Raw genomic sequence first — 144,179 nt, forward strand, 5'->3', positions numbered from 1 at the left:
ATATAAGGCATATCCTAGTTTAACACTTTTTTGTTTACTACATAATTCCATACATTATCAATGTACTAAGAGAAGGTTTGAATGAAAGGAAAAAGCTCGGACATACAGTAACACAAGCTGAAGGGTTGTCCATGCGAAAATAAGCAGGTGTATCAGTCAAAGTCCCAAGACGGACAGTGAGTGGTTCTGCAGATTGCTCAGTAGAACTTAGTAGCTAATTTCCTTGCAAAACTTTACAAATTGTTCCTTAGACTAAAGGGTCCTCAAAGTGTTGTCGCACCAAATACTGACTTTGATTCATTAATTACTGTTTACTGGGCTTTAGAGAGTTTTTCCTTTTTTTAAGAGCTCCTTGCTGTACAGCATTTATGTGCTTGTGCCTAGCTTTAAACAATCTTGATAATAATACAATTTTTAATAAATTTAGTAAAACTTTCAGAAAACCTAAAGGTGCAGTTTTATTTTGACTTTTATAAAAAAGCAATCAATTTGTAAAGCCTATAAATTTTAAATGAATGCATCATATATAAATATATCACATATTACTGTTTTAACACTTAATGCATTCATATACACATAATTTAGCCTTTAATCTGCTTCCACTGAAAAAAGTAATAGAGGCTGAATTGCTTTTATTATAAATGATAGCGCTAATGGAAATAATTGCACAACTAATTTAATTATACAAATTATTATTGTATATTTGTAACAAAGCTGACAATTGAGTAATGGGTATAAATCTGGATAAGTATAGACATGCCAGTAGGAGTCTTGAATGATAATATTTGGCTCTCAAGAAATTCTATATTCTAAGCAATTCTTATTGGGAAATAACACGTAAGCTTAACTTCCACTGAAAATGGAAATTGAATTTCAGGCTTTAAATGTAGCTATATATTTGAAAATGATTAAGTGATAATACAGTGGTACAGTACCTTTAAAATCACATTATCATGTAACAACCATAATTCTGTAAGTACATGACAAATCATGAGTAGAAATAGAGCATCTTTGTTATATGCTAATTTTAAATGGTGCAGCAAGATGAAGCAGCTTTTAATCCTGACCATGGGTAGCTGTTACTGAGGTGTTTCTGTTCATGTTCTCCCTGTGTCCATATGAGCTTCATCATCTTTAGCTCATCTAAGTTAAAAGCTTAGTACTAATATGAATTTCCCCTAGGTGTGCATCTATCTATCTATCTATCTATCTATCTATCTATCTATCTATCTATCTATCTATCCATTTATCTATCCATCCATCCATCCATCCATCCATCCATCCATCCATCCACCTGGGATAGGCTAAATACCACCATGACCCTAAACAGCATATAGTCATTTGACACCGCCCTTTTTTTTTAAAACCATTTGTCCATCTCAGTAGTGTTCACACTGTAGATGGTCTACTTGTGACCACACACACACAGACATTCAGAGTGTGTTTGGGATCTATGGCAGGTGGAGTGATTGATGGGAGACAAGTTCCCCTCAGGCTCCAGCTGTCACACATCTCTCGTTCTGATGATCATTCCAGCTGTAGCGCACGTTTTCCCTCATCCACACCCCAGCCACACATGACACAGTGCACGCTTGTCAGATCACTAGAATAAATATATATTAGCATAATATTCATCTTAATTTATGGTAAGCTAGGCATGCGGCTCATAGGAAAAGCACACATGAAACTACAGGCAATAAAGTATATAAGAAAAGTCATAGCAATCATCATTTCCCTAACAAACTAAACTCAAACATACTGATTATGAAATCATACAATTTACAATCATGTCTAACACGCCAGGCCTTCACTGGAGAATGCAATAAGGCCTTGCACAGACTGCCAGCCCAAATATGATTTTTGGCATACCCAGATTAGAATCAGTTTGGAATCAAATTGGCTTAATGTAGTCTGAATAGTAAAAAAAAGAAGAAAAAAAAACAACACATTGAATCAGATTTTGCTAATCTGATCTGAACCAATATCCAAAAATATCCAATTAAATTTTTTTTATTACATTTTATTTATAAAGCGCTTTTAACAATGGTCATTGTCTCAAAGCAGCTTCACAAAAATAAAAGAAATTCATTAAAAAATTAAATAAATAAATAATAATAATAATAATAATAATAATAATAATAATAATAATGTACGTGTATGTGTCTAGATAATAATGAGATGAATGAATTAAATGTCTCTGATGAGCAAGCCAAGGGTGACGGCGACAGTGGCAAGGAAAAACTCCCTGAGATGGCAATAGGAAGAAACCTTGAGAGGAACCAGACTCAACAGGGAACTCATCCTCATTTGGGTGATAACAGATAGAGATGATATAACATCATGTGTGTTATGCAGCTGAAAGTACAATATAACAGAAATTCTTTAAATTAACATGAAGTCCAGTTCAGCATAGGGATGAGTCAGTAGGTGCAGAGGGCACATGGTAGGTGCAATCATCCAAAGATAGTTTAAAATCTGATAAAAAAATTTAATTTCAGTGTTAGTCTGGATGTGCTACCCACTCAAATCGGATTTAAAATTGGCACTCGCAACCAGGCATGGACATTTATGTCTACGGGAACACGTGGTATGGGATATGGACCTGTGGTTAAAGAATGAATAGGGAGATCATGGAACAAATAGATTTTAAATGAATAATTATAATTTTGTGAAAAGTTCTGTTGCTAAGCTTTAAGAGGTCACAGAGGGTCTCTTTTTCCCAGCAAGATTAACCATATTTTTAAAGAAGAGAGGCCAGCTAAACTGCAGCATGGAAATAGAGAACAATAGTCAATGGACATACAGTAGGATGAACTGAAGTAAATGTCTTATAGCAATTTGGGGGACTGCATCAGTCCAGGCAAAGCTAGAGGGAATGGAAAGACACAGGGCAATATATGAGGAAATATTGTGCTGCCTAAAAGCTATTGTTACCAAAGCAACCAATGCAGTTACAGCAGGTCAACAATGTGTTGGGTTGATGCTGCCAGTCTGAACAGAACCAAATCGGATCCGATCGTTTTAAAATAACTTGAAAATATATATTTTTCAGAATAGTGATTAAATTGTGCTCTGGAAACTGAGCGTTTCACAGTGTTTAAAAGTTTGTTCGCTTGATTTATTTTTACTGGAAACATGCACATTTATATAAGTACACAACTTCACACATAGGCCAATCAGACTTCAACGGTCTTTAACAAGATTCTGAAGTTTGTGGTCAGAAAAGTGTCGAAAGGTATGCTCCCGTTGGTGGAGCATATAAGGATGAAGCTATGTGGAGGCGGTTAGAGAGGTAGCAACTCCTGTCTTTAATGTGTGTGGGTGAAACAAACATAGTGGTAAATAGTGGTACCTTAACAAAGAAAACAGACATGATGATATTTTAGTTAACAAAGACACATCTATGATTTTAGATTTATACTAAATAAATAAATACAGATAAATGTTTTTTTGCTCCATTTTTTATTCTAGTCTCTATTTTTATTAAAGCATTGGATTAACTTTTTTTATGTTCCTTAAAGGCATTTTGTGTCAAACTGTGCTGTAAGGTATTTTTGAATCATTGACATAAATGATGTCTCCACTTCTTTCCACTGCAATCGGTGTTAGGGAAATAAGCAGGCAGGAGAAAAACTCTCCACACCAATGTGATGTAACATCATAGATGTCAGCTAGATGTTATCATTGCTGTTTTCCTTACAGAGGACACATCTTTTTAAAAACAGGAGTTGATTCGCTGAAGGCCTTCCTGGGTTATACAATTCAGAGGTTATATTACTGCATACTGCATAATTCATTTTGCTTATCAGGTTATCTAATCCAGCAGTAGTTTTGGAAGTGATGTCCTCAAATATCATCTATTTGCTGAGTTAAAAGGCAAAGTAGAAGCAAAGGCCAATTCCAAATTCAGAGATGACCTCCTTAGGAGTCCTCCATGTCATTTCAGTTAAAAGCCACTTCATACATATTATAACATCCATCCATCCATCCATTCATCTAGGAACTTTTGTAGTCCAACTAGGGACCATGAAGGCCGATTGTGATTACCACTGTATTTATTCAGATTTTACGCTTTTTTTTTTTGGTAAGACACATATTATATCATGTTACCTGGTGACCTATTTTAAACAAAGGTACTAAGTAATTACCCAATATTTCTTGACTTAAAATCATAGATTTAATTGATTTTAAATCTACTGTAACTAACAACATCCCTCATTACTATGAATTTTGTCTGTAGATTTCTAAAAGTTTTAACATTGTTATATGTTGTATTTAATTGTGTATAAATAAAAAAACACAATGAACACGCTGTTGAATGTCAATCACCCCCAAATTACCAGATGCATTAACTTTTTAAAAATGGGTTTTCATGATTACCCTCATTTGTGTAAATTCTCCTAGATTTGAATTACGCAAACTAATAATTAATTTTGAGCCTAATAAATCAAACATTTCCTAATTAAATACCCTTGATCAAACCATGAAATTTTTTACTTAAATAAAGGATGTTTTAAGTAACTTTTATTTTACTCGCTCACTCATTCCCTATACTACTTATCCTGTGCAATCTCGCCTATCCTAGGGGTTTCAGGATGCTAGGTGGGGTAGACTTTGCATGCGGCGACAATCCATCGCAGGGAACAAACATAGATGCAGTCACATACTACATTCAATTTGGAAATGCAAGTTCGCCTACCCTGCATGTCTTTGGACTATGTTGGGAAACCAACGTACCCAGAGGAAACCCAGCAAGCACAGAGAGAACATGAAACTTCCACAAACACACACACAGAGCCTGAAGCAAGACTTGAACCCTTGACCCTGGAGGTGCTATTCACTATGTTACTGTAGCAGGACTTTTATTTTAAAATGTTTAACATAATGTATATATATGAAATAGGTATATGGCCATGTGTGTAAATGTCATGCTTGTTGCAGGTTTCTAAAACTAGTAAGAGTAATAGTCAGATCTGCCCCCTCTCTCTGTAGTTCTTCTTCAGGGCTGTCATGTCACACCCCTCAACTCTTAATTAAATGCCTTTATTCACCACATTTCTCACACCAAGGCCTTTACATTGTGACAGTAAATGTCTCCCAAGGACACCTCAGCCCAACCATGACAGGGCTGTGACCCCACCTTAGTTCCATACAGGCTCTAATTAGGGCGCTTTCCCCTGGGTCGTCGCCTTGGCACAGTAAGGGAGGGTGGTGAGAGGAGAAGCAGCCAGCTTTGCTGACCTTGCTCCCTGACAGCCAAAGGCATTTTATACTGCTGTGTGATGCATTCTGTTTCACACAATGAATGAAATGTCTCAGCTTATAACAATCCAGTCCTGGCATTTGCACTTAAAAAGACCCCCTATTAAGTGTGAAAGGCCAACAACAACAACAAAAAAAAAAACAGTATATTTTTCTCACAAATGAAACCAAAGAAATTTTTATAGAGATTTCTCTGATTCTATTACCATTTTTATTAGAGCTGTCAAATTTAACTCCAATAATGGGATAACACACTATATTTAAATTACCACAATATTTATTACTCTTGTAATACATTTCCCTATATGTGAGACTTTTGTCGTCTGTTCTAGGCTTGTTGCTCTTGATAGGACTGAACAAGTAAGCTGGTGCATTATATTGATGAACTGAACATTTGCTGATTGTAATGGACACAAAACACAAACAGGAAAAAAAAATCATGGCATTATTATAATTATAGCCCACAGTTTCTAGCACAGCGCCTCAACAGAACTGTACACAGTCTTTAACATTAAATTTTATTTACAGAGTGCACAAAATACAACTCATCATTATCTTCTTAGGGTCGAGTATGTATAATCAACCAATCATGCAGTTTTTTCTAGATTGTAAAATATTTAATATTGATTAATATTTTTTCCATTAATTACGAATAACACCATGTTGTGTTGGGGACTGTGCCTTATACAGTACTTACAATAAATGTATTTGCCAATTGAAAGATTAATTTTGCTGGTGCTTTTGTATATATATTGTATTTACAATGAACATGGTTTGAGAATAAAACTAATAATAGCAGTAGTAGTAGTAGTAGCAATAGTAATACTATTCATTTCCAGATAATATTCATAATATGCAAATTAAATGAAAGTAGGCCTTCGATATAGATTCAATATTTGTTAATTTTATGTTCAGCAAAACAACAAACTAAGACAACACTATTTTAATATAATTATACCAGTTGTAAATTCATACATTCGAATTATATATATATATAAAAAATGACTACATGAGCAATGGCAATAATTTACCAGAATAATAAAGTATAAAAAGGATAGAATGAAGTAGAATTTTTTAATAGCCTGCACTAAAAACTGTGTTATGTTAGAGTGGACTACTGTACGCACTCAAGTATCATGCTCTGTGATCAAGTTTATAGCAGATCAGCGTGAGGAAATAAATTATCTATTAACTCTGACAGTGCTGAAAAGTAATTACAATAGGGCAGGGGGCCAGTGGCTATATTTATATCCACAATGTCCCTTTAACTTTGCTGATTCCTTTTTTTTTTTTTTTTTACTTAAAGCAATCTTTTATCCTAAACTAATATACATTCTCATTCCACTGGCATTCTGCACTAAAGTACCCTGCCTTACAGGCATCAGTGGTTCATCCATGTCAATTCTCAATTTCTCTACAGAATAGCACAATAGTGCTATTCCATCAATAGTATTAATTTATCGATATTTTAGCAAAGTTGCATGATAAACATTTAGAAAATTAAATGAAAAACGTCATGAAAAGCAAAGCACACAAAGAGCTGAGGACAACAAAATGCTGGAAAGCACATCCTAAACATGGGCATTGCTGTTCATCAGCTACCAGTGACACTAAGGCTAAAACCAAATTATTACAACATTACATAAATTAAGATGATAATGCATTGTAAATTAATATAAATGCAGATATGGACAATAAAAGGGCACTATGGCAAAAGAAAGGTGTGTAGTTGTTCCCAGTCTTATTCTGGCACTGATGCATTTTCATCTCTTTTTTTCACAGATTGGAGACAGTGACACTTTCTCTCGCTGCCCGCTGTGCCCAGCTATCTGCCTTTGCTATGCCATCCAACGCACAACACTTGCCGCTACAAGTCAGCCTGAACACCTCATGGCACTCTTCACCCAAAACCACAGCTTGCACTTCACTTTCCCCTTCTCTTCTTCTCAGTAAAACAAATGAAATAAGGTTGTTGACACCAGCCCACCTCTATCTAGTTCTCTGCTCTGTTTGTCTCTGTCAGTTGCTTAACTGGTGGGAAACGTGGGCATGTAAATAGCCCCAGACCCCAGCAATACCAAAAAGCCCCTGCTGAAATACCTAATTTGCTTGATCACCCTTGCAATTGGCTGAAAAGAGTGGAAGGAGTTTGTCTGATGCAAGTCTTAGGATCTAGGGTGACCCCTGGAAACTAAACATAGGCTTGGAGTTTGACCGTTTTAGTTTTATTTTATTTCACTCAAATTTTATTTGTATAGACAGTGCCATATAGCAGCTTTAATGACATACAGATGTAAGTTTGGATTAATTGGTTCATCCTTTATGGCATTAGACAACATACTAAATAAACATAGAGTAACCTGAATTATAATTGAACTCATCCTTATTTAGGTGACATGGAAAGTATGACTAGAAATGTATCTTGGGGCCTATGAGGCCAACCCCAGCAGAAGCAATATTTTTCCAAGTGAGGAAACCACTTAGAAAAGACCAGAAGCAGAAAAGAGGTCAGGATCACTGGTACCTCAGAGATGGCATGTGTAGCTGGCACGAGAGAGAGAGAGAGAGAGAGAGAGAGAGAGAGAATGTTTGGGGACAATGTACACTTTGCGCAGATTGCCAGCAGGATCTCTGGCTAGACTATCTATGACTAAAAGTGAAAGCCAGAAGGCATCACAGGCATGTGGGCAACCTGGGACATAAAGCGGGCATACACTCCACCCATTAAACCTCCAGATTTGGTTCTTTACCTAAGAGAAAATATGTAAAACACATTTATATTTTTGTATTACCTTGTTGTTAAATATGTTTTTGTTTTACCAAACAAATATATTTTTAGCTTAGCATTAAACTGACTGTGTCTGAGTCTCCAACACTAATTATAAAGCTGTTCCATAACTTTGGGTCTTTGTACCCAAGTTCAGTTGTTGACTGCTGGTAATCACGTGGCCCAGGCACGGAGCAGAGCTATGAATAACATGTGCTGGACACTGATCATGGCTCCTCCTCACCCTTACTGAGAAGACAGGAGGAGATAAAAGAGCATCATAATAGATAGCTATGACATATTCACTTCCCTTTCTTTCAGACAACAAAATTCTAAAAAATATAAAAATATAATTAATAAAATATTATTTATTTACTATATATCAACTTCTATTCCTTATTCCTTCTGTACAAGCAAATGTGCATACAGAGATTGTAAAATAAAGCCCAGCATTTCTACAGAAAGTGCACAATATGTTGATAAACACACACACACACACACACACACTATGGACAATCTGGGAATGCCAATTAATCTAATCTGCATGTATTTGGACTGAGGGAGGAAACCAGAAAACCCAGAGAGAACCCAGCAAGCATGGGGAGAACAAACTCCACACATTCAGATCCACAGCAGGAATAGAACCCTCAACTCTTGGAGGTGCGAGGCCACAGTGCTCACTACAATGCCTCCATGCCACCTTAGCCATAACAATGTAGTTTTCTTTCTTTTTTTTTTCATATAAATTCAAATCTTATCATAATTACAATTTGTAGCAGCTCATTCGCAGTATGGTATTTAGTCAATTGGCTGTAATGGAATTCAGAGCTCAAAAGCAAATATTGATCCTAGGAGCTGAAGTGAGCTGTACACCCACCCAGATTTATCCTCCAGGCACTTCTAAGGTTGCAGTTGCACAGAGCTTTTCAGACTGTTCAGACAAACACTTCAAGTTGAAATTTAGTTTTATATATATATAGGAGTATGAAAATGGAAACTCTCTGCCCTTTGTGCACTGTTTGAGAGATAAAGCACACAGCTTGGTCATCTTCTTCATATACTGAACTGCAAACATAGCACAACTTTTCTGCAAGACTTCAGAGAGCATTGTGTGTTTCTGGCCCCCTCCCACCCTGTGGGACCTGGTTGCTGCTCAGTCTCTCTGCGCGGAGCTATGGAGGAGGGTGGAGTGGATATCAAATGCTCTTGCCCATTCTGCGCATTAGAGCAGTGGGTGAGGGTCACTGAGGAGCCTAGACATATAGCCTCACTTCTTTACTTCCACTCTGCTGCCCACGTGCTGAGTCAGAATCTAAATAAAGCCGGATAGACTGTCTAAGGGAGGGGAGAATCGCCGCGTCACGACTTGACCAGTTTTAAGTGGCCATGGTGGGTGCAAAGCCAAAGTAAGTAGAACAAAGCAAAAAGATTCCCTCTACATTAAGTATTGTCTTTATTTTATTTAGTTTATTAATTTCTTAATGCACTTCACCAGAGGCAATAGTGACACATGGAAAAAGCCCCTGAGATAACATGAAGAAAAAGCCTTAAAAGTAACAATATTCAAAAGGGAACCCTACTTCATTTGTGTGATAAATAAATTTCATCTATTACTGTAAGCTATGGTTTCAAAAGTGCTACTGTGTAACAGGAAATTCATTTTAGTTATGAAGTCTACTTTGTTAAGGGTACAGACCTGGGTACAGAACTATTTATGGGAATTTAAGAGCAACTCCAGTTACAAGCCATCATAGCACAACTACTCGTATCAAATGCAGTCAAAAGCCATCAACATGTTTTCAAAGTATAAACATTCTGACCAGTTGAAAGTCCAAATCCATGGTGTTTCCCGATTTTTATTTTTTTCTACATTGTAAAACAATGCTAAAGTCATCCAAATCTAATAATCTACTTTGTACAGTTGATATTGAGATGTGTCTGCTAGTCATGCTCTGTAAAGCCTTCATAACATCTCTCACCTGAGGTGTTGTTAACTGGGGATTTTTGAAGCTGGTAACTCAAACACAACGTCTCTTCTGCAGCAGGGGAAAGTTTTGGTCTTGTTTTCCTGGGAAGGTCTTCATGAGAGCCAGTTTCATCACGGTGCTTGATGGGTTTTGCAAATGCACTTAACACAATACTGTTCTTGTAATAACTGGACCAGAACAGCTGATCTCAAAGTCTTAAAATAACAACTGATTGTTGTTGTTGTTGTTGTTTTTCTTTAATTACCCAATGCATTATGTGTTATTTTATGGTCAATTTCCACTATTGTCCTAAAATGTTGAAATATAAATCTAAACTTATGTCTAGACTTTAGACTGGTACTGTATCTACAGTATATAAGTGGACTGCATGTGATGAGAACTCACTTACTCATTCATTATCTATACTGCATTATCCTGTATTCAGGGTCACAGAGGGACCTGGAGCCTTTGGGCATGAGGTGGGGTACAACATGGACAGGTGCCAATCCAACGCAGGGCACACACACATACACTCACTCTACTGGTAATTTGGGAATGCCAACTAGCCTAATCTGCAAGTCTTTAGGCTGTGGGAGGAAACCAGAGTACAGTACCTGGAGGAAACCCAGCAAGCACGGGAAAACATGCAAACAGAGATAGGAATCGACCCTGGCCAGGAATCGAACCAGGGCCCTGGAGGTGCAAGGCGACAGTACTAACCACTACCCCACCATGCCACCTGTAATGAGAACTCCACCCAGAAATATATATTTTTGATTTGTTAAATGAGCAGTGAAATTATAAACTTTTTTCTCCTCTATGCTAATTGTACTTTTACTCACTTTGTTTCGTTCAACAGCTCTGTACAAGTGTAAGCGTAAGTGTGGGGATTCATTTGTGACTTCTTTGCCTAGGCTGTACTATCTACCATACACATCTCTTGACATTTTTAGCTGTCAGATAAGTGTTAATTACCATTTTGCCAGCCTTGTGTCAGCCAGATGTGATTTAGTTTGGCTTGTCCTGTACACAGACTCAGCAGCTAATTGAAGCTGTGAATCCCATTATTTCTAATTCAGCTGTGTTAATTGAGGGCATTTGGGTTCCTGTAAAAACAGGCTTCGAATCAAGGGATTTTAGCTTGAAACTGCTCTGGCAGGTCTTGTTTTCTTGAACTTAGGACCCCCAGGGTCTGACGCTTTTATTTCTACAAGCATTCTTTTTAAAGCTGAGGTTTCATCCCAGCCAAATGGATTAATTGTCAAAAACAGTGCACACTTTGCTTTTATTGTGCAAATGCAGAGGCGTGTAAAGTAGGCAAAAATTGTACTTAAGTAAGAGTAGCTGTACTTCAAAATAATATAAGTAAAAGTTATATTACAATTTACTTTTTTTATATAAATTATGTAAGCAGCCAGACAAAATAATAAAATAATGTAAAATTTATGAGATTTCCAAATAATAAAATAAATGAAATAAAATAAATGAATAAAAATAAATATCTTTACAAAATAGCAAATAAAGGGACAAGAAACACAATTTTTTTCTAATTTTTTTCACAAAATAAGGTTTTTGAAACAAATACCTGCTGTAGGTAACAAATATATGTTTGATAGAGATATACGGTATATTTAGTTGCCATCCAAATGCCTTAGCAAAAAGAAACTAACATTAGAACATGTGTACAAGAGGTCTCACTTCTCCATAAACTTTGTCCAGCAGAACAAATGTAAGAAACTTACATAAATTTTTTTTTTACTGATTATATATGTTAACATTGCAACATTAAATAAAACAGCTAAACTAACCGCGACATGTTCCATCGTTGTGTACCACGGCGGAAGACTTTTTTTCCCCCTGCTATGCAGCCAGTTTGTGTGTGGTCATGTGACTACATGTGGTTATTGTTTTAGCGAGGGATCGGTGGAATACATGTGGTAGATCCACCTGCTGCATTTCTCTGGCAAAAATAAAGAATATCTAATGTGTAGATACAGTAAGTAACAAGTTGAGTGTAGCCAAATGTAGCGGAGTAAGAGTAGCATTTCTTCTTCAAAAATCTATTCAAGTAAAAGTAAAAAGTATGGTGCAGTAAAACTACTCAAAGAATTTTGTTACTCAAGTAAATTTAACGGAGTACATCCAACTCGTTACCCACCTCTGTGCAATTATACTTTATAATCAGAATACCTGAATAGACATCCAATATGACTTCTGGTTTTTATGAATTTTACATGTTGCCCTCTTTCTCTACCACCCACTCACCTTCTCTCTCTCTCTCAAACACACACACACATGCTCACATGTAAATACAGTACATGATGGTCATTATATAAGAGAGAGCCCCATTCTATCAGTGCTTGGGACCAGTTCCCAATCAGGGAATCAAATCTCAGTGTTTTATTAGACAGACAGAGACACTCCCACTGTACTCATACTTTGGATTTTTGTAGAACCATGTACAAAAGCACCAACAATGCCAGTAATAAAAATGGAGAAAATAAAAAAACAAGGCTTACAGTATTTCCTTTACTGGAATAAATAAATCTTTATCCTATTAGTGAGAAGTTGTATCTGTCACAAATTACCTTCTGCATTTAAACGTGTGGTGTGGTATTCTAACATTAACATTTGCACAAAACTGTAGCTTTCATTAGTATGTATACTGGTAATGTCTAAGTGGCTTTCTGTTTATTTTCTTTTTTTGTATTGCATATTTTATCATTTATGTTTTATCATACTAGATTTCATGCTGACACCTGCACCAAGAGGAATTCCGAAATTCCACCCTGCACTTGGCGAGTAAAAGCTTCTGATGCTGAGGCTACATCTTTTTTCTCCCGCCAGACTGGCCACTGTGCTGCTGTAGGCAATGCAGATTATTGGTGGAACAGATGGCCTGATGAGATCATGGCAAAGACAGTCTCCTAGCACTCAGCTCCATGTGTGTACTGCCTGAGGATACCCATGTGTCCAGCTTCTGCTTGCCCATTTCCAAATATAAATTCTGTGAACACTTGCTTACGCACACGTACACAGATACACACAGAGAAAAATGTATCTAAACAAGAATCTTGAATAGTCTCAGAATATATACTCCATATAGAATATATTCAGCTGCTTTTTTTCCCTGGCTTTCTTTTTGTATCAATTTCTCTTTACTTCTTTCTATGTCTGTGTTTCTATGACTGTGCTACTATTTCAGTACCATTTGGTTCAAATTATTTATTTAAGATAATGTCATTGGCTTTGATGACTGAACATAGCGTACTAAACAAATATTATATCATTAACAAATTTATTTATGTTGATTGGATGGTCATAAGCCCGTATTTTCCTTTGCTCACCAAATTGCTATTTTCATGGTCAGAAAAAAAAATGTTTCTAGTAATGATTTAGATGTATTTGCACAAAAGTGGTGGCATTTTTTACAGCTAGGTTTTTATGCATAGACACACCCAGCTGCAATATAAACTCAAAGCAGCAGACCAAATTCTTTGAACACTATCTAAGCAGCTAGTTGGTATGGTGGTGCCAAAAAGTAGCATTGAGCCATACAGCTTCAGGTTCCTGAGGTTAGGTTCTTTTATGAGTGATGATTTTCCTGTGTCTCTGTGAGTTTTCTAAAGTATGTGTTCCCCAGTTTTTTTAACAATCCCAAATACATGCTAGCACATGATTTTCTAACTCAACATTTTAATTGCAGATCAATGGATGAATAGATTATTACCTCGTACAAATAAACAAACTGAAAAAAACAGATCTGTGTGGAGCACCGCTGGTGGGGCATGCTTGACAGTGGGTATGAGGTGTTTTTGCTGAAATGATGTTCGGTTTTAAGAGGTTTTTCCTGGCATCTTTTCAAACAAATTGTAAAATCTTGTATAAAAAATCTTTCTCATTGTTCAACGTTAAACTTGAGATATTTAAATGTCCAGAATGATTTTAGCAACATTTGCTTCTCTAAGGCCACTGCTTATATCCTCTCCTCTTGGCATTGTGATAACATGCACCTTAATGCTACAAAACCCTCTGCTTTTATAGAGGTCTGCACACCTGCTGATGGTCGATTAATGCAGCACCTGGCTCCAACTTACCCTCCTAAATGCTGTGGAAGCAATAATGGTATTGCCCACATTTTTTTCTCTTCTTCTTTTTTTTTGGCCTTATTTTTGTTAAATAAATAAAAGCACAGTGAAAAATTTATGTTGTTGTTTGTCTGAAGTTGCATTTGCATATTGAGACCCGCTTAGATGATTTTGTATCATGTTTACAAAATGTTTACACACACACACACACACACACACACACACACAAGAATTCAAATAAGGGTACTAACTTTTGAACGTTTTTTATTAAGTAATTGTATGCCTTATTTTTATTTGTATTAAGATGAAAATTAGGACATTCAAATGTCCTTCTAAAATGTCCTACACTGTAGCCAAAAGTTTGTGGACTAACATTCATTTTTACTTTTGTGTGTGCTTTTAAGTTTGTGGCAACAATTTGGAAAGACCCCCAACAGGGTGTGTTAGTCTGGTGTCCACATACTGTTGGCCATACAATGTATAGTGCAATTTACATTTTTATACAAATTGAGGCCAATTTTTGGTAGAAATACATCTTTATACCTGCCTATTTTATGTTCAGTGTATCCCATTTAAAGACTGGATCTGTCTCAGATGGTTATACTCTTTTTTTTTTTTTTAATACTAATAATTGCTTCTATTGTCCATGATTATAGTATCTATTATATATGAATCATGGACGAAGAGGACTTTTCAGGGATCAAAATTTAGTGCAATACAGCTGTAAATGCATGCTGGAGGAGTCAGTCTTAGTTGATGTTGCTAATGAAATGAACCTGTGCTTTTTCCACTGCTGCCTAACCCCTAATCGAAATAAATTCTTAATGCCCTCATTTACTATGGATGAAACTTGTATACTTTTTTTTTTATAGATTCTTGTATACTATGGTAATCTAGTTCAAAAATTCATTCTGCTTCAGGGTCATTTTGAGTTTAAATGTTAAGTGATATGCCAAACATTTTTGTTTCCGGCTGCACAGCATGAGGTTGTGCTTAAGACTGGCCCGAGATATAAAAATAACCCAGATGAGGGGCTTAAGCCATTCATTCCATAAAATAAATTCTCCAGGATAAGAGGTGGTAAAACAAATAATCGACTGGCTTAGACCATTGATGTACTGTATATGAAATCCAGGACGTTTTACCCGTGACTCCTCTATACAGCAAGATCACTGCTGCGTCAGTGGGTGCAAATGCAGGGCGAATTATTGGTGATGACAGTACAGAGGACACAAAGGATACAAGAGAACCTGCTGATCCAGCAACCATGGATGAGCAGTGTGAGCTCGAGGGGGCTGACGACTCCGAGGAGTTTAAAACACCAGCCGCTAATATGACACAGATGCACTTTTAGAAAAGCATGATGCTCAGTCGACAAAGAATATACTGATATCGCAGTTGACCTTAGGGGTGCAAAATCACAGGATAGCGCTGCTGCTAAAAATGTTAACCCTAGGGAAAATTACGATACTACACTGTCGAACAGCTAAATATCTTTCTAGATATCATGTATAACCAAAGCAGGACAAACCCTGAGAACTATGCCTCTTTTTTTAACTTGAATGGTTTTCATAGGCATGAAAAGGTGACATTAAGTGTTATCAAAAATGTAAAAAAAATCCATCACGCAAAACGTATTAAAAAAAACATGTCTCGGTCTTTACTTGTCTGTCTTTTTTTTCTTATTATTTTTAATTATGTGCTCCTCAGGAGTTGAAGCCAGAGCTGTCACTTCTGTCCTGTACTCAGGAACTGCTTTTTTGTAGCCTGGACCCTTGAACGCAGCTCTTAATTAACCCTGCAGTTATAACAGCTGGAGCATATTAACATATCAAATGAGAGCCCTGTGGGAAATAAACTGAATACCGATTTATTTTTTAGCGTTGATTACCAGGTCACTGTAACCTGCCTTAATACATTGAGATGTTTTTACCAAGTGCTGTTCTCAAGCAGGAATTTCATAATACAGAAAAGTATTTCTCTTCTTTAATTCTTTACATTTCCTTATGTTTCGCATGCAGATATAAGTGAAGGCTGAAATCAGAATTTCCCAACAATAAAGCTTATTATAGGCAGCAGGTTAGAGATTCATTTACTGTAACTATCGGCAGTTTACCCTAATAAGCAAGGAACACTATACCAAGACAAAGCTTAGAAATGTTTCTTAAGTGTCTGAAAATAAAAGGTATAATTGTTATTATAGTGCATAGTCAAGGATGGATACTCTTTATTCGCTTTATATTAAAAAAAAAAAAAAAAAAACTTCTGGTACATACCAGTTATTCCCATTACTCATTTTGTTCTACCAATTTGGTCACCTGTCAGTTTTCCACCAACCACCCAGTGCTCCAGTCCCAACCAAGGAAGAAAAATGCCAAAAGGGCTTCCTACAGTACAAGCCATGTAAAAGCCAACTGACCACATTTAGATTGCTTCTTGCACAATATCCCATGATACTGCATCAAGCTCAAAGAAAAGCACTATCTGCACTTTTAGAGTTCTGTACAGCTTATAGTTGCCCATGAATGGCTGATATTGATGTAACTGACAGTAATTGAGTAATTGAGCTTGCCATCCCTCCTAACCACAGAGCAATTTTGATCCCATGGCTTCCAGGAACGGATAGCTATAAAATCGTCTGGATTTGCAGTCATAATCTCTGGATGGTAGGGTTGCTTTTCATTATGCCACATTCAGTCTACTTGTTAGCATATTTTCCTTCTTGCTTCACTGGCCCACTAAATATCAATCTGTTAATTTAATTTACCATTTACTTTATAAAATCTGTTTTTACCAGGTGTTATGTTTTTATGTCAATTTATCCCCCTCATTCATTGTTTATAAAAAAAAAAAAAAAAAGAAAAAAGGAATTTAATTTTCTCTTATTAGATGCATTAACACAGGTGTTCCAGCCTTGATTGGTTTGTAGTCTCAAAGACCAAGATCACTTTGCTAAAAACTACCATATGCCTTCATAAACCAGAACATATGCCTGAATGTTATAAAGTGGAATATTAGCAGCTGGGGTTATAAGTTTTCTGTAATAGCATACAGTCCACTTCCAAGTTGAGTCAGCCAAAAGTAATGGAAATACACACCTGTCCTGACAATCTGTCTAAGGCTTCACTTTTTCACTAAAAAAAGGAAAAGGGATTGACACCAGGCATGTTTTGTTATACAGTATACCTTTACCAAATTCACAATGATTTTTGTTGGAATTTTCACATCGAGAAGTCGCCACAGCGGAACATTTACTCCGCACACAGCTTAGCACAGATTTTATGCTGGATGCTCCCATTTTATTCAGGCTTGGGACCAGCACTGCATTTAGTGGCCTTCCGCATGACAAGCGAGAAACCTACCACTTAGCCACCAATGCCCATCAAGTTAGTCTAGAAAAGTTATATAGCCTATATATACTGTGTACAATAGTGTCATTTGCCGAATAATCCACTTAAAGTCATTGTTTACTTTAAGCCTTTTTGGACTCCTATATTAAATACATAAGATTAAACCAATAAACAGTAACACCACCTAGGTTTTGGTTACCCATGTGCCACTGCGGAGGCTCTGGCCTCTTGGGGCATGACTCCACCAGACCCCTGGGGGTGTGTGCTGTGGTGTCTGCCATCAGGAGCAGATCTGGCAGTAGATCCGTTACCGTTGAGCAATGTAGGATGTGGGGTGGGTGTTGATTGGACTTGTTTTGTCAGATGCATTCCATACTCAGTTTAACTGAGCTTTGAGGAATTTGGGACTGGGCTAAAGACCTTGGGCTCTTTGTCTGCTGGGCACTACAGTATGTATGGTGGACTTCGGTGCACAGGGTGTTTTGGTGCCTTTCTTTTGGGGCCAAAATTGACTTTTGATAGAGTTTTTCTGTGGCGTGAGCCTTGGGTGACCATGACCCGGTGACCATTTTACTGGCATGTAATTGATAATAAATGTTAATGTTAATTGCTGATCACTGTAATTGTATAGATAGATGGATGGATGGATGGATTGATGGATAGATAGATAGATAGATAGATAGATAGATAGATAGATAGATAGATAGATAGACAGATAGATAGATAGATAGATAGATAGATAGATAGATAGATAGAATTTGTACAAATTTTTGCTATGTACCAGAATATTACACAGTATATGAAATTATCAATGCATAGTTGTATATACTGTAAATGCAAGGAAAGACTGTAAAACAACAATACTGGGTTACACAGTTATCACAGAATAAATTCTTCATCTCCTACCTTATCTAAACGCACAGAAATGTGTTGAGACGAGATCGTTCATGAGGTTTCACACATTACATTTCTCACACCTAGATCTAGGCCATGAGAGAGACAGATTTGACATAAGAGCATGATAGGTGTTTTCCTTTTTTTTTCAACCATCCAATGTGCCTCAGGGAGTGAGAGGATTCGCACACTAGTCAGGAGGCTATTTGCCACCTTGCTGTTATTCTCACATACACACACACACACACACACACACTGGAAAAGGGCAATGGGACACTTCAGCTTGTCAGAGAGTGCAAATGGATTAATTTCTGTACACTGTATAGTTTCAAGAGCAGCATGTGTTATTTGTAGGTCAGTCAAAGTGCAACAGAAATCACTACATCAGGTGACCTGTACCTTCTAAAACCCAAATTAACTGTAATTGTTGCATTGATTTAAACCTACACTTAGTGAAAATTGTTTTCCTACGATAAGCCAAAAAAGTTTAACAACAAGGTTTATAAAAGTACCTTGCTAAACGCCAGTCACCTGCACATTAGCAAGCTCATTCTCAACACTGCTGATTATACATAATTTACATTTAGCAACACCCACAAAACTTCATAAAAGGCACTAAGCTTACAGAGAGCTGAAAATGATAAATGGCACCCAAACTAGTTTTTGAATACCACATTTCTTGTGTAAATGCATTTGCAAATGATTTATGAATACATTTGTTCATATCCAGCTTGATTAATGAGGCCTGATATTCAGAGTTAATCATCATCTTTAATGCAATTATAAGAACAAGCAGCCTATCTTCTTTTTAATTCTGGAAATATTCAAACATTACCATTTTTTTACTGGAGTAAATCCGTTATAAATCTTTAGGAAAATATATTGCATTCATGTGAAGTGAATTTCAAGTGATTATCTAAATTAGCTTAGATAACCTAGAGCGATGATGATTTCAGAATTGTAGTTATTTACTCATTTTCTCCAATTAACTGGTGCTCTTAAACATCTGTCATAATGCTGCATATTATCTTGTTATCTCTCAGGAGACACAGCTTGGTGCACTTGTGGACAATGTGGTTTTTGGACAAAGTGGTCAAAAATTGGCTTCTGGTTTAATTGAATTTTCCTGTTTGGATTATCATATGGATTGTTACTATTTCAGAGAAATGGATGGATGGATGGATGGATGGATGGACGGATGGATGGATGGATGGATGGACAGACAGACAGACAAACGTGAGCACTTATTCCGGGTTTAAAATTATTATATGGATATAAAATGTTTGAAACTTGAAACCATGTTTAAAAGCAAACAGATTGATCTGGGGAAGTGGGATTAAAAGCACTGGGATTTCTCATCTCAGCACTTCCAAGATATTAAATTACATCCTTAAGCAACATCTCAAACCATACAATGTTCAGCGCACTCTGTATTATGTCTCAATAATAAGTCACTTTAAACAAAAGCATCATCAAAATGAAATGTAAATGTAAAAAGTCAAATAATGATTTAGAACCACATACTAGCATAAATGTCACATTAATATGCTGTAATTAAGGAATGAATAAACAAAATAATTGTTTCTAATAGCATTTAAAAGCACTGGGTGTCATTGTTTACAGAGGAAAGATGCAACAAAGTTATATTACTTTATTACAACTATTGCTACACTTAAAAAGAAAAAAATACAAGTACAGAATAACATTTCTCTACAATCATCTTTACAAACAGCTGCAAAGGATTCTAAGCATTTAAAACTTAAACCAATGTAGTTGTTAGAATGAACCTTAATACCCACCACTGAAATGTCAGTCTACTTTGTATTTATGCAGACAGTTTATACTGCCCCAGATAACTAGTCTATTTAAATAGTGTGCATGTTATATAAAAGCTAGATGGCATTTAAGGGAATAGAAATTATGTTATTTTTAGTGAGACTTAGGTAATGATTTCTTACATTCCTTAGTGAAAGAGACGCTAACATGCACCCCACAACAACAAGTCCAATATTGTGTAGGTTCCCCTGGTACTAATAAAATAGCTCAGGTCCCTCAGGGTTTGACTTCACAGGAACTCATCCCATGGATGCTCAGTCAGTTTAAGATCAGGGGAATTTGGAGGTGGATCAACAACCTTGTATGCTTTGTCTGCTAAGCCCCAAGTGTTGCAGGCTGTGATGCACAGAGGGTTCTGATGCCTTTCTATTGTGGCCAGCATTGACAATTTGTGCAACTTGTGCTACTTTGGTTTTTTCCATGGGATCTGACTGGATGGGCTGGTCTTTGGTCCCCCTGAGGCATAGATAAATCTTGAGGGCATCATCCCGTCACCAGTTTACTGGTATATAATTGATAATCAATGTTTTTTAGTTCACCTGGGGATGGTATTAATTTTATGGCTGACCGGTGTAGAAATATTTACTTAATAATAAATGTTATTTTAATCCCTTTATGCTATTTTAATTTTAAGATTAACCCTGGACAGGGTTTAAGATTAAACTTTTTATTATTATTATTATTTTCCTTTCTTTATTCTGTTAACTTTTAAATAATTGTTGTCTTTTAATAATTTCATTTAATTTAAGAACTTATAACAGCGGGGCATTGCCATGAATTAGCACCACACTGCTAAGTCTGCCAGTGGAAGATGTTTAAATTAAATGGGCTCATTATTCTTCTTAGTTAATCGTCAGAATGAACGTCAGGACATCCAGATTGTTTTAATATGACACAACAGCACAAATATTAGTACATGGACACACTTGCATTACCTGTGCGTGTAACTACTTCTGCACAATGGTCAGTAAGTTTCTGGTTAATGGACCACATACCTATAATGGTTAACTAATCTCTGTCTTTTTAAAACAAGCGTTACTATTTCATTGTGTGGTTGATTTTTTTTGTTCTATTTTATCTCCTTTTGTATCTGCATTGCATTACTCTTTAATTAGCGCCATGTGTGGTCTCATACAGTACCTGATTTTTTTTTTAAACAGATAGCAGTATGATTAATAACAATAGAATCAAACAACTGCGGATTAGTTCTCTTGCGAGTTTTTCACATCTGCCATACTGCATGTAAATGTGACAGCTATTTTTAATGTTACACAGATATAGACGGAAATAAGCAATGCAATGAGGAAGTAAACCCCACCTTTCTACACCACATACACCATGTCTTTGCATGTGCTTTTAATAAGGAAATACATGTTTTAGGTAGATTGTCAAGTAAAGCTATGCACCACTTATGCATATTAAGATGGAAAACATTAGTTTGCTTGTTTGCTAGTCAGCAACCTTCAAGTCATTTTATAGATTTGACATTTGATTGAGGCAAGGGCTATTTCGTACATTTTGCATTTTTACGTTCTTCCCAGAATCTTCCTGTACTTGGATTTCATCAGTCCTTCTCTCAAGCTTTAAAGGATCCCCAGTCTATACAGTACCAATGTGCTTCCATAATTTCTGTTGGGAGGGTGGTGTTTTAGTGATGGACCATCTTGAGTTGCATGCCAAAGGTTCTTCTTTGGTAACATCTGGCCATAAATACTTCTTAATTTGATGCAGGATGCTTTTTGTGTGTTTGTGCAAACTTCATACTGCACTCCACATTGAAGGTAAAAAAAATAGCTTTCTTCTTTCCACCTCCCATACAGGCCAGATGTGTGCAATATTTTTCCTCTGCTGGCCATAAAATCTTGGTGAAACCAAATGTGTCTTTTTATGAACACCCTGATTTTTGCAGACTGTGGGTGGGACTATTCACAATGCTCAAGAGTATCTTCAAAGTCTTGAAAATCTTTTTTTATATTAATCACTTCATGTGAGGGTTGTCTTCGGTGCCCATGCTGTTTTGTTTGTGTGGATCTGCACGTGAAAACTAAAAGGCAATTTTAAACAGCTGTTCTCTTTCAAAATATGAAGTCAACTGCTGCAATTATACAAGGGGGAAAAAACACTTCGCGTCCTTGAAAGTAGTTTTTGTCCCTGACATCATGCAAATAATGTCATAGAAAGGGGGTGTAGAACCCAGTACATGCGGGTACAGAAGGCTCAGGAGGCAGGAAAAATTTCAACAGCACTTTTTCAGCACACTTTACAAAACTCAACAAAAACCACAAATGCAGTGCAGTGGCCTTGTTCAAGGTCAAAACCATGCTTACTGTGAGATACACTCTCACAATACAAAAAATGAGCCACCATAAATTTGTCCTGAACATATTAAATATTCAATATATAATAAATACATACCGTTTGTTGTAGACCCATGAAAGAGGTGTTAAATTGTGCAGCTTATTCAAGAGTGGGGTGCTATGACTTTTCTAAGGGATAGGGGATACATTGTGAAGATGTCAAGCCACGCCCTAGCAATCACTTTAGTGCACCTTAACAACTGATTTTGTAGACTGTCATTATAAAAAGCCCAGAGGTTTTGCCACAGCAAGCACCATTCACATTATATTCAGGTAATGTACCTGTCCAGTTATAGTTATTATTATTATCATTATTATTATTATTATTATATTTAGCTTTTCCTCATTTGAACTTACCAAAACAATTAAAAATTCAATTTTGAGATTGTGTAAGTATTGTGCTGACTATTCCAAATGCTACTGAATCCATATTAATATCTGTCTATAAACTTACAAGTCTAAAAATAAAAAGGATGGGCTCTGTTATGCTATCTGAAGCATTTTACGGGCATAGTTTGGCTCCACTTGTCCCCTTAGAGAAAAAAGTCACCATAAATCAATACAAAGATGTTCTGACTGATAATCCTACAATGAAACATTAATATCCTGGTAGGTGTGGTCTCTTCTAAAAAGACACTGTCCTTTTCCACCAGGCACAAGGGCTCACTGAAGGTCTGATGAGTATAAATATAATATAAACTCCATACTATGGTCTTTACAGTCACTATATCTCAACCATGACATATTAGACAGTGATGTATCTTTTGGAAGAATGGTTTTCATCCATCCAGTACTGTTCCATTCTGTACCAAGGCTCATTAAAGTTATTATAGAGGCATGTGGTGGCCCAACAGCTTAGACACTTTATCTTGGTTTTTCCTTTTATCTGCTGGTTTTTGGTTTTTCTAAATTGAACAAAAAAATCCTACAACTAAGGAATGGCATCACACCACACAGTAAATTTGGCAATGGAAAGGTGCAGTGTACTGTATACACATGCAACCATAACAATCAGTGCTCATTTGCTCCAGTTTTTTAATCAACAGGAAATCTGTGAGCAAATTTTTTGGTTCTACCACTGCTGTGTTAATTTTATTTATTTCATTTCATTGTTGTTGTTTCTTGATTTACCTGCCACATGCTAATATGGTAAGTTGGCCAACACCTTACCACCAGTTTAAAACATGATAGTTGAAATATGGTCGGAAAACAATCATAAATAGAGATCATTTAAACACTTAGTTGATGTTAAATTCTTAAAAAACCCAACAGTAAACATAGATATGTTTAATAGTGAAAGTAAGAGCATTTCCATACCCACACTATTGGGACTAAACAGCAGTCTGACAATAGGAAAACCATTTTTTAGTTAGACTAACCCGAAAAAAGGCTTCAATTTGTTAAAGAGCATAAAGATTGGACTTTGGAGCAATAGAAAAGGTCATGTGGCCAATGTGATGAGTTCAGACTGACCCTATGCTACCCTATGCAATCAGGGTAATGAGGGAAGAGCATGAAATAATCATCATGCATATTGCCCACTGTGTTATGATCCAAGGTTGCTTCAGTTGCTCTAGGTTCAGCTGATGGCACAGGCATATTCCATGATTCACAAATTGTGAAATAGTGGTTGTGGGAGCATGAGGGATCATTTTCACACATTAACTGGCCACCACATTGTGTGCTGCAATCAAAGCTAAAGGCCAGGCAGTGTATTCTGGCATACTTTTCAAATCTCACAACTAATTTTTAAAGCATTTGGCTGCAGGGAAAACATGATTGTATTAAACATTATAGATGGTCATGCTGTAGCTTATACTTAGTCCGTGATGTGTCTTGGGAACCCTAAAGAGTGACACTTTTACTCAGAAATCGTCCTATTTGTTAAAATCCAAGTATGATTTGTCGATTCCTTTATCTCCTCCTTTATTTTGCTGGTTAATGCTAAACATATGGTCTTTTATCCACTTTCTCAAGTCTTAACAGATGGATCACTTAGTTGTATTTACAAAAATACCAGAGACAAAATACATCAGTTAGCTCTATCAGTTAGATTTAAATCTGTCAAATTGTAACTTTGAAATGAGTGTTACCACAATATTTATTTATTTATTTTCTATAATACTTTTTAAAATTTATTTTCAGTAACTATCATGTAAAAACTGTACCGAATAAATAGTCAGCAGACTAAAAGTACAGTGTGTGCATCCATGGTTCTAAAGAATCCAGTAGAATTACCAGTTAAACACAAAAAAGCCTTGTTTTGTGGATTATGTATTGTAGACAGGCTAAGGTTAAAAATATAACGGTGCCACACACGCTCAAAAATATTTTCCATGCGTTCACCAAATACAAACCATCTGCGCATCACAAGGCTCACTGTTATCATTTAAAAACCAGAGAGAAATGATCTACAATGCCAAATGTATTGCCTCATGTTTCCTTTTCACTTGATTGATTGTTTGTCTGGCTCACAGTGCTTGTCCTCCCAGGAGGGGTCAGATTCTAAGCCCGTTGGTCACAAAGCGGCCTAATTAAATGCAATTAAAGGGGGGTTCGGGGTACTGTGTCCTTGCACTTTATGGTGAGATCAGCCGCCTCCACGCTTTACTGCTCTCAGGCCCTAAAGCCAAATAGCTAAGGTTAATGTCAGAAAAGCATTTGCAATGTGCTAACCAAGGCGAAATTTCATGTGATCTGCATCAAATGCCCTTCATTTACCATGGGTCTTAGTGTTGATTTAGTGTCACTCAATTTCATAGTGCAGTCAATATCATGAATATTTTTGTAATGATACATTAAATAGGCATAACGTGAATATTTATATGGGATGACCAATGGTTGAATGTGATCTTAAATAATGTTGCTAAGCTCGACAAATGACACTACTGAGGTTGTGTAAGGGTTTATAAATGGCAATGTAAGAATGATGTGAGGAAACTATTACACACACCTGAAGCTAGATAGGGAGCTGAATTTGTGAGTTCTTTTGTTTCATGTCTGCAATGCCCTATTTTTGTCTTTTTCTCATTTTTTTCTCTAGTGTAATTTGTATTATGATTGGGCAATCCGTGCTCATTCTATCTACTTTTAGTTTCTGCTCCAAAGCTCTTTAGGGAAACAGGAAGATACAGAAAAATAATTCCCCCTTGCAGGGTTTTAATCAGTGTTTGATGATTTGTTGCAAAGATGTCAGCAAAGCAGCCTGAAAAATCTCAACCCAAATGCACACAAAGTGTAAGAGTGTTGCAGGCTGTGTGATCACCTGACACGACTTGTCAGTTATAGGTTGCATTAATCTAGGAGGAAATCAACCCCAGTGTCTCTCCTTTATTCCATTTTGTGAACTTTCCTGCATTGCAATTGATATAGCTGTTGATTGTTTTCCACAAAAAATGGAAAATAGTTTGATAAAAAGGGAATTAAAACAAGTTGATGCAAAAAATTAAACTTTATGTTAATGTCTTTTTAAATAAAAAAAAGTAAATGTTCTTTGGCCTGCTACCACATTTAAACCAACCTCTCATATACACTGGGGCCAAAAGTGGTAAGAAAACATATGCCATGTATTGAAGTTCTCCCTGTGCACAAAATGGGTGATGTCACTAATTACTCTAGCTCATCTGGCTGAAGAGTGGTGCTAATTAACTGAAAAACTAGTATGTGGAAGCAATCAAGCAGTCCCGGATTGAACAAGTAACTCTATACTGCAGACGTATTTTTGTTTCAACAGGTTTTTTTTTAAAAAAAATGTATTGTTTAGAAAAATAGCGAGTTCACTTTTGTCTCAATATTTATGAACCTCACTGTATATGATTAAAAAAGCATTTGGATGAAATATTGGATAATAACGTCACATATTAATACTGTTAATATAATAAAATGTTGTATAGCTGGGTTTTGTCCTATTTCCTGAAAGTAAGCTTGCACAGGGGATGAATTTAAAGATAGAAAAAGTAACAGAAATTAAAACTATTACTCTGCCTTGACCTTGATTAGAGGCTACTCACAAACTGACTTAGCCTCATGAGACCCGACTATGCTCATATAAGTACATTGCACCTTCACCAAACTTCATTGTGTGTAAATCCATTTAAAGATCTTCAGATGAGTGAACATGAGTACACTTTTACACCTTTTTTAAACCTCTTCCCTGTTTGAAGATATCGATCCACGTTCAATAGTTATTAGCTGCTATGCAACATTAGTGTTTGGGACTGATGAGGTTAAAATTAAACTTAGGAAATGCAATTTTCACTTTCTGGACACCCGGATGATTTGAGGATATTGGACAATCTGTATCTCTGCTTAAGCCATGGCAGTTCAATTAACAGTTATTTCCTTTCTAAAAATTAAACCCGACTGTGGTTTACAGGGTCAATATTAAATCATGTTGTTCAGTTGTTCCTATGCTTATCAATTCGCACTAACACTTTGGTAAACAAGTGAGCACATACTGTACAGTACATTCACAAATCCTAAAGTCCATACAATGCCAGAATAGAGCTGTTTAGAATTAAACTTAAAACTGACACTAATGCATTAAATACAAACTATGAAACACCAGTTGAAACTAAACTGAACATTTCCATATCTGTACTGTACATGTGTTAGATGAAGGTTTAATCTTATTGGGTGTTTTATGGAGAGGAATGATCACAGTGTGACTGGAAAGGGGTCAAGAGCAATCCACCCACTGCTACTGTAGCTCACACTCACATATACAAATAGAATTTGAACAGTAATAGGTTGCAACACCTGCACTCTGATGATGGAAAGGATCAAAAGTAAAGCACATTTTAATGTAACAGCTCTCAATCCCCAATATGATTTATCAAAAGTGAATGGTATGTGTCTTAGTCACACATGTTTTTTTTTACATCAATAATGTAAAAGGAAATTAGACGTTATTAATGTTTATACACCATAGTTAAATTTCCTTTTGTTTTTGGAAGATTATAACATTTTTAGTTTATATTCAGTAATATGAAGAAACACTTAATGGTAGAGTTGGTTAGGGGGAAAAGAGAAGTTTTCATTAAAATTGCAATTCATTGCATTGGCACCAGGGGTCTCTAAAAATTACACACTGCTTCTTTAACATTTTCAGCCCTGGGTAATTATTTTGAAACTCTTACTAAAGCACATTTTATACATTTACCATCCACGTTATGAGGAACACTTATACATTTGCACATAAAATCAGCCAGACACAGCATCAATGCAATATATAAATTCCTGCAGATACAGATCATGAGCTTGAATAAAAAAAAAAAAATAGCATGAACCATCAATACCTGTCTTAGTGGCCCTGGCACAGATGTTGATGCCAGAATAACTTTATTTAACTATATATATTATACAGATTTTTAACGCAACTTTCTCAGGAGGTTACATGCATGGAGTAGTGTGCAATACAAACAACAAACACATTTAGTGAGTGGACATTCTGTAAGTAGGAAAAAAGGTGTTTTTTAAGTTTAAAAAGCACTCAGAACTCACAACACACTGTACTTTCAAACCGATTAGGCTGCTTGGCTATATTCGTCCTGGTTTTGCATTCTGAGCTTGGTTTAGTGTTGGTACTGTCTTAGTTTCATATCTTATTTCCGTGTCTGCATGAGGTTGCACCAGGTTCTTTGCCCCCCTGCCCCCATGTCACAAAAACATGCCAGTAGATCAACTGCCCCTGCAATGCTAAACTTGCCCCTAGGTGACAAGTGAATCTCAGACTGGTGTCTCAGCACCCAGTGTCCAAAGATAGACTCTGTGTCCATTACAACCTTAACCATGATATAGTATTTACTGAAAAAGAATGTACAAAAATGTACAGATGTGTACGGAAATACTATGCGATAGTTGCTACAGCCCAAAACTCAAATCAGTCCGTATAGCACAGTGTGTCGTGTTTAATATCTAAATAAAAAACATTCAAAAACATCATGTGTCGAAAATTCATTTTAATATTATTAATTAGTCGTCCATTAGTTTGCAGTTCATTTTTAAAAAACTCATTTTATTCTTTTAAGTTGATTTATTTTTTATCCTACTATTTTTTATTAATCACATGAAAGAAGTGAAATAATTAAGAGCAAGATATGCTTGGAAAATCTGTTTTTTTTCCTTCCAGCATATTTGATTTTTTTTTGTTGTTGTTGTATGTTGTGAATTCCAAATGTTCAAGGTCTGTCATTCATTTTGTAACTTAAAGATTTAAAAACTAGTGCTTCAAAAGTATTGATACAAAAGTTGAAATTCAGGCCGTCTCCAAATTTTTACATTTTAATGACAATCAAGATATTAAGAGTAATTTGTTATAGTCTGCATCTAAATTGCTATACACCAATCAATATTTATTAATACCTTTACTGTATTTATTAAGTCCTTTATTCTTTAAAACCTGTTGGTGTCACTCGTTTAATTCATGAGATAGAGACCAACAGTTAGTGTACTTAACAGGAATTAACAGGAGAAAAAACGTTATTTAAAATTTTTCATGGTGTAGCCAAACGATGAGAAGAATAAACCACGAAGGTGGTGGACAGTCCTTTAAATCTCATAAGTTTGCTTTTATTTTATCACTTATTCTGCTTTAGAATATCACCTACAGTATGTTAACTTTTTGATTCCAGGGTTAAATCCCAAATACAGTAGTAAGCAAGGGTATGCAATAACTTCTTCCATACACCAAGTAGTGTCTTTGATTGGGGTTAGAGAGGGATTGGGGATTTAGCCATTTGTTAAATACTAGTAAAATTACTTTAAAGCATTCATTAAGTAGACAAAGTGTTGCTAAGTGTTTTCGTGCTGAAAGTGGTTTCATGTTCGAGTGTTGGCTTTGGCAAGTAGCTGCTCTCTTCTCAGTACTGCAGGCCATAGTGTAATTAAAAGTCCATAAAACTCTTGGGATGCTGATTGATAAATATAATTAAATGTTACATGGCATATGTTGCCTTAACACTTTTGACCACCACAATCGATTTTCCCCCCTACGTGACCTCATATATGAAGAGCCCCTCCCATCTTGTTGTTCATCTCTGCTTTTCCCTGGTGCGCTGGGTTGTTCCTCCACAATAGCTCATTTACTTAAACACTGAAATGGCACATTTGAAAGAAGATCAAAGCAGAGAGAATTATTGTTATAAAAGAACTTATCTGAGAGCTATTTCAGCTGGAGCATTACTAGACGGACTTTGAGATCTTCTGAGACCTATGTTAACTTATTAAGTAACTAATAAAATACAGGTCCTATAAAATGGAAAAAAGTTACTCTGTTATCAATGTACAGTACACGCAGAATTTTATTGCACCTACAAGGGTTCATTGTAGAATTAATGACACTTAGTATTCTAAACAGGTTCTTTAAGAAAGACTGTAGAGTTGTACACAGCTGGAGATCCAAAAACCCTTAAATGTTTTATTGTTCATTTTTAGGAATGCTCAATGTAATCCCACTTGTTGGTGTTTTGGTCATTGTGCTTTTGATGAATTGTAGTCATGATGTTTAGATGAAAACATTTATTTTAAGACGTGATTGTGTACATGTGTGAAAAGATTATAAATGTGAATTATGGTGGTAGCAATTGTAAAACCATTTTTTACATGATAAACTATGAAATACGTGAAAATATTTGTAGTTCCTTGAACATCCTTGATATTTATACAGACTTCAGTGAGTGTATCATTTCCTGAATGTATTTCCTGTCTCAAACAGTATGCAAGTCGATTTTTTTTCTGATTTTTAATATTATTTTCTATTTCCATAATGCATTCTTGTTGTTCAAAGTTATATACATCTGCTTATTGTTATGTTGTAGCTTTGGTAGTCAAAGGGAAATTATTCTTTATCTTTTAATCTTCTTAGTTTTTTTTATATACATGACTATTTACTGTCTCACTTAAAAGCGAGGTGCGATCAGCTCAGAAGTGCATTTCTTTACAAATACAGAGTCGGCGTTGGATACCAACCAAAGTATTAAAACGCTCGGCTTGCTTTTACTCTCTGTGAACTGTGTGTATGTGTGTGCGCGTGTGCGCGTAAGTTAGTGGGTGTCGCTGTGCGCTCGCTCGAGCGCTACGCAATGATCACACGAGACAAGGAAGCCGTACGAGACGGCAGCGGATCAGCGGAAGCACGATCAATCTCCGAAAGTCCCGTGTGCGATCGCTTCGCTTCAGACGCTCGGGCTTTCCGGTTGGACCAGTCTCGCGCCAGACAAGCTTTCGGTGGATAATAATGTGTCAGTGTTTACTGCGCGCGCGCGCGCGGCGGGCTGTCGAGCCGCTCCGGTGCCGCTGATGTATGGAGGGCGCGAGCGAGCACCGAGCCAAACCCGCTCCCCGAGACCCCGCTGTGTGAGACATGGTGACAGATGAACATCGCGGGAAGGACCATGGCTGAGCGAGCCAGCAAATTCGTGCTGATCGTCGTTGGCTCCGTGTTCTTCATGCTCATTCTGTACCAGTACGTAGCGCCCGGTGCGATCAACTTCGGCTTCCCGGCGCATGGCTACCTCACCGAGGAGGACATGACCATCTTCCCTACACCGGACCCGCACTATGTGAAAAAGTACTACTTCCCGGTGAGGGACTTGGAGCGCAGTGTGGACTTCGAGATCAAGGGCGAGGACGTGATTGTGTTCCTGCACATCCAAAAAACAGGCGGCACGACATTCGGACGGCACCTGGTGCAAAATGTGCGGCTGGAGCTGCCGTGCGACTGCAGGCCGGGCCAGAAAAAGTGCACTTGCTACCGACCGAACCGCAAAGAGACGTGGCTCTTCTCGCGCTTTTCTACCGGCTGGAGCTGCGGCTTGCACGCGGACTGGACCGAACTCACCAACTGTGTGCCCGGAGTCCTGAACAGGAAGGAGAGCAAGACAAAGAAACTGAGGTGAGGCTTCTGTAACTCACTGCATTTAAATCCCTGTGTGGGTTAATCCGACGCTCTGTCTGCCATCATGTAGTATTGGTTTGAAAGTCTTGCATAGAAGAACCCTGACCTGACCTGACCTGACCTGACCCAGACCTGAGTGGCTTTATTACTGCTTTCATTCATGTCAGTAAGACAGTTTAAGGTCCTGGAGAAAAAGATGACATTATGATGAAAGTACCTGTAAACTGTACCTTTCCTGGCCTTCTATATTACAACACCTGCAAATGCAGATCCATTAACGTACCTTTTTAAAATGATTTAAGATACATAAAGTCTACAACCTTTTCATTATTCTTATTAAGTATTAAAGTTACTCATATACAGCCTGCAGATTGTTATCTAAAATGGATCTGCTGAATGTTCAGAAAATGTGTGCTTTGGGGTTCCACCCCAGCGACATACAGTTTATTGCCCCTTTTACTGAGAGTGCAGGGTCGCTTAAGGTGAGTGCAGATGTTTATTGCTATTATATCGTGCTAGATTATATTTAAACCCATTTCTGTAAGAGTGACAATGTTACATCTGCTAGACCTTCCACACACACACACACCTTTCTTTTATGATTATTGCACCACTGATCATCTGCTTTTGATTACTGTTTAAAGGAAATTAAGATGAAGACTCTCACGGTGGTTACTCTACTATGTTGTTGTGTCATGTTCTGAGTCATTTCTCACATCCTTTTATTAGTAATGACTGCATTAATGCAGAAAAGCAAAAGGGAGAGTTTTGAGTAAAGAGGCTCTGGAGTGTGACAAAGCTCTGTGGCTGCAAGTTTGCGGGAGGTCTGACGGAATCCTGAAAAACACCAGGAAGATGGTGTTACAATTCCAGACTCCTACGTTCTGTTGTCTTTCCTGGAAAGAAAAATGCTGGTGGTGAATATGCTTAGCCGGGTTATAATACAAACGCAGAATGGGAACAGACTTGTGTTCCTATATATGAATATATTCATTTTGTTTCTGCTTTTTTTTTTTTAAAAAAAGGATGTTATCACAGATTTGTTTAACTGTACTTCCTGTTACAAGAAATGCTGATACAGTAAAACAGTTCACCGGAAATGAAAATTCTTGTGGCGGTTTCTGTAATGCTTTTGTGTCCTGTTGTGAGTAATGTCTGGGAAATGTTTGAATTATTAAAAAAAAAAAAAAAAACAGATTTCCTGTCATAAGGCTTTGAATATGGCAGGGCTCCAGGGCTCCAGTTTCGCAGGATGTACAGTGGCATTTTATGCATCCTGGAAAAAAAAAACCAAAATAAAAAACACGAAGATTATGTTAAAATCCCGGGGAAATCCTTAGCGTGATTACTGGTAGAAAAATGTTCAGGATTATTTAATTCCTCAGGGTGTGAGCCAAAATGTGTGTTTGCCATCAGAAAAAAGTTATTCATTGCTCATTAACACCTCTCTGTGTTTGTTCTTGCATATGATGCACATCATGTTTCAAACAGCTGGAGTGACTGGATAGGGAAATGAGGCATAACAAAGCAAACCTGCATTCCTCTACTTAAATTGACTGCAGTGATATTTTGGTGGAAATAGAGTAAAGGCATGCTTTCAGTGCAAAAAACTAACCTGACAGAAAGTGTGTGTTTTATGGATGGTTGTATTCAATAAGAAGACTGAGCATGGTCTAAAAACCAGATCAAGTGGTTTAAAACTGTAAAACACTGGTTCAATTCAATCAGCTGTACAGTAATGAACAAACCCAAAACCCAACACAAACTAAGCTCACAAGTGCACCTGTCATCGTCTCTATATGTGTTTTCTGTATTTCTAAGCTACCTGTTAAACATTTTATGTAAACCCACTGTTTTCCAGAGTAAACTGTAAATTTTTTTTAACATAACCATAACACAAACAACAACAACAAAAAAAAACACAAAACAGCAGTAAGTTTACTTCTGTTTTTTAAATTTGTCGTATATTTTTAATGGAAGTGTGTTAGTGGTTGGCTTATTAATGGTCCTTCAGTTCTGGTGTGAGTGAGTGTTGGATTAATCTCCTGCTCTTTAATGGGTTTTATGGGAGCTGCAGCAGCTCATTATGATCATCATGGTGTGTGCAGTTAGGATTACGGGCATGTCCCGGGGGTAATGTCGCAGTAACACACACGCACACAGATCCACACATACACACACACACAAAGTGTGTCTTAACTAGAAGATTGAAAGCTGTTGTTTAAGATTAGCATCTCAGCATAAGATGGACCACGGTGACTGATAAATGGCAGTGTGGTGTTGGATGTGGATTTTAAGTTATTAAACTGCACTGTGCATTCTTATAACATGTGAAAGTTCTAGTGTCGGCATAAAAAAAAAAACTGATTGGGCTCATTCAAAAGGCAATTTCTTCATCATTTGCTTTGATTCGTCTATTTCTCTAGTTGTTCTCTAGTTAGATGGAAAACAAAGCAGTGAACTGTTTCTGAAAGTGAATGTTTCTTTCAAAAGTTTGAACCCCTTGAACTATTGACTGTGTAACCGGGGGAAAGAACCTTGGCATCCACCCCTCACAATGCTCCTATTGTGGTTCTTAAGGCCTTTAAACCATGCGAATCCTAACATTAATCCTTCCGTCTGAGTGATTGCTGTGGTTTTACTAGGTGAGTTACTTATTATCACTTCTACGCAGTTTTTATTGCCCCTGTTAAATGCACAGCCATTGAGTTCTCTAACTAACCCATAGCCACTAGCAGCAGGTTGTGTGGAACATCTGTGTGCTCGGCTAAGCAGCTGCTTGACTAAATAATTACACAGCAAATAGCATTATTCTTCCTCCACTTTATTGCCTTGACTGTGTTTTGGGTGAGTAGCATGCAGCAAGGCTTTTCCCATGTATCTGGTTTTTAAAGTGATGCGTATGTCAAACATCTGGGTTTTTCCGCAGTGAAACTGATTGAGACATTGGAACTCATGAGCTGTTTTGGCCTTTAAATAACCTCAGGAAAACATTTAAGCCAATTCCCCTTATTAGTAAGACAGATAGTTAATGAGGATCCTGGAAAAAGTACAAAATGTACTGTCAGCATGGGTGAATTGTTGGTTTACATCCAATTTGTATTCAGGGTCTTTCTAGTCTCAGTTTATATCAGTAAATGTCTGATTTACAGTCTATAAGCCATAATTGTCTGCTCAAATGTGATGTACCCTTGATTTAGCTCATTCATTTTTGAGATGGCAAGCACATACGGGGGTACTCGGGTATCTTCTTACAAGCTGGACCTACGCTACCAAATCTGTTTCGCAAGGCTGGGTTTATCATGTATCTCAGATAAGGAGTATTGATTTTATGCTCATCTTCCCACATAATAGGTGGGTAAGATTGAAAACAAAACATGGCACCAAAAAGTGGTTATTTTTGCACTTAAGTACAGCACAGTTGTGATAAGATACTTTAAGTTTCCTGAACAAAAATAAATCATGGCACATTTTCAGGCAATATAAATATAGCCGACTTTATTTGGGAATCTGTGTTGGTAAGAGCAGCACTGTCAGAGATAGTGTTGTGCGAAATAGGTCAGAATGTCACAGAGTGGAAAAGGGCTCTTAAAGATTTTGGCATAGAAAAAGGATACGCGTCATTCCCAAATCTGACAGCTCAATATATGTTCTCGTAACATTGTGATAATTTTATAATTTATGAGATTGTTAGGGAACGGTATGCGAAATAATTTAGGCAGTCACAAAATTGAGCTCAGACAGTGTTAGAGGTAGAGTGGGCTAAAACTGACAGATAGTGTCTCAAGACAATGGTGGCACACTTACTTGGCAAGATGTATTGTACTTAAAGTGAGGGGATGCTTTGCAGCTATAAACATTCCCCAGCAGCCTTGCTTTTTTCCTCTTTGTTGAAATTTGTGAGACAGCAGTTACAGAAACTTGGAAGCTGTGAGTTTTTAGGACTCCCAAACCAGAAAACGTAAAGGAACAGCCTTACCTATAAATGTTACCAAGAGCTGCGGCAACTACTGTACTTTTTAAATGAACAAAACACTTCACCATATGAACCACAAGTGTCGAGTATCCACCAAACAAGTCTCATACAAGTTCTTACTTTAGAAATAATTTATGCAAAAGGGCACAGTAGACAGTTACTGTCAGACCGTGCTACAAAAATAATTTCCAATGGGGGTGGTGTGATTATGCCCGATGCACGATGCGTTACTTTCTTAAAACTGCATGGCCTGAAATGTGGTATTACAATTATATCATATATTTTTGACAACAAATACAATTTGTCTTTTTTACTTAAGCAATATTTGATTCACAGTTTTTGCAAGTTTTCTCAGCGATCTCGGTTACCTGCATTCACACTGATCGAATGGTAATTTCCAGAAGTACATTTCAAAAATAATTCTGTGCCATTCTCGGTACTTAAATGCCATTCTCGGATTAAATCTTCTGCTGTCTTTATCCATGCTTCCTGTGGTGTAAATCATAGCTTATATGCTTCTTGGCTGTACCTGATATTTTACTTAATAATTGCCCCAAAGCACAAGAGTAATAATTCTGGCAATTTGGATATGCCAAAGAGAATCCATGAAATGCTTCATATACCTAAAAGGTATAAGTGAAAAGTTCACAATAAGTACGGGAAACAAACTTGTACGAATTCCTGTAAAATAATCAATTTCTGCTAGTTTTGCTGTTGCACTGCAAACTGATGAAATAATGGGCACAGAGCATAAGGGATATGAACAGAAAAAATGCAGTGTGTTGTAGAAGAAATCATCGAGCCTGTACAAAGACAGCAGGGGATTTCCTAATACGTGTGACAACAAAACATCTACACTATGATTTGTTGTGTATAAATAACCGATCAGCGGTTAAGGCATTGGACTACGGTGCGGAAGGTCCCAAGTTCAAATCCCACGACCACCAAGTTGTCCTGTTAGGCCCTTAACCTGCTTAACTCTCAACTGCTCAGATAACAGGATAAAAAAATGTCGTTCTGGATAAGAATAATCTGCCAAATTTATTTATGTACAACATGTAATCTAATTAATCGATATAATCTATAAACTGCAGAAAACTATAATTAATGAAATAAAGTCAAAATGTGGAAATAAAGTTACAACACTCTGAGGACCTTTTAGTGTCTGGTGCATTTTGTGGGTTTTATAAGGAAATTAGCTACTCATTTGACTAAGCATCCTGCAGAACCACCCACAGTTCTTCTGAGCACTTTGAATGTTTCACCTGCTTCTTTTTTGCATGCAAAATCCAGCAGCTTCCAAAATTTGGCTTTTTGCACGAAAAGTGGTTTCTTATGTTATATGTTGCTTTCTTTTCTAGCCTACAATTTTTTTCCCCCGTAACTTTTAATTTTGTGGTGGAATACAGATGTTTGAAAATCAGAAATGTGTTTGTATTGACTGAATAATGATGTCATAAAATAATCTTTAACAAAATTCTTACTAAAAACTAAGACTTTTCTCTATAAAAGGTACTTGTGGGGTTTGGTTTTCGTCACAATTTTTGCGGTACAGTATCTTAAAATACACCTCCTGCGGATAATGCTATATTATCTTGAATATCGGCACAGCTGTTATTTGCCATGGGCACAAAGCTGCTTGAATACAACAGTTCAATAAACAACAAATTAGTATTGAGAAACTGACATTGAGTAACTGACACCGTATGGCCACATGATTTGTTTCTTTTTGCTCTGCTAGTTGGAATCCCTAAGATGTTACCATCAAATTACATCCTGATGGCTGGTTGGCTCACTAGATACATTTATTTACATTCCCATAGATTATGGTTCCATTGTTATTGGCCTCTCATCTCCCCTCCAAAGACTCCTTCCATAATTTATGATAAATCTTTACTACTTTATCGGATCAAGAAATAAATGTTTTTTTAAATCAGTTTTTTATTATTAGTTCCAGATCAATGTGGAATGCATTAATACAAATTCATCATTAATATTACATCTAGAACTCCTGCCAGATCCATGCTGATAAGAACATTAATCAACAGTTTCTGATTTAAGAACTGAACTCTTGCTGTTGCAAAAAGGAAGTTAATTAACAATTTGCAAACAGTCGTAATCAAGAATACAGCAGTGCTTTGGTGTAAGTATGATGTGGAGTTCAATCATGCATGAAGGACACGGGAACTTTAAGTTCACCTTCAGTGCTATTGAGGCTGGCAAATGGGCCATGTAGTTTATTAAAACAGGGCAGTATAAAAGCTTGGAGGCTGATTATGAAAGGAGGGTTAGAAGAGCACTGGAATCAGGGGTTATAGATAGCCTCTCGATGGGTTTCAATGCTCTTTTGGCCCACTGGTGTAATTCTGGAGAAAGGTGCATCCTGGTGGTAATAATAGCAGAGCTGGCTCCAGGATGTGATTTAGTATGAAGCCTGAGGACAGGCCAGCCTGAGCTGGCACAGAGCTTGCTAAGCCCTTAACTGCCTGTCTACTGAGACAAATGAGGAGCAAGTTCTCTTTGGCTATAGCTCACTTTTACTTCCTCTCTCTCTCTCTCTCTCTCTCTCTCCCCATCACCTCAATACCTCCAAGGACCATTACATGAATACTCACCTCTATTCAAGCTTTAAAAATCATTCAAATGTTTTATTGGAACAAAATCACTGGCACCGCTGTATTTTCAGCATTCACTCTTTTCACATTCTCTACTCATCACAAAACGTAACTGGAGGGAGTGAAGGGGAAGAAATGGCTTCATCGTTTTGAGGAGCAGTTTGCACTTTCAGTGGATCAGGATATGTAATTTTTTTTAATACACTACACTTAATTCATTTAGCCTTCTCAGGTCATTGTATGACAGTAATTGGGCCATTTTCGCTGTACTCATGCTGATCCTGTCTAACAGCAGAGCGTGAACTGAAACTCCACCAGTGCCTTGGTGCATGTATCACACCATTACTGTGTCTCAGAAAGAGACTCATTTATTTGGAACAAGATTTTGAGCATGGGCCTAATTTGTAAAAAATTGACACTTCTTTATCGGGATGGACAAATTATACATTATATTTTTTAGGTAACCCGCAGGGGTAAATAGCTTCAATTGGTTTTAGATCACATGGCATTAATACAGAACGTTATTGTTCTCGTCTAACAAGGTTTCCAATGTAGTAGTTATTGTTTGCATCCAGAATCAAAAGTCAACAAACCAACATGGATCAACTGTAACAGGTGGTGTTGTGTTTACATGCAAGATATTATTTAAGATGTAAGAAAGATTGAAATTCTACATAATTAATTTGTACATTTAGCAGGAGAGTGTTATGAGCTTTACACTTGACTTGACTTTGCTCAGGTTGGTCAGTGATTTGTCAGTGCTAGTGCCTGGCTGGTGTGTTTAGTGCGGGAAGTGGAGTGATTTCGAGGCATCATCCACTAACCAGCAGTAGCTGTGTGTGTGTGTTCGCATGCATGTTGGCCGCTGCAATGCAGGTGCATGTCACTCATCCCAATTGACTCTTACAGACCACGTTCATAGCCAGGAGTGCTCTGATAATGGGGTAGACTTTCAACTCTCTCATGGTGTTGGAAGCAAACAGCGAAAGGTATGGTACCTGGGGAATAATGGCTCTGTGTGTATGTGTGTATTACTCCGGTTGGCTATGGACAGCCCTTTGTGTGCTAATCCAATCAGATCAGTGGGGATTAAAACCTTTCGACACCAAAGCAGACTATGGAGTTTATGCAAATCCATTTAGTGTTCAGTGCTGCTGCTGTACTGAACTTGTATATGGAAGCAGGAGAAAGAGCAATGCAGTGGGAGGATGGGATCACATACATTATATCGCTGTACTGACTGCCAAAGCCTGTCTCGCTTAATAAATTCTGTTATACAAAGTGCAAACAATTTCCACAACATCGGAAACAGGATATTACACGACACTATGTAATGCATTTCTCTAGAATGTTAATGTATATCAGTAAAGCTGGTGGAATATAAAAAAAAAATTTGGGCAAGAAATTTAAAGTGGTTTGATATTTGCATAAGGAGGTATATGCACGCAAACCTGCTAAACAAAAATTTTCATTTTTGAGCCTTCCCACTGTCTGTGATTGGTCCGTAGGGCTACGTGACCTTGTTGTTTCACAACAAGACAAAACACATCTGAGAGACAACTCAAATTTACCAGCGTATTCCTGGTAATTCCTGCTCCTTATCAGACACAGTTAAAGAATTCAGGAGCTCCCTAGGATTCAGTGACAAAATCAGTCCAAATGTGATCCATTGCCAGGCCACAACATAGCCATGAAAAAATATTATATTATTAAAATATTATCATAGCTACAAATTACATACACAATATAAAGTATACCTATGTTTAGACTAGAGACAGGCTTTTAATTAATAATTTATCAAAATCAATCGTCCTCTAATAGACATAATCTTGCCCATGTCAATTATTTCTTTAAACCAATATTTACAAAAGTTATACTTTAAAATAAAAACGCAACATTAATATTTGTGCATATTTACAGTACAAACCTTGTCAGTGAAATATGAGTGCAAAGACAAAATAATAGTTCATTGATCATAATCAGATTAAAATGTTTAATTAATCATGATATCGCCCAGCACTACTTGAGACCGTGTAATGGAACACGAGTGCATATTAAAACCAAGATTTTTTTCCCCACCAGATTTAGTGGTATATAATATCTTACCCATGCTAATTAATAATGTATATGTCTAAAATAACCAATTCTCTAGCTTTGCTCTGTTTTTAAAATTATTATTATTGTTTTTTAGGAATTTAGAAAATGTTCACTCTTGAACAAATAAGGATAAAATTGACAGCTTGAACTCGTCATCGTTTAAAATGAGGAACCCACAGCTGCACATACTGAACTGAAACTTAACCTGCTCTTCCTGCTCTCTGGCTGGTCATGGGAAAACGGGGCTATCCAGAGATCAGATTGATTTCTGGAAAGGACAAATTACAGAGTGATGACTGATTAACCAGAAAGCTTTTATTGGAGCTTGCTTTTTGTGTGCGTGTGTGCGTGCGTGTGTGTGTGTCTGTTTGTGCACCTGCTTGTTTTTGTATCTCAATGGGAACTAAATTTCTGAAAAACGATCAGGAATGACCAACCAAGTAATAGTTTCTGTAAGAGAAGACCTTTTTTTTTTACAATATATTTCATTACACAGTAAACGAGCCAAGACAGCTCTCTTTAGGATACTAAGGTTAAGTTTGGGGTTAGATTTAGGAGCAGACATAGTATTACATTTTCTTAAAATAATTATGTAAATGTTTGTAAGTCAAAAGGATGTCAACACATGCATGTGTGTTTGTTTGTATGTGATGGAAGGTAAGGGATTGAACAGTTTGTGTGTTTCTGTTTGCGTATATGGAAAAGAGAGAGAGAGCGAGAGCGAGACAGAGAGCGAGAGAGAGAGAGAGCGAGAGAGAGCGCATGATTGCCTGCCTTTCTCCCATACTTAAATACAAAGATGCCCATCTCAACGAAGCGGACTAATAATAGATTAGAAGCCTATCATGGTGATCTCAGGCAATCTGTCACCTCCTCCTCCTCCACTGGTAGGAACCAGCAAGCTTGCTGCACAAATTAACACCAGGCTATCAGTGGCAGGCCTCTAAATAAAATGTGACTGGAGAAAAAGATGGTCAGGTACACTTTGCATGTACGTGACAGGAGTGTAATTAGGGTTACACCAAATGTTTGGACATCAACTATATTAGTCCATTAAAAAAAATATATATATATATAAACCCAGCAGGACTGGTAATTGGCTGGATGAGTCATAATGCCTGATTTTGTCTTTCTGTTCTGACTGTTGTGCTCCAGTTACTGATGGCTTGTTCACATGCAACAGCACAACACCAGAGACATTCTCCATTATGTGGGAGGACAGGATCCTAAACAGAGCTCCAGACAAACATAAATCCTTAGGAGACTTTGGACCCTAAACCCAAAATATTTAGGAGCCAAATCAAATATTTAGGAGACAGAATTCGACCCTTTTTTTTTATAACATAACCAGGTGTGTTCATGTCGCCATGATGATTTAAACTTAATTTAGATAGCTGTGCATTGTTGGCATTAACTTGAATCTATTAAAATGATATACTTTATTATGAATACTGACTGAGTCCCGCCCTAAGTTTTTGTTTTGTCATTAATCTTTTTTTTTTTGTCAGTTGTTGTTGTTCGTTATTTAGCATGGCACTGGTCGAATTTCAAAAGCTGCCGAGAATCTAAAAGGAAATGCTTAACATAATTAAAATAAAATTAACTCTGATCAAAAAATGTTACCAAATTAAGCGTTAAATTAATCTCTTTTGTTGTTTTGCGGTTCACTTTACCAGCTGCTTGTCGGCACAGCACTAAGTGCATTCCCTGTGAACTGAGCATGAGAGTACAGGATAGTACACACTCGATAGTACAGAAAGGCTGCATTCAGTAACCAGAGCGCTTGCGAAAAGTGTATGACAGTTGAACGGCCTGATGATCTGTTTTATGTTCACTCTCGCTATTGATAGTCTGTACTATCACGCATTCATGTATTTTTGCTGTGATTTTTGTGTAATATTGCAACTTTGTGCCCTCCGCTGATTGATGATGGTACAGTCTGTGGCTCTTATTATTTTTTGTCTTAAAGAAAAATTGAAACTATCAATGATTCCCCATACTACCATCAATCATCTCAAGCCTAAGAACAACCATAACGGTGCACATCCAAGTTTAACCAAAAATTTTAGTTGTTTTTAATTTGCGGTCATTTGTTCATCACTATCGACAGAGTTACGTCCATGTTTAATTAATGGATTACAAATTAACACTTTATTTTTTATATTAAAGATTTAAATAAAGCAGTAAGTTTTCACCTAAATATGAATATTTTTCTGAAATCAGTGTATAAAATTGTATAAAATTATTTTTTTTAAGTTATGATTTTCAGCACAAAACAGGCAAAAATATCTCTCTCTATTTACTGTGGTTTCACTGTATATGTTAATACAGAAGTATTAACACAACATACAGTATGCACAAAACCGATGATTTCACTAATTAGCTTGATCTTATCTGCCTGAAGTGTTGTGCTAATTAAAATCAACTGGTTTAGTTGATGGATGAAACAAATATATGGCAGGACTTTTACTTTCTGAAGCCCACATCTGCACTAAATGCCCAAAACTAGGCAATTCTCAAGTGAAATATGAACTACTGTAGGTAAAATTCTATACATGATTTTCAGAAAGCAATCAAGCAGGCATGGATTGAGCAAGTGCCACTCCAATAGCAATTTTATTGAAGACAATAAATTCTTTTATTATTAAAACATTGAACTTCACTTTTGTATCGATAGTTTGGGCCATCAGTGTATATTGTCCAGTGGAGAGACTGATTAACATTGCAAAAGATTATAGATTTTTTTTTAAACTCATTTTGTAACTTTGTATCATCTTAAACCCACATAAGTCCATGCTATGACAAAACACTTCAATGAATGATAAATTAGAATGATTACTTAGAATTTGGTGTTTGCTGTATGACCTTTTGCAGTTTGCAAAAAGCAAGTCCAGAGGATGTGGGTTGAGAACCAGTCAGTAAGAAAATTAGTCAGGTTAAGAAAAAAAGAAGTGTGTTTAAAGCTTAAAAAGTTACAAAATATAGTTTCACTGTGGAAGTTAAAATAAGGACATATTATAAAAGTCTAAGTTATACTTCTGCATTAACACATGTTTTAGCTTTGCTATAAAAATAAGACCTGTTGTACCAGCGTGAAGTTTTCCCATGAGCTGAGAACATATAATGTACACCGTCAGGTGAATGGTTGGCTGTGTTTTTGTTGTGTACACAGAAATAGTTGGCTAACCAATGCAGTGTAAACTTCCCCTTATCACATCCAGAGCTTTGCATCTTCTATAGAGCTATAGAAATCTGAAACTGTTTTCTCAAAGTGTAATCTGTTAAAAACTTAAAAACAGCTTGCGATATGAACAAAAGATTAACGCTATGGAATAACCACAGTTAAAACATTCTGCTGGTTTCTCTTTCTCCATTTCTCCATACCATATGATGAATCTTTCAGACAACCCTATGAGAATAAATGAGCATAACTGATTCAGAAATGATCATTTTCCCCGTTGTTTGCTTTACACCTGGCAACATAATCTCATTATTGTATAATGAATGTAAACTACAGTCACGATTATTATGTTAAAGCTGTAAAGTGCAAGACCATGTAACAGCTGTAATTCATTATAACGGGCTGCTTCTTTCTGCAGGATCAGCCGCTTTTCTTTCTCTTTCTTCTAACAAACTCCCAGTAAAAACAGTGCATGTTATGTGGACCATAGTAACTTTATAAAAATAAAAACCTAAGCATCCTTTAATTAGAGATTGATGGAATTGTGAAATGTAACACTAGTTACATCGAAGTGCTCTGATACAGTACAAAAGCTGCACAGACTAAATAGCTTTGAGTTAAGCACTTGCTGAAATGCGTCTATTGAGAATTGGCTTGGCTCATAATTAATCCCTCAACGAAATCACACCCTTGTTGTCCTTTTCCTACAGTAAAACATGGAACTTGTGTAGCTTTTTAGCATTTATTTGCTTGGTATGCCAATAACTTTTGCTCTGATTCATATGACGGGTCCTCCTAGGAAACGCGCTCATGTTCTGTGAAAGTATGACTCCTTCGGTCTGTAGGAGTGTCCATGCACAACCTTTTAACAGCCTTGCACGGACATGTACCCAGAAGCATAAATCCACCCTAATGAGTTTGACAGGTCATCGTGAATGTATAAAACAGGCAGGAGATCTTTGCTTATTCCAAGATCAGTTTTTGATTATTATTTGCTTTCGAAACATGTCTTCCTTGAAAGTAAGCGTGGTGCCTTTTCCCTGGATCTCAAGAAACAGATACTTGGACAGACATGGCACTGCTTTTTACACGTACCATTCCTGCATGGCTGTTGAGCAGTTGTCCTACCAGCAGGAAATTGAGTTGTCTGCAATTTACTCTGCTTCCACTTAGTTGCATGTGACCTTCTTGGTGGCACTTCAGTGATTTCAACCTGCCAGTTGGCCTTGTGTATAATTAAGGGGGCCAGGAACAGCAAGATAAAATGAGAAGAGCAGCTTTGAACGGAGGTAGGAAGGCAAGGAAGGGAGAGAGCCTTCCCTAAATGGCCAAGGCCAAGTTGAGGGTTAAAACACCTGACAGGCATTCTACATGTCCGCTTCTTCCAGAGATGGATACACGAGTTGGAGTAGGCAGATACAAGATTGATGTACATTCCACTGGTGAAATTATTATCCGTGTATGGTACTATTTATATCAGCAGTGCTGCTGTTGTGCACAAAGAAGTACATACATCGAGCTTGCCAGAGGCTAGTTTACACTCCAGCGAGCGCAGTTTATTATTGCCTATCATGAGAGTGCACAGAGTTCTGTAGAAATGCATTGAGGAAGAGTATGGCTAGAGCTGCTTCTGGGATGTTGTTGGATTCAGTTATCTAATGCTAGTTTTTGTACTTGGGATTTGATCAGTAAAGCAGTTAAAAAAATGTAAAATGTTTTTTTGTTATCTTAAAAATGTTATCTTAAGTTGAATCCAGGCTAGACCAGGAACTTTCAGACAGATTATTTTGTTTTGCTTTAAATCGGGTACTTTTCGTTCCAGCATCTGTGCATGAACTGTATATACATGCTCATATTAGTTATTGATTGCCTGCGCAAATGATGTGTTTTTTTTCCCTTAAATTATTTTTGCTTACTCCCTATTGAGTTGTGTTAGTTTTATATGGAGAGGTCTTCTGGAGGGTGGTGTGTCTCCTTGGGATTTTAGTTCTGTCTCAGTTCATTTGCTGTGCATATAAGAGCATGTACAGTATGCATCTAAAATGCTTGTGCAATATGTTATTTTTAAATATGCTAAAGAAATAACCCAATGTACATGGATCAGCCATAATATTAACACATTTAACATTAATTATCATTTATACACCAACTGGTGACAGGATTATGGGGACCTAATCCAAGGCTGTATGGTCCAATCCCACAGAAGAGCCAATGAAGCACAAATTGTCAAAAAAATGTCAATGCTGGTCACGATAGAAAGGCATAAACACACCTAGTGTACCATAGCATGTCACACACGGGGCCCAGCAGGCAAAGGCCTCTGATCTTACATTATTGGGCTTAAAGTTTCGCATTGTGATGCTATGCCTGCTTGGTGTATATCTCATCTTAATTACCATGTTGGTAGAGTTTCTTTTATATTCCATATTATAAATATTTAACACTTTTTCTTCAATATGAAAACACTGTAGAAACAGCCTCTATCATCGATCATCTTCAAGCCTCAAGAAGAGAACGAGTTAAAAAGCAGAGTAATAAAATATGGATGACATTTTAAAATAACATGTCAGAGAAGCAATACTTCTGGGGGTTTTAGGAAACTTATTGAGTTCCTAGTGAAGCTGAAAGCCTACACACGTCATGTTGTGGACATTTGACCTCCTAATGATGAAGTGCAACTTGCACGGCCACAAGCGCTCCTTAATAAAGGTCAGCAAAAGCAATCAGCTCGCATCGAATTGAGATCTATGTAGTGCATATGGGAATTTTCTCGTTCCAACAGTACATACCTTTGGAAAAAAAAAATACAGAAGTAGCTTATTCCATGCAAATCAGTCATAAATCTACAGTGTCCTCTAGGCAGCATTACTCATGTGTACAGAAATCTTACACTTGACTACATAGGATGTCTGGATATTATACAGGTTTCTGTTTTTTGGACCAACCAATAGGCATATGCTTAAATGCATTGTTTAAATGTCTTGTCTAAATAATTAAAAGTGTGAATCGATTCTTTACCATGAACTGATTCATCAATTCAGTTAATTTAGTTGACTAATCAAATTGCATAATTCATTATATCGCACAGCTCTACTAGAATGTTAAACTGCTATAATGGTATACTGCTATTTATTATACATAAGAAGCAAAGTGTCAATAACAAATAGATATCTGCTCTCAACCCCCTTCTAAGTCAGACATGCAATGCTTGAAGTATGACAAGGTCCAGTATGTTACCTCGGCATGTCTAGACTGAAACGTTCCTCTGCATGCTGCATTATTCATTCATTTTTCTTTAAATAACTTTAAACGGCAGAATTTGGCACTTCTCCAATGGCCTCCAGAGCTGCGACTTGATGTAGTGCTTTCTTAATCGAAACCTTTTAAATAGAATAACATATGGTACAATTCCCTGCCCTACCCAACCTACAAAGAGCTTGATGATTTACTTTAATGAAGCCAAATATGTGAAGACTGAGAGTTATAAAACCAGAAAATTCCGCTTCCTTCCAAATTAACACGTCAAAAAGCAGAGATGACATGAACTGCTGCTCTTTAGACAAGGCCAAGATTGCTGGAAATCAACAAGTACTGGCATGAAGGGAATGTGGATGAGGGATCGGAAAGAAACTTGGTGTCCTTGCTGTTTTATTGAAAGCCCAAATAGGAAAAGTTGAACCAGTACCATAACTGAGGCAGGGGATTGACTCTTACTGTGAAACTAGGTTGTGTGTGTATTGTACACTGGGTGATTCACTCGAAAAGGCCCCAAACATTTTGTAATAATGGCGAAGCAATCTGAACGAAGGAATGTACAATGAGCCCTCAGTATATAGAGCTTTAAACAGACTCGGATTCCCCTGACTTGGACCGAAAAGGTAGGCACCAGACACACAGTTTAACCATTTACCGATGCGTCCAGGATGGAGTGCCGCATCTAAATGTATCTGGCAAAAAACGGAGATCAGTTCCAGCATAAGATGTAATGCAGTCGATAACACATACGCCAAGGAATGTAGCCTATTCAGTCAGATTGCTTCATAGCAAGATTGCTTCATAGTGAGAGTTATTACGGAATATTCAGGGACTCTTGTGTGTGACTCACCCTGTATGTATGTGTGTGAGTGTGTGTGAGTGTGTGTGAGTGTGTGTGAGTGTGTGTGAGTGTGTGTGAGTGTAAAAGGGAAGGTATGTGTATAGGGATGTGTGTGTGTGTATAGGTGTGTGCGTGTATGTGTGTGTATAAATGTGTTTGTGTGTAATATATATATATTACAGTAAGTCACCAACATACAAACAGGTTTCATTTCGAGAACTCATTCGTATGTACAATTTGTTTGTTAATCCTACAACCAAAGTCTAACATAATTAGTTATACACACTACAAAACTAATCATGCCGATGGTTAAACGATTTACGGTAAAAGAACGAGAAATGTCATCTTTTCACCATGCTCCATTTTCTTAATTATTTCCCCTCTTTTGTGTTCACGTTTATTGCTTGGTGTTGCTTAAAATTCACTTATTACTGTACATGCAAAAGACTCAGCTTGGCTAGTTAGCCAGGAGACAGTTGCTTATTTTATAGATAGCTGAGTGCTGGGCAGATTGAAAAAGTGGCATTTTGTGTAATAAACCAAAGTGAAAAAAAGACCATCATGGTGCTCAAAGTTAATTTACTAAGTCAGAATTACTAATTGTTTTACCTCATCATTATATCCATGTTAATTATGCATGGGTCATTCATTAAGACAATGCAGACAATTGCAAGAAGAAATACACAGAAGTACATAGAAATGATTATAAGTTACATGTTGTGTTGCAATCCAAAAAAATAACTGGAGATAGCTGTAGAATTGCTGTGTAATTGGTGCAAGACTAGGTTGGTGGCTCAAAGCATAAGTGGGTCAGGCTTGAGTGGGGCAGAAGACAGGACCGCTGTGTATATCACTGCTCAGTTATTTGGGCTCGAGTCACAGTTGTGATGAGGTGGGGTGGTTGGGCTGCGAACCATGCCAACCAGTCGACAAGCGTGATAATTGAATTGTGGAAAATGCAAATGCGGGACAGTTCCTATGCCTGCCAAAAGATGTATTCGGGCCATTTCACAGTGGGGCTCTGCTCAAGGATGTTAATGAAATAAATGTAATACATTTAATAAGTAAAATAAATACATTTAAATTTACAACACATACAAAAAGGATTATAAGAGCAGATGTTGGAAGATACATTGTTCCCCAGTACTGGTTCCAATTCTGCCTCTATGACTATATTTTCATTATGGAATTGCAAAAGCAAGGGGAAACTTATCGAAGCAAATGCATTGAAAATGCATGTATGTTTTGTATCATACTATACAGTGGGTGGGTTTTACTGTAAGTAACAAACGAAGCCAACTCCCTCCTGCTGATTCAGTTCATCTTGCACAGTATGTGAATCCACTTAGGCTGACAGGAAGCTAAACGGAGCACCACAGACCAGGGGTGTGAAATATGTCCCTCGAACAAGAAAACCATGCCGGTTAGCTCTGCCTTTCTAATTACGAGGAGATATGGGGAGTGGTTTAGGGGGGAGGCATGTTATCTTTTAAATGATTTATTTACTGGCTGTGGTCCCCAGACCGCAAGGAGATAGCAGTTGATGCTACCGGTTTCGGGGGAAAAAACTAAGCTGAGAATGATTTTCCATCTATAGTTACATCTGTACTGGATATCAGGTACTCATATCATTTAAGATTTCCGGTGTTGTTCTGCTGTGTGTTTGCACTGCATTATTCCTACCCTACCCAAAAAATATTCCATGTGAGTCAGTGATCTTCACCCTTACCTCTTCTGAACTGTGATGCATGGTCCCGTGCTTTAATCTCCTGTCAGCTTATTCCTCGTGCATCAGTGGGTGTGTATGTGTCAATGAGGGCCTATGATGCAAAGGAACAAGATTCAGCCTGTTGGGAGACGCCTCGCATATGATTCACATAGTTAGGCTTAATCAAAGGTCATAGGAATCAAACCGGATCCTGCCCTCCTCGTATTTCAGTTAATCTCTTCTTTTCCCCTTTGTCATCATTTTAGTTGTGCTTTCTCTCTTTGTCTGTCTCTTGTCTCTGTTTGCTAGTGTCAAATGTAATTTCTCAATCTGTTAAGCCCTGAATAGAATATATGAGCTCTCACAGTAGGTCGTGAAGCATAACTCCATAATTGAGTGTCATGTTAAAGTTCTCTGTCATTTCAGATTGATGTTGAAGTGTCGGGTAGAATGCCAATGGGGCACCGAATCCAATTACTCAGCAAGGACAGCAGCTAAATGTGAGAGGGATTGTCCCACACTGGAGTATACTGTATGAACTATGTATTTTCATCAGCAGCGTAAGGTGTGTGAGTCTATTGGTTGACCCCTGTGGGTTTTAGATATTCATGTGTGGAAATGATTCTTCATGCTTCCAGAACCACTCCTTCCTAATTTGAGTCTCAAAATATGCCTGTGTTACCAGAAAAGAAAAAAAAATAATTGTTCGGATAGACCGGACATTCAGGACAGTCATGTCGTCAGCTGACTTTATTGTATTGCCACATAATACAGTCATAATACAATTACTGAGTCTCGACCGACCTGATTACCTGAAGCAACCCCAGATTATGGCCACTATGCATGATTGCTCTGAATCAGGATAAATTTGGACTGAATAGATCACATGACCTTTTTCATGTTCCCCTGCAAATCCTTTTTTTCCTGATTAACTTCATTTAACAAGTGTTTTTTTTTTCAGGATTTTCTTAATTAAATGATCATCTATTCAAATTTCACAGCCACAAATATTCAGCTGCAAATATATTTAGAAAAGTCCTAGCGCCCACTCATCAAGTGGAGTCAGATGAGTGCCATGTAAGGGCCACGTAAATGACAATGTCTTTTTCTTGAGCACCTGCTCTTGCCTTGATTCAAATTTTCTCCCAATCTTGAAGGGAGTGATATTTATGGGGAGCAGTGCAAAGACATTGAGGTCATGGGTTTTCCTGCACCTTCTGGGTGGTGACTTTAGTTTGCAGTGTGAATTGTGTAATCCCTGTTTTTTTTTTATTTTGTTTTTATAATAAAATAAATTAAATTACTGATTAAATTAAAAATAAAATCCAGAAATGGTAACCAATGCTGCATTTCAGCATTCATGTGTATTTCTGTATCGTCTTTCCCTATTAAATTTTATTGCACAAATCGTAATGTTTGTTAAAGTAGTTTTAGAAGGACACTTAAATACAGTTAATAAAGTTGTTCAAGAATGATTTTAATAATAAAAATTTATATTTTTAATAAAATCACTTTTTGACTTCTAAGATGTTTTTTTTTAAATTTACTTAAGTTATGATCTCATTTACGCTTCATTAATTTCAATCAAATTGCGGTTATTTTTTTTTTGATGCTGTTAGTTTGGCCAGATAACATAAATAATTATGCTCAAGTGTGTTCCAAAACATTCTGCCAGAAAGCATCTGAGCAAGTCGGTCTAGAGCTGTTTTCTGCCAAAATTTAGCTCCGTTTAATTTTAATAGTAAAGCGATTTGACCCTGCACTGACCTGTCAACTGCATGTTGTGTAAATTGTGTTGAAGCCAGCATTTCTGTATTGGCTGCTAAATCAAGCCTGGACCAAGGACTGAAGTGCTATAACATTATGACCAGGATGCTGGGTACCCAAGGCTCACCCATGGCTTAAGGGATTAAAGGCCATCCCATTCGCTTAGATGCCACAGAAAAGCCAATGCAGCACAAATTACCAAAAAAGGCAATGCTAGCCACGATAGCGAAGCACCAGAACACAATGCACCGCAGCCCACCGTGAAGGGGGCCTTGCAGGCAAAGAGGCCCAATGTCCTGGTGCCAGACACTACTGCACACCCCATAAATCTTGAAGAGTCACGCCCTGGCCATGTGACATGGTGGCAAGACATGACGAACACCATTTCTTTCTGGCACACAAGCTTGTCTACAACAAGTGGCAACTTTTCATCTGAAAACCACAATATAACCTTCTTTACTAAGCTTTGAACTTTTACAAATCACATCATGGAGTGACTGCATTACATAGCAACTTATGACCTAAAAAAGCCCCATTGCTTCTACATTACTTCTTTCTGTCATGTGACCAGTGAACAAAACTTTGGGCAAAGTAGTGGCTGCCACGAGTGAACTAAATGCATTCAGTGTTTTTTTGGAGAATGTTAAAGCCAAAAAATAGCCAAAGTAATTGTGTTACTGCCATTGCAGTTACCCCAGCTGAGATGAACTACAGGTCTATGTCACTTCCACCATCCATAATAGATTCTGTGATATAGGACATTATGAGATTTGGATGTTGTACGAACACTGAATTATGCTGAATGCCAAATTCTTCTTCTTTTTTTCCCTTAACTGGCATTGGGCGTTTAAATTGCTCATGCTTCTTAGAGCTTCTCTTTCTTTATGTAAAGGAACTGCTTAACATAGTCTTCTTCACAAGAGTGCATTTGCACCATCGATGAACCCATCTCTCAAATCCTTTTTTGAAAATCGCAGTTGTATGTTGCAGTTCATGGCCTCCCACTGCAGTACAGAATGTTTATAGAGATGTCTCCATTGACAAGAGCAATGTGCCCAGATGGCTGAAGAAGTTTAAAGAAGAAGAAATCTGCACTGAAAACAAACCACATGGTCAGTTACGGATTTATTATTTTTTTTGCAAGAAAATGTAGCAGAAAGAGAGTGGTACAACACTCAAAAACTGTGTACAAGAGACTTGAGATCCACGCGTTGTGGAAGTGGTTGTGTTTCCTCTGACTGTTTACATTCGCTTCATCCCGTTCTAGATGGAGATTCCTGAACTATGTTACAATCTGGAGGTTTATGCAGTCAGTCACTGCACAAACGGATGTTATACAATACATACCTGTACTACAGTATTATAGGAATCTGTCATCAACTACAGAAGACAAACTGAAACTGGCAGAGGAGAAAGCTTATGGTACACTGTAAACTGGAGTTTTGGTATTGCTTTTAATGTTTTTTCTGATCTTGATCAATCTTTGCAATTAAAAATGTATGCAGCAAAACTCTTTTTTTTTTAGTTGTTCAAATTTGCTTCCAGTAACTCATTATAAAAAACATAATAATTGCATGAGTTTGCTATATTTTTTAATTAAAACTGAACTAACATATTAATACTAAATTTCACACATAATTAACCACAAATACAACTGCAGGCTGATTTATCTATTGTGACAAAACTGTAGCAGGTGGAGTTATAGCTTTAAACACACACAAATCAAACCTGTATAATAAAAACAAAACAAAACAAAAAAACTATTTTAACATAATATCTTGGTATTTGTCCTTTTAATTTTACTGTTGAGTCTCAAAGAAAACATGAACAATATATTCTCTATCAGTTTGCAATATGTTCTGCTTCATTTGAAAAAAAAAAAAAAAAAATGACATTTTTTTAATAATTTGAACATAGATTTATAAGTATGCTCTAGGTTTGTTAAAATATATATATTTCGGATGTTGGATTCATGTGTTTTGAATTGAAATTTGTACCATTTTTGGACAAAGTCTGACTGAATGTGCCTGAAAATGTCAAGTTGCATAACCACAAAATAATAAGAACTATTAAATATTTCAACTTTCTAAACGGACAATAATTATCATATTTTACAAATACTACATAAAAAAAAAAGATTTTAAAGGTTGTTGTTGATTTTAAATGTAACTTGTTGGTGGGGGCATATGCTGAAAGTGATTTGTAAATAATCCTTGACAAATTATGTTTTTATAAAAACAAATTATACAAATTATATATATATTTTAAAACCATGTTATTAGATAAGAATGGATTATTACAATTTATTCCACATAAGTTTATCCACACCAATTGACTCGAGCTTAAATCGACGATAAAAATCACACATGATCATCAACCAGGTCAAGTAAACTTGGTTTTTACTTTGAATTCAATGATTGACTTTGAATGAAAAACTACAAGATGCATGTCATTTAGTGTAGTAAGCCACACCTTTCATCAAGAATCATTAGGGTAAACACATAATGTCTTTAATCATTTCAGTTTGGAAAAAATATAAAAATGAAACAGCGTGTCTTCATAAATTGTGTGTTCAATGTGAGAGAGAAAGAGAGTGAGTGGGGGGTGGGGGTGGCAAGAAGTCCAAACGATTCTAAGTTTAGGCTGTGTGTGCTTGAAGTGTTTCCAGTCCTCCGTTGTGAGTTTTGAGTGACACGAGTTAAAAGACTATGTTCAGTACATCAGATTCATAGTAGAACAAACATGGAAGTTTTTCTTGGCTTGAAATCTTTTGTAGGAACACTGGTTTATTATATTAATTATGAAATAAAACATAATTGAATTAAAAAATATATATAAATAATTAAATAACAATAACTAAAGCAAGATTCGACTTTGAACTTCTTTAACACCTCCTTTTGCACTTTACTTCGCCTATTGCTTAATTACTTGGAAACACCAATTAGTCTACTCTGCATGTCTGGAGAAAACCCACCATGCACGGGGAGAACATGCAAACTACACGGACACAGATCCAATAAAGGAATCAAATACTCGGCCCTGGAGTGCTAACCACCTTGTAGGTGTTGCTGTTTGTATTAAATTTAATCAGCATCCTAAACTACTTACTCATGGGCCCAATTGGATATGCTGGCCTCTAACATAATGGCTTGTAATTGGAGTCAAATTAAAATCAAACTTGACAGGCCTTAAGCTCATAAACGTGGTGTGAATATCACTCACTCATCATCTAAACCGCTTTATCCTGTATTCAGGGTCATGGGGACCTGAAGCCTATCACAGGAGGCTTAGGGTACAAGGCAGGGTACATCCTGGATAGGGTGCCCATTCATCACAGGGCACACACGCATACACTCACTCACATACTCATTTACACACAACGGGCAGTTTGAGAACGCCAATCAATCTAATCTGCTAATTTTTGGACTGTGGGTGGAAACTGTAGTACCTGGAGGAAACCAACCAAGCACGGGGAGAACATGCAACTCCATACACACAGAGACGGAAATCGTGCCTGGCAGGGAATCGAACCCAAACCCTGAAGGTGCAAAGCGACAGTGCTAACCACTAGAGCACCTAATGTTAATTTTTCAAACATAATTATTAAACTAAGTAATAATTTTTATAAATATGATGAATTATTATTTCCTTCGAGTCATACCATTTGACATGTAAACATAAGCATAAAATAAAATAAATGGCTTCTTAATTGGCGGTTACACCACCTTCAGGAAAAAGTAACACGATTCCCCATTCCCAATATAAGGGTCTTTTGTTGAGAAGTAATTTTTTAAATCAACCTATTTAGTACAACCTTTTTAAGGTTCCAGCACATAATTTTTGCAGTTCTCTTAAACACGCTTAAAATCTCCTTTCAGACCTGTAATCTTTAAACTCACTCGTTTTTTTATCGTCTGTACCGCTTATCCTGTGTACAGGGTCGCGAGGGACCTGGAGCCTCTTCCAGGAGACTGGACCGAGACGGGGTACCCCCCTGACAGGGTGCCAATCCATCGCAGGGCACAAACACAAACTTACACCACCATTCATATACTTAGGGCAGCTTCTACATGTCTTGGACCCACCGAGCATGGGGAACACATGCAAACTCGATGCACAAAGACCAGAGGAGGGAATCGAACCCTGAACCTGGAGGTGCAAGGCGACAGTGCTAACCACTACCTACAACCTGTAATCTGTAGGTTCATTTAATCATTTTAAACTTATCTAAAACAAATGAACACTAAAAGTAGCATCATGTCATCAACCCTTATATTGCACTTAGGTAACACAGTAGCTCACCATATGTGTTACATTAGCTCGTCAGTTTTAAGGGGACCCAACAGCACTGGAGCCTTTACTTGCCCAGTGGGATAGGTAATAAATGTATGATTTGTCCATGCATGCCCTACTGTATGTAGGGGCTTTCATTGAGATATTTTTAAAAGAGAAACAGAGAGAGTTCAAAAACAACAACTCTAAAGCGTACTAACTGCTTAAAAATACATTTTTGTTTCGATTGATTAGTAGCTCATCTGTTAACATGTACATCGAAATTAAGATAATTGTCTGTGTTTTAAAAATGGATTTTATTTACTGTATAAAGTTTTTATAACCTGCAGTGTCTTTTGTCGTGGCATGCATTTAGAAAAACAAAACAAAAAAAAAACATCAGTCAACTACTAATGGAGACATATGGTGTTTGGGTTTGGTATGTGGGTTTGAAGCAGGTCTTGCAGCTGCCGTTACTCATGGCTTAAAGTTTGCTTTTCACGCTTCCTTAGAGCCATCTATCCCGAGCTGTTCTTTTGTGAAACAGGTGGGCCCTCTCCATAGTTCCCACTTTGTATGGAAATTGTGTGCATGTGTATATGTGTAAAAAGCTGCATACTTCAGTAGAGGGTATAGAGGTCAGGGCTTTATGCTAGGGAAACAGCGGAAGCGATTAATGATTTATTGGAGCAGTAATCACCTTATGTGTCAGAGTGCTGCTGCCCAGATGGTCCTGCTGTTAAGAGGTGCAAATTACATGAGGGAGCCAATATCTTTGTTCCTTCACTCTCTACATACTATATGTGCATGTTTGTCTTTGTACGCATTTTCATGTTGTTTGGGCATGTACCTAATGATGGGATGGGCTTCTGGCCATACATGTGGACGGCCATTGTTGTGTCTGTGTCTGTGTGTCTGTGTCTCTTACTTGCCTAGAGAAGAGATGGCACCTGGATGCAGAATTGGAAGAAAGGTAAACCAGTGGAGGGAGTGTAATGTTCTGGTCAATGTTCTGATGGGAAACCTCAGGTCCTGGCATTTATGTGGCTGTTACTTTGACAAGTACCATCTATCTAAACATTGTTGCACACCAAGTACACGCTCTCATGCCAATGGTATTGCTTAATGCCAGTGACCTCTTTCAGCAGGGTAATGCACCCTGCCACACTGCAAACATTGTTTAGCAATGGTTTTAGGAACATGACAGAGTTCATGGAGTTGAATTGCCTTCCAAATTTCCCAGATCTCAATCAAGCATGTGTCCAATCCATCCAATCCATGGAGAGATCCTTTAACTGATCCACCTTGCAGCTTGGATCAGTTAAAGGATCTCCTGGCAGATACCACAGCATACCTTCAGCAGTTTTGCCTTGACAGGCCAGAGCTGTTTTGGTGGTCAGAGTATGTTCTTATGCTTATGCAATAGGTCTGTGTGTATTCCCAAAGGCGGCAGCTGCACTTCATAGTTATTGGGGTTATCATACCCCACTAGTCTTGAGTGATGGCTTTAACCTTGCTCTGGCAGGTGGTGAATGGAAATCGCCAGAAGCTCCAAAGCCTTCAGCTTCCACTTCTATTAAAAAGTCATAAGCATATAACACTGGTTTGAACCAGGAGGAAATCACTGTGGAGTGTAGTATGTCGTTATCAGGCAGAAAAGGAAAACGCATTTGATAGGCAAAATCTGTTTTATTTAAGACTTTTGGCGTTTTATTTCAATTCAGAGGGGCTACGCTTTTCAAAAACTGTAAATTAGGGATTAAATCTCATCTGCTACAGTGTTTAAAGCATCTGCATCCAGATCATGATCCACCAGTTGATGACCCCTGTTGTGAACGTTTTTTTTTTTTCTCGTCCTGTAGAAAACTATAAGGATGACATACGAGTCTTGCTCTTGTCTCTCCTGTTTTAAGTCTAAGGTATTGAACGCTGCCTTTCCCTGCTGTTTCAGCAAAGTTCTGTCATGTTATACGGAACATATTCACTTTCTTTATTCAGGTTGACACTCCAAGTCATTGTGCACTTCAGGTTAAATAGACTGAGTTTGGCTAACCGGGCTTTGCCTCCCAGTTCTGCACAGTTGAATTCACAATGGATTGCCCCAGAGCTCATGACCCTACCGCCACTATTCACATGCTAATGTGGTTAAACGCAGCCTGGGAGCACATGCTAATTTGCAACTCCTCCTCCCATCATCCAAAGAAGATAGCATATTGATTGCTAATGGCTGATGTGCGGTATTATGAAATGTAAACGAGGCAGGTTGGCACTTACTTATTTTTAAACAGCATAATCTAAGGGGGTTTAGTCTCATTGCTATCTTTGCAGATATTTATGGCATGATGTCAATAGAAATTGAACTAACACCTCCAGCTCGGTGTAGATGGTTTGTCTGCTGAACTGAGTTTAAAAAGAGGAATGTTGACACAGGAGCAGAACCGCTATGCTAATTTGGTGTTTGTGAGCAGCAAAGCTGTTTTGGAGCTGTCATGCTGCTGGTCTTCGTGTGTGTATGTGTGTGTGTAACAGGGTTGCAATAGTTTGAGTATGATGGTTGGCTTGTTTCATGATATTTGGTATTACATGATGTTTTTTTATTATTACTATTATTATTACTATTATTATTTATCTGATGATAGTAAGCTTAGCAGCAATCTCCTTTTGGAAATAACGAAAATTACGGTTAGGGTTAAAATACAGTAACAGTTGACGGAATGTGTCCACATATGCACTTTGTGCTAACCTCAACAACCCACTATCCTTAACTGGTCAGGTTTCTTAAATCTTGCTGATAACTTGACAAGACACATTGTTTGAACTGCATGCATGTGTTTGGACACGTTCTTTTCTCTCCCTATTTTTATTTTTTTTTGTACGAGTTGGATAACCTTAATGACAACGACCAAAAAAATTTTTGGGCTATCTAAGTAATCACACAATGCTGAATTTCATTTCTTTTTTTTTATTTTGGGAGGCAGATTTGTAATATTAGTCTCGCTTCTCTCTGCCATTCTCCCTGATGCATGTAAGCAAGTGCAAGTCAGATTCTCAGTTCTGTTTTCCTTTTTCCTCAATACCAATAATAAGCAAATGTACACGGTGTGAAAACCATTAATTTTCATACAAAGTTAAACTGCAAAATCAATATGCCATGCCAATGTGTAAACATATCTGTTGGTTCCCTGCTGCCCAAGTCAACACCAGGCAAGTTTCCATTGCATCAGTCTAGTCGCTATTATCTAAGAGTAGCGTTTCTCTCTATACAGGACTCTTTTTGGATCTGTCTCATGGCAGCCATTTCTAATTATATGGTTGGTCATCCTCACTTACGAGTTAGGGTGTAATTACGCTTAACCAGTTTTGCTCAGCACCTGTTTGTGGTTTTATGGCATGGCCGGCCCAGATTAGATGTGTTACTATTGGGGTGGCTTAAACTGCAGTGCACAAATGTGAATTAGGACTGGGGATTTGGTGTTACACCACATTGTGTTATTAAATTCTACTGCTAGCTTACTGTTTCAGTTTTGAACTCTGTTAGAGTCGTGACAGTGATGTTTTTAAAAGTTGGAATGACATTGAATGAATGACCCAAATGTAGTTTGGCAAATATAATCTCAAAACAACAAAATGTTTAATTTTCTTTCGTAAATATGACTATGAGGATCACCTTATCTCCCAAATTACTGTACTGTAAAATGTGTAATATGTTGTTTGCAGAACGACCAAACGGCATCATGTTTTCCTTCACAGAAATTTATTTAAAAAAAAAAATAAAAAAATAAAAATCAATAAATTCTATTGATCCAATACATTTGTTTCTCGTTTTGGTCTCGGATTAATATTCACTTTTCAGGCTTATTTAATAAGCAATTTATTTAACACTAGAAAATAGTGGAAAGGTGGAAGTAAAGTCTAATAAGATAGCTAGCATAACATTCATTTTTTCCCTTCACATTGAAAACTAAGAATCTTTCAATTTCCAACTGCCCAGAATAAACATTTCAACAATTACAGGGTTGCTGTAAGAAGTAATGTTTTACGCCTTCTGCAATGTGACAAGTAATGCCATATCACTTTTGGAATGCCTAAGAATTTAAGGCAGGGCCATGTAATTTGATAAATGATAATACATCAAATTGAGATTTTTCTGATTTAAACTTTAATATTTGGCTAGTAAATTTACAATTTTGTATTCATACTACTGTGATTAAATAATTGCACAGGTCGACATTGCGATTTAGATGATTTTACTGAATTTACCCACAGTTAATGTACGGAATTTAAACACATAAAAAAAAAAAAACTATATATAAAAAAGAAATTGTAGCTTCCTAAATACAGTACATTAATTTACTAGGTAAGGTTAACTAGCTAACAATAGGCGAGAAACATTGGTGAGGACAATGGCCATTAAATGCAAGGTTTGTGCTTTACTGTGCTTATTTTGCTTTTGCCTTTTCCCAGAATGCCATCTGGCTTCCATTTATTCATTCTTCCTTTGCCCAGAAATACTCCCAGAGCAATCACCCCAGAGGTCAGTAAAAGCCTGCACGTGGGCCTGAAGGGTTGGAGCGGGGCTCGATGGCAAAGGTCAGGAGTAGGAAGCTGTTCCAAAAGGGGTGTAAATTCTTGACGGAACAGCAGACCCTTTTAGGCTGATTAAATTACTGTTCCAGGAAGACAGCATGCTTGTTGGCTTGGTTCTAAGATGGAGCATCCTGCAGAGCATGGCAGGAGGGTCCATTAGCGCAAGAGCAGGTCACCTCTTAAACCTTTATGTACAATCCTGGGTCTGGTTTCATTTTGTTAATGAGGCTAACTGTTGGACATGAAACTTCTTGTCAGAGGTTTTCTTTTTTTTTTCTTTTGGTTGCATTAATTGGGTACTATTAATCTTACTATTCATCAGAGTTGTCCCACCGCATTCAGTACTCTCTGATGAGCTTTGTTATTTAAAGCCCATTATGGTGATAGATATGCTTTGTTCATTGACATTGCTGGGTTGGCGCGCTCTTTCCTGGACTCATGTTTTTAATCTAACAGAAAGGTTCATGCGGATAGCCATTCCTCATCCTGCCGCATGGCTGGACGTCACATTTTGAGTGGGTGGTTGCTTCACTTCGGGACCATATGGTTTGATAATCCAAGAGCCACTGGTTCTCCACCTGTTAAAAGTCCTCAGTTGGAGTCAATAAGGGGGACAAATGTGTTGATAAAATCCAACAGGTGCTCCAAATGTCTCATTAGACCATTTAGAGCAAATATTTACACTCTCCACCAAAATCTGCCATTCACAACACAATGTAATAACAATGTCTGTGGTTTCTCAGATCCATCTTTCCAGGTGAAGCTGATGACCAATGTTCAGGCTATCCTTTGCAGAATCCTTTGGCAGGAGGTTCAGAAAGATAATTTGGATGTAAAGAGTATGGCAGAAAGATCATTGTGATCACCACTCTACACAGCCGCCTGCTCAAAACTCCATGTTGAAGTGCAGAAACAGGGAGTGGGAAATGCTGGCAAAGGTTTTAGAATGACCTTATCAAATGTTACGATTTCCACTTGGTCTCTATTGATGGCTTTTCTATTTCTTTCTCTTCCATGTATTTTGTTTTTCTCCCAAGATTTCTCTCTGAAATTGCCTCATATATTATTATATCATCATAACCTTCTAGCCAGCATCAGATCAGCAGAGTGCCCTTTCTTCTAGGCACCTTTTTTGCAAGCCCTATCCCTTTTCTTTTCGTGTTTCCGGTTTTTTAACCATATGGATAGAGGCATTAGCATAAAAGCTTTCAAATATGAATAGGTCCGAGACAAACATTTGAGAGTCTAAATGTTAAATTGAGCATTGTATGATGGGGTGTGTGTCTAAAGCAATACATTGATGTAGAGAACAATACAATATAGCGATGTTTGATGTGAGGTACACAGTGACATACTGTACATAAATAACAGAGGAAAGGAATATAGTGCACACATCATAGCATTGCATAAGAGATAATTTGCCCTGGTATATTTTCTAGTTTCTGTACTATACTTTAAGGTCAGATGACATTGGGTGCATTGGATCAATCGTCACTTTAGGGTTAACTCCGGTTCTACTTTAACAAAAGCATCAACTTATATTAGTGACAAAAGTCCTCAAACTCAAGCCTGTAAATTGTACTGGCTCTTTTATGTTTTATGTCAATTTTTCTTATTTTTCGCTCCTCAGTGACGCATAAACATAAACCCAATAAAATTTCAAAACTACACTTTTTATTTCCTGCTTTATACACTCTATATTTTTATACACACATAATTGTTTGTAATTATAATCTGCAGCTATAGCTGCGCTGTCGTTTTAAACACGGGGAAACAAAAATAAAAGCAAAGATGCTTGTCATTCACTGTCCTCGTGTCTCAAAAGATTTGTTTAATTGAAGGGTTTTGTAATTACAGCCATTCTAATGATTCTCTAACAGTATTAGAAATGTATAAATATATTCCCTTTATAAAATGTAGTGTTTACCAACTAGTAAAATACTTAACATATATAACTGTATTTGTCAGAGTAAATGAAATTGAAGACAAACTAATTCCATTTGTTCTAAAAACTAAAAATTACTGGAAATGTAAATTCACCTATTCTTAACTGATGATAAAATGGTGGAATTTGAACTTCTCTTTCTCTTGCCATAAGTTGAGACATATAGCTACAATCCATCTGATGTGGGGACTGACTTAGATCTTGCTGAGATGCTTACACAGCATGTCCGGCATAAATTCAGGGCTAGTCTAATCAAGTCTTGTGCTATAACAAGGTAACTGCTTCACTGGTTGTTCTCTTAAATCAGACATAGCTCTTGTCAAGGTTCAAATTATTTTGTTATGCTCACTGGTTCCTCATAGCCGCATGCCTTAAAAAAAAAAAAAAAGAAAGAAAGAAGAAGAAGAATGTTTTCATAAATACAAGAGGCACTGAAGACAAACCAGGACTGCTGAAGAACACAACACAGTTATGAGAATAAGAACTAACTTTATTTCTATATATAATCCTCTGCTCAAGTCATGCACTTATCCCAGCGTTTCACTAGTGCATGAGTATCATCAAGGTAGAAATTTCCCCAGTAGGCCAGAGGCATGATCAGACTGCCTGCTTCACATCTTAAACGATGGCCCTCCAGGAATTCCTTTAATGACCCAATCATGTGGAAATGGCTTGGAGCAAGGTCAGGACTGTACTGACATTAGATTAGTATAATGTACAAAACTTTTTTGATAAATCAGAGATTCTCAAGAGTGAAACACAGCACTGAAAAAAGAGTCAATGTTTTGAAAAAAAGGGAAGGCGGATGATATGGAGACAATAACAAGTGCACTGTAACAGTGATATTTATCCATAGGCTATGGAGATGTATAGAATTGGCCTCCAGCCATTTTTGTGTATTTCAGCTAATGTTATTGCACTGGAAGAACACCCTGTGGTCCATTTTCTTTCTCATACAGGATGAGAGAGTTGGATAATTCAAAAAGACATCCGAGCACAACCAGTGCTTTAATTCATCAAAGCTGAGTGGATAAATGTGACTGTGAGTTATGCAAACAACATGTAAATAAGTGATTAGCAGGAGATCATTTTTCACACCTGAATTTGATTCAACAATTTCACTTAAATCACTGTTTTTGTTTTGTTGTATGACAGGTTAATAAATCAGAAGCAGGTTTGTTCGTATGCTGTCAGACACAGCTTTGATGAATATGACTATACTGTACATAAAGCGCGAGGGTTGACCTAAAGTTTTGGAATGACTGCAAACCGCTTTCATAATAAATTCATGGTTGCCTCTGGCTGATCCCTTAAAGATGTGGAAGTACAGTAAATGCATTTGGGCTTATTTTCACACAGCCTTCAAGTGAGTGAATAATAACAGAAACTGTAATAGTGAATATTGAGCTAAGCTTAAATGATCGAAATAGTTGTGATGCTTATGCCATTTTACAAACATCTCTCCAAATTCTGTTTGTAAAAAAATAAATTCTCCCAAATGTATTAACATTTCTCTTGTTTTCTTTTTCTTTTCCATGTTTCCCCGCTCTCGCCACTTTCAACCCAAGGTAAGAAAGCATTTCTGTTTTTCCATCTTTCCTCTCATGTGCCCTTCTATAGGAGCTGGCAGCACTTTCGTTTGTTTTGGCCACATGGACATTCAGCTTCTCTTGAACAACACTGTGACTGAAGCATGCCCTCGGGGGGCTAAAGCTATTCTGCTTGAGTGGCTCAGCCATGGGATCGTATTGTCCCCATCTGATTAAGGCCCAATTTGAACTAGGGCTATTTTGATTCGGGAGCAAACAAGGGATAAAAAACATGCCACATGTGGTTGAAAGGAGACAGCAATGCAGCAGTAACAAGGCTGCACTGTATGCTTAGTGTTCAGTGTATTATACTGCTGTAGGACATACCCTTTTAGTGACCACAGGAGGATGTTGGGACTGCTTCCATCAGAGAGTGGATATCCTTCTTATTCAGAGAATACACGACCCCTTTTACTCACGGTACACTGCTCTTTGTGGATAAAGACTGGAATGACAGCAGGCAATGTAGGTTATTGTTTTTATATGTTAAAAAAATAAAAATAAATAAAAGATACAAACTTAGGTGTAATTGCCATAAATACCAAATATTTTTACAACAATAGAGTTAATAATAATAATAATAATAATAATAATAATAATAATAAATGATACATAAAATTGCATAACTACAATAAACAATTATTTAAGACTGCCATTCTTATAGATTATCATAGAAAATAAATGACATAAAAAATTAAATGCTAACTTTGTATGTCTTCAAAGTTAGTATTTAATTTTTTATGTCATGTATTTTCTAATTCCATTATCCCCTGTACAATGAAATCTAATAAAATCTGTCCATGCTAGTGAGTGAGGGAGACTGACAGAAAGCTAACAGCTCCCTTCAACCACACATCTCCCTTATTTTTGGATGTTACCTGAAGAAAACACTGTAAACTGAAATAAAATTGTTACTGGTTGTTCCCCTTTTTATTAGTATGAATATGGTCATAAACCACATAAATAATATAGCTGTAACTGAAAAATATAATCAAACATGTGCATTTAACATTCACTAGCAGCTAACATCCGTTAGCATTAATACTACACTTAAGTTAGCGCTGAGCACTAAGATAAACAAAAAGAACAGCTCTAAAATAATTATTGTAATAAGCATGTCAACTAATATCACTTTTATTTACAAATATATGTTTTTTTGTGACTAAGGAAAAGTTATAGAGAAAAGCTAGACTTTTACCGTCTGTGGGTTTATATCCACACCACTGGACTGTTCGCACGTGCGCCTGCCTGTTAACTTTCTTTATATGCTCAGACATCGGCTGATTCTGCTTATTTAAAATTTGGCAAAAATTGGCTAGATTAATCAGGCGACAGATTAAATTTGTCAACCTCTAATATAAAAACATAGTCTACTGAACACAAACACCATTTTATCTGAAAGTGACGCTTCCTTGTTAAATTTTTCACCAGGATCTTCCGCACATCAGTGACATTTTGCTAAATTAAACTCTTAAGCCTTGATGGATTGTAAGTTTTATTTCTTTTTTTGTAAATGCTAGACACTGTTTTTCCAGGAGATCAGCAGTTTCTGAAATACTCAAACATATAAACTGCCCTAACATTGCTCAGCAGGTCTGAAAACACATACAGGCCTGGATGCTTTACCATTGTACTATATTCTCAACAGAAATAGAGGGATATGATCTTATATTATCATATTGCTAGGTGAAAAATGTGTCTAATTGACAAGTTGTAGGAGCTCTAGTCTAGTAATACTTCTAAGTAGTATAGTTTCTGAGAACCTTTCCTGACCAGTTGAACTTAAAGTGTTAATTATTACTTTGAGAAAGTGGTCCTTAAGCTGCTTAAACTGACTAATATTAAAAAGCCACTACAGAGCTCTGGTCCATGGAACCGTAACTGGAAATGTTGGACATATTACGGTTCCTCTCCTGACAAGCTAGACTAAATTGGCAAGAGTAACTTGGTCTTTAAATTCTCATACTAATATTTACCCATCAGCAGGGGTTATGGTCGAGCTACCCCATGTGGTAGCTTTCTGCCTTTAAACCTTAAAGCTTGAAATCAAATGGGGAGACCATCTGAAGAGAAGGAATCAAAATGGATACAAGGGAGTTCATCTGCTTTTTACATTCCACCCCATGAGTCTGTGAGTTCCCGTTATTCCAGACCTCCAAGGTAGCATTTTGAAGCTTCGGGGGTAATTTTGGTCTTCTGAGTGCCCCTGCTTTCTGAGATGGATATTCCTTGGGGGGAGTTCTTTGAGTGGCAGCTGTGGGCTTTTTGGGGTGGTGTTTGAGCAGCTGCTGTGTATGAATGACAAAAGCAGTGGTACTTTATGTCTGGTGCAAATATAATCTTCATCTCTTTCAGATTGACCCAATGGCCCTAGTGTACAGGTCCTAACTGATTTTAAACGTCCATCTTTCTCTTTCATTTCTGTCCTCGGGTTCTGCTTTTCAATCCTTCTGACCCTTTGTTTTGCCTGCTGGTAGCCACAAGTGAAGAGTCAATTGTCTTTCACTTTTCTGTTAGTGTTGTACCCATACTCATACTCATGGCATGGTTGGTAGATTAACCTCTTTTGTATACAGATAATTATTTAGTTGTATACCCATGAATTACAACCTTACAAGCCAACCCCCTTTCGTTTTAGCTCTAATGAAGTGGTTTCATGCTGTGTGTGTGTGTGTGTGTGTGTGTGTGTGTGTGTGTGTGTGTGTGTGTGTGTGTGTGTGTGTGTGTGTGTGTGTGTGTTTGATTAAAATGTGCTTGGGGCTGACCTGAACAAGACTTCATGTGTTCTTAATTACAAAACTATGTCATTCGAAGTAGTATTAAATGAAGGCTACCTCATTAAATGTTCTGTTCAGAATGCTAAAGTTTGGCTCTGAAATACTCTTTTCAAGCAATAGTTACCTTAATTGATAAGGTTTAGTGCACAAAGTTTTCTTTGATTGTGTAGCATAAAGTCATCTGAACCCAAGCCAACCTTTTGGGTGTATGGTGGTCCTTTAATTTTAGTCCAACATTTACTGCTCACTCAACTCATTAGTGGTCTTTATAACCACGTAATGAGATTGATGCAACGTAGTAGAAGCAAAACACAAAAAAAAAACATACAGTGCATAGGGATATGAACTAAGATCATGAACTAAGGATCTACGTTACAGCAATATATTTCATTCCCCTCCGAGCAAAGCAATTCGGACCATTTATGCGACGTTTAGAATAATAAGAGGGATGGGGATTGGTGGAAATATGTCTCGCATTAGAGCTTGTTTATTAAAGCATGTGGAGAGGTGGAGGGAGGGAACAGGAAGGACGGAAGCCAGGGGAGTAGGGGAGTGGCAGTGTGCTCATAAGAAGGGCTTTAATAGTTGATTAGTGAACTCTTACACTGTCTCAGGGTGAGAGGAGCAGGCAAGGAGCCATAAAAGACCAGTCATTATACTGCAGGGTTCAGGGCCTGGCTAATCTCACAGGAGTGCTCTTCTGTCTGTACGACTGTTCTTATTTCAGTAATGAAGATTATAGCAGTGCAGCCAGAACACTACAGCCTTCATTTGACATTCATCACACTATAGTATATAGCATATTCATTTTATTTAAATCTAGAGTGCCTCGCGCAATAGGTAAGGGGTTTGGTTTTTTATAGTGTTTAATTGATTTTATTATAGCATAAGATTTGTTTTATTATAAACATTAATTTATAAATATTTAATACTGTTTTTTTTTATCCTGGAGTTAAGCTGGTTTAAAATGACAAAACTTTAACGTATGACTTTTTTGGATATTTCAATTTAATTTAAATTTTATTTGTATAACGCTTTTAACAGTTGTCATTGTCGCAAAGCAGCTTCACACAATCAAAAATCAAATTAAAAAAGAAAGAACGGAAGATTACTTGTTTGCTGTAAGTTACTTGTTTATAATTGCTTGGTGGACAATTGGAATTAATCCCACATTTCATTCTGGGGTAAAGATACAATAAGCCGTACTAAATGTGTGGGTGTAGGTTGTTGGGTCAAAATGTCAAGTAGAATGAAACCAGAGTTTAAAAACATACAATTTTGATAATAAACTAAATCTCTAGAATAAACATTGGAACAACTAGATCCAAGCATCAACCTGTAATGCTTTTAGTCACAAAGTTTTTCCCCTGAAGCAAAACAGAAGGCAGAAACAGCCTTTAAATAGAGATTTGGAATTTGTGGTTGTGACCTGTTTGCTCACATTTCTGCTTAAGCTAAAAGTCTCAGTACTTTCCCATGACTGATGAAATGCTTTTGTTTTTGTTCATGTAAACTGTTTTTTTTTTCTCACACATGGAAATGTAGATTATAGGAGATTAACGCACTGGGACAATTTAACTTCATTAGTTTTTCCATGCAACTTTGTTTTGGGAACTTCTAGATTTGCCCCTAAGATTTAGGTGAGCTGTACTCATGTTTTCTGTGTTTATCAACGTTTGCCAGATTGTGTTTGCTTGACCCACGGACATGCTGGTGCAGAATAACACTTACCCTACAGATTTTCCTAGCTTCAGAGTGCAAATGCATCAGCTGTCCTGGTCTGACCTCTGCAGGCATACTGGTTTTGTAATCAGACGGTCATATCAATGACTTGTGTCAGCTGTCTGATTTAACATTAGTGAAGGATAACCTACAAAATAACTCCCTGTTGATGAATTCAGCAGAAAATATGAAAGCTTAGCATTGGCTTGGACCAGAGCATCCCTTTGGTAGGTTTGAACCAGTTGAGCATGATAGTCTGAATCAATGCCATTTACTCTATTGTACATCATGCACTAATTAATGTGTATATTTTGTATACACAAACATGCACTAATTATTGTGTAAAAAAACAAACAAACAAAAAAAATATATATATATTTTTTAATAAGATTTTAAAATCAATGATTTTATTCATGTATCCCCCTTTTCTGCTTTAGTTTTCACCATTTTCAATATAGTGTAGTTTAGCTTGTTCTATGGACTGTATTTTCACCGCATGCATGTACTGTACGTATACATCATAGAAGTGCTAACTTGTTGGAATGTATCACTCCATGTCTTCAGCCAGACAACAGTGGCATGGTGCTTTGAAGTCACAGTTGAACTCCATCTAACTCCCTGACCTTCTTGTGAGAGGAAACACTCCTGCAATCATCACTCTGAATGTCTGGCAGCCCGCCCGAGTGTGTCTACCGTTCATAAATCTTTTAAGTGCCATATGTCTTCATCATGTAGCTGCACACACTGCTGTCTGCCTGCCAGATTGTATGGAATGTGTGTGCATGGGTGGTGATGTTTGATAAACAAGTACCTAGTAGACTTACTTCAGTTGTCACTGTTAAAAGCACATACTGGAGATTTTAAATTCTGTCATGTTTAACATTGTCTTGTTGTTATTTTCTACAAACTCCAACATCTATTTAAACTAACTAACTACTAACTAACTAACTAACTAACCAAGCCCAGTCCAAAAAACCTGTTGTCAGAGGTGGAAAGTAACGAATTACATTTACCTGCATTACTGTAATTGAGTAGTTTTTTTTGTGTACTTGTAGTTTTTAAAATCTGTAACTTTACTTTTACATAAGTATGTCTTGTTTAAAGTATTGTACTTCGCTGCATTTAAAATCTTATTCACTATTTATTAAAAATTTAATGAATGAAAATGAAAAATAATAAAAAATTATGCAACGGGAAAGGGAAAAAAATGCAATCTGATTTAAAGCGAATTGTACGATGGCCGTGAAGTGCAAAACAATTTTACAAAACTAAAAACAAAATAAATTAGAAAATGAAATAACAAAACAAAACAACAAAACCCAAAACAAAATAACAAATTTAAAACCAAATTAACAAAACTGGGAACAAAATAACTAATTAAAAAACAAAATATCAAAACCCAAAACAACATAATTGTAACTTTACGTGTACTTCAGTAAAATTTTACTGAAGTAACAATACTTCTGCTTGAGTACAAAAGTTTATTACTCTTTCCACCTCTGCCTGTTGTGTACATAGTCGTAGCTTGAAACATTTGTCAAAAGGTTACTGCATGATAGAATAAACCAGTTATTAAAAACTAAATCTTTAAATTATAAAGCATGTACAGTACATATGTTGTACACTTTAAATATCCTGGTTTATTTAAGCAATATCACATGAGAGAGTGCTGTTGTACTGAATATCAGCATGGTTACAAAAAATAACACAACCGGACAACCTCAAGTGCTTTTATAGAATAGTTCCACAAACACCATTTATTATAAACAGATTATGATTTTTTTTGTTTATTTAATTAGCTATTGTTCTCCATCAACACATCCTTCCACGCAACTGGCAGAACTAGTATTACGCTGGCAACCGCCAGTTGGTGTAATTAGCAGGGGTGGAAGTGGGTTTATATTCTTACCAGTACTATGTAGCCAAGAGGTGAGAAGAATTAACCATGGAGGTGAGGGAAAGTCCAGAGAAGAAAAATATATATTTTTCCAGAATATCAACTAACTTTCAGATTTCTGCGGTTAAATGGAAAGCTGGTGGGTTATTTGGGATTAGAAGCTAGTTAGCTTTGTAGCCTTGTGTTAGGCATGAACAAAACCACTTAGAGCCAGTGGCAATTGACAACAACTTTTACAGATACAGTTACTCAGGAAACAAAGTGTTGATTATGTACATTAAGTACACTTATTCTTTGAATGCACAGATGACATAATGTTATCAGAATTTTTTTAGATGCTGAAAGTGACTATATATATACACACTTAAACATTCCAGAGAAAATCATTTTTTTTCAAGGAGATTACTCGGTCACAACTAACTGTTGTGTAAAATTAGTTACAGTAGTTTATTCCTGGATTATTATTTATGCATATTATCATTTTAATAAAAAATCCTTGGACAATGATTAAAAATATACTTTGCAACAAGATTGAATGAATGGCAGTAGACTGTAGAATACTTTTTCATTTTTTTTTCTCCTTACTGAATGAACTAAGCATAAGCGTTGTGTTATGAAGACAAAAATAGCATAGTGTAAGTAGGTTTTGTTGTGGTTATGCTGCTGCAAATTGCAGCGTGCATAGGAAACTATGACAAGTGATAAACACTTACCTGCATCTTTTTCAGTGTGGCTGTTCACAGCTCTTGCCTGATGTCAATATAACAATTTATTGAAACACCCACATACAACTTACTCTTCTCCATGACTGTTACGGTCTGACTTCTTACAGAAACCAATATATAAAATTATTTTATTTTATTTTTATTTATTTATTTATTTTTTTTTTGCACAGTGCATTCTTTTACAATATCAGTATTTCAGAGGACAACACTGCCACGATGATGAACAAATCAGATCTTGACACTGGTTAGATCATGTTTCACTGTTGAGATGTGCTCTGGGTTTGGGATTATGTGAAACCAAAGACAAGCTGGAGAAATAAAGGCCATTTTAATTAACATGTGACAATTAGTGATGCTACCTAGCATGTTTAATGACTTTAAATATTTACAGAAGTGTTTCTTAAAGGGTGAGTCTCCTCCTTTTGTTGGCTGTAAGGGTACTGCAGATGGGCCACAAGGCTGTGTATTGGACACAATTCACACTTTTAATGATATCTTTACATTTTACACATTGGTGGCCCCGAAACCAGGAAAAAAAATTCTGTATGTTTTCATGTCTGTATTTCTGTATGTCTGTCCAGATGATTTTGTCACAGCATCACAGACAACTTGGTACACAGATATTATGAAACTTTTTCAATCCAAGCAGTGATGTGAAAACACGGGTCGTTGGATCAAATATACAGTATCCACAGTAGTCCGCATGGATCATACCCAGATTCAGAACCCAGTGTCAATGTTGACTAAAAGCGATGTTATGAACAGTTATGTACCAGATTTATAATATAATCTATTTTGAAATAAGTTACTAATTAGCTGCTTGATCAATGTTAACCAACACCTGCACACTACTCAACCTTACAAAAAACGTTATTTCTTTGTATTAATAAGTCATTACAGAATGACAGGCAGACATGTACTGTACATGGGCTCCAAACTAAAAAAAAAATACGCTGATTACATTAAAACTTATTTTTAGCTTTAACCTTTTAACTATTTCTAAATCTATTTCTTAACTATTTCTAATTTCCCCATCAATGACGAGTACTTCATCCCGTCACCACTAGTAACAAATAAATAAAACGTTTTTCATTAAAAAAAATTTAATTAGGTTTAAAACTCCTTTCAATTATTTATGGGTAAAGTATTTGTATTTAACAAGTAAACAGAGCTAATAAAACAATTAGTTGGATTTTATGTAATGTGATCCTTCATTGATCCAAGTGGCTTCTGTTAAGTTGTGATTAAAGGAGCAAGTGTCAGCAAGTGGAAATGGCCGTGATTGGGCAGATTTTCTGTGGTTGATGGGATTGATTAAACTTTCTGTGGGAATGGAAAGAATTCTTGAAGGAATGGTGGAATTGGTTTAAACTTTCTTGCAGGATTGATAAGAATTTTTTTTTCTGAGGAGTTAAAAGAGAGATACAGTAAGTGATCATTTAATATGTCATAATCTCCTTTTAGTTTTCTCAATATTATATTTGATTTAATCTGATCCACATGTCATATACTGTAGGTGCATTTTCCATGTGTATAATTACTGGATCGTTTACTAGGTGAAGTCTGCTTCATTTTGACCTAGGGTCATGGCTGACCAGATGATATTGGAATGATGGATTATTCTCAGCACAGCAGTGACAGGGACGTGAAAGTGTGTGAGAGGGGTGTCTTGCTGGCATGAGTGTATCAAGTGCAGCAGTGTTGCTGGGGATTTTAAACACCTTGGTGTCACTGCGGCGTTCAGAAAAATCCACCAACCAAAAAATACCCAGCCAACAGCGGTCCTGCAGTCAGGATATGACACTGATAAGGGGTAGAATAATGTTAATCCTCCAAGCTGGGTACAGTATGTCCAATTACTCTGTAAGTAATTGCAGTGCAGGGCTCCAGACTAACTTTCATCACCACCGTCCTGGAAATGTCATAAAAGTTCCAGGCGTCCCTAAGTGAATGTGAACCGTCCTAAAATCAAAATGTTGTTTCTTTATCATCATTATCTATAATTAGTTGTTAGTGACATTACAAAATCAATTGAGAAAATAATAAGTGATAACATGTATTTTGCTTTATTCAAAGTAATTCATTAGAACTGAAAACAAACAAACAAACAAACAAAAATGTATTTTCCATTCAAGCATTTTTTTTCCCGAATTGCTTCTTACCCAGATCTTTTTTGTTTTTGTGGGGAAAAAAAGAGTTCACTTGGTTAGAAACCAATTCATTCATCATTACTTATAAAAAAAAAAAAAAGTCACAGTAAAACAAGCATAGTTTTAACACTTTATTTCTGCCTTGTTTTTCTTCTTGAAATGCTGTAACGTAGCTCTTAGTGTAAGTTCTCTTAGTGGTAAGCTTCATTAGCGGAAGCTAGGCTAGCACATACTCAGATCTCTTCCAGCAAAAGAGAGTGCTAAGAGAGTAACGTTAGCTTCCCTTGTCATTAAAGGACTTTTGGGATCCTAACTACAGTACTTTATCAGTTTGCATGTGTCCTTACCTCAGTCCTGGGGACTTAAGGAGTTTTTGAACTGCTGGGGATTGTTGAAAGTGATGCAGCGGTGCCCTCTTTCTTCAACCAGGGAAACATGCCGAAGTACTGCCAGGAAACTGTGACTGGCTGGATAGATGGACAAGTGCCACGGGCACATCGATCTCCTGCTGAGTAGCAAGCCAGCAATATTAAGTGACCATAGTGACAGCATGAACAGATGTGCTCTGATTAAATCATCACAAGGTTTAGTTTTCATTTGGTAAGCAAAAGTTACTCACACACATACACTGTACGCATGCAAAAGTGTCCTTTGTGCCGGAGAAGTCCCAGGGAAGATCTAATCAAACCAAACACATTTTTTATCGTCCCGGGGACAACAGGACGCCATTAGTCTCAGCATTGCACAGTGCTTGGAAACCCTAGTAGGTCTCAAAATGGATGGAAGATTAAAACATTGTGGCGTGGTTTTTCAATCAGTAATTGTATACCTATAAAGTTCTCCTACAGGGTAGATTTACTAGAGCAGAAAATTGGGATGTGTATGTTTCATGTAGTATTTGGTCTCCTACTGTTTACAGCAGGCCCATATGCTAGACCAGCAGACAGGTCTGCCAAGTCAGATTATTGGAGTTGAATGTGTATCGAGCCATGAAGCTGTAGGTTGGCACTGCCCTATTGGTTTGCTGAAGCTGAATGCCTTACACCAGTGGGGCTGTATTGACTGTAGCCACTTTCAAGTTGTTCCGGGCCTTAGCACATATTCTTAGTTCGCAGCTGCCATCTTCTTTTAAGGACCAGCATGGCATACAGGAATGTTCCTCAATCAGAACATTGTGCTTTAATCCCACAATTGCATTCTACTAAGCTGGAGGAGGTTTTATAAACAATGTCACACGTCCTGTTTACACCTGGGCTTATTCCACATTCCATTGCATTCGTTAAGAAGGCGTACTCTAACGGCATCATATTGACCTTTTGTTCAGACTTAGTTTTCTTAATCCTGTCCTGTAAGATCCTGTCCTATTAGAAAGCTCATTTGACTCACTTATTTCACCTTGAGTAGGTATGTAAATAAGTAAATGGTTATATAGAGTACAAAATAAAACCATGTCCATTATCCAATTGAGGCTGCTTTAGAACAAAATGGGACAGCAGACCAATGAACACGGCTTTATGTTTGAGACATTATCTCTTATTCTAGTTTCAAATGTTTCAGCTACCATAATACTTGATGAATCGCAATTAACGGCGGTAGATTTAAGAATATAAAGCACCAGTTTAATTATTTATTAATGCTAAAACATTTTTTAATCTGAACCAGGTCAACTTTCTCACATTAACTTGGGATAGTAGTGTTGAGAGAGTGAGAGAGAGAGCGTATACACTCTCCTTGAACTACCCATATCTATCTTTCTTCTTGCCAATTTATTTCTCTTTTTGGCCCACTTCCCAACATCTATCACTCTTTCTTGCTTTCCATTTTTTGCCTTCTGTCTTTCCGTTCTTTTTTTTTCTGTCCTTCCCCCTCACTGGTTCCTTTCTTCTCCTCAAATCTCGCATACATCTCACCTCTGCCTCTTTTCTGTACTCCGTTTTATAGTACATGAAGCTGCTGTGATTCATGCAGTCCTCTTCCTGGTTGTCGCCGCTTCCTCCCCTAAATCAGTGCACACCCAGTCGGAACATAATTAGTTGGTTCAAGGCCATTGGGCGTTTAGAGATTTTGTTTTTTGTTGAACTGATTTGTGAATGTAGGAGTACAAAGGAATGCATACACACAGAGTGTGTGGTAAGCCTTACACACCAATGAGAGTCTGGTGTCCTTCATGCTCACACATGCAATAACTGCTGTTAATCCCTCTCTTATCTCTCTCTCTTTGTGTGTGCGTGTGCGTGCGTGTGCGTGCGTGTGCGTGCGTGTGTGTGTGTGTGTGTGTGTGTGTGTGTGTTTGTGGTGCTTGTGATGTGCTGGGTGTCCTAAATCTTTGTTAAAGTGGCATATCGGCGATGAGCTTCCTTCAGGTCTGCAACATTATAGCTCCCAATTGTGTCTCATTAAATAAGCAACACACACATAACGAGAGAACTCCAGGTCATGGATTCCTTGTTTTTTTTTTTTTCACATAAACACTTACAAGCGTTCATTGCACTGAATTAAACATTAGCTGCACAAGGTAATTGTGTCAAAGCTTCACAGGGAGGTAAAGCTGAAAAATGGGAACATTAGCATAGTAGATGGAAGAGGGGAATGAAGGAAAGGGAGAAGAGAGAGAGTGAGGGGTTCTATTCAACATAAAGCGCAGGCTCCCTTAGTCTCATTAACTCAGTTTAGCAGAGGCGGCATGTCAGCTTGGGTTCAGTGAATATTCCACCACACGCTTCATATTGCTTCCCACAGCACCCTCCCCCACCGCAGCACCACTACCGCCACCCTACACCAGGCAAGTGAAAGCTGCAATGTGCTCCCCGGTCCTGTGTTATTCTTACTCAGAGGCCCAATTAACCAGACTGAAAAGCTACACATAATGTAATTTAACTCCAAAATATGACAAGCTAATTATGTGCATTAATATACACTGTGGAAAATAAGCAATTACTTGAATCGCTGAGAGGGGATGACTTCATGTATAATGAATAATGTCTCTGCTGATGAAGCATTATGTGCTAGGATGTTATTTGAGTCTTGCTAGTATCTCCGTATTTGGCCTTACATGTGAGACGATTGTGTGGTCAGATAGCATTAGTGTTAAGTAACAGGTAATAGGTTGTGTACTTTACTCTACTGGATTTTGTTCGACTAAGCCACCATTTCCATGTCCCATGATGTTTTTCGATTCTGTAATGATTATTTAATTAGATGGAAGATTTTGACAAAGAGTTGCATTCGAGCATTTGTTTTGTTCAAGCAAACATCTGAAATTAAAAGTTTTTTTTTTCAAAGGAAAAAGTAAAGTGTTTCATTTTCTGCCTGTTGGATGGGAAAATAAAAAATAAAAAACATGCAGCTGGCTGTTATATCAACAGCATACTTAACCTCCACCGAGCAACTGTGAATGAAAACCGATATCCTGGGTCTCTGAGCTAGTGATTTCTTTTCTACCTGTGATTATATTTTGCAGACCTTTACATTTTCAGGTTTTTCTCGATATATGTCAGAATATTTCATTTTGTTAGCAAAGTGACAACAAAAGTAGCAAAAAGTTATAATTCCAAAGTGGAATTATTACATCATGGATTGTCATGCATTGTATTGTTATTTATCATCCACATTTAACCCCCCAAAACTTACGTTTATCTATTTAAACCTTTTTTTTTAATAAAGCAAATTGTTGTGCAAATTGATGAATATTTTAAGTTTTCTTTATGTCATAAAGCTTTTAAAGAGCACAAATGCCAAAATATGATGTCAAAACTATTTTGGTTCAATCAGTAAGAATTTGCAAAAAGGTAAAACTCACTAAAATGAGAATTTTATAACTACAACAAGTTTTTCTACAATGAATAAATAAACCTGCAGTTGTGTTTGTGGTCATTTAACTATGAAATTTAGGATTAATAATATGTTGGTTGATTATAATAATAAAAAAATGTAATAAAAAATATTGGGCCTAAATTGCGATTTTACAGTGAAATAAGTGGCATCAAATTAGAAGCAAAAAATAAAAAATGATAAACAGTACAAAAATTTCAGCTTACAGCATCATCAGCCTCCTCATTTACCAGTTAGTTTTACTTTGGTACTCAGCCAATCTCAGCCATATTATAGTACAGGTATGTGATGTCTGTTTGTGTCTCAACCAATCACATATAAGTCAGGATATGAGCGGATATAACAGCTTCTCACACACAGCATGCGAATCTCATGTCTCTTGTAAACAAATTGCTTGAAGAAAAACTCCATTGATGTGATTCAGGTCGCTCAGTATATTCAGGTCATCAGCTGACTTCATTTTATTGCCGCAAATGTGTATGTTTGTGTGTGTTCGTGTGTGTGTGTGTGTGTGTGTGTGTGGTAAACTGATTTTGTTTAAATTTAATAAACCTGATTTATAGCTCCAAATGGGTCAGTTTATTGCTGTCAAATATTGGCAAAAGGGTAAAAAAAAGACTTGCATCAGTTTAAGATCAAGTACAAAAGACATAACGTACATCAAATTAACATCACAGTGGATCAGCTGTCTGTGGTTTTGTCAGTTTTTTTTTCCCAGGGATTTCTGTGTGTTTAGAATGATGGCTGGTTGCAGTAGAGTCCTTGTGAATAATTATGATTTGTGTGTATGGTGCATTTAGTTAAAGTCATATTCATGCAGCTATAGATTTCCTTTGGGATTAAAAAAAAAAAAAAAAAAAGATTGTACTAGATAGGACATAGAGTCCAAAGGCTTCTAGAAGCTTCTTATACTCTATTCTAATCAACACCTCCCAGTGGGGGAACAACACGGACAGATGGCATGGCAGTGATTGCTGCAGGTAAATAAATAGATAACAGTTCATTCCATCTCTTTACCACTTACTGCATTAATCACTAACAAATCCTCATCATTTGTTACAGACGAGTAAAGCATACTAGTTTGAAATGAGTGTCTGGTAGACAGTTTTTTTAATAAGGAGAATAAAAAGTAAGATCCTTTTTTTTTTTTCTACTCCGAGGATAACTGCTAATGCTTTTTTTATTTTCTTAATTGAAGCTTTTATTCCTTGTGTATTCCTGTTCAAAAATATTACAGAAAAATTTTTACTGTTTGTTTTAAGATACTGTTTACTTTTCCGATGTTTCTGGAGATTTTGAAATGATTATGTAGTTTGCTGTTCATGAATAGTTCAGGTTGATGTGCTTACTTCATTAAAATGGAAAAGGCGATTGTCTTTGTAATTCCGTTTCTTTCTAAAAAATTTCCCAAATGAAGAAACTTCACTCTCTGTGAACTCTAACAAATTCCTTTGAACCAAGTAATATTATTAGATCAATGGAAATAATATTAATATAATAAATTAAAGTTTATAGTCATTTAATCAGCAGCTTGAAGTGCGTAATAATAAATTATGCATTCTGCTTAAAAGAGCTATATCCACATTGATGTTTTTAATTTGTTTGCTTATTATTTAAGTATTAATGCATTATTAATCACTGACGTAATCTTCATGTTTAAATGAGAATCATGTGATTCCCATGTGTACAGGCAAACAGTGAAACTTATTTTTCTTGTCATGCGACTCAAAAAAATTGACATTTATTTCTATCCCTCTTCTACCTCCCACACTCTTTTCAGCAAATGTTTTTATTTTTCTCGTCTGCTTTGAAATTGAAATAGAAAACCAAAATCTCAGTTTTACTATGATTCAGAGTCGGAAAATGGACTACGGAGTGAGAAGGTTCTCAAAGTGAGTGATAAAGCGAGACCCTTTCTATAATGCCAGCAGGGCTGAATTCTTTCCGTGCTGTGTATTTAGAGGCAGTCATCTATAACTCACACCCAGGGAGGCTATTGATGCCATTGAAGCATGAATGTCTAGCGTGTGTGAGTGTGTGAAAGTGTATGTGTGTGTGTTTTTGTGTGTATATATAAATATATGCCTGGGCATGTATTAAATGCTATGAGGAGACTACAAAATATATAACTGATGATGACTTTGTCAGACGTTTGACATTAAAACATTTTCCTTCTTTTTAAGACTTAGTTAACAGGTTTTATTTGCCTTTAACTAGCTTTTCTTAACTTAATAAATACATTTTTGTTCAATTAAAGGAGGAGTATGGCGGTAAGGTGGTGTAGTGGTTATCATTGTGGATTCCCATTTCCAGGGCTGAGGGTTGGATTCCCACCTGTATGCGTGGAGTTCACATGTTCTCCTGTGCTTTTTGAGTTTCCTCCCTCAGTCCATGCAGTGACATGCAGATTTGGCTAATTGGCGTTCCCAAATTGTCTGTAGTGTATGTCTTTATTTCTATTTTTTTTTTTGTTTGTTTTTTTTGCTTTCACACATGGTGGACAGCTAGCAGACCGTAAAGAGATATTTGCTTAATTTGACCAAAATAATTGTATAAATCGCACTTTTTTTTTTTTCTTTTTAATGAACACTTTGCCTGACGATTCTTATTCTCACAAACGTTTATTTAATAATGACCCCAATGCAAAGGGCAGTGCTTCAAGGCCTGTATACGATTTTGGGATGCTGGTGAATAAACCCCCCTTTTTCTTTCATCCACACATTCCTTTCTCCCGGCTTAGCATGTCCCGATAACTCGCTTTGCCCTTATCGTAGCTTTGTTTATGTTGTTAGACTCAGCTTATTGCAAAGAATTTACCAGCATAATACATCAGGCTCCTGTATATGGAAGGCTTCTACCATATGTGAGTGTTTGCCTGTGTGTGTGTGTGTGTGTGTGTGTGTGTGTGTGTGTGTGTGTGTGTGTGTGTGTGTGCTTTTTTTTCTTGTGCATATCTTTTACAGTCTGTCAGTGTATACCCTTGTCTCTACATGAGTTAATTAGTCTGTGCACCCTACATGTGTTTACTTCAAAGGGTTCTTAAACAAAAAAGTGCTCTAGGCAAGAAAATGAGAAAGTGGTAGAGAAATCCTAGAAACTGGCTGCTTCCACACTATATATTCACCCTATATATTTCTTTGATGGTTTAAATTATATGTTTTTGCTTTTAGTCACCTAATATGGCTTATTATTATTATTATTGTTATTATTATATTATTTTATTTATTTATTTTTTTTTTTACATATTATTATTATACACTAACTGTGCAAGTATTGAGCCACCCCTCACCCCCCAGGCCTGTTATTTATTTATTTATTTATTTATTTTTTTATTTTGAAGCCATACAGTAACATATGAATCATTCAAGCATAAAAAGCATCTAATCTAGGGCATGAACCAGTAGGAAACAGGTACCGATGATTAGTAGACTGATGATGCTGAATGGTAGAAACAAATGAGAAGGTTTTGTAGCCTGTAACAGTAAAACATTTGATTTCATTTCTTTCATTTAATCTACTTTAAGTAATTCAACTTAATATGAAGAAATAAGGAATGTTAAAGACCTTTGCTTAGTTTTTTTACATTGTAGAACATTCCTGATGACATCATAACCATAAAGTAATGCATCCAAAGTCATGTGTTACTATATGATTTATTTTTATAGTTTGAAAATAATATATGATTCATATTGTATATTATACAATATTATTCCACTTTTTACCCCGTTGACAGTTTTGCACACACTATCAGTCAAAAAGTGCTCAACATACATAAAAATTCCTCTAACTCCTTAAAAATCATTCCAGGTGACTTCATCGTGAAGCTGATTGAAAGAATGCTTTCATGCCATCAGTCTTGAAAATGTAAAAAAAAAAAAAAAAAAACTTAAATGAGTAGATCTGTCCAAACTTTTGACATGTCCTGTGTAAGGGTGAAAAAGCATGTCCCAAAATTCTATTACGTGTATAAAGTACAATCTCCAGCAGGGACTTTAGGCCAAACAAACTGTTGTGTCTTGTACTGCTTTAATAGCCGTTAGTGTCTGAACACGGAGCAGCACTTTTTAGTTTCCTATGTCTGTCCAAGCCAAACAGATAAAACTGTCAATATCTGCACGAGCAAAGCACGAGGGGTTTGAATAAATAAATAAATAAATTAATACATAAATAAAATGTTGTTCATCTTGGTTACTTCACTTTACAAGAATTCATTACGTACCTCTTCCGCTATTTATAGAGCACTTACATACATAGTTTATACAGATTTTCATTTCAGTTTTCTAAGCCCGAAACCTTTCTAAGGTTATAGCTAATAACTGGTTAGGTTTATTTATTATCCTGAATTTAGTTTCGCAAGCATTCCTCATCTCGGGTGATTAATAAAGCAACAACAAAAACAAACAAAAACAGACTTGGGCAATGCTAGAACCTCACAGCTACAGGCGGTGTGTAACCAACTTCTGGTATTATATATTTTTTTCGCTGTAATGACATATGGTGTACACAGCACGCTTTAGGGGGGAGGGTCTTGTCGACAGATGGATCTTGAAATACAGTATATAAAAATTTGAAAAATAGTGATCTGTGGAACAATTCTTTGACTTTTATGGTTTTGGCTATGCAAGGCTTTGTTTTTTGTATGATGCAGTAATACAGGATAATTAAATGTTTTTGAATTTAAATGTTTGAACTTTTACAGTCCTAGTGCATGCACACACACAAATAAACAAAGGCAAAAGTGGACTGAGAGAAAATCATTTATTTATTCATAACTTCATTAATCATTCTGATGCTAAATAAATATCTAACGGCTTTAGTTGGAGACAAAAAAACAAACGAAGACAAAGAAGCATGGACATGCACATACCTTGATGACCATTCCACACTGATCTTTAATCCAGACCAGCGTCTGTCCCCTACAGTGCCATGATCCAAGGCCAGCGTGGGTGAGCCAGACCTGAACACGAGGCGCACTAATGAGCTGCATTCAGCCGCATTGTGGGAGGCTGCTTGAGGCCAAAAGCGCCTTCATTTACTGATTAGCAGATAACGATCTGAGAACCAAGGAAGCCGACGGTGGGAGGAAGGCGACTGCTCTTTCTTTCTTTTTAAGGTCTCTGTTACACACCTACCCACCTGTGCGCATGAGGCAGGAGAGGAGAGGAGAACAGAAGTACAGTGAAGTTAATGAGAAGTTCATTAACATAAAGTATCAAGGTCACTTGAGATATTCAGGCTTTCTGTTAAGATTTTGCATCTTGCTATAACAGATTGCTTTGAGGCCTTTTGTCATAATTCTGTCACATTAGTCTTTAGTCAAACTTAACCAAACTACAATGCAAGAAAGCAAAATTAAGTGAAAGAGGACGGGGGAGGAGGGGTGGTGGTGGTCGGAGAGTCGCTTAGTGGCTTTCATCAAGCAAAGTCCAGATTCTGGAAATGATGGCCACTTTCCATTTTTTTTTGCACAAGAGTCAGTTCCCACAATTAAAATCAACATCACTTGCTTAAGCATGTAGAGCTGTTTCAAATTAAAAATACCAAAAAAAAAATATATATATATACATCTTTGGGGCCAGAAGTATGATGTCATGATACCACGAATATAGGACCATATCAGTAAATCAGGAGTTATATGGAACATATTCGTTTAATCGGTTCGATTTGGACAGCATGGTGGGGTAGTGCTTTGCACTGTGGCCTCACACCTCCAAGGTCTAAGAACCTGGCTTTCCTCTGATTACTCTGGTTTCCTCCCAAGCAGAGTAGACTGACTGACGTTTCCAAATTCCTGCAGTTTGTGAGAGTGTGCATGCCTGTGTGCAGTGCGATGGACTGGCACTTTGTCCAGGGTGTACCATGCCTCGTGCCCAAAGTCTCCTGGAATAGGCTAGAACCGTGTACAGTATAAGTTGTATAGAGTGATTTTAGATTTGTGTTTAATGATTTTTAATAAAGCTAGAGCACTGTGATATAATACTGTGAATTAAATAGCCAGTGTACTCTATATTTTACTCTACTTTTATGATTTTAATTTTATGTGAAATTACAGATTCAGTATAATAATAATAATAATAATAATAATAATAATAATAGAAAGGCATATAGAAAAAAGGGAGAGGGATTGTGAGAGTGACAGAGTATTTAAAATAAATTAACAAAATGTAAATAATAATAATAAAAAGAGAGAAAAAACTGTCCCAGACTTCCTAGTTGGTAGCTGTTATGAGGAGAGCTAAGTAGGGACTAGAATGGGATTTAGAAACCAACATTCTAGCACAGTTTTACATAAGCAAGTGAATTTGATTTGTAAAGCATATGCAAAACAATGCATTACCTCTACAAGCTCTCTACTGATGTATACGTACATTCATCTCTCTCTCTCTGTCTCTCTCTCTCTCTCTCTCTCTGTCTCCATTATGCACACATTTTCCAAAAAAAAAAACTTTTAAGCTGTGCTTTAAACATTTCTATGGGAAGGTGTGGTCATATGTTTATTTTTTGCAACAAATGTGAAATAATATTGTAAAAGCAATACAACACAGTATTTGGTGTAAAGTTTGCAGACTTATTTTCAGGTGCATCCCTATGCTTTAGTCTAGCTTATACACACATTCTTATACATGCTTTTTTACTTAAAATTACGAACAAGCATTTTTCAGCAATACAGATAGAATATGAATATAGACCACATGTGCGCGCGCACACACACACACACACATGCAGAGAGAGAGGCAGACTGTCACAACATTTAGTCATGAGGTGGAGAAATTATACTAATACAATACTGACAGAGAGAGAGAGAGAGAGCATGAGCGAGAGAGAAAAGGAGAGACATGGGTGGAGAGAAAGGGAAAGAAAACGGTTAAAAGGGCACATGTGTAAAGGGGGCAGAGATGTAATAGAAGGGATAGAGACCCAACCCACAGACTAACTAACCAACGTTAAGTGGAGGTGGTATCCTATTTAAAATGAACGATATTGTAAGGAAAGCAGATGAGACAGTGTAGCCTATTTGTGTAATTCACTGATTAATTATTGCACTTAATGCATTAGCTAACATAACTGAAATAACATTTGCTTATCAAGCATCATCCATGAGACATTGTCATCCAACATGTAAACTAACATAAATATTAGGATACTAAGGTTACTCATCCGGTGTAACATTACACATCATGGCTCCAGGGTGCGCGTGACATGACAATTCCGGTTTACAGAATCTCTATTTAACTTGTGTCATTGGTTTATTTTTTGTAAAACGCTCCCGTACTTTTTAAAATGTCATCCTTTTTCTTGCCTTTTTGTCACCCTGACTCTCTCCCCATTTTGCCATCATTCATAGATTCTTCTTCATTAGTACAGAATGCAGTCATGGCAAACAAAGGCAGACATTGAAGCAGCACAGCCGCCAGCACTTCCTACAGTGCACTGTAGTTACAAACGTACGTGTAGTTTTACAGGGTTTTATAGTACAACGTGTCGGCACTTAAATCAACAATTTTTTCATTGCATACTAGTAAATTTGTTTTTATTAACAAAGTAATAAAACATAAAATAAAACATGCTGCTGTTAAAGAAAATGAATGAACGCCTTCATATGCCTTCATTAAGGCATTTATATTCCCTATCCATTTCTGTGTTAAATCACATACTTTTGTTCTTCATAAAAAACATTATTATTATTATTACTACATTATTTCTGGACGTATTATTTAAACCCTGAGTGCAGAGGTGCTTCTAAACACATGTTTCCTAAAGTAATCATAGTTATTTTCTTTTCTATTTTGGTTCTTGTATGCCGTCTAATAAATGTCTCCTTTTCTATCTCCCCGATGCATGTAAGATACAATGCACCATGCTGTATAGCCACATGTGAAATATAAACCAGAACGTGGTGTGCAGAGAGAGCAAGGGGAGAGCGGCCTGTGCTTTTCACTTCAGTAGCTTTAAAAATAAGAGGGAGTCTTTCAGGGGCACCGGGTGCAACTGAGTGTGAGTACACCTGTCGGCAAGTCGCCATAGCAACCTCATTAGTGAGCCAACTGGATCAAGGCAAGGGTTAGAGATGCTAAAGCGAAGAGGACTGACGATTCAAAGAGACAGCGAAAAAAAAAAAAAAAGCATGATTTCTGAGAGACAAAGATAGAAGATATCATGCAAGACAGAAAGGACGACTGCCCTGAGAGGGAGAGTAAATTGAAAAGGCTGAAAGGTTATATAAAGTAGTAAAAAACTTTTTATTTTATTTTCATTTATTTTGTAATAAAACAAATGCTGTATAAGCATAACGATATTTTTTTCTTTATTGGATGTTGCACAGAGAGCCTGGACTGTAGTCCCTTAAATACCTGTCTGATGCAAAAAGTTACAACAACAAGGACAAGTGTGATGATGCCACATTTATGCACATGGGTAATTTATGAAATAAATAAGTCAACTGTTTGCTTGCATGTATTCACTTAAGTGTTTTTCTTTATTTTAAAATTTTTTTACATGGTAGAACAATACTGAAGACATAAAAATGGTAAAATAACACATTATTAGATTAACTAAAAAGGGTTTTAAAAAAAAAAAACCTCTTTCATATTTTAGTGTCTTGAACGCACCCTTTACCTTGAAAGGAGCGTTTACCTTGGTGACAGTTTCTTGGTGACAGAAGCTGGTTGAGCGAATTTCAAGAGTGTACAAAGCTGCTATCAATGCAAACAGAGGCTACTTGGAAGAATCTAAAAAAGTGTTTGTTTTTTTTATATATATATACTTTACTACATAATTCTAAGTGATTTTCCATAGTTTTATTTCTGTCTGTATCGTAGGCAGGTTGTGGGTTGTTAAAATGTCAGGTCTCATGCAAAGAAGAATCTTCTGTTCCACACTCCAGTTTCGGAGGTGGGGGTAATGCACCAAGCACCTCTAAACTTAAAAGAAGAAAAAACATTATTGCCGACTTAGTGACTTTGTTGCTAGATTTAATGACTTTTGAGATCCCTTTAGTGACTAACAACAAATCTAACGACTTTTTTGGACAGAGTTTAGCTATTTTCTCTAAAGGAGAGTCTCCATGACTGCCCGTGTGGTTGCCTGATGTAAGAATGCCCCTCTCTGCTCCTACTCTAGTCAGTGAGCGAGCGAGAGGAGTGTTGCATTTAGCCAAAAGCAGTGCCGCTGGCAGAGACACGATTGAGCTGTGCATACGCTTGCCTGAGCTCTCCAGGACCAACCGCAAATCCCTGTTTGCTTGGGGAGCTCCTTCTGTTTTTCTTCACTGTATTTAACTTTTTTTCATGTGAATAAAAAGTAATGTAATACAATATAAAATAATATTATACAACAATATTAATAAATGCAGTTAGGTATGTGTTACATTGAATGTATCATTATTTAATCCAGTAAACAACTAATAACTGCGGTAAAGTAGATAATCTTCTATATTAGAGGACATTTTATGTGAGATTTACGACAAAATTATTGCTGGGTTGAACACATTTATTTTACTGTTTAAACACTGGACATTTAAGAACAGCTAAAAGCAACTGTTCATTGTCAGTGTACCAATATGGCGCCAGGCTCTCCCCTGGGTTCACCAGCAGACAGGCTGATATGACTTAATTTGGGTTCCTGTATGAACACCACCTTCTCTGTCCGCTGCTGGTTGCTGTGCAGATGCTCCATGTTGATGCAATCATAATGCAAATTAGCGTGTGATGTCTAGTGATTTTTTTATTAAATTTTTTTGGACCAGGCTTTAGCCACTTTCCATTGAAAATACTGAGACATTGAGAAGAGATACTCTTGTAAAATGCGAGTATTGGTAGAAGATGCAAGCAGTTTCTAATTTCTGCTGTGAAAGTGTAAAACGATTCAGAATTAAAAACCGACCAACTAAAGGTTGATTAAATCACAGTTGATTAAATCTCCCATCTTTGATAGCAGTTACGGATATGGAAAATGTGCAACTTTCATTGAAGATTTGCTGTTAATATGTAGCCTATTTCAATTAAAAAGCTGAAAACCTTTGTAGAAAATTGTGGGTATAAGTATAAGAGGGAATCATTGTGTGCATGACTTATTGAGGACATACATACACCATCCACTTTAATAGGAACACCTTTATAATCGCTATCTAAATAGCCAGGTTGGAAGTCGTGCATGAAATCATGCAGCTGGATAATGCACACAACATCATACCTTAAGGTGAATAGGCTACAGCAGCGGGAGACCACATTAGTCTGACATCAGCCAAGAACAAGAATCTGAGGCTGTCATGAGCACAGGTGCACCCGAACTGACAGATGACAAGGTTTTTTAAAATAAATAAATTAATAAATATATATATATATATATATAACTGTCCCTTTTGAGTGAACCCATGTCCATGACTCCTGATCTTGGTCTCCTCTGAAGCAGCAACCTCCTCATCTGTCGTCTGCCAAACCAGCCTTCAAATATTATTAGTAATTGCTCTGTAATGAACAAAAAAAATGTTGAAAAACATTAGCTGCATTTTGCATTTTCTTTTCTCCTGCTGATTGCAAAATTTTTATCTCAACGTTCATTTTACATGCAGTCTTTTGCTGTAATTTTAGCTGATGCGTTATCAGCATGAAGCTGCATCTCAATCCTTCACTCGCTCTCTTATCTTGCTGCATAAGCTAACAGCGCTTTCAGAAAGCTTTGTGCTAATTTTAACGCTGTATTTAGAACAATTGTGTAACCCTTTAAGGTTAATTAAAGCATTCTTTAAAAAAAAATGCTTATTATCTATTAAGTGTGCATTATTGCTTTACAGGATTGTGAGATGTGAACGACGAGTGGTTTTGGATTCCTTAAGACAGTGGTTCTCAAAGTGCTGTAACCATGTTGTATATTTTTTAATTATTAAAAAAATTATAATTTTATTATAAATTTGTTTGGGGGTTATTATTGTTGTAAGCGGATTTGACTGTTCACTTCTTTGACTGTTCACTTCTAAAAAATTCCAGCTTGGTCCGACTAAACACGGGATAAAACATGCTGATCTCATTCGTCTCGTAAATATGAGCAGTTGCTAAGTTCAATCTATTAATGCATCATTACTGACAAGTTCGTAAAAAAATGACACACATTAACAAAAGAACAAATCAAAAACATGTATACTGTAGATTTAGTTATTTTACAAGTTATTTAAGTAAATAAGATGTTAAAAAATCACTTTCAAACTGCTATTAGTCCGTCAGCACTCGGCTGTTTATCAGGAATAATTTTAATTGAATTGGTTTAATCCAAGCCTCAATACTGTAACTTAAAAACATTTACCTAATAAATAATCATATAATAAAAAACTTTGGCTTTAAATCTTTTGTCATTTTTTTTGTCCCAAGCACCCTGCGCCACCGCAACCCCGTGTCCACCACACAACCTGTGTTATTTGAGTGTGTTAAGACCTACAGTAAAAAGCCATTGCCGCCCGGGTGCACCGCACAAATTGCACATTTAAGACACTATATAGGGCTGATGCCAGTTTAGGCCCTAAATATTTGTTGAGTGTGCTAGTGTGTGTGTTAACATTTGTAATGTGTGTGTTTGCATGTGTGCATTTGTATGTGTGCGTGTACGTGCACATGTGTGTGTATGGATGTGCACGTGTGTGTGTGTGTGTGTGTGTGTTAACATTTGTAATGTGTGTGTATGTACTGTACTGTATGTGTGCATGTGTGTGATGTATGGGTGTGTGTGTGTGTGGGTGTGTGTGTGTGTGTGTGTGATTGTTAACTGTCCCTTTTTGCAGGACAGTAACTAAATTACCTCACCTCTGTTGGTTTTCTTAGTTTGTGTTATTTAAGGGTTCCCCCCCCCCCCCCTTCAGTGTTATCTGTATCGAGGATGAGAGGAATGTATGTACATGTAGCAGAATTGACAATAAAGTTGACTTTGACTTTTGATGTATGGGTGTTAACATTTGTGATGTGTATGTGTGTAGAATAGGCCGCAGATGCTGGAAAAAAGCATCACACTATGATGTTACTCAATGTGATGTCACTGAATGTGTCACTGAATATAATGCCACTCAATATAACACCACACAGAAAGTTATGAATCATTTTTCAGCGTAAGGTTAAGGCATTATCACGGCTGACCCATTTGAGATATCAAAAATCCTTCTGCAATTTTGCATCCTGAATGTCTGTAGATCACATCGGCCCGGTTTGGTGGCGGTCATATGAATTCCCTAGAAGGAGTATATCAAAATCCATCGGTGCGTTTTTGCTACATACAGTACATGCTATGAGCTGTGCAGCAAAATCTTGTTTGGGGGCTCCTGAGGGCCCTGGGCCATGCGACTCTCAGGCATCCTAATGGCAGCAGATTCCAACTTGTCAGGAAAGGATCTTGCGCACCCTATAGTGCTTGGGCCCTAAATAGTTTCTTTATGTTTAAACCTCAGCAGCAATCTCATTTCTTCTCTTGTCAGTTCCAACCACTCAGCATTTAGCCCCACCAGTACACTAATAATCAGCCTGATCATCTGTCATCACTTTGCACCTGTGTCTCACTGGTTCATGCGTTAAGTTAGATTTTTTTTTACGCTTTAATGATTCATATTTCCGTGTGTAGGTAACAAATGAACAAAAATCACTGCTCCAAAACTGGTCAGCTACAGGCACTGGACTGGAAATAAGACCCAAGAAAGTCCTTCAGCAAGCCTGGAGAGCTACTTCTGAAGATCACACTGTACTGTATACAATCAAACATAAGGGCAGGAAGGTGAATTCAAAAAGCAAGACATGTCATTGCAAAAGAAATACATTCAGAAACAGAAAAGAAAAGGAAACTTTTCAAAACATGACTGCTTGCTCCTCGAAAACAGAGGTCTAGACTGTCCTGTTCAGACAATCTGTGCACAGCACCTTAGATACATACAAATCCACTAGAATATCTATTGGGAGATATCATGGTTTTTTGTTGTTGTTGTTTTTTCCTGCTTGTGTTCTTTTCCAGGGTGGTGATAACCTGCAGTGGGAAATGTGCCAGCATTGTTATAACTTTAACTTAGAAATTTCCCATGTCCGAGTTGTTCTATGGATCTTTTTTCCCCCGCAACTCTTTGAAGAACAGTATAAGGATTTAACTGAATGCAGCTCATGTACAGTTAAAATGAAAGCAGGAACATGAGGGAATGGGGTTGTAGCCCTTAGGCAGTCAGAGAGGTGTTTGTGCTGCTATTATTAATAAGTGCTCCTGCACTCATACTTACACACACACACACACACACACACACACACACACACACACACACACTTCCATATCATTCTATCACTTTTTTTATGTGGTAATAGCTCCCAGATGAACAGAACCCGGTCTATAAGGCAGGACTGAACAGATTAATGAATAACTGGTCATAATTTATTTGGACTATTATAACTTTCTGATAATTGTGCTAACTCGGTTATATCTTTTTATACAGTGTATTAACTTATTTAGTTTAAATTAATTTCAATTTAACAAAAAAGCAAAGAGCATTCATTTTTTAACATTGTTAATAAAGATAAAGCCAATTTAGGTGATAATTGAGAAATACTTTCGTTTGCTTCACAGTTATTGGAGTGTCGTGAACCAAAAGAAATTTATAATTGTGGTAAATTTATCAAGGTCAAAGTGTTTCTAACTGGCGTTCATGTGGCTTCCCTTTATTGGAAATGCCCTTCTTGACCTTCACTGTTGCTGAATGTTCATCTTGTTTTCTTTCCTTAAAAAAAAGTCTTATTCACACCAGGTCTTCACAGCACAATTTCTTTCTATTAACCCCACTTGACCGTCAGAGTGGAGACTACACTATATGATTAATGTTTTTTCTTCGTTCGTCCATTATTGGATGCATCTTCTAAGTTACTCTAATTGTTTTCTTCCTTCTTAGGGTTTCTTCGGGCTGTGCAGACCTAACCTTGTTCTTTTCTCTTTCTTATTGTTTTCCTTTTTATTATATTCTGCATACAAAATACTTAAAAGCCGACATAAAATTCTCCTGGATTGTTGAATGAATAAATAATTAAATCCTAACCGACTGGCCAGTGTGCATACTCTGTCGTTCAGAAAGTCTCTGAAGTAATTCGAGGAGAGACGGAATTGTCTAGGTCTCCGCTATGCGCCCCTGTGGCCCGTCCATGATGAAGAAATCTGCCGAGGTCGGAGGTCGCAAATGCTCGTCTCGGGGGAGAGGATCTTATTATCTTGTGGATTTATGAAGGGTGTTATTATTCCTGCCTGAGCGTTTCAGCAGGCTTCTCTCTGCACCCTGATCACCTGGGAGAAGTCGCTCATTAATAAGCATGAAGGAGTCATGCCTGTCTCCGTGAGGACACAACATGTGCTGTCTTTATTAAAACAGACTCCAACCTCCTCCTGCAGTCTGATCTGCCTGATCCTTGCGCTTGAACGATTGTCTCTCTTTGCTCTATAAAAAGCACCACAGCGTTATGGATTATAAGAAGCTTGCAGTCTTTACAAAATTTTATCTTACCATCGCAAATGGGTCCGAAGAAACATTTTTGTGTTCATGAGGTTTACATTTCCTCCTTTTACCTTCCACAGTGAAATAGCGGCTTTTGGTGATTGTTGTCTGGGTCTAACAGCATTGGACACAGACAAAGGAAAAATGTAAGAATTTCCAAATGATGGTGAAAGTACTATAAAGCATTCTCAAACCTCTAATCCAGGGGTATTTAACTTAGAACTTGTGATAAAAAATTCTTACGAAAGGTCTGGAAAAGCAACTAATGTGGCTTAACCCTTCAAAACCGACGGGATTGTTTATGTGCCAACAGAATTATAGCCAAACCTCCAACGTGCCCCCATGACATTGTTTCTCTTTGCAATGCATGCGCGCAAATGGCATTAAATTTTCCCTCCCCAATGTATGTCAGCAGATTCTGCAGCCTTTCACACACATTCTGTAGATTCAAGGAATGCACACTGTACTGTATATGTCAACATGGTGCATGCCATAGGTATACATGTTGTGTGTGTCTGCCGCGTGTGTTGCGTCTGGTGATGTCACCAGCATGTGACATTTGACTGCTTTATTCAGTGCTATGTTTCTTTTGGTGCTACTAGTTCATTTCTTTTTATTATTTTCTCTTTTTTTATTGTAGTCTTGCTCACTCTCTCGGTTCTTTTGTCTCTCACACACACTTACTTTTATGAAAGCACACGCATAAATGCAACCTCGCATATCTAAACGACAGTGTATAGAATAAAAAAAAAAAGGCTTTGACAGTAATATTCGCTGAGGCTGATGACGAATTCTGTTTGTAGTTCCCACACTGTTTAAAAAATTAATTCTTAGACCCGTGTTACCTTTACATAAACATATAAATATAAAAATCTAGGAAGAGGAGAGAGAAAAAAGGGGGGGGAAAGGTACTACTAAAAAAAAAAATTAAAAAATAAATAAATGTATGTATATATATTATTGCAAAGGTATCTGTATGTGCAAGTAAGCTTTAAGATAATTTAGTATTTACATGTAAGAGTGCAAAGGGCAATAAAGTATTTTGAATATGGATTTAAAGTGACATTGTTAAGAGGCCAGTAGTTGTGGTGAGTGTATACAGTATTGGTGTGTGCAGAATGTCAGCAGTTCAGAAGCCTGATGGCTTGTGGATAGAACCTGTCTCTGTATCTGCTGGTGCGGGTCTTGATGCTTCTGTACCGCCTGCCCGACGGCTGGAGCGTGAAAAGTCTGTGGCCAGGGTGGCTGGGGTCAGAGAGGATCCACTGCGTCCTCCTACTATAGGGATCTGTAGAGGCTCTGCATGGCTGGCAATTCAGTCCTGGTGATGCGCTGTGCTGATCTCACCACCCTCTGCAGAGCTTTGCGATCTAAAGCATTACAGCTGCTATACCAGGTGGTGATACAGCCAGACAGAATACTCTCGATGGTACATCGCTAGAAGTTTGTGAGTATTCTGGGGTCCATGCCGATCCGAGCAGCAGGTTGTTGTCACGGCACCATGATGTCAGGGCTCTCACCTCTGTATGCCGACTCGATGATGATGGTGGTGTAGTCTGCAAATTTGATGATGGTGTAAGCATTGTATTTAAGTATGGTATATGAAAATGCTCCAGAAACTCACGTTAAAGCATGGGGAAAAAGATGCTCTTTGGTGGCATTCTTCTATCGCAGGTCTTAAAGGGTTATCTTTGAAAACATGTAGTTAATTAGTTTAAGGCTGTTTAAAAAAAAAAAAGCATTTTCAGTAATTTGTTTTGTTTTACACTAGCTGTTCCCATTACCAATTTTTGAGTAGGACCATGGAGTAAAACAAAATGGGATGGAAATTGAATTTCATTTTGGGGAGGAAAAATGTATTATTTTCCCTTTTTTTTTAAACATCTTGTTTTTGTCAATTTAGCATGTTTTTTTTTTTTTTTGTTCTCAGCCCTGTAAGGGTACATTGTAAGGAGCCACAACTGAGGATCAGATTTTTGGAAATTCGCTCATCTATGCGCACGTTTTATTAATTATTAAAAAATATTTGTATTAATTATTATTATTAATATTTAATTTTGCTTCCTTAAACTAATGGCCATAGACACTAATATTCTTACTTCTCTGATTCAGGATTTTTTTCTCCTTCCAGTAACCTGAAATGCATTGCTTGGTTCGCAATTAGAGCTAGACATACAGTAGGGTACTCCTCTAAAAAGTCAGTAAGGTGCTTTTTCCATTTTTTTATTTACTTTTTATTTATAACTTGCACACTCCTTACTGTGAGCAGCAGACACTAAACATCCACCTTGTTAAGCAAGAGCGCCAGATAATTCTCCGGCTTTTTAGTACGAACATTTTATCTCATGCTCATAGCATGCCGTGATACTTTGAGCAGATTGAGAATAAGCTACTAGATAAAGAAGGAAAGAGGATATGGGGATATGGGGTCGTCAGCCAAGCGCTTATAGACGATGTTAAAAACCTTGAATCCACTAATGCACTTGTCCTCGACCCAGAATATGCAGCACAGAAGAAACTAAGCAGTGCTTGTGTACGATTCTGTTCACCTGATTTGATTAGTTGAGATTTTTCCACTTCGCAGAGCTCCGGGGAGTGTGCAGAATTCCAGTGGAATTTCTAGTTTAGCACCTACTCTGTAGTGGTACATCTGCCACCACAAAAATGACACACTCTGCCTGGAGGTTTCTTGCTCAATTTATTTATCACTGCCACAGATGCAGAACACCTGGGTAAATTAAGCATGGCACCCTTCTGTCTAAATAGGTTCCTTAAGTATTCATTTACTTGCCATGTGATATGTAAGTAATAAACTTGACACTGTACGAAAAATAATAAATTACAGGTAAATGTAATGTAGGTACCATAGCAATATTTATTATTTAATACAAGTTAGATCCTGTTGTCATTATAGAAGCTATAAGCAGCCAGTCTCTCACTTGTTTCTTTCTCTCTCTTAAGAAGACCATAAAATATAGATATATTATTCTATAATATTCAATAATATTGAATTTGGATATTTACAAAACCGTGATCCTTATAGAATCGTGATACAAATGAAATCAGCGCCTAGGTATCGTGATGATATTCCTATCTGGTGGTTCCTGGTGGTTCCCATCCTTAATAACATGCCAAAAAAACTGAAATCCGTCTATCCTAAATATTTTTCAATGGTGGAAAATGTCCACTTGGACATTTACCTCTTGCTGTCACAAAGTGCTGACACTTGAGACTCCTTAAAGAAATGCCTCTTCCACAAATATTCACCATATCAGCAATGGATCCCTTTATCTACTGTAGTGTCCACCACACGAATCCCGGCATTAACTGTTACTGTAGAAACAATGACGAATAGAAATGCAATTCTGCGATTTCACTCAGAGATAACAATTCAAAACCTTCCGACAATCAGATAGTGGATGCATAATTAATTTCGCTTGCTTTTATTTTTGCGCACATGCTACTTACAAAAATGAACTCCCAAAACTTCTGCCTTCCTGTTTGTTTACAAATGTGGGTGCAGATAACAGGTGGATTTATATAACAGTGATCACACTCCTCCTTTTGTTTCATTTCTGCAGAGACCAGACATTTATAATGCATAGATGTTGTTTTGATACTCTCCGGTAATCTCATGTCTTTCTTTTTTTATTATTATTATTATTATTAATTATTAACAGGTGAAACTCTGCATAGACAATAACCTGCTTGTTCACCAGAAGTTGCACCACTTGATTGAAAATGTTATTGCATTACCCAAATTAAACTAAATTTGGTAATCTTCTGGTGGGATTTGCTATTGCAATGTGGATTTAGCAGAACTAGGGAGAGACAAGGAAGTAAGGCAAGGACATGGTGAGAACCAGGAAAGGACAAAGGGGAAGAGGGCAATCCTGGGATAATGAGCTGTCCTCTTTGGGTCACTCTGTGTGTGTGCGTGTGGCCCTGCGCTCTCACCTGTGTAGTGTGTGCTCCATCTTGTACAGAGAGTTGGAAACCCCTTATCCTGAAAACACTTCTAAGGAGCTGTGATTTATTGGAACGAATTGCAGAGCCAAAGTCAAATAGCAGAATGGATCAAGCCTGCCTTTATCTCACCATGTGTTTCGGTCAGCAAGCCCCTCATCGCATTTCATGCCTTTCTTTCTATTTCTTTTTCACTTTTGGCTGGCTCTCATTCTGAACACACATCATTTTCTTTGTTCCATCTGCTCTTTACCTTTTAAGACAAATGTATATCCAGCTCTCTTCTGGTGTCAGGAAGAGGCACAGCTTTAATCTTTCCCAATAGATGAAACATTTCTGGCATCTTTGTTGGTGTTGTTGGCATAAGTGAACTTCTGTCCTTTGCTTTTTTTCCCCCCACTTTCCATGGTGTTCCTTGGAAATAAGCTCTACTCCTTTGTTAAAGGCCACATCCAGTGCTGTAAATGAATCCAGCCAGCAGTGCCAGAGAGCACACGGATCGACTGTCGTGTCATTAGAGTGTTAATTACCTCTGACCTCAGCGGCATGGCTTACTTTTAAGGATAAATTTAAAGATCTGGCAGCCGTTCCCACTATCATTAACTTTTACTTTCATTAGAGCATGCACTACACACATTAAACCAGAATATTAAGATATGGAGGAGGCAGCCTTAGATAGTGAGTGAATATTTCTTTTGTTTCTTAATGTGAATAATGTCATTAGGGCTAAATCTCACCTACGTAGTGAGCTCAGTGTAACATCTTAAAGACGTTCTTGTTCTTGCATGTCATTAAAAGTGTAAATGAAATCGTTATTCCGTATTGTCGTTGCTTGAACAATATAGCAGGCAGGGACACATGTAGGAAAATAAGACTGTTGGCACTTTGACACAAAATGCCCAGAGTCGATCTAACAGACATCTATTTACATGTTTAGTAATTATTTAAATGATGGAAATTACTATGATTGAAATGTTAGGACGCTGTCTGTGTGATCTATCAAGGGCTAGTCAGGTGAGCTTACCTTAAAAGAGTATACACTGTACTGTATATATATTATACAATAATATGATATATTAAAATTTATATTGCAAAACATTTTTAAATGATAAATAATGTGATCTGTTCGAGCTACCCAAAATATTACCAATTTACAACACCATGATTTATAGTTTTGCGTATAAAACCAATTAAAACATGTAGAAAAGATGTGTAAATTAGGTAAAATATTAAATAAATAGACATTAAATCTCACTCACTCATCGTCTATACCGCTTTATCCTGTATTCAGGGTCGCAGGGACCCTGGAGCCTATACAGTACCAAGAGACGGGGCGGGGTACACCCTGAACAGGGTGCCAATCCATCACAGGGCACACACTCACACACTCTACGGGCAATTTTGGAACGCCAATTAACCTAATCTCGGTACTGTGGGAGGAAACCGGAGTACTTAGAAATGAAAACCCACCAAGCACAGGGAGAACATGCAAACTCCATGCACACAGAGACGGGAATCGAACCTGGAGGTGCAAGGCGACAGTGCTAACCACTACACCATCGTGCCGCCTACATTAATTCTCACTTAACCTTTAATTTATGATTCCTCTTGGCATCAGCTACTTTAAAAACAAAACTGAAAGTGCCTCCTTTTTCATCTTAATCACATTCTTACTAAATTCTTGGGACACATGGTGACATGTTTCACTAAATCTTGCACAAAATGCAAAAACCTGAAAAACTTGATTGCTTGCTAAATTTCAGTTCTTAAGGTGAACATTTGTGAGATGGGGCGTTTGTATGCTGAGGTCCCGCTGTATACAACTCATCTGGTCCACAGTGCATAGGCCATGCAGGGAAGGAGGCCGTGTATAATCTTTTTAAAAGATCACACTCCCAGTCCAAGCAGTTGTTAAGTTGTTTGTTGCAGCCATACCAGCAACTGCATCCAGAACTTCCTCATAAAAATACAGTTTGGTGAAAATGTATTTTTAAACTAAATAGTTTACAAATTCTTTCCACATGGCCTTTCTTGGTTGTACAGACAAAAAGGCTCTCAGTCTTGTCTCTACTCGAAACCGGGAGTGGAGCTGTGGAAGACGTTCAAGGTTTTCTCAGCATCACACACATATTCAGCAGCCCTGAGCAGGAGAGAGTTGGGGGTGAAAGATGGAGTCTTTTTGTTCAGCGCTGTGCAGAGGAGCAAGCGGCACCTTATTCTTTGTGTGCTCGCAAATATGATTCGGGATGTTCAAAGGCTGTTTGGCAGTGGGATTGCGGGGCCAGGATGCAGGAGAAGGCTGAGGGAACCCTGTGGCAGCTGGCTCAGTTTCTTTTTTCCTTCACATGAATAATGTACCAGTGCTCCACTTCTTAAATTTAAACCCAGCGTAAGGAAATTTATGCTGAAATTTTGGGAAGCATAAATGTGTAGACAAATAAAGATGCATGATGTGTGTGTGTGTGTGTTCATATATATATATTTGTAGGTGCATCTTTGTTTTTTATTCCATTTTATTCGAACCTTTGTCCCATTTTCAGAATGTACATGACCAAGCTGAGGAGCAAAATCAGAAATCTCTACAGCTGCTTCTCTACAGCTCAGTCTGGGTGACTTGTTAAAATTCAAGCAGTTCCCTTCCTCATGAAGAATGTGTGCAATTATGCTGAAAATGCTCCTTAAATTTTGTTGTAGTGCAAAAAAAAAAAAATGTGTTCAAATTGTAAAATTTTCCATTATGGGCCAAAAAAAAATTGGTGAATTTCGGGCTATAGGCTTTTAAAGATTTCTAGTCATTAACCTTCCAAGCAAACACACAGTCATAATTGAGCCATCATTGCATGTATAAGCTTGCTTTGTGCTTGTTATTTTGACCAAATCATATTTTCTGAAATAATAGGTGAGGTCAGTATTTTTGTGGGGTTTTTTTTTTTTTGTCTTTTTTTTTTTATTTTACTAATAAATAAAATTATATTTAATAATTTAATTAGATTAATCTGTTCTTTTTTTTTTTTTTGTCTTCTTGACTGATTGATTGACTGAGACGCTCCATGCTCACTATCTGAGTCTGGTGTCTGTCTCTATGCGGATGACTTCAGGGCCAAGATCTAGGTTTACTTTGTTAATTAGCCCAACAGCCATGTGTTATTAGTATTGATCCGCACTTTAGAGAGTAGGCCGGTCAGCCATTATCTTTTTATTAGATAGAACAGGATCTCCTAATCTGCTGGGGCGTGTGTGTAAATTTAATCACCTAAAACAGGAAGCGGCATTATTAAAAAACCAGCTCGACTGTTTTCTGACCGTGACCACTCCGCTGCTAATCATTATGGGCTCCGGGCACTGTCCCTAAGTGTAGTGAGGTTATTCAGGCTGATAAAGAGATGGATGGGTTTTAGAAGGGAGGAGGCATTAAAGAAAAAGGGCTATTGAGAACATATAGAATAGACTTGAAAATGTACAAAACTGTATGAGAATGTAAAACAGGGTTCTCATCGCCTGTGTGTGATTCTCTATCACTGTGTGTGTACAGAGAAATCCTGTAATATAATGAGGTGGCATTCTCTGTGTCAGATTATTTTTCCGCAACTCGGGTCTGCTATGACAGCAGTGGATTGTTGCTCTTGGTTTCCTCACTTCCTCCTCTTAGTTTTTTTTATTTCACTATACCTATTGTTAAAGTTGTTATTTAGAGCCCGACATCCTCTCACATTCTCTGTCTTCCTCCTCTCATGCACCTAGAGTTTACCTTTTTTAATCTCTTTCTTTCATTTTCCAACTATCTCTACTAATTCGCACCCAGATTATGTAAATTGTCCGGGTATGGTGAACAAATATGCAATTAACATGCTAAACATAGTCAGCTGTTACTTCTGTTGCTCATGTGCTGCTTATCTTCACTCATCTGTACAAAGCAGTTAATGTGTGTGTACTCTGCCCCCATGTGCTTGCTCTGAGTACTTCAAGTGCCATCCTAGGGATTACCGTCAACAAAGTGCTGTTTCTGTTCCCACTGTGATATATCTACAAACATCAGATGGATGGATGGATGGATGGATGGATAAGAAAAAAGCAGTATCATGTTTAAATTTCAGATTGAGGGAGCTACAAAAGAAAGGTGCAGAAATAATTGGTGGATTTAGCAATTTCCCTCTGGGATTAATAAAGTTCTGTTGATTCTCTCTATTTGAATCTTCTAGGAACAAGAATTGCAATTAATTAAGTAGTTAAGTTTGTCACAAGTTTAGGAATTCATTTTACTATTCAAAATCCTAGCAATGCATACACTATAATTGTATTAATAGTATAAGCCATAATTAAGCAAAATCTCTCACAAGCGTTAGGGTTAAAACTCCAAAACACTTTTGTCCATATAGTGTATTTCCATTTATTCCACTGTGGAATCTCGGCTAACTTTTGGGATTTCAATGTTGAATCCCAGTTAGTGTTAAATGGTAAGCTAGTGAACTAGGCTGCACAATCCTTTGTTCCTTATGTTGCTCATGTTTGTAGCTTGCATTACGGATGAACAAAACACAGTTCAGAGGCAATATGGAATGACTTAGAAGCAATTACTGAGGGGATGAGGTTTGCTGAAACTGCTTCAGTGATAGGTATTAAATGTGGGCAGCTGATCTTTTATCTTTCCAGGACTGCGGACCGTAGTGACCTACTGTACTTTCATCCATGCTCGTGACCAACAGTGCAATTAAAGATTCAGAGAATGTTGGTGAAATGAAGCGGTACATATAAGTAAACGTCCCAGCGCTGTCATCCTCTATATCATAACTCCACAAATGAAATGTCTCTCGCTCAGTTAGATTACCTTGTCAGAACTTGGTATTGTATAATGTAACATGTAGTATGTATTTAATCGATTGACACGTTTAACTTCAAAAGTAGAGTAAGCCATTTCTATGGAAAATAATTGCTATTCTTAGGCATTTTGATTACATTTATCAACTAGGCTAGACGTTTTTTTTTTCTTCTATTTTTCAAATATTCAAACATAAAATGTTAAGAAAGATATTTAAGGAGAGCTCGCACAATATTACTTTTGCCAAAAAAACATTCATGTATTTAGTTTTATGTATATCATCTTTTCTTTTTGCAACATAGTATGTTTGTCTGTTCCCTCGCTAATTTTTTTGATTCAGAGAGAATCTGTGAATCACACACCCGACAAGTTTCTGAATCTTTATAAATGTAGAGCACACTTGGTCAAACCCGGCAGATAGGCTTTGATTTACCCACTGTTTTAACCTTGTGAAATGTGAGCCTGTACACAGTGCTGTACAGTGGCCCTTTAGATCAAGTATCAATTTTAAATGCTGCAAAAAGTTTTAGTATTCGATACTACAGACGGAACTGTGTGGTTACATTTTTATAAATTTTTTTTAAAGGCACTGGGTCATGCTTGGCCCTCTGACCGTGAGTTTAAATCTGTCATAAACAGTAATTGCATATCCTATAAATGATCATGAAATATCTTCAGAACTTCTTGCACTATTCACTTTTTAATGGTGGTGGAAACTGGCCAAGTTCTGGTTGTTGTCCCAAGACTGAAGCAGTTATGTGATGAAACTGCGCTACTGGCACAGTGTAAAAGTGTAGAACATTATAAGGACAAAAATGTACTAAATTGTACACGTTGTGAGTAAAATGTAGGAGTATCTCAGCCTAAGACACTACCCGCTGTGTGTGCCAGTCCCACCTGTGATTCTTCTACATCATTAAATAGCAACCATGCAGTGACATTCAACTGCTTAAGCCTAATCAGTGACTTTTGCAAAGAATAGGAGCTGAGATTTTGATTCATTAGTTGCAGTGATGGCTGTTTTGATCATATAATCTTGTTTCTGTTTCAGAAAATGTTCATAATGGTATCAAATACTATCATGAACAGAGTATAGTTTTGGTTTATAGCAAGGATCTGCATAGCTGCTTGTCATTTTTTTTCATTTTTCCTCCATTCATGAGAGTACCCTATTAAATGAAGGGGTTGCTGTGTAGTAGAGTGCATTTCCTCTACCTCTGTCTCGTAGAGTTGATAAAAGGAAGGGATGGAAGTATGTCGTCTTGCAAACACTAACTTCTTCTGTCTACCATGGTGGACATGAAAAAAGGCTTGGGGGTCTTCTAACAATCACTCCTACCTCCATAAAACATTCGAAAAACATTCAATGCATGATTGCCATTTTTTGTTTGTAAACACACAAAATAATTCAATTGAAATGAGGTAATTAGGGTTTAATACGTTATTAAATAGGATTTAAAGGCTAGTAAATAGGGTAATGTACCTCACATGTTAAGGGGTGAGGTATATTAGGTAGCAACTGAACAGTCAGTTGTGAATGTTAAATTGTTGGAAGCAGAAACAAATGAGCAGGCTTAAAGAATCTGAGCAACTTGGACATGGGCCAAATTGTGATGGCTAGATGACTGGGTCTTGTGGGTTTGTTCTTGATATACAGTGGTAAGTACCTACTGTACCAACAATTGTCCAAGAAAGGACAACCGGTGAACTGCAACAGGGTTGGGGGCACCCAAGGCTCATTAATGCATGAGTGGAAGAAAGGCTAGCACCTACGCAGGCTCGTACACACACTCATAAGGAATGTATTCCATAATAACAGTGTGTTCTATAGTATGTATTAACTTGGCTTCAAAAATCCACATATCTGAATTCAACCGATCATCTCTTGGAAGTGCTGAAGTCTGTTCTGTGCAGACCCCACTTTACAACTAGCATCTTGGTGCCAGATACCACAGCCTATCTCCAGAGATTAAATGGAGTCCATATCTCAACTGGTCACAGCTGTTTTTTTTTTGTTGTTGTTTTTTTGGAGGAAAATCTGAATCTACACAATAATAAGCAGTTGCTTTTAACATTGTGGCTGATTGGTACAGTATGTGCAGGGTTCTTTCAGACCAAATACATAAATGTTAAACATTTTTTAATGTATCAGAACTGATGTTACTAGCAGACATGATTTCCCCATTTAGTCCAACAACTGTTCTGGGTCGATTCCGATAGACTGCTTACTTTGGATGATTGCAAAGAAAGAAAAAGTTGAGTGGTGTTAGGTCTTATCAAATTTCCGCTTTCTGTTGTTAGTCTCAAAGAATTATAAGTTAAAATGCTTTGAAAAGGAAGAATATGCAATGCTAATATATTTAACATTATAAAAGTTTTTTCAACTTAGTTGTACAGTAGCTTAGGAGTTACCTTTGTTGCCTCACACCTCTAGTGCAAGGAGTTTAAATCTTGCCTGGTCTTTGTGCAAGGAGTAGCATGTTCTACCCAACGATTGGTGGGATTTCAGCAGGGACAACGACATCCTCCCACAGTCCAAATCTTCCATAGTGTATAATTGGGTGTGTACTGTAAGTGTGTGCATGTAGCCTGCAGTAGGTTTAGGCTTCAGGCCCAGTGTTACCATACACAGTTTAGGCAGAATATATGATAGATGGAGCAGCTATTATCCCATTATTGTCACCAGGATATGATTAAAAAGTTCAAAATAAGATCAAAGTTATCGTTTTTATTAGAACAGGGAAAACACTGTTCTATAAGCGGAAAAAAATCATGTTTGATTGCTTTTTAATTTGGTATGGCTCAGTAGACATGTCAGTTTGTTTTTTGAACAAATGAACTATTTGTTTATTGTGTTCCTGGGGAGTAGACACATCCCCCTGGCAAGTGTGTTTTATGCATGAGTGAGTGTATGTGAATGTGTCACCAAGGTCAGAATCATCCTGCTACAGTAACATTACTTCACAACAGGTAACTCTGATTACACTTCGTCTTAGGAATGTTTCAGCAGTTTTTCTCTCCTGTGATGATGTTTCAAGATGTAGCTCTCAGTGTGCAGTCAGGGTGTCAGGAAGAGAAGTGATGGACAAAATGAAGCTGCCAGGGTCTCTGAGGACCATGGCTGCACATTTATGGTTTTGATTTATGCCTGATTCCATGATTGCTGTGCCATTTAGCTCTTGTAAGATGTTAAAATAAACGTTAAAATAGATTAAATTAGATACAATTTTTCTAATACAATTAATTATACAGAAAATAGTGCTTACCATGGCTGCACTTTGATTTGGTTATGCTATAAAGAGTGTGGTTATTTATTATCCTTGCTAGGAGCATGAAGACATTCTAATGATTTACTTAAATTACACAACAGTTAGTTCCAACCGAGTAATTTTATTAGACGAGAGGCATTCCATTAGTGGTGATATAAATCATAACAGTACTGAGATGTTTAACTGTATACATCACTCCGTGTCAAGAGTTATAACAAGTGTTAATTACACTAACTCATTCACCAGCATGGGTGAGAACCAGTCACAGAAGCACTTTCAGCAAAAAAGAAAAAAAAAAAAAAAAACGCAAATATGATAATGTTATATCATCTTAACACTTTGTCACTTTGTCAAATCTCTAAGGTCTGGTCTAGTTAACTAGGTACAGTATCGTTCACCCTACATGGCACACTATCGTTCCATTCTACGCTCCTTTGGATTCATCCTTGTAAACCAGAAAAATAGGCAATATTCTAAAATGAAATAACTGAAAATACAAAGGGAAACTTATGAGATTTACAGGCCTCCATGGTTTATTCTCCTCATCTTTTGGTGAGGTTTTTATAGTATTGGGCAGAATTTGGAGCTACTTTTACTCCTGTTACCACTGTGCTGATATTCAATACAACAGCATTCCATCTGGTGTGTTATTGCTAGTAATTTACGTACATTGCAGTAATTTACTTACATTCATTCTGTCATTTTGGTTGTACATTTTAAGTAACCGTCTCGGCAAAATCAGAAGTTCATTCTAATAAAACATCATTCTGGATAAACCTTGGCTATGGAAGGTTAGATTTTGACAGCAGTCTTCTCCGGATATGCCTTGTTGTACTAAGATTGTTTAATGGCTTATCAAGGTTGATATAACGTGCATCACGAATGCAGTCCACATGTTCACACTGTCGCTCTTGGCCTGAACCATTCCCAACAAATAAGATGGCTCTTGTCTGCTGCATCAAATTCTGTTCCTTTGATTTGCATGATCAGAGGAACCTGCCAAATTTCTTAAAAATCTTTTAACATAATTTTTTCCTTATTGTTTAACACTGCAACTCAACATTCTCATCAATGCTGTCCTAACGTCCATTCACATTTGGTTTGAAAGGCTGTGGCCAGGTTGTTTGCTCCAAAACTCTTGACGGGTATTATGCAGTCACTCAGACACTAATTTTTCCAATACAGTATCCAGTGGGTCACTAATGGCTGGTCTTGGTAGTGGGTTTTATTGGGCCCATTTGTTTTCCAAACAAGTAGTAATAATAGGAATCGATGTAGATTATATTCTGAAATTTAGAGCGGAAATGGGTCTGCTGTGAATGATTTTTTGAAGCATTATACAGTAGATCATACTGTTTGCAATATTTGACCAAATAGTGCTAGCAACTAGAGATTTTATTTTTATAAATCATGTTCAGTCATAGCCTGGATCACTTAGCTTTTGAAAAACGGTGTTGCTTCTCTTCTTACATTTGTTTCACCTACTTCTTTTTTAATAATTTTATTTTTTTGTCAAATGTTAACCTGGTGTTGGCAGATAGTGATAATGATATAAAAAGCTATTAATAGCGTCCTATTTTTGGAGTTTTTATTTTTCCCTATTGTCTTATCAAGGAGGCTGTGATATTGCTACTGCAGCATTAAAAAAAATGGATGACACTGAACTCTTTCTTCTTTTTTTCAGGAAGTTCTACTATATCACACTTCTTCGGGATCCAGTATCAAGATATCTGAGTGAGTGGCGCCATGTTCAAAGAGGCGCCACATGGAAGACTTCTTTGCACATGTGTGATGGTCGCACACCGACACCTGAGGAGCTTCCCACCTGTTATGATGGCGCAGACTGGTCAGGATGCACCCTGCAACAGTTTACGGAGTGCCCATACAACCTGGCCAACAACCGTCAGGTGCGCATGTTGGCTGATCTCAGCCTAGTGGGTTGCTACAACGCTTCCACGTTGCCCGAGAAGCAGCGTGCCCGTCTCCTACTTGAGTCAGCTAAGAAAAACCTGCGTGACATGGCGTTCTTCGGGCTCACAGAGTTTCAGCGCAAAACACAGTACTTGTTTGAGCGCACCTTCCGTCTCCGCTTTATCAGGCCTTTCGTACAGTACAACAGTACACGTGCTGCCGGTGTTGACCTGGATGAAAGCATCGTGAAACACATTGAGGAGCTCAATGACCTTGACATGCAACTTTATGACTACGCAAAGGACCTGTTTCTTCAGCGATACCAGTACACGCATATGCTGGAGAGGCGTGAGCAAAGAATGATGCTCCGACATAGAGGATCTTTTCACAGCCTGGCAAGGGAGGAGGGCGCAGGGGGAGAGGGCACTGCTCGGCTACCCACTGAGGACTACATGAACCAGATTGTTAGTGGATGGTAGCCCAGGAGATCTCTCTTTAAAAAGAAAGAGAGACACAAAGATGTATAATGGCTGGAGACCCCATCTTTTCTCCAGCCTATGGAGAAATAAAGTGGTTATCATGAACACTTATCCACAGGAATCTTTAAAGAATAAGATGCAAAGAAAGACGGGCAAAGCCGTTGGGTGGGAGACGTGGCCTTTTCCAAGAAAAGAGATCATTATGGGCATTCTCTCTCTCTCTCTCTTTTGCGTAGAAAGAGAAAGGTACATAATGAGAGAATTGAGAGATGGGGGGTGAAGGAACTATTTCTATTTCAGCTTGTGTAGAAAGTTGGGGGATCATTATGGACCTTTTCTCTTGTTTTTCCCAGATTTCTCGAAAAAGTCAGAAACTTGCAGAGGCAGGGAAATTGCAAAGATCATAGATAGAGGAGTCATCTCTTTCTTAGACCATAGACAAAAAGCAATCATTACAAGCGTACTGTCTTTCCTCAACAAATAAGGTGTAGTTTGGGCCAGACCTGGAAGAAGTAGTAGTCATTGAGATGACTAGGGGTTTAGAGTGCACTTTTCCAGATGGGTTATCACATCTCCCTATTCTCCTCCATAAAGCCCAGACTCAAATGAGAAACTGTAACTGCTTAAGGCAACTCCATCAGTAAATCGTTGTTTCGATGAGCTGCAACACAATTCTACAAAGCCTAGTTTTGTATAAGAAGAGGGAAAATGTGAATAAAATCACTTGTCTTAGGAAAATCATCCAAATATTGGGGAAATTCAGAATGTTTTATATTCTGTGTATAAATCTTAAGTTTTTCTCTCTTTTTTTTTGTAAACTGATGTGAAATGCAGAGACTGGAAATTTCCACGAGATTATTACTAACAGACGCTGTGACCCAGTTTGTTTTAAAGAGAGATATATGTTAATATATAATACAGACATGGCCTTGTTTTTCCAGCATATGTTTCTACCATTGTATGTGCTGACTGTGTGACTGCTCAGCCTCTCTGGGTATGGCATTGTATTCATTGGTTAAACAAAGATGTTATTGCCAAGACATTCACACCATGAGGGAAAAAAAGGTTATGTCAGGGTTCCACCTACAGTCTCAACTGCTTGGAAGAATAGTACCAGGAGATAAAACACAAGGTAACAAAAAACAAATGATACTTTAATTTTATTTATTTATTTTTCCTTTTTTTTTTTTTTTTTGGAAAAGCATGAAGTTCTGCTTTAAACCTGCACAAGTGTGTGACTGAAAGTGTGTATGATCGACATACAATATTGTCCATGCATGCATGTATGTGAGCGTGCTGATGGCTTTGTTTCTTTCTGTTCAACGAAAGTGCATTTATAATGAACGATCCAATCTCTCAGTCCCTGCACTTTGGCTTTTATTATAAAGACTTCACACTACAGTCCCTCTTACATTCCATACATTCAAACTAAATAACACTGAAGCAATTACTGAGGCAGTCGGATCCTATGCAGAAACGTGATGAAGCCAGAGGTGGCATTTCATAATCATCCCTATCAATCCTCCATGAAAGCATTCTTACCCTAAGTAATAAGCGAGTGTGAAAATATGTAGCGCGTGTGTATGTGTGTACAGTTCTATATTTGTGTGAAAGAGCATTTTAATATGAGGCATTTTAAATGTCTCTTTGTTTTCCATTCATATTCTATATTGTTGTACTGTATTAGTACCTCTGTTATGCTAAATTGACCTTAAAGTTACCAATAAATAATTTTTCTTTTGTAAATAAGCCTCCATCGTCTATTTATCATTTTGTCAATGAGCATGAGATAATAATTTTGTATTTGAGTTCAGATACCTGTATTAATTGCATTTTTAAATTAAGCAACTTACTGTATGCATTACATTAATTAATTTTTCATTAAACAGCAAATACTGTATGAGTGCATACAGTATGTCTTCTGGAAGTAAATTAAAGACATTCATGACTTTAAAGAAAGAGAATTAATATTTGTACATTTATTATTCTTATTATAATCATTATTTATTTTTCAATTATCAAATCAATTTAATGTCTTAATACGGTTTAATTGCTGCTTGTTTTCAACGCATCATGGAAACTCCTCCACTGCTCTCACTGTTCATTAAGGGACAGATGTGTTTACTTGATAACTAAAGACTTGGGAGCACTGGGAGTTATTTAAGTGTTCCTGTGTTGGAAAAGAAGGAGGAAAAAAGACATGGAAGATGAAAGCAAGAGGGTGGATGGTGGCAGAGATGTCAGGATGATGAGAGGAAAACGATAGAGGCACACAGATGGCAATGACTGCAGTGAAGCCTCGGGTGAGCACTCCAACAGCCTGAAGTCTTATTACACACACGCACAGTAAGAAAGAGAGAGAGAGAGAGTTTCAAAGGTATTGTAGGAAATAAAGCAAAAAAAAAAAAAAGTTATATAACTTGTTCCTTTTCATTTTGTCTCTCCCTAGGTGCGCACTTTGAGTGGCTTCTTGAGAAAGAAATCTTCACTTACACACAAACACTTTAGTTGCTGTTCGAGTGTCACATTTTCTATACAGTTCTACTTAAAGAAAGAAAGAAACATAATACTGCACCACTTGTTCTCTTTGCAGTTCTGTATGCAGTTTTTATTTTTTTTTTGTTAGTGTATTTCAATTCAGCATTTTTCTTAATATACATTGGGATATAATAATTCACCAGAATCCATTTCAAGATATTATCATGTGCTATTTTATAAAATAAAACACCACTTACCGCGAATAGTCTATTATGCCGCCATCTTCATCTCTGTAGTGCAGTTTGGTAGCGTCAATTCGGTGGGGGTGGGTTGTTAAAATCACGTGATTGCAACTCAGCGCAGCTAAATTGCTGGCTTGTGTTAACGTGTTCTTGAGAACAAAGCGCCATCTAGTAGTGGAACCAGGTAAATGAATAAATAGGGCTTGAATAGGCGTGTTTACTGTGAAATCTTGACACGCCTTTCTGGCAGGGAAAGGAGGGGACTATGGCGTCCAAAGGGCAGCCGTACGCCATTCGCACGCCATTCACATGGTCGCGGCTATTTGACGTGGCTCCATCTGTAGCCTACGCTTTCCCAGTTGAAATCTGTGACACCTTTCTCAACATAAGGATCAGCTGGGAGTCTCAGTCGCAGTGCTCATGCGTCACTTGTATAGTCAACATCCACATGTGCGCACACATAAAGGAGAGGTTTCTTGTTGAAGATCTCTGTCAGAAAGCAGTGTTTCTGTTTATGTGCGCGCATAAATGTCATTAAAAAGTTTCCTTGTTAAAGAAGTTTCCCAATGGAGCTGTGTTTCCTTTATAGTGTGTGTGTATGTTTGTGTGCGCAAGAATGTGTTTTTAAGCGCGTCCTACACAGTACACTTCCTTCTTACTTATTTGAGAGAAGGGCTGCTCTATTTGAAAGGAGGGAGGAGGGTGGGAGTCACTCTACATAGGAATCCCCCCTCCTCTCATCTTACTTCAGCTTTACACACTCACACACACACACACACACACACACACACTAGAAATGTTTTCAAAGGTAAAGTACAGGTTGATTAATTCTATTTTTACTTTACATTTTGTAAAAATTATTTTTAAATAAATATTTTAGGCTGTGAAACGAATCATCTTTCCAGTTTCCATTAATTCTTATGGAGAAATTCATTTTGACATGCAATCCAACTGTATGGCCTGAAAATGGATAAGGGCTATGTTTACCATACATTCATGCCACCTCATAGGTCCCTAGCCCTTACTGTGTAAATTTACTGACACTCTTTTATCCTCCTGGGACTCAAACCAGCAATGCATATTTCCTGCAACTAGAAAACCATCACTGATTGCAATCATTTGGGGAGAACTAAAGAAATTAGTTCCCAAATTGCCCCACATGTCCTGGGGAAAACAACTGTCGAGAGACATATGTAAAATTCTATTGTTTTTAATCAATTACAATCCACCACGCTCCTTAAGATCACAAAACTCCGGACTTCTGGGAGTTCCCAGAATATCAAAATCTACAATAGGGGGTAGAGCATTGTCATATTTAGCTCCTAAGCTTTGGAATAGCATTCTAGACAGTGTTCAGGGCTCAGACACAGTCTACCAATAGTAGATTCAAGATGCATCTCTTTAGCCTAAGGAGATGTCTAAAAACACATATAAATGCACACCTAAACACATCTAAATATCCTGAATGGCAAAAACTCTAATTCTTTCCCCCTGTTCTTTATTTATTTACCCATCCTGAGGAATCTGTCGATTGTGCCAGCTCCAATAGACAAAGGCCAGCCCTGCGAGGATCCTAAGGCATCCAGAGAAAGTCCAGCTCCAGCTGGATTCTGCTTCATGATGGTTTGGATCTACACATGCTGTTCCTGAGCTCCCAGTGATCCAGAGCCCCCTCTGCCCTCTGCACCTGCTGAATTATCCCTGTGCTAAACTGGGCTCCATGTTAACTTCCGGCTGCCTAACATGATGCTATATATTTTCCGTTATCACCCAAATGAGGATGGGTTCCCTGTTGAGTCTGGTTCCTTTCAAGGTTTCTTTCCTATTGCCATCTAAGGGAGTTTTTCCTTGCCACCGTCGCCGACGCTCTTGGCTTGCTCATCAGGGACAATCAAAAGTTTATTTAAACAGATAAACTTTTTTTTCACAAATACACACTTCAATAAATTTCCTTTTTTATTTTGTAAAGCTGCTTTGGGGCAATGACCATTGCTAAAAGTACTTTATAAATAGTTTTTATATAAGACCCCTTTTTGAACAAGACCCCTTTTGGGACAAGGGCATACAGGGTGTCTCCGCTAAAAAATAAAATCATATTGGAACATCTAGACTAAATGCTTGTAGACATCATCATTGAGCCATCCTGTTGTCATAGTCGTCCCTGGTGGTTCTTGTCCCTAAACTTGATGGTTCTTACCATTTCTGCTTGGATTTTAAAAGACTTAACAGCAAAACTATTCCAAATGCATAACCCATGCCACTCATTAGTACCTTGTATTTACAGTCTAAAAAAGACCTGGGAAAAAATGCCTTCCTAACCACCAAGGGCCTGTTTCCATTTTGGGGAATGCCACAAAGTCTTGTTCCACGTCTACACGCTGTTTTGTTTATATTGATGATGATATAATTTACTCCCATAACCTTTCTCAACACACCCTACACTTAAATAAAGTATTTTAAAGCTTAAAACAGGTTTTAACAATGCCACTTTTTTTATATCAGCAGCAGCAATGTGTAACATGGAGACAGAGGATCACCTGTAAAGTCCACAAACTGAAACCCATGGAGATACAACCATTTAAAAACAGGGTAACCAATCAAAGCAAACATGTATTTGCACAGATAGGGTTACCTTCTTTATCTTTTAAAAAAGCTTGATATAACCGACACAAAAAAAATCTTGATGAGTCCATACCATGATTAATGCTGTTTTTGGCAACACAAGGGGACCTGCACAATATTTGGTAGTTTTGGAAGTCTTTTTCTGACTACATTTCTTATTCGAATATGATGGTTCACCACTATCCTTACAAGTTTTAATAGTTAGAAAGTATAAATGTAGTAGCTTCAGCAATAATCTTAGTTGTTTCTTTTTTCTTGATGTACACCTAAAAATGGACGCAATTATTGGAATGGTCTTTATATCATCAGGCACTCTTCACCTTCCACTACCTGGGACAAAAGAGCCCCTAGCCTATGCGTCCATAGAATTAAAAAGAAGAGAAAAGTCAGGTAAATACACCGGGTTGTATCTGGTGCCCCTTTTTTGGTAATGTTAGTTCGTAGCTTTTCTAAAAAAATTTAGAGCCTCAGAAACTCTCATCTCTTTTTTAATCTTACAAAGGGCCAAAGGGGTGGATGAGCCATGTGAGGATTTATTGGGGCATATCCTTAATTTTCCAGATTTTGACAACAATGTGACATTCTTTGTGTGGTGTTTGGAAAATGAAGGATTGAAAAGGCTTGGTAAGTACAGTACTTTTCATTATAGTATATGCTTATGAATCAAGTGTAACTTCCCAGCAGAAATGTAAATACACATGCTTGCTCTCTGCTGATTGCACAGATGCACTCAGTTACAAGTCTTTCTCTCCCTCTGCCAACAAATATGCGTTCATATCAAGTCAAAGGTGAAAAACATTGTGTGTTACTTGTGCCACCTGACCACGCCACTGCTTTAGTGAATTATGGTAAATTTTCCATTTTTGGTTTTACTGAGCAACCCACTGAGTTTTCTCAGCTTATCTAAACGATCCCTGTTTTGTATGTGTACATCCATCATTCCCTGATCCCCGGCAGAGGGTGATCGTGTGATACTCTGTAATGAACTGTACTCTGCATGTCTATTTTTTCAGTCAATTACCTTACAATTTAATTTCTACAAAAATCCAACAAGAAACATCACATCTTACTGTACATTGATAGTTTTGGATTTTTACCTACTCTAGAGGAATTATCCTTGATCTGACATGCTACTTTAATGTAACTCCTCAATTGCATTGCCGTTGATTTGGTATATTTTGACTGCAAGTTTGTTTCCAACAGTAATTTAATCTTTATCCAAAACAAATCTCCCTCATGTTCCCAAGAACATCAATGTATTTGCTGTTTCTAGTGAACTTGATTACCTCTGCAACAAAGACAATTTATGCACCCCAGACGAACTGCTTAATTATCATTACAGTAATTGCGTGTCTGGTCTCCTTAATTTCTTTGCTCTTAAAACAGACCCAGGCATTTTAAGGCCCTCGGGCCAGGTACGGCCCGCGGCCCGACTCTGACTGGCGAAAGGTTGCTTAGAATAAAAAAATATATAACCTAAAAACCTAAAATTTTGCATAATGCATTGACTAAAACAGCAGTGCGTTTACTTTGAAACCTGTTTACAGTTTGCATGCATCGTTACGTACAGGTATTCTGAAACAAGTCTAAATGCATGTGATTAGCAACAAGTCATTGTAATAGTAACCCTTTAAAATGTTTGCACATGCCAAAAAAAGAAAGATGGATGCTGAAGGCCGTGGTTTCAAGAAAATATGGACCACTAAATATTTATTTAATGAAGTCGGGGGTAGATTCAAGATTCAAAGATTCAAAGAACTTTATTAATCTCAGAGGGAAATTGCTTAAACCCGTGTGGTTAGTTTGTGGTGAGAAAAATACAGACATTTGACTGAGGCTGAAAGAGCGCGAATAACCGAAGATTTGCTAGCCTAGCGAAGCTAGGAAAACAACAAGTTTTACCAAGCTCCACGGAGCCCGGGATGCAACAACCAAGACCAGCTTTGTGATATCTCACAAAATCGCTAAAAACTGTAAGCCATTTTCGTAGGGGGAGTTTGTCAAGAAGTGGTTTGTGGACTTTGCAGCGCTAATATGTCCAGAAAAAAAAGTAGCATTTGAGAAAGTCCAGCTGTCCAGGTGAACGGTGACCAGAAGGGTGGAGGGCATCGCGGAGAATCTCCAACTTCAGCTAAAAAGTGGAATAGGAAGTTTTGACTTTTTCTCCTTGGTTTTGGATGAGAGTTGTGATGTCCGTGACACAGCACAGTTACTCGTGTTTCTCCGAGGAATAACGCAGGATTTCAAGATTACGGACGAGCTGGCAGCAGCGAGATCAATGAAAGGAACTGAACTTGCAACTTGAACTGAAATGGGACAGACTGGTAGGAATCACTACTAGTGGTTGTCCGAATCTGGCAGGGAAAATTTTTGACTTTTGAAACGGATGCAAGGTAAAGTGATTGAACTTGATGCAGAGCATAAATTTATATTTATTCATTGTATTATTCATCAACATGCGTTGTGCAAGTCACTATTAAAACTTAACAATGTTGTTGATGTTGTAACTAAGACAGTTCATTTTATCAGGGCATGAGCAATGAGTTACAGGCAGTTTGTTGCACTTTTAGAAGAGCATGATAACGAACATGGTGACATCATGTACCATACAGCTGTCAGATGGCTCAGCCTGGGCAAAGTGTTAAAAAGATTTTGGAACCAAAAAGCAGAGATTCAAGAGTTTAGTGAGATTAAAGGCAAAAACATTCCTCAGCTCTCAGATTTAAACTGGATTGCAGATTTAGCATTTGCTGTTGATGTGACAGCACTGATGAATGTACTGAACACTAAATTGCAAGGCAAGGGCCTTTTTATTTATGAAATGCATAACCTGGTCAAGGCTCTCATTAGAAAGTTGCAGTTTCTTTCAAATCAACTAAAAAACAAAATTCTCACTCACATGCAAACCCTAAAAGAAGTCAAACCATCAGCTAGACACAGCTCTACCTCAAACCTCTACCCAAAAATGTTGTGAGTTATGTTACATTATTATTGGCAGAAAAAGACAGGTTGGTACCTTAATAGAAAGTTAAGAAAGTTAAAAACAAAAAGCATTGTGGTGTTAATGTGACTGAAAAAGAGTTACAAATGTTGCACATTTACCATTGTTTTGCGTAATTTTACTGAATAAATATATTTTTTTGTAAAACCACCTTACTCTCATTATCTAACCATAACAGATACTCTTACCAGCTTCTGTAAACAATGCCATTTACTTATTTTAACGTAGAATATAAAATTAATAACCAGAGTAGATTTCAAACTTTTGGCCCGGCCCTCTACAATATTTTCTGCTTCTCTTTTGGTCCCTGGGGAAAAAGAATTGCCCACCCCTGTTTTAAAACCTGGTCTGTTTCCTTTACTCATCAGGCCTCTTATTTTGCACATGAATTACACCAGCTCAGAATAAAAGGCTGTCATCTGGAATGCCTCTATAGCAAGGGTGGGCAGTTATTCCTAGGGGGCCACATGAAAAACCCAGGGGTTCACATACACTTCCATTCAAAAGTTTGGGGTCACTTGCAAATTTCTTTTTTGGTTTTGTTTAGTGATTTATTTTCTACATTCTACAACAATACTGGGAATTTCAAAACTATAAAATAACACATATGGAATTAAGTAATTATGTTACAACAAGAAAAACAACAGTTAGTTGTTATTTTAAGACACAGAGGTCAGCCTTTCTGTAATAGTTCTTGCAAGAACAGTATTGTCAAGTGCATTTGCAAAATCCGTCAAGCACCTTAATGAAACTGTCTCTCATGAAGGCCATCCCAGGAGGGCGAGACCAAAACCTACCTCTGCCGCAGACGAGAAGTTCATTTAGAGTTATCAGCCTGAAAATGACCAATTAACAGCACCTCAGATTAGAGGCGTTATAAAGTCTTTACAGAGCATAAGTAGCAGATACATCTCACCATTAACTGTTCAAAGGAGATTAATGCATTTTTTGGACGCCTTCAGCATTCCTTTACAATGTAGAAAAATAAAAATCAGGGACGATCACAATCAAAAGATTTTAAAGTGACCCCAAACTTTCAACTGTAGTGTAAATTATTGTAAATATAGAGTACATACTGTGCCCTCTTATTCTTGAGCATTTATCATATGGAAAATTACTTACAAAGATGAATGAACAGCATCTTATTAAGAAAATTAAATTATACAAAAATCTTTGAAAATAGTTTTGTCCTGACATTAAAAGAAAAAAATTATGTAGTGTTCACTTTTTGCTCTGGATGTATGTCAGTGGCCTCAGCGGGTGATGTTGCAACCTTAAACATCACACATCAATAACATTTGACAGGAGGAAGCTCACTTACAATACACAGGCATTTAAAACAAAGCAAATTTAGATAGAAATTTAGATCATATGCCTCATCAGTAAAATAGTGTAGCTTGTCTTCGAGCTTATACAATGGAAAATAGGACAATTGATCTTGTATAAAGTGCTAAGTATGTCAATAACATACTCATTATAAGGATCCAGCTAAATCTACCTATTATATCCCTGGTACATTCAATAACAATTTTACAGCCACCAGATACAGTTGCACTAGGGTTAATCAATCGGAGCCAGTCCGTACTTGATGTATTTGTAGCAGTAAGAGGAAAATAAAAATGAATGACAGTGTAAAAAATCCTGGTGAGTATGTACCAATATTGGTACAGAAAAAAGTGCACATTTTACCATATGAAACTTTTTGGGGTATAAATCTGAAGACAATGCACAAAGTGTTATAATTTGTAAGCAGTGCTTCGGCATCGTCACCACTAATCTCAACCACTAATCTCAACAACCACCTTAAACATACTGTAAGAGTTAGCCATCAAAGCAACACCTCAAAATACCAGCCGCTAGACCACACAAACTTCCATAACTCAGATAATGTATGAAGCATCGCCATACAATTTTATTTATTTGTATACAGTACCTTTCAAGTTCCCAGCGGGACAAAGAGATAAATTTATATTGCATATTTATATTGGCCCATTATGTTGCATTTTTAATAGCTATTTTAACATTTAATGCAGGAAAATGTATGGAATGTTACATCAATTTACCTCATAGTTGATAACTGTATATTTTTATTTGTAGGGAATGCAATGAAAGATTTACAGATTGACAGTGCTGTGCGTCTTCGCAAAAAGCTTGTGGCCTACCTCAGCCATAGTAGGAAGCGGAAAAGGGAGCTTGCTGTTGCCCAGAAAGAGCTCAACCTGCCTGAACACCAGCTTAAAACAGAATGCCCAACAAGATATGGTCCAGAGGATCCTTGAACAGCAAACTGCTATTGGACGTTTCTGACCAGAATGCTAGACACCTGACACCAACCTGGCAGGATATTTAAGTCCTTGAAGTGATCAATTAGATGCTTACTTCACTGGCAGGCTTTACTGATGCTCTCTCAGGAAAGCAGTACTGTACTTTACTATCTCCTCTTGTAAAAAAGAAGAGAAAGACCGTAGGCAGCTTTTTTTATGGAGCAAATGGTGGTGAAGCAGCAGCACCATCTGATGCTTCTTTAAAAAAAAAAAAATGATGTTGACATCGAGCAAGGCTCATATCTGCTCATGAGAAACATTGACAGCGAAGATGACCCCTTGGTCTGGTGAAAGGAACACAAGGGGCAATATCCAATACTGTCTGAGATGCCATGGAAATACCTCTATGTCACTGCTACAAGTTCCACAAAAAGTGTTTTCAGCACAAGGGGAACATTGTATCTCCCCTGAATCCTCAAAATGTTATACAGGCTAGTGTTGATTTGAAGTTAGGGAGAACTTTTTTGAGGCAAAGCTTATTAACCTTTGCAATTATTTAAATAGCTGGAAGAGATTCTATTAAGGTCATCATTGATCATCTCATGGTTCTCTATAGAGAAACATCCCTCAGGTCTATACTGTAGTAAAAGCACTAGTTGAATAAGTAGTGTCCCCCAGTGTTTGGTTGGGTTACTGTGTCCTTAGCCCAAGGACAAGTCACCCTAGTTATGTCGTCACAGTAAGTTTGGCATGGACGTTTACTCTTGTTTTGTGAGTACACATTTTTCTTTCACCCCAAATCCCACTCTTTATTATCTCTATATCCACACATTTTCCTCTCAGGGACAAATAGGCTTCATTCAGCACCTTTTTCTCTATCTTGTGTTAAACCCCTTGACAGTATGTCCATGCCAAAGGTAGCAAAATTTAGAGTGGATAGAATAAATCATTGCTGGTCAGGCCACTGCAGTCTGTAAGCATCAGCAAATGCTAGGAACACTGTTCACAGAAGTGCGAGATGTATTAACAAAAATCCAATCCAAATTGGCCACCACACAGATAGCTATCCTTTCATATAGCTTCGGTTCTAGCACTACAACTAGTCCTAGGGCAACTTAGGTGTGAAAAAGTGATGAACCACAATTATAATGCTGTCAGGAGTCTCTCTGTTTACCCTTCCTTGTGGCTTCCTTGTACTTAGAGAGCATTGCAGATGCCTTGTTTAAGGACTAAGAGTAACCAGACCTTGGTGGTGGCCCTTGAGGTAAACTTTATGTTTCATTGCTCATGTGATGGACATCCTGAGGTTGACAAGGTTTTGTGGCAATGATTTGTTGGCCCAGCATGAACATGCTGCCTACATCGCAGACAGTCAGGTGTCTTCCAGAACAAGGAGCCCTGTATATGCCCGATTAACCTTATTCATCCACTGAAAATACCCATTGTGAAAAATGAAATCTGACCAATGACCAAAGTTTTACAGCCCATTCTAGTAAGCATACCGCCATTTCTTAGGAAATACAATTTAGTACTAATTTAAAATTAGTTTGTGTTTAGCCTTCCATCCAGAATCTGTCCAACCAAAGAGAGCCAACAAGAGTTTTGAATGCTTTTTCGGTTGGGCTTCTTTTAACCCTTTATTATGTACACAGCTCAAAAACAGATATGGGTCAAGTATGCTTACCATGTGCCAGTTTCTGTTGGACATATTGCATCTGAGTGCCAGTTTGTGTACTCTCTGCTCATTGTTGCAGAGCAAGAGGAGTTGGTGAGGGTCCCCACAGCAGAACACATAATATACTGTAGGTCTGACAAAAACCCAGGGTAGCTTTGCAAACTGTGGCTTAGAGAAGAACCATTCCTGCCAATCAAAAGAAAAACAGAAAAACCATATGGGCCAAAAAATCAGGCCAAGGCAGGGGGATATGCAAGCATCCCAGGACTTTCTATTGTACTGTAGGTGAGGTCCAAAGAGGTTGCACAATGCTAGCTAGCTTTTACTTACTGAAATACACAAGAGAACGAGTGTAGCAAACGTCCATGCTCACTCGACTGATAATAATTTATATAACCAATTTTAATCAGTTTTTTGCTCATACAGTACATCACATCTGGGCTTTTAGCTGTACTCATTCTTTTAGATTTAAAAACATCCTTTGATATCATCTCAAATAACATTCTTTTAGCTTCTTTAGTTAAGATTAGATTCTGTTATCATTCCTGGCACTGCTCTTGCTTGGTTAGAATCATAATCATAGTAAATTACAAATACAATTATATCCTCTTTGTCCTCATCATTGCTAAAATACACGTATCATTGTTTGTATTATTATTATTAGAAGAAGAAGAAGTAGTGGTAGTAGTAGTAGTACTAGTAATAGGAGCACTCTTTGGAGTGGTTTGCTTTTACTTTTTTAAGGGATTAGAAAACCGAATTTCCTAAATTTTTTCCAGTTCATGACTACAATAGGTGAGCTTATCTCATCAATTTTGAATGTACATGCACAAAAGATTTATAAAAACATTTAGGCAAGTCTTCCAAGCAGAATTGTGGAAGATGTATGACTCAGCAAAAGACATACTGTACCATGAGTTACAAGAAGTCATTTGGGACCTGTGCTAAACTTCAGTTTCCAAATGACTCCTAGCTTGCCTGTTTTGTGTCCGGTTGGAAAATTAAACACGTCAGATCCAATGGTTCTAAACCCTTAATTTCTCCGGTAACTGTGTATAATAGGAATTGTAGTAATTAATTGTCTTATTAATTAATGTAGCGAATGTACTGTTCCAAAAAAAAAAAAAACTATTTTGAAAAAACAATAGCTCAATACGTCTCTTAATTACTAATTTAATCGCAAAAAAAATGCATTTCCATGAGTTGAAAAGAGCTGAGGGTGTGTGGTAAGATAGAAAGCAAAACACATACAGAGAGACTGTGTGTGTGTGTGTGTCATAGTATAGGGCATTTCCACTCCTTTTAATCACCTCTTGTCTCCTGAGTGTTAATTATCTCTGTGAATGTGTTGTGTCTTGCTCCGTGTGCAGTCAGTGCAACATGCTGTTTTATTCTTTGCTAAACCAAAATTTTATTGCGATTTAATGCAAAAAATACTACAACTGCATATAACAAAATTGTCTCTCATTGAGACCCTGTTGAGTTTTACAAGAACATAAATGAATTAATTAAGCATTAGTGTTATGAGAAACCCCAGAGCTGTGCTTTTGAAAATCTCTCAGGACCAAACAGGACTCTATTGTCTCCGGTTTCCATCTGTCACTCCTACAGATGAAATATCTGGCCTTGTTTTTTAAAATCTGTTAGCAGCTCCCCTGTCTAACCTTAATGATGCAGATCGACAGCTGCCTGGAGGCAGACTTTATGGGGAAGGATATTTAATCCACACCACTAGCAGTGCACCAAGGTTACTAGTTTTTTTCATTATACGGCTCTATATGAAGGGTCTAATAGACACTAATAGACCAGTTAAATTTTAGGATCGCTACAGGGGGGCAAATATATATATGTAATATATATATATATATATATATATATATATATAAATATATATATATATATATATAACATTATATATATGTAATTTGGTAAACTGCAGTAACAAAACAGACAGACCTGTTTTTTTTCTGTTCTAATCTTGTTATAACTCTTTTTGGAGCTTTGCTTTTTTGCTACTGGTCTGGTTTGAATTGAACCTTTGACCTATAAATTAAAACAAAATTACAATAAAGTCAATCTAATATGAGAAATAATCAACTAACCATAATAATACAAACACTCAATAACAATTAAATTAAATATATATAAAGTTCTTGGTCCATAAAATAAATGTAAACATGGGGAAAGGACAAAATAAAAGAACAATTCTCTTACTCTAAATGAAGAATCCAATGAGTGCAAATGTTCAATAGTGCAAAAGGTCAAACAGTGTAATGATCTGCATGAGGTAGTTTTGTGAAAAACACAATAAGAAATTGATAAAGCTCCAATCACTTGATGAATCGCAGGATTATCTTTCAATCGTCTTTTTCAAGATTCCCTATCTGGGTGGCTTGCCATCTTAGAATAACATCTTAACTCAGGTTTAGGAAAAAAGTCTGACCTGTTTATACTACAAACAGCGTCACAACATTACAGACAATTAACATGACTGCTAGACTGAAAATATCTTCCACATGTAAACTTAAACTACTTGAAAAATACTATTTAAGCACTTAAATTCAGGTATATAAATGATGCTTCTGTAATTTACACTTTTTAGCTCTTCAGAAATACAATGGCCAAAGTTATAACATAACATGTGAACACCAGATGCATATAGACTTGCATAAAACATTTCAAAATATTAACACATCACATTAACACTTCATTTAAAAGATTTGCACCAAGTCCGGAGAATTTCAACATACTTTAAATCAACTGCGTCGAAGCTTGCAGGGTTTACAATCGCACTTCATCCACTTAAACGTCAAAAATCACGCTAAGATGACCCAAATAAGATTTTTACTAATGTTAAAACATTATCCAATGCATTATAGGTTTTAACTGTGGAAGAAATGTGTGTCCAAACTAAGTTTTAAGCTAAGATAAGAAGAGTTTTAGCTTGTTATGTCCGCTGCACCTTGATACACTTACCGGTCCGGGCCCGATTGACCGGGAGAGACAAACACACACACACGCAGGCATGATGTCTGAAGATCTCTGTTTAGTCTCAGCAAAGAGAGCACATTTAAACGGTGCTACTTCCCGAACATCAAAAGAACCAGTCATTAACATTTCAGTCATAGAGGGACCCGGAGACAGACAGGTGAGAGAAGATGCATTTGCATTCTCCTGATTAAACAAAAGGATTCTAGCAGACAAGAGCCTTTTGGATGTATCCTCATCTGGATACAGGATATAGAAGGTGTTACCACAGAAGGCATGAGGAAGCACAGTAAGGGGTCTGTTCTCAGAGCACAGGTCTTTTCTTATTAGATTACATTTTCTTACTATAATATAAAACCTTACACATTATTTATGCATTTTAAATGATTATGCAAAGATTGATATACCTGTCTTTAAATCAGTGTTGGCACCATTTGAAAAACATGTTTTTTCTTTCTGTCTATCCATCACATACTGATGACATCATCACAGTGCGCATTTAACGAAAACCATCCCACCTTATTTACCATAGTTATCTCAATTATTTAAAAGTCCACAGCACAGCAACAAACTTAAATACCCAGTACTGTAAATGAAGCATTTCTGTTTTTTTTTTATTATTATTATTATTTTAGTACTATTTAGTAATTACTTCAATATACTTTAAATTTTTTTTTTTTTTTCACTATTTTCTAACCTGGGTTAAAGATATGTATGTTACTTAAGATGTTTCATGTTCTTTTTACTTTATTTAACCTAATGACTTTACAAACAGAGTTGCAGTGAATTCAGTGTCTCTATTCACAGATCCTGGGAACACTGGGCATGAGTCAGGGACAAACACTGAATGGGTGATCAGCATCTACACACACAATAACACACAGACCAATTATTTTTTGCAGATGGTGTGACAAAAACAGTAAAACCAGAGAATACCACTTGTATTTAGCATTTCAATCTGTAGAAATAAAATAACTGAACTTTAAGACAGACCCAGGGACCCTGGTGCTGTGAAATCATGTAATAGTGAGGACTTCATAAACTTTTTTAATAATAAAATTGTAAATATCAGGCATAAAATTGAGGCTTTGAAACCGGACAATGTAATTGATGCAGATGTTAAACTAACCATGTCAGATCGGAACCTAGAATACTTTACTCCACTTGAAGAGAATGCACTTATCTCTTGCAAAATGATGTAAATTCATCAAACTGTATATTAGATCCTATAACAACACATTTTCTCTAACAGATAGTGCCAGAAATAACAGAATCCCTGTTAAAAATAATAAATTCTTCACTCACCATTGGGTCTGTTTTAAAATCTTTTAAAATAACAGTTATTAAACTGATAATAAAGAAGTCTGACTTCGACACCTGTCAGCTGTCCAATTACAGGCTGATATCAAACCTCCCCTTTATCGCTAAGATTCTGGAAAAGATAGTAGCGGAGCAGCTACAGTATGCTCATATCTACATAGAAATATCATGCTTTTGACACTATTGATCATGGTATTTGAGCCAGGGGTAGCTCAGTGGTTAAGGCATTGGACTATGGTTCGGAAGATCCCAGGTTCAAACCCCACAACCACCAAGTTGCCACTGTTGGGCCCTTGAGCAAGGCCCTTAACCCTCAATTGCTCAGATGTATAATGAGATAAAAATGTAAGTCGCTCTGGATAAGAGCGTCTGCCAAATGCCTAAATGTAAATGTAAATGTATTCCCCTTCACAGATTAGAAAACGTGGAAGGAATTAAGGTAACAGCCCTCTTCTGGCTCAGACCCTATTTGACCAATAGTTATCAGTATGTAGATTTAAATAGTGATTATTCTGCATGTTATCTAGGGAAGTTTGGTGTTCCACAGGGTTCGGTTTTAGGGCCACTGCTTTTTCCCTTTACTTGCTTCCTTTGGGCAACAAAATCCGTAAGAATGGTATTAGTTTTTATTGTTATGCTATCGACACACAGTTTTATGTCTCAGCAAAACCAGATGAGAAAAACCAGCTTGCTAAAGTTGAGCAATGCATAAAGGATATAAGAGACTGGATGCTAATTAACTTCCTTCTGCTTAATCCTGATAAGACAGAAGTTCTAGTCATAGGACCACATGCAGCTAAAAGCAAGATTTTAGATCACACTACAACTGTGCAACAGTGAAAGACCTCGGTGTGATTATAAATTCTAGTCTTTCATTTGAAGCTCATGTAGACAATATCACTAGGATAGTATTCTTTCACAGAAAAATGCAGAAAAAACTAGTTCATGCTTTTATCACCTCTAGGTTGGACTATGGTAACACCTTCCTGTCTGGATGTTCAACTAGGTGCATAAAAAAGCTTCAGTTAGGTCAGAATGTAGCAGCGAGAGTCCTCACTAGAACCAAATGCACGAGCACATCACCCCTATCTTATCTTCACTTTATTGGCTCCCTGTGAAATTCCGCATTGATTTTAAAATATGACTTTTGACATATAAAACATTAAATGGTCTCGCGCCACAGTATCTGAGTGAACTGTCTTACGATCCGCCACGGATCAAAGGACTTCGATCAAAGGATGCAGGCTGCTTGTCAGTACCGTGTACTATAAAAACTACAGCAGGGGGCAGAGCTTTTTCTTACAAAGCCCCAAAGTTATGGAATAGCCTTCCAAATAGTGTTCGGGACTCTGACACAGTCTCAGTGTTTAAGTCTAGGCTAAAAACCTATTTATTTAGCCAGGCATTTTTGTAAATATGTTTGCCTTAGGTAAAGAAGCAGATCTGGGGGACTCATGGACGTAGAGTATTATGGTGAATACTCTCATTGATCACTCAGGTTTGTTGACGGTAAGTTGATTGGTTGCTTTACATCTCAGGGAGCCCTCATGTTTGTGTTTCCTTCTGGCTCTTCCTTTTGCTTATGCTGTTATAGTTAGTCCTCTACACTAACCATACCTTTACCTCATACTAATAGTTATCTCTCTTCTTCTGCTGTCCCCTCTTCTGTTATCTGTCCACCTCTCTCTCTTCCTCTCTCTGTCGAGCTCCCTCTGCCCTCTAGACCTGTCTGACTTATCCTGGTGCCCCACTTTTGGTTGGAAATCTCGTCACATGGATGCCCTGTGTGTCTCTTTGGGATGCGTCCGGTGTCTGGGGATGGTTTCACTCTACCATGAAGACGGTTCTGGCCTCGACTGATGCTGTTTCTGTAAGGATTTGACATGGCTGCAGTGGCTCGATAGTTCTGGACTCCATAATAACATCAATTAACATCAACTGTTATGTTGAACTGCTCGCCACCAAACACACATACAGTATATGTAGTATGAATGCAGATCAATTCCCGCTCTCTGTTTCACCCAAATGAGAATGTGTTCCCAGTCGAGTCCGCTTCCTCTCAAGATATTTCCTTGCCATTGTCACCCACAGCTTGCTCATTAGGGACTATCTGACCATTTTGATTCGTAAACATTCACATTCCAACAAAATTAAATAATTATTTTGATTGTGTAAAGCTGCTTTGCAACAATGACAATTGTTAAAAGCACTATACAAATAAAATTTAATTGAATAGAATTAAAAAAGCACTACGTCTGTCTCGAAAACACCAGGCTCCACCCTCAATCTCCGTTACCAATCACCCGAGCTCTAATCACATGCACACCTGATTCTCATCAACAGCAGACCTCAAATACACTGTACTTCCCCTCACTTCACGTCTGACTTCATCTATGGACAACAAACTCGGCTACGTACCTCGTACACACTATTCTTACCATTCACTGTTTTCATTTTACACTAGGTGTTAATAAAACGCCCGTTCGGGTTCTTGCACGATCTCTGTCATATGAGTCTGTACATTCCGTACCAAAAAGTCAGACCCAACAATGAACCCGACAGGCCCGAATCCAGTACTCGAGCTGGTGGAGCGACTCCGCCATCTTTTTTCCACCACAAATCCACTTTTGACAACAACCTCTTCTTCTCCCACACCTGCCGCACACGCCAGTCTCATGGCGACATCAGCACCTTACGGTGGCGAACCGGAGAACTGCAACGAATGTTTTGACTCTTAGGACCTTGGCAGCCTCCAGTGGTTGGAACGAAGCTGCATTATTGACAAAATTTTATCAAGGACTCGACCCTCGTCTCATGTTACAACTTGCGGCACAGGATGACTCCAGTTCATGTGTACAGCAATCTGAGTCGCTGACCGCCTACGAGAATGCACTGATGAAGCATCCGTGAATCGAGGATTACCCACAGTTTTCCGGTCCCCCGAGGTGAGATCTGCTCCAGAACCAATGCAGGTGGACCAACATCATGGTTCTACTGTATATATCAAAATATTTTACTAATTGCATTGCTAGACAGTGTTTCAGGTGCACTTGTTTTATAGATTCCCCATACCCCTCATTAGGGCTTCAAATGGCAAAACCTGAGATGACATCCACCTAGTTGCACTCTGCAACCCAGTCTTAAGCACTTTTGCCTTGCACCTCAAGGGTCCATGCACAACAGACTTTTCTTGTTCTCCCCATGCTTGGTGGGTTTCCTTTGGGTACTCCAGTTTCCTCTTACAGTTCAAAGACATGCAGGTTAGGCTCATTGGCGTTCCCAAATTATGTAATATTCTATAAATATGGTAAAAGGCCAACATAGGAATCAGGTGTTAATGTTTTATATGCTACATTTGTAGCAATGCTATTGGAGGTGTATGTATAAAATACTAAATGTAAGCAGGGCAGTCAATAAAAGCAAAAGTAATCTCTTTTTGGATTGAGTCCCAGTGGTTAAAGTAAAACTTTGGTATATTCCAAAGTTTTGTCTGTTAAATGCTAAAATCACGTTTTTCACAAAGCACAATTCCAGGCTTTTTGACAGACATCATGCAGTGCAATTCTGTTTTAGGGATAATTAAAAAAAAAAATCTAGACCAGGCCTTTTTTAAATTGGTGTAGACCAGTGGTTCTCAAACTTAACATACAGAGATCCATATCTGATTTCTTTTCAAGGTAAAAGTTTGGAATAATTTGTGTTAAGCAAATGACATTTTGCTTACAACTTGCAAGCAACATACATTCACGTTTAAGGCAGTCTGAGACAGAATACATTTAAACCTGGTGGAAAACTGTCACTGTTTGACTGCAGTCAGATGCTTAAACCAAAACAACTCTAACCTTAAAAAAAAAACATTTAGGTTTTAAGAGCTTTAAAATACATCCAAGTTAGTGAAAAAGAAATTGGCACTGTTTGCCTACAAAAAATCCATATTTTAACATTACAAAGTTTCCAGGTATTTTAGAAGAAATTTTTAACTACAAGAGAAAAACCATCATTGAATGATTTTCATGTCTAAACAAACTTAAGAAGCAAATTGTATTTGTTTGGTGACAAATTGAATTGTTTCCATGAAACAATTACTGTATGTTTGGACTTAATATTGTGCCCGGATTGCCGTAATGATCTCCAGATAGACTACAAAATGAACAATTTATTAAGACATATAACACATTTTAATTTCAAAGTAGGAAACGTACATTTTATTACATTGTATTATTGTATTCCTAATTTGGGCTGCGGTCCAGATCTGGACCTGAGTCCAGACTTTAAGAAGCCCTGGTGTAGATTAATGCAAAATACAGACCAGCTTGAATTTTTGACTGTCCAGGGGGTGTGCAAGATGACTGCTACAATCTTTCTCTCAGGTAGGCTATGTAATGTGCATGGGAACTGTTATGGGGTTCAGCATAAGATATAAAAAGACCTGCTAATTGAGGTTTGTTTGTCCCAAAGAGGGTGATGAGTGGAAATTAGAATCAAGTGCGAGCTTTGGATTTGGATCAGATGGTGTGAAACATGTTTGTGCTTGTGTGACAATTAGCCCAAACGGAGGGTGTCTACTCAGGCAGAAGTGATCCGTCCCTAGACGGGGCACACTACTGTCACCAACAATGTGGTCTCTATATTAAATAAAATATCAACTGAACTTTCCTTCTTAATAAACTTTTAATGCCAATATTTAAGTGTTTGCTTAATACTGTACATTATAGCTTTCCCTTAAGGAAAAAAAAATAAAAATAATAATACACCTACTGCTCTCTCAGTAGCGTCTCCTGGCACAATTGATGTACATCAACCCCTACATGACCAGGGTTATAAAAGTGCATAACCAGATGTCACTCATTTTTGCTGATTACCTACTGGAGGGTGTTGCTTGGCAACTGACCATATAAAAACTCTTTTAACGGGCTTTATATTTACATAGTAAAAATGTGTCATTGCCCTATAATAAAAACAAATGTAGATTTGTAAAATGTAAATGTAATTTATCAAGGAAAAGTATGTTAAGCATCTAGCATATCTTCTAGAAAAGCAGAATGAGAAATTAATAATATAGGTTGTTAAAACAACCAGCATTTAAATATGTTCAAATATTTGAAGAAAATTAGGGGATATCACAATTTAAAGGAAAGGCTGAATTAATGACTTATATCAGTACACAGCAAGGTCATGGTTTTACCCCTACCAGCATGATCGCAGCCGCATTCATAAACTCTGGTGATGTTTTTGAAAGTACTAGTTTGACTTCTGTGATCTAGATGTGTATTTGCTTTTATTCTTAGATGAAGGGGATGTGTGAGGACATTGGCATTACTAACAAAGTCAGTATTCAAGGTATAAGACAATGGTTGCTGGGGTTGTTTCACAGTTAATGCTAAGAGGTGGGTAGTAACGAGTTAAATTTACTTTGTTACAGTTACTTGAGTAACTTTTGAAAATAAAAATTACTTCTATGAGTAGTTTTACTGCACCATACTTTTTCCTTTTACATGAGTAGATTTGTGAAGAAGAAACGCTACTCTTACTGTGCTACATTTGGCTACACTCGACTCATTATTTTTTAACCATTTATTCTACACATACAGCCGTTGGATCTACCACATGATTGTTTAACAAATCAGACGAAGCAACAATAATCACATGACTCCGTCTGACCAACCAGGTCAGGCAGCATAATGGGAAAAAAAAAACATTAATAACCCACCTAATAACTGGTTGGGCCACCCTTAGCAGCAATAACTGCAATCAAGCATTTGCGATAACTTGCAACGAGTCTTTTACAGCGCTCTGGAGGAATTTTGGCCCACTCATCTTTGCAGAATTGTTGTAATTCAGCTTTATTTGAGGGTTTTCTAGCATGAACCGCCTTTTTAAGGTCATGCCACAACATCTCAATAGGATTCAGGTCAGGACTTTGACTAGGCCACTCCAAAGTCTTCATTTTGTTTTTCTTCAGCCATTCAGAGGTGGATTTGCTGGTGTGTTTTGGGTCATTGTCCTGCTGCAGCACCCAAGATCGCTTCAGCTTGAGTTGACGAACAGATGGCCGGACATTCTCCTTCAGGATTTTTTGGTAGACAGTAGAATTCATAGTTTCATCTATCACAGCAAGCCTTCCAGGTCCTGAAGCAGCAAAACAACCCCAGACCATCACACTACCACCACCATATTTTACTGTTGGTATGATGTTCTTTTTCTGAGATGCTGTGTTACTTTCACGCCAGATGTAATGGGACACGCACCTTCCAAAAAGTTCAACTTTTGTCTCGACGGTCCACAAGGGATTTTCCCAAAAGTCTTGGCAATCATTGAGTTGTTTTTTTAGCAAAATTGAGACGAGCCTTAATGTTCTTTTTGCTTAAAAGTGGTTTGCGCCTTGGAAATCCGCCATGCAGGCCGTTTTTGCCCAGTCTTTTTCTTATGGTGGAGTCGTGAACACTGACCTTAATTGAGGCAAGTGAGGCCTGCAGTTCTTTAGATGTTGTCCTGGGGTCTTTTGTGGCCTCTCAGATGAGTTGTCTCTGCGCTCTTGGGGTAATTTTGGTCGGCCGGCCACTCCTGGGAAGGTTCACCACTGTTCCATGTTTTTGCCATTTGTGGATAATGGCTCTCACTGTGGTTCGCTGGAGTCCCAAAGCTTTAGCAATGGCTTCATAACCTTTACCAGACAGATAGATCTCAATTACTTTTGTTCTCATTTGTTTCTGAATTTCTTTGGATCTTGGCACGATGTCTAGCTTTTGAGGTGCTTTTGGTCTACTTCTCTGTGTCAGGTAGCTTCTATTTAAGTGATTTCTTGATTAAAACAGGTGTGGCAGTAATCAGGCCTGGGGGTGACTACAGAAATTGAACTCAGGTGTGATAAACCACAGTTAAGTTATTTTTTAACAAGGGGGGCAATCACTTTTTCACACAGGGCCATGTAGGTTTGGATTTTTTTCTCCCTAAATAATAAAAACCATCATTTAAAAACTGCATTTTGTGTTAAATTATGTTAACTTTAACTAATAGTTAAATGTGTTTGATGATCAGAAACATTTTGTGTGACAAACATGCAAAAGAATAAGAAATCAGGAAGGGGGTAAATAGTTTTTCACACCACTGTAAGTATATTTCAGTACAGACTTAATCGCCAACAAACGTGTTGTACATTTTCACGCATCCCCAAAATATATGGTGCATTCCTGGCCTTGAAAGCATGTTTCGCTTGCAAAAGAACAGTTTCATACTGCGGTGTCTTCTCTATCTGCCAAAATAATTATTATAATTTCTAAAAAGAAACAAAAAAAAAACGGACATTACGATTGAAACAGTTACTCAGTACTTAAGTAGTCTTTTCACTGAATACTTTTTTTTTACTCTTGAGTAATATTTTGGATGACTACTTTTCACTTCTACTTAAGGAATATTATTTTAAAGTATAGCTACTCTTACTTAAGTTTATTTTTTGGCTACTTCACCCACCTCTTAAGCTACTTAACTCAGTTCTAAGTCCTTAAACCATAGTTTTGTGTTTTTGTTTAAGATAGATGTTTAGGTAATAACAAAACACGCCTGCACTTGCACTCTTGACACCTTCTTTTCCTTAACAGAATACAAGGCCATTGTTTATGTGCAGCAGACAAGAAAATGGGCTGTCACGAAAAGCTATGGATGCCAGAGTTTGGCATGGTAAATTTGCTCCCATGGGAGGGGTAGCTAATTATTTAATTATAAGAAGACAATGTGTGAATTAGAAGTTATACTGTTCTGTATTTGACAATAAAATATTACATTTGTAGCAGTGCGAATGCTATCGAAGGTGTTTGTGGAAAATGTCAAAGTGTAAATGGCAGTCAATGGCTAATCTGATCTCATTTTGTCAAATTAAACACTTTGATTTATTTACAGTGTCATGTAATATTTTTTATTTGGGTCCAAATATGTATTCATAAGCAAACTAGCACATTAATTATGCTATGTGCTAGCTAGCATAACAGCCATGCTAGCAGACTCAATTAGTTTCGAATTAAATTAAAATTCTATTTGTCCATACACAGTGTAATGTGTAATGAAAACAATGTGTAATTCTTCGCATATCTTAGCTTTTTGTTGGTAGGCAGGGGTCAAAGCGCAGGGTCAGCCATTTTTATGGTGCCCCTGGAGCAGATAGGGTTAAGGGCCTTGCTCAAGGGCCCATAGCGGCAAAGCTGGGGCTCAAACCGCTGATCTTCCGATCTGTAACTCAGAGCTTAACACACTGAGCCACCACTACCCCCAAGTAAATAGAAGAGAGGGAGCATGGTGCTTTGGGTATGTCATTTCACAATGGAGTAATTTTAAGCATTTAACATACTGTATTTAATGTAAACAGGTTTAATGTTTTTTAGGTCATACCTGAAAATTGAGCGTGGGACTGTTTTATGTATGAAACTCCAACTGAAGAGCTAGCAAGCTATGTTCATGCTGGTCACATAAATAACATGATTTTAGACTTGCTGTCAAGAGTAAACAAAATTCACTGTTGTCATCAAACTTTAAAGAAATTGTGTGATTTGTGTTTATGCATTCAAATAAAACTAAAAACTGATTTGGAGTTTGAAGAGTACTGTATTTGCATAGGGCCTGGTCAACTTTGTGTATATTGGACAAAGTGGCAAGTGCTGAGACAGAAATACAGATTAACTGTAAAAAGAAATGTTGTTATGAGATATTTGTCTGTGATTAATCCATTAGGAACACTTGCCCCTAGACTGCAATGCACATTTTATTATACATGTCACTTGCTTGGCTCAAATACATTAGAATGTGGATGGTTCTGACAAAATAAAACCATGTGTTTTTGACCTGAATGGTTATCAATGGTTATTCCAGGTACATAATTTGCCTTGAATGTGGAGCCACAAACAACAATTGTTAGAATTATTTTATATATAAAGGAGTTATTTCTACTCTCTTGCTCTCTTCCTCATAGATCTGATATTAACGTGTTAAATCTTTCCTGTTGCTATCTTCCTGTCTCCTCTTGCATCTGCTCCTTAAGGTGTGAACGCTCCCACGCTCACCTTCCCATTCTCCCTTCATGTCTCTCTCCCCCTCTCTCTCTCTCCCCCTCTGTCTCTCTCCCCCTCTCTCTCTCCCCCTCTCTCTCTGCCCCTCTGTCTCCTTCCCCCTCTCCCCCTAACTCGAGCCAACATCTTGTGATCTGTCTCTGGACGGACACCTCTCTATCTTCCTCTCCTTTGATTCTTCAGGATCTCACCAGGACATTTACAATGGTTCATGTTCTTTGTAGTAACATATGTCTATGGCACAGGCGTTTGGTCAAACATATATAAACCCCATCTTTTGCTGTTAATAAACAGAGACCTTTCTGACAGACAACGTGTGTGTGTGTGTTTGACTGAGTCTCTCCTGGCGCCAGAGAAGCTTACCGAAGCACAGCGGACAGACCGAGCAACTCGCCTCTCCTACTACGTAACTTTAGAAAAACTTTACAATCTGGGGGCTCGTCTAACCTTTTCTCTCCAGGAAGGTAAGTTAAGCATTATTTTTGCTATTGTACTTCCTTCCTTGGTCAGAAAAGTTTTTGAACCAATAGTTCATTTTACGTAGTAAATTGGCGTATATTTGGGGTATATTTTGGAAAAAGATACTTTATGCGTGTTAATTTGTTTTTGTCATCGCGTTGATTTATTGATTAAAATTACAGCGGCTGTAGCGATTGTGGTTAATTGAAAGATATAAATAAAACTAGGTGTTTAACTGAAACTGAACCGGTGTTGTTAGCAATAAGCTAAAAACATACACAGCGCTGTCGTCGCGAGTACCTACGTCATCAAAACCGCGTCCCGTTAGAGGAGACGCGCTACATCGGGTGTGTTTTAAAAAGTTTTACGTTCAGTAACTTCTGTTGTTGACGTAATTTATGCATTACAATATTAGTAATTTAGTGAGGCATTTGTAGCGTGCACTTGTGTATAAGCTGGCCCTGGCGTAGAGGCGCGTGGCTAGAAAATGAATAAATTAATTGGTTATAGTCATATTCCTTAGAGTGTTCTTTGGAACAGGAAACGGCGTGCAGTTGCAGTTATACACGTGGGAGGTGCATGAGTTTTATTGTCTCCCTGACGTAGAGGCGTGTGGACTCAGCCCGGCGCACCTGAGGTTCATTTTTCTGAGAGTGTTCTCAGAAACAGGGTAGATTGGCCGAATGCCTTATTAATTCACTATATTGGTATTTGATAAATGTGTGAATAATCTCCAAAGGTGTAGAGGCACGTGAGATTTGAAATAGAATCCATATTCCTGGTAGTGTATCAGGAACGCGGAGATATTGCACATTTTGATAATACACTTATAAATTACAGTATTCTTCAGTTTTAAATAGATTCTGATACACTCTGTTCGAACGTCACACCACCCGTAATAAAAAAAAAAGAAAAGAAAAAAAAAAGCTTAAAGTGTCCGCTTAACTTCGATAAGCTTGGTTTGTTTACTAACTGTAACTTACTAACAAAATGGGTAATGGTCGTTCCAAACAGTCTCTTACTCCTAATGATTGGATGTATAATTAAGGATTTGGAATTTTATTCAACCTTTTGTGTCACCTATTCGTGACAGGAGTAGGTTTTAGGAATTAAACTATATTAAAACAATTTAAAACTGCATGGTCTGAACACGGAGGACTTCCCTTTGGTCATAATATTCCTCCACATTTCACACAGCTATTTCAAACTAAGTTTGTTAATAATATGAACACTGATTCTGCCAAAACTCTCAAAATTTCTCTAGCAGGAACCGGAAATGAACCTGACATTCAAATCCTGGGACGGATGGTGCACGATCTGGATGCTGCAGGTGCCTTTATCGCCACCTGCAGCGGAAACTCTAATCAAACTCTTGCCGCTGTCTATGATCATGGTTCACGACAACATGCCAGGTGCAAACGCTGTAATAAACCAGGGCACTGGGAACGGCATTGCAAACAAACAATATGCAATTATTGCAAGGCAGAAGGACATTGGGCACGTGACTGTAGACAAAAAAAGAACGATATGGAAAATGGGTATGTCTCTTCTACTTCACAGGCTCACCAAATGCATCAGACCACCCCATCAGGTACTATAAGCCGAACCAGGCCTACACGTGTTAAAACACAATGGGAATTTCGCCCATAGGGCTGCCCACAGAGCAAGAACCCCACAGTGAGTATGTTGACCTTGGTACTGAATAAGGATCCACAAAACCTACCCATTTTAATGTTAAATGTTAATGGTACTCCTTATCCTTTTATGGTAGATACTGGAGCTACATGCTCTTCTTTTAGTGGTTCTCAGTACCGTGGACCTGTTTCAGCATCGACTATTAGCTCTGTAGGGATTGATGGGGTCCCAATTTCATGCCCTAAAACTGTTCCAACTTCCTGTAACTAGCCCAGATGATCCAAATTTGCATTTCCGTCATCGATTTGTTGTGATACCCTCATCTCCGTTCAATTTACTAGGCCGAGATGTACTGTCTAAATTAGGCTGTTCTATATCTTTTGCAGAGGGCAAAACTGTTTTAAAGACCCCTAATAATCTGACTATGTTCTCTGATGTGATACCACAGGTTGATTCTACTGGTGAATCTATTGTCATCCCATCCTACTTGTCTTTTGTACCTCCGAGGTTGTGGTCGACTCATGCTAATGAAGTGGGCACAGTTTGCACTACACCATACACAGCAAGACTTAAAACACTGACACCTGTATATTGTAAACAATACCCTCTTTCACCAGATAAAGAGGCTGGCATTGAGAAAGTGATTTTGTCATTAATACAACAAGGTGTCCTAGTTCCTACCCAATTTCCATACAATACACCTGTTAATCCTATACAAAAGGCAGGTGGAAAAGGATGGAGATTTACCCAAGATTTGCGCAAAATTAATGATATTGTAATTCCTGCCAGTCCTATTGTTCCAGAAGTCCCATCCATCTTGACGTTAATACCTCCAAATCATTCATATTTTACAGTAGTTGATTTGTGTTCTGCCTTTTTCAGTGTCCCTGTCAGTAAGCAGACGCAGCCTATATTCGCTTTCACCTTCAAAAACCAACAACTGACCTGGACTCGTCTTCCTCAAGGGTTATAGACTCTCCAGCTGTGTTCTCCTCTGTTGTAAGAGATGCCATGGCTTCCCTGACCCTGCCTGAGAACGTCCGCCTTCTGTTATACGTGGACGACATCCTCCTCTCAGCTGAAACTGAGGACTTATGTCGCAAACATTCACTGCGCATGCTGACACATCTGGCTGATGTTGGATTCAAGGCTTCACTCACTAAGCTTCAATTTTGCTTACTGCAGGTCTCCTATCTGGGATTCACAATCGCGCAGGGACAAAGAACATTATCTGCTGATCGCATTCAATCTGTTGTCGAGATTCGTCCACCTGCCACAAAGCAAGCAATGATGAGCTTTCTTGGACTTATAAACTATTGTAGGCAGTTCATTCCTGACTGTTCCTACTATGACAAGATATTGCGACAGTCATGCTCCTCCACTCAACCAGACAAAATCACATGGACATCTGAGATGAAGGACTCTTTTTGTTACCTCAAGCAATCTCTAAGTTCAGCTCCGGCATTGGGTCTACCTGATTGCAAGCCATTTCACCTGTATGTCTCTGAAGGCGGGGGAGTCGCAGCAGGGGTCTTGGCCCAAGATCACGGCGGGTCTTATCGGCCAGTTGCATACTTATCTAAAACCCTGGATCCTGTAGCATCAGGACTTCCTGCTTGTCTGCGAGCGGTGGCTGCCTCTGCTCTCATTGTCACGGATGCTGAAAAAAATTTTCTCTCGTACCCCTTAGTATTACACTCTTCTCACCAAGTTATAACGATCCTTAATAATATTCAAACACAGCACATGACAGCTCAACGTCGTTCAGGATACGAAGCTATTCTTTGTGCCACACATAATCTAACTATTAAACCAATATCAACACCCAACACTCCGGCTGTACTCTTACACCGCCTCATGACACTCTGTGGCCCCGATCAGACCCAACCAGACTGGGCTGATCATGACTGTTTGCATGAGATCACCACTACCTCGGCAGTACGCTCCGATTTATCTACCACTCCTTTAGAGCATGGCACCAATATTTATGTTGATGGCTCTTGTTCGAGGCCTAATGATAATGTGACATATTGCGGCTATTCTATCTGTCGACTGCCCAATATTGTATTAGAAGCTTATTCGTTGCCCTTTCTTTCAGCGCAAGCTGCTGAACTTACCGCTCTTACTCGTGCATGCCTCCTATTTAAAAATCAACCTGTTACTATCTTTACGGATTCACGTTATGCTTATGGTGTCGCACACGATTTCGGAAGGATTTGGGCTTCGCGAGGTTTTAAATCAGCCGATGGAAAGCCTATTTCACATGCTACTCTTGTAACTGATCTTTTACAAGCTAGTTTGCTTCACTCACAATTGGCTATAGTGAAGGTCAAAGGTCATGCATCTGGTGACTCTGAAGAAGTTTTGGGTAACTGTTTAGCTGATGAAGTTGCCAAATGGGCCGCTAAAGAAGCACCTTTGTCCCCACAGGTTTGTAGGGATACAGTATTCTCTCTGACGTCCCATGTCTCCGTCCCAAGTTTGTCATCTGACATTGACATAGCCTTCTTGCAAACCCATTCATCACCCGAAGATCTACATTTTTGGTCCTCCCGTAAGTGTTCACCTGGCAGCGATATGCTAATTCGGGATGAGACTGGCCGTATAGCTCTTCCAGCATCTGTCCTCCCGTTATTAGTGCGACATTTTCATGGTATTTCACATGTCGCAAAACGGGGGGTAATCCGTATGATCGAGGACAGATTCTGCATTCGCAATATCAAACAGGCTACACTTGTTCTATTAGATTCCTGTTTGATCTGTGCTCGCGCAAATACACAAGGACAACATGTTAAACATGATGCCTTGCCGATGCCTATTGCACCATTTCAATGTTTACAAATTGACTTTACACACATGCCACCTGTCAGAAATCTTAAATACCTGCTTGTAATTGTGGACAGATTTTCTAAATGGGTAAAAGCATTTCCATGCTCAAAAGAAAATGCAACAATAGTAGTTAAAATTCTGGCTAAAGAAATCATTCCTAGATATGGTATTCCAACATCTACTGACAGTGATAATGGCACGCCCTTCGTCTCCAAAGTGACACAAAAATTATGTAAATTTTTAAGCATTGATTGGAAATTTCACATCCCCTACCATCCCCAAAGTTCTGGTGTGGTAGAAAGGATGAACAGAACAATCAAAGATAGGTTGACCAAAGCCATGATGGATACAGGTAAGAACTGGGTTGACCTGTTACCTTCTGTGCTTTGTGAAATTAGAATGACACCCAATTCTACAACCAAACTTTCACCATTTGAGATTATAATGGGACGACCATTCCCCACCCCCTGGGTAAAAGGTAACCCCAGTGTTTCCCTTACAGGTGATCTGGACGTGATTGTCGGCGATTACACGCAAGCACTCATTGAAAAACTGAACAGTGTTTATCGTAATGTCTCTGCTTCTCTCCCTCTGCCTACAGACAAGCCTACTCATTCTTTCATCCCAGGTGATACAGTGCTGGTGAAAAGTTTAAATCCCAGGAAGGTGGGGGACGCTGCCTACAGTACACCTACAACTGTAATTGCAGTGACTCGCACAGCTGTTCTCACAGGTTCACAGCCACAGTGGATTCACGCCAGCCGTGTGAAGAATGCACCGCAGACGACTCTGACTGCTTGAGATAATCGACCACTACTTCACAAGATCTCCTAGCCCGCACCGAGGGGCTAGTGGAGCGACACACGTCCTGAAGACACCTCAAAAGGGGGCTCTCGTTGCTTCTCACCTTTTTCACATACACATATAGGTTCAACTTTGTATTAGCTCTTTTTCCACATTTTATTTTATTTTGTGCCAACGCCTGATGACCTATGTACTGTTAATTTCATTTCTAATTGTGATTCTAGAAGTGATTTAATCCTGATCTTCTCTATAACTGTTGTATCTATTCTATCTATTCTCTTTATCATCCTTCTTATCATCTTTGCTGACTTTACTAATTATGAATCTCTGCTTCTTCACGTTAATATCTCTTGCTATGTTAACTAATTGACATTCACAAATTCTTTTAGAATTTAAGGGGGCAACTGTTAGAATTATTTTATATATAAAGGAGTTATTTCTACTCTCTTGCTCTCTTCCTCATAGATCTGATATTAACGTGTTAAATCTTTCCTGTTGCTATCTTCCTGTCTCCTCTTGCATCTGCTCCTTAAGGTGTGAACGCTCCCACGCTCACCTTCCCATTCTCCCTTCATGTCTCTCTCCCCCTCTCTCTCTCTCCCCCTCTGTCTCTCTCCCCCTCTCTCTCTCCCCCTCTCTCTCTGCCCCTCTGTCTCCTTCCCCCTCTCCCCCTAACTCGAGCCAACATCTTGTGATCTGTCTCTGGACGGACACCTCTCTATCTTCCTCTCCTTTGATTCTTCAGGATCTCACCAGGACATTTACAATGGTTCATGTTCTTTGTAGTAACATATGTCTATGGCACAGGCGTTTGGTCAAACATATATAAACCCCATCTTTTGCTGTTAATAAACAGAGACCTTTCTGACAGACAACGTGTGTGTGTGTGTTTGACTGAGTCTCTCCTGGCGCCAGAGAAGCTTACCGAAGCACAGCGGACAGACCGAGCAACTCGCCTCTCCTACTACGTAACTTTAGAAAAACTTTACAACAATCCAGCTGTAAATGTGAAGTACTTTCTGGTGTGTCTTTGACATGACTTTGGTGTTAATTATGACTTCCCATGGGACAGAAAACAATATCTAAGTAGTTATTACAAAATTCACTTTGTTTAGAACACATTATTACACATAAGCAAAGAGTCATATGTATGACAGCAGTACAAACAACCAGAAGATTGACTTCTGTCAATTCCTTTTAATTGAGCATGGCTTCTCATGCTAACACGTTTTACACATAGCACAAATCTGAATTAGGTTTTTGGTAGGGAACAGTGTTTGGTACAAGTCCTTGGGCCATAATCACATTTTTTTTTTTTTTTTTGATGCTCAAGATCGATGTCTAACAAAAAGTACACAACTACACCCCAGATAGCACAACTTTGTTGGCCCAACGTATGCAAAAATTGCAAAATGCAAATTGCAAGCCCTACATTAGGCTTACTTTGTTACATCTGGAGAAATATGTGTGCTCTAATACTGGACCTGTTGTTAAACTCAGTTGAGCCAAATGTGGAAAATATTAGTTTTTCTTATCATTTTGCTGGTTGAGAAGAAATAATTAGAAAAACATATTTTAAAATAAATTCTAATGTACAATGCTCAAATTATTAATATATTTACACAGACTAGAGTCACAGTTTATGGTGAATGATGATGAGGTGAATGATGATGAGGAAGTCACCTGATATAAAGGACAGCCTGAGGCAATGTCTGTATACATACTCTGTTTGTATGCATTTATTTTCATCCACCTTGCTGAGAGAAAAAGTGGTTTTAGTAGGTGTTTATTTTTCTTGATTATCATCATAATGGTTACATATATTTTCTTAGTTTGTAATCATTTTATCACAAATAAAATTAATAAATACATTTCCTATTCTATCTTTGGCCCCATCAATCAACCTATCTTTGGCCCCATCAGTGAGCCAACATTGAGGCCAATGAAGAAAATGATGTTAAGCCAACCACTGATTCCAATGTATGCATTGCCATTGGCCCAACGTTTTCCCTTCAGCAGTGTGCTATCAGGGCATTGAAGAGGCTCGTAGGTGCATTGAAGAGACTTACTCTCCTGCTTCTGTGGAAATGGAAGTAGCTTCTTCGGAGAGAGAATATGAGGAGCTGCTTAAAGTTATAACGTGCGCAGTTGAACGACTGCATATTGATTGGCCACAGGAGCAAGCTCACCCAAAACACTCAAAATTACACCTGATCCCTGTCAGGTGGCCAGGAGATGGACCCACAACGCCGCTCTCTCCCATTCTTTGATGACCTCCACAACGAAATATCTTGTTCTTGGAGGAATCCTTTTGCTTCTCGTATTTTTGTTCCATCGACTTCGTTTTATTCGAATATCGTGGATGCAAAAACACGAGGCTACACCATGATGCCCCAGATAGAAGAGACGCTTGTGGGCTATCTCTCTCCTGTGGCATCATCTTCATTAAAGAAACCCTCCAAGCGTTTCAAGCAGCAGGTCAGGCCGGCACTTCCTTGCACACCATGGCGGTTTTGCAGGCGTACTAGGCTGATCTGCTAAAAGATCTGAGCACGAGCAGCACGGTGAATCAAGAAGCATTCACTGAATTATGCCGCTACTGATTTATCCCTGCGTGCGACTAAGCAGACAGCCCGTGCTATCGGCCGTTCTATGGCCTCTTTGGTGACTGCTGAAAGACACCTATGGCTAAATCTAACATGCATCAAGGATAAGGACAGAACTTTTCTTCTTGATGCTCCTGTTTCACCTTCCGGCCTATTCGGCGACGCTGTTAATACCGTCGCCACTAGGTTCCGAGAGGCTAGGCTGCATGAACAGGCCTTTGGGAAATTTCTCCCACGCCGTGCTCAGGAGTCGAGGCTGCAGCCACCCAGCCTCGACCAGATCTAATTCTCTCCAGGCGAGAGGCGCAGAAGGAGAGCATCAGCAACCGGGCCAATCCCCCCATAAGGACTGGGGTACGACTCGTCGCCCCTTACAGACCGCCTCCAAAAGATCAGATCACCGCACTGTCTTAAACTGCTAAAAATAAGTCCTGATAGCCTACGCGCTCAGGACTGCGGGGGTGCCCCCCTGGGGAGCGACACTCAGCGCTCTTTCCCTAAAAGCATGGGGACCCAGGGGGTCGGTGTTCAGTTTCCGCTGCCTCTGGTGTTTCGGACGACACCGATCTCCAAAGATATGTTAGTGCCTCAGTTTTATCCTGCTACATCCCAGGATGCCGAACCACTAACACCCACCTAGCCGCCCCCCTCCCCCCCTTGCAGTCGAAGTACGAAAAACTTGTACCCCTTTTGGGGAAGCTGGCAGCGGGCAAGCTACTGCCAGGTTTATCTCCCTTGGTACCAAAGACTGTAGACAAAGGCTACAAGATTCAGTTTGCACATCGACTTCCGCGTTTCAATGGCGTGGTCCACATTTCCGTGATACCAGAAAGTGCACATCTCCCTTAAGATGGTTTTTCTAATGGCCTTTACCTCTCTAAGAGGATTGGAGATCTGTCAGTCTCCCCATCCTGCCTAAACTTGCCTCTGGGCTAGTCAGGGCCATTTTGCATCCTCACTGAACTATCTTCCAAAAGTTTCATTAACAACATGCACCCTATCATTTTTTGAAGCCTTCTGTCCTCCGCCTTACAGCTTTGTTGCAGGAGAGACTTCACTTACTGTCCAGTACGTGCTCTTCAGATTTACGTCGACGGCATCAGCCAGTGGCATAAGTCAGAGCAGCTTTTACATGTTTTGGGGCAGCAACTGGGGGGCGGCAGCCACTACACTGGTTGAGAGATGCTATTGCCCTCTCCTATGAGGCACGTGGGCTCACTTTGCCTCTATGAATCAGGGCTCATTTAACCAAGGGGATCGCCTCATCTATTGCACTAGCAAGAGGTATTCCCCGCAGCAAGTGTGGGACGCAGAGGGTTTCCTCTTCACACACATTTGTTAGATTTTATAGTCTGAATGTTCATGCCACTCCAGGCTAGTCAGCTTCCCAGACGTAGTACTAAGATCTCTTGGCCTTGTGTGCACACGCTAAACTGTTGTTATTGGTGTGGTGTTAGGATTTAATTCCTGAGATATAGATCTGTAGCTGTATAAATGCAAGCTGCATTACATTTAGTAACGTGTCAAGCAGTTAAGCAGTTTAAAACCTTAATCTACAGTCTTATTTTAGTCATACTATAGTAAATGAGAGTAAATCAAAATATTTCTTGACTTCAGGCTAAATACCCTGAAAAAAAGGTTAATAAATAAGCGGACCTTTGACAGAAGATGTTCTCCAAAGACACTAGGTGGTGTTGGGCTTATTATAATTGTGGGGAGAGTGGACGTTTTGCTAATGTGGTCTGTAAAGTGCAAGAGGTGTAGGCTTGTAGTGGCTGTTTGTGGCTCTGGTGGCAAGGCACAGGAGAGCAGTGCGCAGCTGGCTGTAACAGGTCGAGGCCGCATCCAAAGGAGTTGAGGCAATGGTTGGAAATCTGTAGCAGTCAGTCAGCAATAAGCTGCTCAGTGACAGATGTGCTCTAAAAGCACCAAAGTCAGAAAGAGCTTATACAGTACACAGACCTAGTGTTCTGGAGGCATGGACAACCCCACCCCATGTCCATTATTGTGGAGCTGGCCGTATGCTGTACCTTGGCTTTCTCATTCGAGACAAGATGTGTGGCCGTAGACCTGTTGTCACAGTAACCCTCTCAGCTTTGAGCTCCTGGTTGTGTTGAAAACAGAGCATAAAATTGGGATAATTTGGTTGTGTTGCCTGCTGTGCTCCAGAGTGATGTCACATGAGTAGTGAGAGAAACCAGCAAGTGACACAGAAGTTGATGTCTTCATCCCTTACCATCTATTTTAGAGGAGTGTGATCTGTGATCAGGGTGATATGCCGATTCACCAGGTGGTACTTCAGCTCCTCTACAGTCTTGCCATAGAGGAGAATTCAGGAGAATTGAGGAACAAACCAGCAATAATATCCTGCTAGCCTCAAAAAAACATGTACAGGCTGCCTCAACCTTCTTCTCCTGAGGCTTCAACAAGCCTCGGCCGATATGTTACCCCTGGTACTGTGCTCTGGTCAGCCCCTTATGGCATTTCTTAGTGTTGAGCCTAGGCCCAGCTCATCTCCGCTCTAAGAGCACACTCTCCAAACGATACTAATGGTCTTCCCATAAGTGGCTTGGGTGAATAATGAACAATACAGATGGTGGTGTCAGAGAACAAGCTTTACCAAGCCCTATTATATGTTGAAATGTTGGAATGTGGCAGCTCACGCTCTACCAGGAAAACATTGTTGATCTTTATTCGCATTTCTTGAACACAGTCCACCATGGACCTGAATAGAGATGGCTGTTGGTGAATCTTGAGCCTCTACCTTTATCTCTTCCACCTGTCCCCATCAATGTTTATGACAATTGTTTTCTTTTAGCACTTACACATGTTGAGACAGGAAGACAAGGGGCCAGGGGTAGCTCAGTGGTTAAGGCATTGGACTACGGTTCGGAAGATCCCAGGTTCAAACCCCACAACCACCAAGTTGCCACTGTTGGGCCCTTGAGCAAGGCCCTTAACCCTCAACTGCTCAGATGTGTAATGAGATAAAAATGTAAGTTGCTCTGGATAAGAGCGTCTGCCAAATGCAAGACAATGATGTTAGAGGTAGGATCATGCCTTGACATCTGAGTTGTCTTCCTGAGTTTGATCCAGGCATGCCAGTTAAGGTTTGGCTGCTGGTTTTCAGGCTTAGTGATGGTGCAGGAGCAGGCTCACTTTCTTTCAGTTTGTAACTTCAGTCATGACCTAGGAAAAGAGATACTGGTTAGCTTGGCATCAGATCAAGTATGAGCATGTTTGTCTCATTGATCCTACACTGAGGCATGGTCGGCGAGAACCACCCTTTTGTTTTCCTGTACAAATGTGATGGGGAGAAATGTATATTGCTGCATATCCTGTGAAATAATCAATCCAATGGCAAGCCAAAGACACTGAACTACCTACTGTATGTCGGGTAATTCTGGACCCAAAACTCCACCTTTTATAACCCACTTTAATTGCGGTGGCATAGCTGGCTTTTCCTCAAGGTTTTTCCTGCTTGCCTTACGTGGGTTGAGGCATTTTGGTTGTAGCTTGGAGCCACCCATGTAAACCCATGGGGGGCAAGACAATTGGTGAAACTCTGCAGCTGCTTGTCTGCTAGTGAGTACTCAGCGGGCTAGAATCTCTCTTTTTAAAAGCTTATGTTGTTCTGCTTCTTTCATACTGAGTAGGAAGTAAGCTTGCTGGGTCTCAGCTGTAAAAAGTGGTATGAGGGCTGCGCTCCACTTCCTTTGAGCCCATCTTTCTTGCTTTCATCTTTTTGAACCGTTAAAGACAAGCTTCTAACTGTATTTTTGACCAGTGGTGGTCGGTCAATAGCGGGTGCTGGGGCGCCGCCCCCTTAAAGTTAGGCAGAGAAGAATGCTACTTTAGCATGTAATCATTTAACATAATTATTTATTTTATTAATGAAATAGTCATTTAGTCACAATATCCCGCTGTATTTCTTAATATAATTTATTTACAAAAAAAAAAATCTAAACTGTATTATGTTTATGTGTGTTCATGTACGCAGGGCACCAGACAAACGAGTGTCTATGTAGGCACATAAATTTTTAAAAAGCACGTGATTTGAGCTCTAATTGGATATTTTTTAATCATCCTTGGGGCGCAGCACTGTGCGCCCCAAACTCGCCCACTTTTGTTCTTAGCGAATCAATATTGTTTTTAAATATTTGGGCTCATATGATTGGACCATTCTCAACGAGTCTTATTAACGGTCAGCAGATTGTTAGGTAATGTATTGAATAGTGATTGACGTGGAAGGCAGCTACATGTGGGAGAAAATTCTATAATTTCTTTGCTAAAATACCCCTTCACAAGGCAACGGACAAAGAAAGAAAAAAAGTCACTCAAGTGACTGCGGCAGAGCTTACACTTTTCCAGTTCTTCTTATGGCTATTAACAGCCGATTATTAAAAGTTTAATTTTAATTTTGTTTGTGCGCCCCCCCAATAAAATAATTGCACCAGCCGCCACTGTTCTTGACCATTTTAAAAGCTCACATTTTGGAAGGACAGAACAAAGAGGCAGGAGTGAAGGGAAACTTAGCCTTTTTATTACTCCAATAAGGATCAATGAAGGGGAGGGGAGTGTGGAGGTTTGATGAGGTGGTGAGTGAAGTGTAAGAGATGCAGGCTTCTGGACAAGCTGTCAAATAGGTGCAGGAAAGCAACGGCTGCATAAGGCTGATGCAGCAGAAGTCCAGAAGTTGATGGTCAACGGCAGTTGATCCTCAATAGGCTTCTTTGTGGCACATGTGCTCCAGAGATACAATGTGTCAGAGCCTAAAAAGCATGCGAGAGAGCAAACACCTGTAAACTTTGCATGAGTGCCTGCAGGCTGCAACCAGAATGCCTCAAGTTCCTGGTTGACTGTTTGTGGCAGATGTGCTCGGCAGGTTTACAAAAGAGTGGGGGAGATCTTCAGGT

At 37.9% G+C, this 144,179-nt stretch overlaps 1 protein-coding gene across 1 annotated transcript; it reads left to right on the forward strand.

Moving 5' to 3' along the window:
* The first annotated feature begins 30,584 nt into the window (after window positions 1-30,584).
* hs6st1b (heparan sulfate 6-O-sulfotransferase 1b) lies at window positions 30,585-107,023 on the forward strand. The gene is made up of 2 exons (XM_053487881.1): window positions 30,585-31,414; window positions 104,579-107,023. Exons 1-2 carry the CDS (start codon window positions 30,894-30,896, stop codon window positions 105,282-105,284), a joined length of 1,227 nt encoding a protein of 408 aa, XP_053343856.1. The 5' UTR covers window positions 30,585-30,893; the 3' UTR covers window positions 105,285-107,023.
* The last annotated feature ends 37,156 nt before the right edge of the window (window positions 107,024-144,179 follow it).

This window comes from Clarias gariepinus, chromosome 26, assembly GCF_024256425.1.
Source record: "Clarias gariepinus isolate MV-2021 ecotype Netherlands chromosome 26, CGAR_prim_01v2, whole genome shotgun sequence".
NCBI lineage: Eukaryota > Metazoa > Chordata > Actinopteri > Siluriformes > Clariidae > Clarias > Clarias gariepinus.

Excerpts from the sequence above, each read along its gene's own strand:
- hs6st1b (XM_053487881.1), top strand. The coding sequence starts at position 30,894 with ATGAACATCGCGGGAAGGACCATGGCTGAGCGAGCCAGCAAATTCGTG. Across the intron at positions 31,415-104,578 it reads AGCAAGACAAAGAAACTGAG|GAAGTTCTACTATATCACAC; the intron begins GTGAGGCTTCTG and ends TCTTTTTTTCAG.